Source organism: Papio anubis, chromosome 11, assembly GCF_008728515.1.
Source record: "Papio anubis isolate 15944 chromosome 11, Panubis1.0, whole genome shotgun sequence".
NCBI lineage: Eukaryota > Metazoa > Chordata > Mammalia > Primates > Cercopithecidae > Papio > Papio anubis.
In genome coordinates this window covers 10,069,639-10,213,817 of record NC_044986.1, presented here as the reverse complement: position 1 = coordinate 10,213,817, position 144,179 = coordinate 10,069,639, and the positions used below count along the sequence as shown (strand labels likewise).

Sequence of the window (144,179 nt, the reverse complement as noted above, 5' to 3'; positions counted from 1 at the left end):
TCCCGGGAGGATCAGGATGAATCCCCACAATGGCAAAGCTGTGGCCAGGGGTTGGACAGGTTGGCTTCCCTTCCCTCCCTGCCCCGTGATCCCTGCCCCTTCCCAGTCTTCCTGGGGGCATTTCCTTAATAAACCAATCCCTCCCTCAGGGCCTGCTTTGGGGGAACCCAACTGAGGACAGCTACTCTCTAGCTGAGTGATGCTGGCAAGGCTCTTACCTTCTCTGTGCCTCGGAGCCATCCTTCCTGACAGGGGGCACTTATGGAGTGTGTGCCAGGAAGCTGGCATGAAGGCACTTTCCACACTTTGTCTCACTTAATCCTCTCAGCAACTCCAAGAGGAAGCTACTTCCATTATCCCCATTTGACAGATGAGGAGGTGAGGAGCAGAGCAGTTAAGCCCTTTGTTCATATTCACACAGCCGGTGTAAATTAGACTGAGTGTTTTGTGTCCCTCCCCAAATTCATGTGTTGAAATCCTAACCTTCAATGTGATGGTATTCGGAGGTGGTGTCTTTGGGAGGCGATTAGGTCATGAAGATGGAACCCTCATGAATGGGATCAGTGCTTTTACAAAAGGAACCTCAGAGAGCTAGCCAGCCCTCTTCCCACCACGTGAGGACACCACGAGAGGATGGTCATCTGTAAGCCAAGAAGAGGGACCTCACCAGACACCTGGCACCCTGATCTCAGACTTCCAGGCTCCGGAACTGTAAGAAAGAAAGAAACAAACCACAGGGTCTATGGTACTTAGTTACAGCAGCCCAAACTGACAAAAACAGCTGGTGAATGGCAGGGACAGGATTCAAGCCCAGGCAATTTGGCTGCAGAGCGTACCATTGACATCCCTCCCTCATGCATAGCACAGCCCACACAGCAGAGATATGCTGAGGACCAAGAGAGGGTTGTGGAAGCACTGGTGACTTACAGAGGGCCTGGGATCACTCCAGGACAAAGCAGGCCCACCTAGCCCCTTGTCTCACCTTAATCCTAGAGAAGAAAGGGGAGAGTGTCGAGGTCTCGGGCATATTGCCACTGCCTCGGTGCACACCTCATAGTTCTTCAGAGAAATGAAGTCACATGCCTTCCCCACTTAAGTCCTGCAGCCTCTCCTGCCTCCAGAGATTCCATGACCCATGGACACCTCTCCTCCACACTCCCCCACTCGCACACATATATACACACACAGCCCCAAGAGTGGCCAAGTTGGCCTGCTCTCTTTGTGGATTAAAAACATTTGTGAATAATCAGGAGGCTGAGGTGGGAGGATCACTGGAGTCCAGGTGTTCAACACTAGTCTGGGCAACATAGCCAGACCCGTGTCTCCACAAAAAATTTTTAAAAATTAGCCAGGTGCAGCCTGTAGTTTCAGCTACTCTAGAGGCTGAGGTGGGAGGATTACTTGAGCCCAGTTTGAAGCTGCAGTGAGCTATGATTGCACCACTGCACTCCAGCCTGGGTGACAGAGCAAGACCCCATCTCTAAAACAAAAACAAATACAAAAACAAAAAACAATAACAACAACAAAAAATCATCTGTGCAACATAAGGGAGTAGAAGCTTTGTCCTAATGTGATGACCAACATTTGGTGAGAGAGAGAACAGGCATGAAGCGTCTGCACCACCTCAGGCTTCTTGGCTGGGTCAGCCAAGGAGGCAGTGGTGGGGGTTTGATGGACCAGGGAGCCCTTGGCCAGCTCTATCTTCCTAGATTTTTTGTGACCCTGCAAACTCAGTTAACTGCTGAAGTGAAATATCCCACGCTTTTGGCTTCACACCTATGGGCATTGTCTACCAGGAATATGGTATAGCGCAAGTGTGTCCAATCTTTTGGCTCCTCTGGGCCACACTAGAAGAAAAAGTATTGTCTTGGGCCACACATAAAATACACTAACACTAGCAATAGCTGGTGAGCTAAAAAAAAAAAAAAAAATCTCATAATGTTTTAAGAAAGTTTATGCATTTGTGTTGGGCAGCATTCAAAGCCACCCTGGGCCACAGGTTGGACAAACTTGTTAAGTTCTAAGAGCATGGCCTTAAAATCAGATAATGTACATGAAATATTTAGCACCACAACAGGCTCTGCTATAAAACACACATGCTACCAATATCCTAAGGGGGTTGTTAGTCATGTACACTTTAGTAAGGATCAGTACAACTCTTCCCAAATTGACAGATAGGTGAGATTAAGTTCTTAAACTACCCTAACTAGAAAATGGAAGTTTGAGTAGGTGAGTAGAACCAAGTTCAAGAAAGTCATCAGGGGCAGCCCCCCTAAACTGGACATTTTCTTGCTTCTCTTTCTCCACACCTACTTTTTCTGCTTCATTATGCATACGGTGAGTAAAAGGTGTCCAAACATTTGCAACCAGTGGGCACTGTCATGTGTTACTGGGGATGAGAGAGGGAGAGAGAAGGAAGATCAATTCCCAGGAAAGGAGGTATCTCAACAAATTGAGAGCCATTCATGCTGGAAGTGAGAGCACAGAGGCCATGGGCATGAGGGAAGGCAGTGTGGCTTGCAAACAGAATGCTGTACAATACTTGGAGTTCGTATCCCTGTGCCCCACTTCTCCCCTTACAGCTTTGCTTCTTCGGGCAAATCGGGCAACCTCTGCTTTCCCAGATGCAATCCAGCAGAAATATTAAGATGTAAGAGTACTGAATGAGATAGCATTCATTCAACATGTACCTCACACTACGCCTGCCTTCAATAGATGCCCAGGATGTTTTGATGAAAGAGTGATGAAGGAAAATTTCACTTTTTTGCTTAAGGCTTACCCTGATCAGTAGGCTCAATCTCTAGGTTTGGCAATCTGGAAATAAAATCTATAGCTGAAGTCAAATTATGTGGGAGGCTACACACTAGAATTATTAAATAAGAGAATTGTTCTGTAATAGTACAGTATTTTTACAACTGCCCTTTTAAGAAACAGCATACCATTAATTACCATTATTTTTTCCAAGTCTAAAATCTTGTTCATCTCATTTACTAATTTGTCTTCCCCACCAGAATGCGAATCTCAGAAGATCAGGACCCTCTGTCCTGTCCATCTGTCTCCCAGGGGATATGCTAGAGCCGGGCACTCAGAAACTACTTGATAAATACGCATTTTAGAGTGTGTGCCCAGGGTTGACTCATAGTGACGGTGGAACACCAAGTGGTGATGCCACAGTGACCTGGTTGACAAAGTAGGGACCAGGTAGAGCTGGACACAGAAACATCACAAATCCCTACAGTTTTAGGACATTTATATGTTTTAACAGAAAAGAACTGCGTTAGAGTTTTGAAATTATAATTTATATGCACACATATGTATATATATAAACACACCAGCAGGTCATTTGTTCAGCATTATGCTTGAAACTTCAGAGATATTATTAATCTGGAATGGGTCAGGCCAAGAATAGTCCAGATAAATTACTGTCCATTCTACACTATTATTTTCTCTTAATCTGATTATTCTCTACTCCACATATTTAAAACCAGATTCATCATGATTACCCTCTCTATCAATCGGCTTGTGCCGTGTAACAAATCATCTCAAACTCAGTGGCTTAAAGTAACAACCATTTATAACTATTCTTGTGCATCGGCTGATCTAAGCTCAGTTCTGCTGCAAGATGAGTGTCCAACTGGCCTTGGCTCCTCACCAAGGTTTGGGCTTAGTTCTGTTTAGTCTGGGGCCCATCCTAAAAGGACAGCAGCTACCCCAGGGAAATTCTCTTCACCACTATCGCACAGAAGGGCAAGATCCACCATACAAGTACATGTCAAGCCTCTACTTGCAACACGCCTACCACCATCTCATTGGCCTAAGCAGATCAGGTGGCCAAGACTGAAGTCAGGATTGGTCAGACACAATTGCCCATCATTAGACCAAAGCAAGTCCAGGGCCAAGCTTGATGTCAACGGAGTGGGAGGTGCAATCCTCCCATAAGGTGGCGAGTAGGGGGTGTGTGTGACTGTTTTGAATAGCTATTTAACCTGTCACATCCTCAAACCAAGTTTTCCTCTTATGTTCCCCAAACTATTGTATTTCCTTAGTTCTAAGAATATATGTGCTTTTATATTTAACATTTCTAAAAATGGGATATAAACTACACCTAATATATACATTTATTGTAGTGGTTTCTTGTTTTTTTTTTTCTTTTACCTGAAAACTTGTAATTAAATTGATGGTGCATCTTAAGACTGATATTGTTTTTAGAAATGTAGACATTATTTATTTATTTATTTATTTATTTATTTTAAATTCTATTTGATTGGGGTAGGAACACTTAGTATGAGACCTACTCTTTTAACAAAATTTTAAGCGCACAATACAGTATTGATAACTATAGGCATGATGTGGTACAGCAGGTCTCTAGAATTGATCTTGCTTAACGGAAATCTTGTGCCCATTGATTAGCAACTTCCCACTAGTCCCTAACCCCAGCCCCTGGAAAAATAAAATAGGGAATGCCATTTTACTCTTTTATTTATTTTTATTTTTAGTTTTTGAGATGGACTCTCACTCTGTCACCCAGGCTGGAGTGCAGTGGTGCAATCTCGGCTCACTGCAACCTCTGCCTCCCAGGTTCAAGCAATTCTCCTGCCTCAGTCTCCCCAGGTAGCTGGGACTACAGGCACGTGCCACCACACCCAGCTGATTTTTATATTTTTAGTAGAGACGGGGTTTCACCATGTTGGCCAGGCTTGTCTCGAACTCCTGACCTCAGGTCATCCGGCTGCCTTGGCCTCCCAAAGTGCTGAGATTACTCACGGCATGAGCCACCATGCCTGGCCTCTATTTCACTATTTGATTCTATGTATTTGACTATTCCGGATACCTCATATAAGTGGAACAATGCTGTATTGGCCTTCTGTGACTGGCTTGTTTCACTCAGCGTAATGTCCTCCAGGTTCATCCATGTTGTAGCATGTGTCAGAATTTCCTTCCTTTTTAAGGCTGAGTAATATTCCATTGCAGTATTTACCATGTTTTGTTTATCCATTCATCTATTAATGGATATTTAGGTTGTTAACATATCTTGGCTATTGAGAATAGTGCTGCAATGAACATGAAAGTCCTAATATCTCTTCAAAATCCTAATTTCAATTCTTTTGGATAAATACCCAGAAGTGGCATTGTTGGGTCATATGTAGTTCTACTTTTAATCTTTTGAGGAGCTTTCATATTGTTTTTCTATAATGGCTGCACTATTTTTGCATTCCCACCAACAGTGCATAGGGCTCTGATTTCTCCACATCCTTGCCGGCACTTGTCTTTGTTTTCCTTGAGAATAGACATTCTAACAGGTGTGAGGGGATATCTTGTTGTGGTTTTCATGTGCATTTTCCTGATAATGAGTGACATTGAGCTTCTTTTCATACATGCATTGGCATTTGCACATCTTTCTTTGGAGAAATGTCCATTCAAATCCAAATTGGTAATTTACGACCCTCCTCCTGAATGTTCTCATCTCAAGCACCTTCAACTGCTCCCTCTCCCTGACTCCCATGGCTAATTAGTCACAAGTCCTGTGACTCTGCCTTCTCAGTGTCTACCCTCCGATCCAATTTCCTCTTCCATTCTCAGGGCCATTTTCCTGGCTCATGTCCTCATGCACTGTGCTCTGAACTGTAGCCATAACCTCCTGCCTGGTATCCCAGTCACCAGACTCTCCCTGCTCCCCTCCAGCCTCACTCCATGGCAGATTTATCTTCATGAACTACAGCTTTGATCCTACAGCCCCTTACTTCCACATCTTCTCTGGCTCCCCATTGCCACAAAAATATCCCAGCTGCCTAGCTTTCTATTAGGATTCTCATGACTTGGAGACAACTTCCATTCTCACTGCCCCTTCTCTCACACAGACTGTGCTCCAAGTACAGGAGAGGGCCAACCCCATTGTGCATTTGCAAGTCTCTGTGTCTCCAAACATGCTGCCCCCTCTGCCTGCTGCCTGGAATACCCTCTCTTCTTTCTCCCATCTGTGCTTATTGAAAGCTCCATCTTAGAGACCTACACCGTATCTCTGTGATAGCACTTATCCTGTTCTGACTTGACATTTTAGCTTTCTGTGGCCCTTGTCTGAATCCTGCCCTAGACAGTAAAGTCCCAGAGAGCAGAGACTATTCAATTCAATTGAATTCTTGCCCCTTGCAGGGTTTTAATGCATGGTGGGCGCCTGTACGTGTTTACCAAATTAAATTCTATTTTTAGTACTCTAGTCACCCCATATTCCAGAAAAACAACGCACACCCCTGGTGGGATCAGCATGCAAACCACACAGATCATAGCATCCTGCACACTTAAAGATAATCAGTTTATCTGATTGATCATGACAATCCTTTCATAGTTTCAGAAAACACTTATGTCTTTCAGGGACAGACGTGCAGGGCTAGAGTTGCTCTTGGGCCTCCCATTTAGGGAGAAAATTGGGGCAAACTCTTGTGTTGAAGTGACATCCTCCTTGCTGCCGTTCCTGAGAAGACCAGCCTTATCAAAGGTCAGTTATGAACTGTGAGTATGAGAATGCTGTCCTCTTTCAATTCTGTCCAATCTACTGGAGTTTCTACAGGAAATGAGAAAAAGCACACTACAGAATCATAGCACTTTCAGGCTGGATCTATCTCTGCAGCTTTTCACTTTATGGATGAGGAAACAAGGAAAATTGAGCTCTTCAGAGGCAAAGGAGTCAGCCAAGCCACACAGGTGGCCAGTGATGAGCAGGACTAACCCATATTCAGCCTTCAAGCACTTCCCCTGTGTTAGGGACTGAATATTTGTGTCACCTCTCCCAAAATTCATATGTTGAAATCTAATCCCCAATATGATGGTGTGAGGAGGTGGGGCCTTTGGGAGGTGACTTGGTCATGAGAGTGGAGCCCTCATGAATCAGATTAGTGTCCCTCTAAGAAGAGACACTGAGTGATTATATTTCTCTCTTCACCATGTCAAGTTACAACAAGAAGGTGGCCATCTACAAAGCAGGAAGAAAGCCCTCACCAAGAAACCAACTGTGCAGGCACCCTGATCTCAGACTTCCAGTCTCCAGAACTCGGAGAAATCAATGTTTGCTGTTTAAGTCACTCAGTCTCTGGTATTTTTGTTATAGCAGCCTACGCTGACTGAGACACACTGTCACTGCCCTCCTGCCGTCTGTCCAGCCTTAATGTTTGGTCAGTTGCCATTTACTGAGCATTTATTAGGTGACAGATTCCATGCTTGGCATTCTGCACACACGACCTCACCTCAGCCTCACAACTCCCCTGACAAGTGGCCTGTCATTTAGACAAGGGGCCTGAGACTTAAGAGAGGTAAACAGCTTGCTAAAATTCACATAACCTGTAAGTGACAGAGATGGAATCTAAAGCAAGCTCTGTCTGATTCTAAAGCATTTATTAGGTAACCGCTTCCCACTTTCCAGCCCAATTCCTGTTCCCTGGCAAGTCCATTAGAACCCACACCAGGAGGAGAGAATTTTCTTTCACGACATCTCAGAAAAACTGAACCCTGTGTGAAGACCTCAGCACAATCTGGCAGCCTCTCCACAGCTAAGGGCCTGGTACCAATTTCTAATCAATGGATTTGAGCCAAGTTGTCAGGGAGGGTAAAGTCTTGGCAAACTGGACGAAGGAGAGGATGGCAAGTTGTTTAGCATCCCTGGGGCTTAGTATTTGTTTTTGCTTTGTTTTCTGAAAGGGAATAATAGAGACCCCTGACCACAGAGTCGGGAGGAAGATGTGGGAGACTGAGTGAGAAAGTGCTTTTCAAAGTATATGCCTGGCATTTATGTGAGGCACAGCAGGGATGACCTGAGCAGTTCTGGGTGCACCAGGATCCCCTGTGGGATGCTCAGCTTTCACCCTACCCAAGTCCTTGCTTCCTGTTGTCATATGAATCTCTGTCACCTGGTTTTTCCTTGTGTGTGGAAGGGAACAGAAATATATCCTATGGTCCACAATTCTACTCCTGGAGATGCTGAACAGAAATGCACCCATATGTTCGTTAGAAAATATATATCTATCAGTTGTATGTATAACTGCCCCAAACTGGAAACCGCCAATAGGTCTATCAACAGCAAAATGAATAAATACATTTTGTTGTATTTACCCCATGCAATACGAAACAGCTATGAAAAACCAAAAAACTTAAATTGCATGAAACAAAATGACTACATCTCACTAACACAATCTTGAACAAAAGAAGCCAGACACAAAAGATAGAAAACTACATATGATTCTATTTATATAAAGTTCAAATGGACCAGGCATGATGGTTCACACCTATAATCCCAGCACTTGGGAGGCCAAGGTAGGTGGATCACTTGAGACCAGAAGTTCGAGACCAGCTTAGAAAACATAGTGAAACCCTGTCTCTATTAAAAATACAAAAAAAAAAAAAAATTCAGCTGGGAGTGGTGGTGCATGCCTGTAATCCCAACTACTCAGGACACTGAGGCACAAGAATCGCTTGAACCTGGGAGGCAGACGTTGCAGTGAGCTGAGATTGTGCCACTGCACTCCAGCCTAGGTGACAGAGCAAGACTTTATCTAAATAATAATAATAATAAAATCTTAAAAAATAAAGTTCAAATGCAGGCAAAACTAATCCATGAATTGTGATTATTCTTGTTGGAGATGGGGGCCAGGATGATTGGATGGGAACACAACGAGGCCTTCTGGGATTCTGGCATGTTTGGTTTCTTAATCTGGGTGCTGGTTTTATGGGAGTATTCAATTTGTTAAAAACTGCTGGTAGTTCAGGTCCTCATTAACCACCTCCTAACAAGCCTCCTAGCCTCCTGGTCCTCCCTGCTCTTACAAATCCTTCACTCTGTTTAAATGGTCTTCCTAGAACATAATCTGATCAGGTCCTCTTGCTTCTTGGGGCAAATCCTTCTATGGCTCCCCATTGCTTAGGTCTTCAAACCCTAATAGGTGTAAGAAATACCTAGAGAACTGTGCTTATTAATTATTGTCTACTGTTTAACAAATTACTCCAAAACTTAGTGGCTTAAGACATACACATTTTTTATCTCACAGTTTCTGTGGGACAGGACCCTCAGCTTCATGGTCTATTGCAAGGTTCCAATCAAAGTGTTGTCCCAGGGACTGTGCTCTCATCTGAAGGCTTGATTGGAGAAGGATCCACTTTCAAACTCACAAAGTGGTTATTGGCAACATTGAGTTTCTCACAGGCTGTTGAACTTAGGAATTCAGTTTAACACTGGCTGTTGGTATGAGGCCACCCTTGGTTCATGAAAACATACAAACTGAGAAGGGAATAGAGAGAGTCAGCTAATGCACAGAAGTTACAATCTTGTAACCCAGTCATACAAGTCACATTCCATCACCTTTATTGTATTCTGTTGGTTGCAATCAAGTTACTAGGTCCAGCCTAGAATCAAGGGGAGAGAATTACACAAGCACATGAATGCTCAGAGGAGGAGATCACTGTGGGCAGGTGAGTTGATTTGTGTCCTCCAAAAAGACATGCTGAAGTCCTCACTCCCCAGTATCTGTGAACTGACCTTATTTGCACCTTGTCCTACCAGAAGCTGGGAGACAGGTATCCTTCCCTAGAACAAATTCTTCTTTGGAAACTCAGAGAGAGCATGGCCTTACTGACTCCTTGATTTTGGACATTTGGCCTCCAGAATTGTGAAACAATAGATTTCCATTCTTTTAAGTCTTCCAGATTGTGGCATTTAGTTAAGGCAACCCTAGGAAAGTGATACAGGGGTGGTGCTAGAAATCAGCCTACTACATCTAGCAAAATTGCAGATTCCTGAGCCCATGCTCTCCTTACTGCCACCACAATGTGATACCATGGGCTTTGTGGAAAGACCTATTTATTTTGATGCAGGAATTCAAGGGCCCACAATCTCTGATGCAGGAATTCAAGGGAAGCAGTCTCTTTGGCCCAGCTCTGTTCCCTATACTCTAGTTCTCTGTGCACCCACCCTCCCCACCACAAACTCTATGGCTATGCTCTGACATTTCCTCTACCTCTTTGTCCTTCTCCCTTCTCTACCTGATAACACACTTATCAAGATCCTGGTTGATAACCTCCTCCAGGAAGCCTCCACTGATTACACTGAACCACCAGACTGAATTAGTTGTTTCCTTCTCTGTGATCCCAGATCATTTTGTGCCTAAATGTGCTAAAGGCACTTTGCCTCTCACATTGCATTGCCGTTATTTGCTCCCTTTTCACTTTTCATTTCTAAGGTATGAGTGCCCCAAGAACAGAAGTTGTGACTGATTTAGTTTTGTACCCCCATTACAGAAGTTGTGACTGATTTAGTCTTATATCCCCAGAGCCTGGCACAATGCCTGCCCAGGCGTATTGCTAACTAAGTGAATAAATGAGATGACTCTTCACGGCTGCTCAGGCATTGTTGGGAGGAAGCTTCAGCCACTCCTCGCCTGGCTGTCTTTAGGAGTCATCTTGGCTTATATGACATGACCTTTGATTGTTCTGATTGTGCTACATTTGTGTAGCAGAAGTGATGGCTCAGGGAGAATGGGTCATTCCTTAGTCACTGAGGGAAGAAGCACAGAATCAAAGAACATCAGAGCTAGAAGAGAGACATCCTGGATAACAGCCCAATGTGAGCCATGGGGACAGGCTTCGCTATCGAGAGGCTCAGCTCTGATGTGGCTTGCATGACCTCACTGAGGGCTACATGGGTGAGGCTTCCCCCTATTCTGCTGGGAGAGAGTTTCTCATATACAGGAGGCTGAGCCAATGATCCTTGCATCCCTCACCCCCTGCCCAGCCACCAGCAGAAAGAGGAACTATGTAGGGAAGGTTGGGGGAGCCCCAGCTGGGTCACTGGACCAGCTCCATGGGGCTCTCAAGACAAGAGGCATTGGAAAGCTTGTACCTATGCGTGGTGGCTGGGAGGTGAATATTCTCATAACCGCTTTACTGAAATAGCACTAATATATTATACAATCTACTCACTGAAAGTTTTAGTACAGTCATGGAGTTGGGCAACCACCATCACAACCAATTTTAAAACATTTTCATCACCCCCAAAAAGAAACCCCATACCCATTTTCAGTCACTCCTCATTCCCCTTATCCCCCTAGCATCTGCTAATCACTTATTTCCTTTCTGTCTCTATGAAGTAGCCTCTTCTGGACATTTCATTTAAATGGAGTTAAACAATATGTGGTCTTTTACAATTGGTATCTTTGAAAGGCTCATCCACATTGTAGCATCTATCAGTGCTGCATTCCTTTGTATTGATGAATAATTTTCCATTGTATGGATAGGCCACATTTTCTTTCTCCATTCGTGGGATGTGGAATTTCTTTAGGTTGAGAATCCCATTGAAACTTGATGAATTTAAAGTTGACTTAAATGTAAACCAGATGTGTCACTCTTCTGCTAAAAATACCCTGCACAACAAAACAGATGAATCGCACAGATTCATTGACTCAAAGAAGCAGACTCAGAAGAGTACATACTGGACATGGTTATGTAGATGAACTTCTAGAACCAGAATAACTCATCTTTAATTATAAAAATCAACAGCGGTCTCTCAGGGTGGGGTTTGGGGGAATTGACTGCAAAGGGCCAGGAGAAAACTTTCAGGGGAGTACAGTTGATAATTACTCAGGGGTATACACTTGTCAAAGTTTATGAAGTTGCATCCTCAAAATTGTGGATTTGATTGCATAGTAAGTTATACTTCTTCTCTCCTAATGAGAACTCTGAGGATAGAGAGCAACCTGCAAATAATTGCACTTGAAAGATTCTTGGTTTGGGGAGAAAGACTTAAAAAAATTTTTTTTGTAGAGACAGGGTCTCACTGTGTTGTTCAGGTTGGTCTCAAACTCCTACCCTCCAGTGAGGCCCTCCCACCTCAGCTTCTCAAAGTGCTGGGATTACAGATGTGAGCCACTGTGCCTCCCTGTAAGAAGAACTTTCAAAGAAGACAAGGGAACCAGGAAGAGAAAGGGGGACATGGGACAGCTGGCTCATTTCTGGATAGAAGAGTAAGGCCTCCTTGAAGTAAGGAAGCAACTCTTGGGGCATCTCTCCAGTGTAGAACTGTGTTAGCTTTCTCAAGGCAACACAGCAAGAACAGACTTTGGCCTGTGGGTTCATCCTGAAGAATGAATGAATGAGGAATAACAGCACAATAGCTAGGACTTACATAGCTCTTACTGTATGCCAGCCCTGTCCTTGTAACAACCCTACGAGGCTAAATGTTTTAGTACTGTCTCCAGCTCTTCCTTGTCATACTCGGGACCTCAGTTTCCTCATCTATCAATCAGAAATCATAATAGTACCTACCTCACCAAGTTATAATGCCTGGCTTCTAATAAGGATTCAATGACTGTGAGCTGATATTACCTCTATATAACTGTTACCCTCACTGTCATCAAAGGGTTAGACATTCAGTCGCTCTAAGGACATTGTATGTGATGCAGGAAACACACGTGATCAGGCACAGCTTGGCTATGACCTATCTCCCAGGGCTGTGTATTATCTAAGGGTCAGTCTTTAGCCAGAGGGAGATGTCATTGACAGCATTTCTGGTGGCATCGAGAAAGATGGGAGAGAACTTTCGAGGAAAGTTCCAGTAAAGAGCTTATGTAGCATGTGTAGGTAACACAGTTTCCCTAGGATCACAATTCCAGGCTTTTGTCCATTCTGCCTTCAAAGCAAAGACCTGCACGTCAGAAGAGGTGGGTGGTAAAATGAGACCATCAGGGCCAGGGCAAATTATGTTAATTGTGGGGACCTCCAGCCTGGGAACTTTGCAGCTTTGGCTAGAAGCCTAAGCAGTCACCACCCCCTCCACGGATAAGGAGGTGGGCTGTGCCAGGAAGCTGCTCCAAGGAGAAGTACTGCAGTATGGCTATGGAGGGAAGGAAGCAGCCTTCTCTTAGGTGAAGTACTGGAAAATATGGAAATGCTCCCCTCCTTTGGGAAGCGCCTTGCTTACTGACTTGTGTGTGTGCACAAACGTGTATGTGCTTTGTGTGTGTGGTGGGCCTGGGGCAGGTGAGAATGCCATGCCAAGCACTCCTGTATCAGGCCTCATGCTTTTGTGTAAAAGTTGGGTGTTAATCACTGGCATTCTCCAGGCCCCTTCTGCCCTCTTGGCTCCTTGTCCCAGGGGTGGGTGGTGTGGTGTAGAGACCCGCTCTCACAGCCCATCTGCCTGAGATTAGCCTGGGAAGGTCCCTCAAAGGTCTTATTCCTTGGGCTCCTTTAGGTTTTGTAAAATGCAGCATCAAAAGATCTCAGATTTTCATTAAACTCTTGAAAAACAGCTTTGGGGTATGATCAGGTTATTTGAAGGTCCCTAATCAAATGGGCCAATTCTCTGTAAGGGAGCTGTGAATCCATTCATTCATTCATCCATTCATTCATTCGTCTCACTCAGGTATTCAGGCATTAACACAAGCGCTTCCTGAGCACAGGCGTTTCGTCCGCTGGTTGGTCGACGGCACTGAGTCCCGGGAAGACGAATGAGGCAAGCCCGTCCCCTCCCCGCGTCCTTCCTGAAGAACACCTAGCTTGAGGTTAGGACTGGCGCCTAACGGATAGAACGAAACTGGGACCACAGAATGGGCCCTAAAACAGAGGCAGGAAAAGCGGGAAGGAGGATGACAGGCAGGCGAGACCACTTCCTGTCGTGGCCAGGTAAAGATCAGCAGAGATCTGAAGGCGATTTCACCCACTTCTTCTCCCGGGATCCAGAGAAAAAAATGCTTTTGTTTTCTAACTGCGGCGGCGAAGGGCAAGACCTCAATGGTTTTTAAACGTCTTGCGCCAGGACAGTGGTTTCTCCAGCGGAACCCGCAGGCTTGGTTCAGAGGCTGTCCCACAGAGGGCGCTGTCTGCCTGACTTTGAATGGAGTCGTGAGCGCAGGAAAGCTGGCAACACCCCTCGCCAGAGGGCGAGTGAAGGGCTGAGCCGGCGCCCAGACCCGACTCCCATCAGCTGTCTAGAAAGGGGAAGGGAAAGATCTACTCAATGTATGTATCCCGCTGTTCAGCCCAGCAATCCCTAAAACTGAGAGGATGGGCTGAGAGTGCTGACACTGGGGAAGCTCCTCTCCCTGGCCAAACACAAGCACACAACAGCGACCCTGCGCGCCCCTGGGAGGGGAGTCAACCGGAGAACTTGGGGCGACAACCAGAAAGCCGGCAACGGGTAGCCGCACAGCAGGGACGTGGGCTGCTGTCCCGGACTCTTCTCCCGCCACACTGGGCTAGACTCCCCATCTGGGTCTAGCCCTGGAGTTGTGATCAGCCACGAGTCCCCCTCCCCAGACAGAATCCTCAGCATTTTCGGCGACGTCTGCCGGGGCGCTTCTTTTTCAGGGGAGATGACAAGCTTTTCCACCTGTCCCAGTTTAAAGGCGACTTTCGTGCGTCAGAACTCTAGCCAAGTTTTCATGCGTCTGCCCTGAATGGTGGAGCTCCCAAAACACACGGGCACACACGCAGGGGTCTCTCCACGCACACTCGGCCGCGTGGCAGGCTGTGTGCAGACGGTGCCCACCCAACCCTCATAGACCTCGTGCATCGAGCTACTTCTGCAGTTGGGGGAAAATGACCTCTGGGTATCCAGCAGCGGTTGGGCGAGCTAGGCCCAGTTTCCTCCTCTCTGGGCGCGGGTTTCCACTTATAAAATCCAAGTATGAGGCCCACCCTGCTGGGGTCTCGGGGCAGTGATCCTTTCCAACCCAGATTTTGGATGGTGTAGCGTTTTGCATTCCAGTAAAGCCCTGTGTAAACTCAAGGGAGTAATAACAGTAATTGTTTATGGAAGCGCCATTTACGTTTCTAGACTTCCAAAGCAAAAATGGGGTTTGCTGCTGTAGATGAATGCAGAAAGAAACATTACATATGCCCGTCGAGATTTGGTGGGAGAGGGTCTGACGCCACAGGACCGGAAAACAAAATCTACGTCTCAAGTGGGTACCCCGAGTCTGCCAATGCAGGGCGGCCTTGAATTAGGCGAGGCTCAGTCTAACGAAAAAGAAAGCGGTGGGGAGGTAAAGGGATCCCAAAAAGCCCTCGTGTGCGGGAGCGTCACCGGGTTGGAAGAGGGTGAGGCCAGTTTGTCACCTTTCTCTGATAAGAAAACTGTCTCTCGGGAGGGGACCCCACAAACAATTCTGATTTACTTGATGCTTAAATCTAGAGTCTTAAATGGCTGCCCCATGGGCTTCTCGTGCGAACCAGGGAGTTGTTTCTAAAGCCAATGGAGTGGAGTGTCCTTTCACTAAGCCGTTCTGCAAAGGTCCAGTGTGGTTCTCTAAGGACTTGGCTGCTGTCGAGCCGCGCAGCGGATGCCTCTGCTTACCGCGGCGGAGGAAGTTACGCCGCTGCGCCTTTGGTTCACCTTGCCCCTATTAAAGCGTTAGTTAGGCAGCTCCAAACGCCGGCCGGCCGGAGAGACTTCCTGGGAGAAAGTGCTGTCTTCGGGGTCACAGACTCTTAGTTGAGCCGCGAGCCTTGGGCACCGGCGGCCAGAGCAGAGGGGTGCCCTTCCGAGAGCAGCCGTCGGTTCCGAGAAGCTGTTGCCCCAGCAGCCCCACCGAGTGACGCGCGGGTTTTGGCCGGGTCAGCGCTCATACGCACACAGGCACACCCACTCCTGGTCCCGGGGGAAGGCTCACTCTTCCATTTTCCAGGGCTAAAGGCCAAGGCCACGCGGATTTCTGAGTCCGAAGACGCAGTGCGAGGACTTACACGCGGATTCCCTTACTATCGGCTGGACGATGGGTGGGGAACCCAAATCCCTCTCTTCTTGGCCTCGCCCTTCCTAGCAGGCTTTAGGAAAAATACTGAGGTCGCCGGACCTCAAAGGGTTGGAAAGTGATGAGTTCTCCGCGGGCCGAGGTCACGTCCTGCCTCTTGGGCCGGCGCTGCGTGGCTCTCCAGCCGCGTGGGGGCGGCGGGCCCCTGTCCAGCCCCAGGGGGCGGGGGAGCGGCAGCTGCGAGCGCAGATAACCCGGAGGTGACCCGAGAGGGCCTGGTCCGCCCCTCCCCCCTCCCGCAGGCCTGGCGGCGGGAAGCGGGTCCCTACGCCGCAGGGGGGAGCGGCAGGCGCGGTCTCCCGGCTCGCGGCTGTCAGTGCGCTTCGGCCAGGGGCGCCGCCCGCTCCGCGTCCCTAGCTCGCCTCCTGCGCTCGCAGGAGCGCTCCGAGTGCCTCTTTAGCGGGAGCCAATATCCTTTTGTGCTAATAGGCTTGTCCTCATTTGCTGCCTAATTGGACTATATAAAGCCAATAACAGGCGGGCTCTTATAGCCCGAAGCCAAAGCGCCAAAATCCGAGGGAAGGCGAGGAGGGGGCGGTGGCGGAGGCGGCTGCGGAGCCGGGGCTCGGCTGAACCTTCGCCTGCCTAATCCCATTTGCCATTGTACGCGCCCAATCGCCGTATACTCCCCGCATTTAACTTGGATGACATTTTGATTTCATCATTAGCATCCGGCGCCGGATTGACGCAGCCTTGAGCCGGGGACTGCTCTTGCTGCCTCCTCCGCGGGAGCTGCAGCCGCAGCCGAGCCGCCTCGATCCCTCCGTGCCGCGGCAGGGCCGCTCCCCGCCCCTCCACACCCCTCCCCCATGCGAGCCCTCCCGACTGGGTCGTCACCCCGCCCTCCCGCCGTTGGATTTGCGCCGGGGGCGGCCCCCGACTTTGCGCCCAGTAGTTGAGTTCCGTTTATGGTCTGATTTCCGGCCTCTTGCCTGCTCGCCCCGCCGCCCGCCTGTCCCGCTCCCTCCCTCCCGGGGACCCGGAGGAGAGGGGACCATGCCGGAACCCGGGCCGGACGCTCCCGGCACCGCCAGCGCACAGCCCCCGCCGCCGCCGCCCCCACCACCCGCTCCCAAGGAGTCCCCGTTCTCCATCAAGAACCTGCTCAACGGAGACCACCACCGGCCGCCCCCTAAGCCGCAGCCGCCCCCACGGACACTCTTCGCACCGGCCTCAGCTGCCGCCGCCGCCGCCGCTGCCGCCGCCGCGGCGGCCAAGGGGGCCCTGGAGGGCGCCACGGGCTTCGCGCTCTCGCAGGTGGGCGACCTGGCTTTCCCCCGCTTTGAGATCCCAGCGCAGAGGTTTGCCCTGCCCGCGCACTACCTGGAGCGCTCCCCAGCCTGGTGGTACCCCTACACCCTGACCCCCGCCGGCGGCCACCTCTCGCGACCTGAAGGTACCGACCACTCTTTGAACTTTCGTTGTCCCCCTGCGCGCCCGTCCTGTCCCAGCCCCGCGCTGCTTCCCTCCGCAGCTCTGGGAACCCAGCACCCGCAAATCCTGTTTGGTCAGTTTTTTCGGCCCCTGGCCTGCATCTCTTGCCCACGCGCTGGGTTGCGCTGCCCGTGAATCCAATCCCACTTGGTGAGAAAAGAAGTGGAATTGGAGCCCGGGGCACGGCGCTTCCCGGGAAAAGTGGCCTCGGGCGTGAATAGGGAGGCTTCGGACGGCCGGGGCTCGGGACACTGCCCGGAAGGAGGGGGTGATTCCAATGCGCCTAAGCCGAAAGGGAACCGTTCTGCCGGCCCCTGGCGGGGAAGCTGAGGGAAAGGAAGGAGGTGGCCGCACTGCCACCATCTGCTCGCCCTTCCTCGGGAGGAGGGGGATCCCAGGACCTGGCGTCCCTTCTCTGGCCTAGCCGGGAAGGAGGTGGCCCGCGGGAATGGTGAGGCCTCATGGCCGGGGACCTGGAGGCCGGCGCGGGTTGAGCCTGCCGTCCCCAGGCGCCGGGCCTCGCTCAGGGCTGTGTCGGTGTGCATGTGTGTGCGTCCGTCTGTCTGTCTCCCCAGCCTCGGAGAAGGCCCTCCTGCGAGACTCCTCCCCCGCCTCGGGCACCGACCGCGACTCTCCGGAGCCACTGCTCAAGGCCGACCCCGACCACAAGGAGCTGGACTCCAAGAGCCCGGACGAGATCATTCTGGAGGAGAGCGACTCCGAGGAAAGCAAGAAGGAAGGCGAAGCGGCGCCAGGCACGGCCGGGGTGGGCGTAGGGGCGGCGGCGGCGACTCCGGGCGCAGAGGACTGGAAGAAGGGCGCCGAGAGTCCGGAGAAGAAGCCGGCGTGCCGCAAGAAGAAGACGCGCACTGTCTTCTCGCGCAGCCAGGTCTTCCAGCTCGAGTCCACCTTCGACATGAAGCGCTACCTGAGCAGCTCAGAGCGAGCCGGCCTGGCCGCGTCTCTGCACCTCACCGAGACGCAGGTCAAGATCTGGTTCCAGAACCGTCGCAACAAGTGGAAGCGGCAGCTGGCGGCGGAGCTGGAGGCGGCCAACCTGAGCCACGCCGCGGCGCAGCGCATCGTGCGGGTGCCCATCCTCTACCACGAGAACTCAGCGGCCGAGGGAGCGGCGGCTGCAGCCGCGGGGGCCACGGTGCCGGTCAGCCAGCCGCTGCTCACCTTCCCACACCCCGTCTACTACTCGCACCCGGTGGTCTCTTCCGTGCCGCTGCTACGGCCAGTCTGAGGCCCCAGAGGGGTGGGGGAGGGAGCCCCCGGCCTCCTCGTCCGGACCCCGGAGGAGACTGGGCCGGGCCAAGGGCGCCGAGACGTCCAGCGGCCTTCAGGAACTGGGGCTTCTGCGCGCAGCCTCGGCTTCCCCTCCCCCAGTTGGTAGCGTTTTGTAAGTATTTGCAATGCATTTTCGTGCAATTCACCCCTAATGGATTGGAGGCGCTTCCCCTCTTACTTTTGGTTTTTGGCTTATATTAAGAGAAAGCAGGAACAAGACAAAATTTCCGGGTCAAATATTTCAGCCGATAGTTTTTGTAAAATGTACAGCCCTCCCCTCCAAATTTCCGTTGCGCTGTGGCTTTTTGGTTTTATTTTTATAGAAGGAAAATGAGCGCAAAACCTGAATCCCTCTAGTTTATTCTTTTTTGTTTGTTTGTTTCGAGACGGAATCTTGGTCTATCTGCCTCCCAGGGTGGAGTGCAGTGGCGCGATCTCGGCTCACTTCAACCTCCACCTCCCGGGTTCAAGTGATTCTCCTGTCTCAGCCTCCCGGGTAGCTGGGATTGCGGGTGTGTGCCACCACGTCCGGCTAATTTTTGTATTTTTAGTAGAGACGGGGTTTCACTACGTTGGCCAGGCTGGTCTTGAGCTCCTGACCTCGTGATGCGCCCGCCTCGGCCTCCCAAAGTGCTGGGATTACAGTCGTGAGCCACCGCGCCCGGCCTAGTTTATTCATTTTCTATAGAACTGTTTTCAGAATCCAGAGAGGGAGAGAATTCATATGGTAGTACTTTTATTTCTGGATTTCTGGGTGTGTTTCTTCCTCCCAACCCCTAAATCAGTTATCCACCTTAATTTTCAGAATATGAGCAGCCTCTCATAAGAATCCTGACTCAGGCCGCTTTTCTCTTCTGGAGAGGTCTGTCGCAATTAGCCTCTTCATCGGTCTTACTTTGTGATGGAAGAATTCTCTAAGTGTTTAAAGGGAAAAGACAGCCAAAAATCAGAACTCTGACTATTGAAACAGCTCTATATCTGGCCTGGTCTAAGTGGTCTTATTTATTAGTAGCCTTTATTTTGAGAATTTCTTTTGTAAATTATTATTAGTATTACTATTATTACTTTGTTCCCTGTTTTGAGAGAGTAATTTCAGTATTTTTAATATGGTATATTTTATCCTCTCCTCTTACTTTTCATGTTCTGCAGTAACTGTTGTACGTTGACCTGTGCAATATTGTACAAAATTTCCTGAGAAAGCTGTTTCCTCCTCCACCGAGGGAAACAGACCTTTTCACTGTATAATCATGGTCATTCATTTAGAAAGAAAAAAATTAGGCAGGGGAAAGGGGGGAAGGAAGAAACAAGCTTAGGTAGTGATGCTCAAAGGAGTAAGTTAGGCATACTGGAGCGCTTTAAGTGAAGGACAATCAATTTAGAAGAATTTTAACTTATTTGATAAGTGTACAGATTTCTTGTAAAGTTCACCCTCTACTCCGCAGGACTCCTGGCTCTGTCACCCAATCTGTTTTCTTTCTGTCGGCTACACCTGTTGTTCTGCGATAGTTTGTTTCCCCTCATCTCCCTCACCTCTGCCTGGGTTGAGTCCCTTTTTAAGAAAAAGAGAAAAAAAAAATCCACAAAATATTGTTACACTAATGTTGTCGTGATATTGAATTAATTAAAAAGAAAAGCTTTTCGTGTTGCCAGAGTGTGTACGTTTGGACGATTTTCCTCAGAGCTAGTGTCTCCAAAACTCTTTTCTGCCTTGCTCGCTGACTGCCTCTGCGCTCCCTGAGTGCAACCTGGACGCACATCCCTGTAATCCGGGAGGCAGTGGAGACAGAGGCGGCTTTGTTCGCGACCAGAGGCACTCTCTCCCCTGTACCTTCCGCGGTTTGAAACGCCCAGCGAGCAGGGAAGAATGCTAGGTGGAAGGGGAGTGGACCTAGGCTCATCTAGTTTGGGAAATTGAGCAAAGCGACAGCGCGCGAGGCGAGATACCAGAGACAGCTGGTATTTCCGAACACTGGACTGCAGCCTCGCGTTCTGTTCTTAAACCTTGGTTCCTTCGGGGGCCAAGAGCTTTTGAATAGGGCATCCCTGGGCTTTCGTCAGCTGGTTAACTTTGGTGGGCTCTGGTTGGAGGGAAGAAGGAAGTGAGTTCAGAGTTTAGCAGCAGGCGAAGGCCGATTGCCAAGTCAGGCTAGGAGAGGCTGGGCCACAAGAAGACAACTCTAGGGACAGCCAGCTCTTGGGACTTGCTCCCACTTCCAGCAGAGGGGAACTTCCGCAGGGCTTGCGGAGCTGAGATTCCCGGGGCGGCTAGAGCATGGGCGCGGTCTTGATGTGCCAAGTGTGAGGGCACAAAGGCTACCTAGCTGCGGCAGCTGCAACAGAGAAGACCTTGTCTCTTCCGTGCCAGGCTCTTGTCTTTCCCCCGGCGCCCGACACCTTCTGGGCGGCATCTCTAGATCCCCGACCCTGTCCTGGCTGACGCCGGGAAGCGTAGCGCTCACCACGCCCGCGTGCTACTGGGCTCCAGGCCGTCGCGCTCTTGGTGAGCAGCTTGCGGAGGCACCGCGCGCCGGAACCGCCTGGAAGGGTGGGTCCGCCCGACAGAAGCAGGTGCCTGGGCGACACTCTCTGGTCGGGGGTGGCCGCCTGCCTTTAAGCTGAGGGTCTGCACGTATAACTCCTGGCGGGGCACCTTTGAAGCTGGGAAGCCGAAAGGGGAAGATGAGGAACCCAGAGGCTGAAAAGATTCCAGAGAGCAACCATAGGGCGCGACCGCTGGGGAGCGCCTGCACGCCTGCCTTTCCTCTCGCAGTGCGTTGCTAGGTTCTTCAAATTCAATCGACACAATTGATTCTACTGTGGCTGAAACGTCCAGTATAGTTTTCTGTTAATGGAAAACTGCCCTCCAAATAAACCGACATGCGTATTTATGGCAAAATTTTAGCCTGGACCCCAGTGAAGATAGATCTCTCTTTATTTCCCTCTGGTTTGGAATAAAAATGAGGCCATGTGTCATAAATGAAAAATAAACAGAAATTCGGGTCAAAATATGTTGTTCCTTGTGTTACCTACAAACATGGTGATGCCTTTTACTGTTGGCAATACCAACCACAGGACAGGCCAATAACAGTTCATTAAAAATAATGTTGCAATAGCAAACACGTTCTTAGATTTTTACAGCCAGAACACGATGTTATCAAAGGCAAAGAAAATGCTTCTTTATTTGTGTTTGGATTCTAGAAAACGGTTCTTGACTGACCAGGTCTTTACAAAGTCGGGAAATAACTGGTTCTCCACAAGCACAGTTTATCCTTTGTCCTGCTCCTACAGCCTCCCTTTTCCTCCTGTTGGGGAGCCCCACTGCCCTGGACGCCTGAGCATTCCTCCCCCAAACAGTGATGTGTGCCCTGGGGGAGGGAGGTGGTGCCAACTTGGCCTGGGGACTGGTGGCTGTGTGAGCCTAGAAGCTGGTCCAGGTGGGAAATGTCCCCTTCCCTCCTGTCAGGGGTCACCGTATTTATCCCAAAGCAAGAGAGGGGGTTGAGCCAGCGTGTGGGGCTGTGGAGCACAGAAGTCACTCTACACAAAGCATCCTAAGCTCAACTGCAAGTTTTTCTGTGGTTTTCAAACCAGGAGAAGCCAAGAAGGCACTTAGTGGGGCTGTCACATTTCCAGAGCTGGCCATCTTCTTCCCCCACCCAGAATGCCCCCCTCCCTGCTGCCTCTGCAAAGATTGCTGGGAGCTGCTGGCACCACTCACCAAAAGGGGCCTTTTTTGGGAAAAGTGAAGGTGCCTACACAAAATTCCTCCTGGACATTCCCTAGGGGGAAGACAGGACATCCCATGTCCTCTCTCCTAGGACACTGAACTGGCACTCTCAATTTTGTCTTTTCACCCCTCCTTCAGACTGTGGAGCCCAGCCTCTCTCTGCCAACCCTAGCTTTAGATTCTTCCTCCCCATCTGCACCCCAATTAATCTTCAAGTCAATGCAAATGACTTCAGCTTCCAGGCTAAATCCTTTCTGCACCACCCAAAGAGACACACATGGAAACAACACACAGGATACACTCACATTTGATATAAACACTCACCATACACATCCACACACTGTAGACCTCCTAACACCAGTTCCATGGGTTCCTAGCATACAAATGTGTTTGGCATCACCACCACTGCTGGGGCACAGACGTAATCACACACACCTTGTTCGAAGTGACCCTTTTCTCCGGTGGCCTTAGGCTTAGGCAAGCTGGGAAGAATCCTGGGAAAGGATTGGGCAGAGTGAGGTGGCGCTCCCACCTCTGCTGCAGGAAGCCTGAATGAACATCCTTTGGACTGGGATGCCTCGAAATCCCTCCTCACAAGCCATCTGGGATAAACTAGCAGAGCCTGCCACCATCCCCCCGCAGACCCCCATGCTCTTGTAGGCTGGGATCCAACTCAGTGTCCGCCTCCTTACAGTGCCAGGCTCTGCCGCTCTGAGCACCCCGGAGGCCTCTGGACCCTGGGAGACCACAGAGCCAGCATGCGAACTGTTTCTGTTGGCAACACAGATGTATTTCTTTTATTTGGTAGTAAATAGAGTAGGTATGTGTACATCAAACAACAGCAAGACAGATATAAACTGCCCCCCCAACACTGGGTGCTCATTCTGAGCTGCGACGCCCCCTCAACAGGCTCCCGGCGTCGCAGAGCCAGAGGCCACGCGGTGAGAACCCCAGTGCGTGCGCTCTGCTTGTGTGAGAGGCTGGAGGTAGAGCTGGGAGAAAGGGAGCAGGGGAAAAGATCAGTGGGATCTGCTTTCCCTTCTGCGGCAGAACACTGGATCAGCTAGGACTTGGGCCTGCGAGATGGGGACCAGGGTCGGAGGCTTGCGGGCGGGAGGGCGGTGCTGCCGGCTGCTTCCTGCAAGCGCTTTGAAGAGGCCTCGCGTTGTCCAGCCGCCTGGGCAAGGGCCACGCGCTGCTGCTTTCACCCCCTTGCGAGTCCCCTTGAGAGTCCCCGTGGGGCTTGAACTTCTGCTGGGCGCTACCCTGCCCTCCACGATTCCATTTTGCCCAGTTTATTCGGGTCGTCCACTTCCAGTGGCTCAGTGACCCAGCCAGGGGGCATCTTCCGCTTAGCGGTCCAAATGTAGACTCCGCAAAGAGGTTAAGAAGACCTGTCTACCCGGGTGCGCGCCATGGGGTCAGGGTGTAAGAACCAGGAGCCTCATAGAAACCCCTGCTTGGGGTCCAAAGCGCAGCCAGGCACACCCAGAGGACAACACCCGGCCCCGCATGTACATGTGGCCCCGCAGGAGCCATCCGCAGGGCTCCCACTCTTGGCTCCCCGCCCTCTCGCTGACCCCCACCCCCTAACCCGGACTTTGAGATGTGAGTGATCCCTTGCCTCTGGGCCTAGGACTCTGGAAGTGTGCACGGCCGGTGTGCAGGGTGGATGGTGTTGACCTTTTGACCTGAAAACAGTTGGGGGCTGGGGGGTGGGAGAAGGATGGCGGAAGAAAGGAAAGAGCCACGAGGACAACTAGGCAGGATGTACTTTTGAGCCCTGCCGGGTGCCTCCGATCCGGGTCTGGGGTTGAGATTTGGGCTGCACTTGTCCCAGGTGTGTCTCTCCCGCGGAGTACCCTGAAGGCGCACGAGGTGGGGAGCGTAGGCTGAGGTGGATAATCCGGTCCTAGATAGAAACACAACCCTCGTCCTCACTGGGGCCCGTGTATGCGCCTGGGATTCCTCCCCACCCTTCCTTCTCCAGGACCCCTAAGGGTATCACTCGAGCGACGGGGTGGTTCCGGAGACCCGAGGAAAGGGATAGCTGGAGACTGTAGCGCGCCTCCTCCGAGAGTCCCCTGGAGGTGCGTACGAGTTGTACTCGCCCAAATCTCTTCCTTGGCTGCTGCTCCCGGCGATGTATCTCCGGGGGAAACTTCCCAAAGTCTGAGTTGCCGGGTTCCAAAAGGATCCCTTTGGGTTTAGGCCTGGGAGAGGTATAGAGCCAGCGAGAGATAGCGTTGCGCCTATCGCTGAGGCAGGAGCGGTGAGGTGGAGTCACCTGGTGTGCCTCACCCAAGCGCTAATGTCTTAAAGAAATATAAAGAATCCCCTTCTTTCGTGAGCTCCTTCACCGCCCTCGCCCCCCTTGGTGATGAAGTGCACGCATCAGATTTTCATCAAAGTTCTATTAAGTGAAACATAGGTTGCAGGGCACCCTTTGATTGAAACAGTTTAAATTTTAATTGTGTTTTTAATTTGACATATAGTTGCAGAAAGGAATGACACTGCGTCGCCAAGGGGCGGTCGATTTTCTTAATTTCTCCCAGAGGAATTGATGAGTCTATCAGGCCACTAGATTGGAAACCCATTAAAGCTCTCTGGTTAGGCTGTTAATTGGAACTTGATGGATGTGGGGGTGGGGGGAAGTGTCGGGACTCGGCTATGCTGATCCAATCTTCATGACTTTCTGTTTTCCAATAAATTACACAATTCATTTTCCAGCCGCAGATTACATAAATTGTACACCTCTGGGGCTCTCTTTTTCAAATAGGGAGCCCTTTTCCCCAAAAGCCTATTGTGAGATGTCATTTGCACCAAAGAACGAACAGCAGAGGCCCTTGAATGAAAATCGAAACATAATCAACGTTTATACTTAGAAAATTTATTGAGATCATTTTCTCTGGTATTTCCTTATTTTAAAGTTTGGACGCGCCATATATCATAATCCACTCGCGTGGGGGGGGGGCAGACTGTGTTTAATATTTATCGAAGCTTGATTCCAAGATCAAACTTGTTTATGACTTCATCTGTCATTTCGGAGGGAGCCTTCTTCTACTATTACCCGGCTCAGCCAGCCTATTTCCCAACTGCTGCAGAGCAGAGAGGATCAATTTTTATTAGGCTCCTCGGCAAGTTTGCTCTGGGCCGCTTTAATATTGAGCAGTGGCATAATCTCGGGACCTAAACTTTAAGCGTTCTTTCAGTCTCGGAAAGTTTATCATTCCTTGGAACCTGGTTATGCCTAATTCCCAGGAGACGGAGACAGGGGGTCAATCCCAGAGATGCAGAGGGGCCATCCTCCAAGGTGTGGGTATTAAAATGAGTAGGACTGGGCGGAGCTATCCCAAGGCTAGGGGGGTGGGCGGGGTGTGGGATGGTACTGAGTGGAAGGATTGCCACTCGTTAGGGGAGAGACATGAGGTGTCTGTGGGTGGTGGTTCCAGGAACTGAGTGTTTGCAGCTACACTGGGCCCAGGAGGGGGCGTCTGGGCCTCCGTGCTCCCGGTGAAGATCCCCGTATGCTAGAAAGGGGTGGCAAGCAAGGTTGTTTCTTGACCCTCCGGTCCTTGCGGTGTGACGGCTGTAGGTGCTGGAGGGGCGGGAGGTTCCTCGGGCGATCAACCGAGAGGAGCTCAGGGGAGCTGCAGTCAGTCAGGCTGCAGAGCTGGGTCTCCACCACAGCCTTCCTTGCCCCAGCCCTGTGACCACCACCATCTCTTCCCTGGTTAAGTGCAGTGTGGGTGTGACGTGCGCACACTAGTAGGAGCTCAGTGAACGTTTGCTGAATGAATGTGTGAGCGTCCATAGGCATTTATGCAAGTGCCTTCATGCGAATTAATGCGTCCTTTGCCGGGTGTGGCAGCACAGGAAGTGCCTCGGTAAAGATTAGACCGTCGAAGCGATTAGAGGGACGGGGCAGAGGAAATACAAGGCAAGATGGATCTTTTTGACGCCCCAAACTATCCCTAGGGGGAGGAGAGATAGGGACACAAGGCTTCATAACTTCCTTGTTTAGAGTCAGCAAGCCAGGCTCCTTGCAAGGGTCGACTCCTCAGTCTCTCACTGTTTCAGGGCCTGGGAGCTGCTTTTCTGAGGCCTACCTCGAGGTCCTCTGCCCTGACAGAGATCACTCCTTGGGCTCTTGCCTCACCCATATACCCGCCCCCGCCGTCCCGAGTCAGCCGGATCCTCACAGCCTCCCTTGCAGCCATCCTCCAAGCTCAATGCCAGTGTCTGCTCCTGTCTCCCTCCTCCCAAGTGCGATGTATTGGCAGTGGAACAACCTTGAGCACAAATCTTGCTTTCTCTGCCTGGGCTAGTCTCTTGTTTTCTTGAACCTCAGTTTCCCGGCCTGTACACTGAGTGAATAGATCTGTGTCACTTGTTTGCCATCAGGATTAAAGTGAAGAATGATGGGGAATTCCCAGCATGTTCCCTGCACGAAGTATTTACAGTTCAGGAAGGTTCGACCAACTCCCCCTACTTGTCCCCAGCTTTCTTCCCCAGCGGGGTGACTGGTACTGCTCCCCGAGTTGGCCGGCCAGTTCCCCTCAGGGCTGCCTTGACCCTGGCTCCGGAGGTAGCGCCCAGCTTAGGATGACTGCGAGAAGCTGATGGTTAGTGAGAATCGGACGATTCTTTCCCTGAACCTCCCATGTACCCCACAACAGCGCGGGAGCCCGCGCGACCCGCTGCGACATGGCCCGGGAGCCTGCGCCGCCGCGGCGCAGAGGAGAACGCACAAATTGTATTTCAGCTCCAGGTCCTTCCGGGTTAATGAGCTGACACCATGATTAAAGCTGACCATTTGTAATGTGTCTCGACCCTGCCGCCGAGCCCTGAAGAGGTTAATGCGGTGACGGAGGCCGGCACCTGCCCCTCGCTGGCCTCCTGGGCCGCGGCGCGCAACCCCTGGCCCCCGCCCCCTCGCCTGCCCCTGCCCCGGCTGCACGGCCGACTCCTAATCAATTAGCCCATTAACGAGCCCTTCGAGGAGTTAAGTAGGGAGAGTTCTGCCACGGGCAGGGCCGCAGTCGGTAACTCACCGCGGCTAATGATATTATAAGCGCTTTACTTAATAACCCGGGCGCGGCGCGGGCGAGGAAGGGACTGCACCGTCATGGTGCAGCTTCTGGACATTTGTGGGGACTGATTCCAGAGTTTCCACTCACCCTTGGCTGCACTTGGGGGGCCCCCTAAAGACAGGGTTCCCGGAATCTCTTGGCCAAGAGGTCCGGAGGCCACAGCTTGAGGGGGTGGGGTTGCCTGAGCACTTCGGGCCTTGCCTCACTTCAGTTTCCAGGAAGCTTGTGCAGACAACTGTGGCCCCAAACCGCTTTGCTTGGCTGGGCTAATTCTAGCTCAGGTAACAGCTGGTCTAGGAATTAAAGGGGCGAGAGCCAGGGCACAGAAGGGGGCTATAAGAACATAAAGAGAATCACTATTTACTGCGCCCCACGGTGTGCCAGGCTCGGTGCTGGGTAGTTTGACCTCACAACAGCCTCTGCGAGGGAGGCACTGCTTCCTCCAATTTTAGGAATAAAGAAACCGAGGCTCAGAATTTCCAAATATCTTCCCCAAGATCACCCAGCCGAGATATGAGTCGACTCTGCCCAATTCTAAAACTGAGTCCTGTCACCAGCTCCTTCTCTTCTTCCTGGGAGCAAAGCATCTATTTCTGCAGCAGTTCCGAAACCTTCAATATTTACAAAACAAAAACAAAAACACGGATTCGCTTAAAACACGGGCGGTGGGCTACCCCGCCAGGTTTATGGAGTACCTACTATGCGCTGCTAGTGCTTCGAGGCTTTCCATCCCTACCTGAGGCAATCCGAGAAGTTATTTTCGACTACGAGGGCAGAGAGCCTTTAATCGGTATCAGAGTTGTGCAAGTTCACGCAGTGTGTAAATAGTTATGCCAGGATTTGAACCCAGATCTCAACTAGAGGTATTAGGACTTCTTCCCTCCCACAAAAGATCCTGTAGTTCCGTAGGACCTGTGACAGGGATGAGGTCTACAGACGGGGAAGGGGACTGTCTGCTCCAAGGGCTACTGGCCATGCTGGAGAGAATGAGCGTCCTCCTGCAGACACCTGCTCCTAACCCACCTCACCCCCGCACAGGGCGCCAAGGTCCCGGGAGTGCCGGCTCGGCCCGCCCACTGGGGCTAGAAGGGGTGGAGGGCTGGGGGAGGATCGTGGAGCAGCCTGTACAAGCCCCTGGGAGGCGTCGAGCCACTCAAGCTCCGAGTTCCGCACCGCCCCTGCCTCTGAAGAGAGGGGTCCAAGGGGTTCAAGGGGTCGGAGTCGCCGCAGCCGTCAGGAACTCGGGCTAGAATCTACGCTGCTTTCAGCCCTGGCTGCCCCTGGTTAGATGCCGCTGATGCCCGCCCGGCCCTCGGCACGCTCTGGGGGCGCACCGGCGCTGTATGCCTGGCCGGAGCGTTTTGAAATTTTCCGGGGCCTCTCGGCGGCGCTGCGATTGGCCGCGTTCGGGTAACCTCTATGCAAATGAGGCCGCGCCGCCTCCGCGCCGCCGGAGACCCGGCGAGCTGGCGGGCGAGGAAGGGGCATTTGCACCGGGGCTGGGCGGGCGCACCCAGAGCCGGGCGGGCAGGAACCCCCGCGCAGCCGTCCGGTGCCCTCGCGTCCCTCGCGCGGAAGGGACGCCTCACCAGCCTCGGCGCCCCCTCCCCCTAGATTCCCTCCCCGCCCCTCCCCGCTGCCTGCCTGCTGCACCACCTTCCACCCAGATCACCCAGATCGTCTCTAAAGGGAGTTCTTGGTTTCCTCCAATTTCTTATGAACCCAGGATGGGCAGCAAAGAAGATGCGGGCAAGGGTTGTCCGGCGGCCAGTGGCGTCTCCAGCTTCACCATCCAGTCCATCCTGGGCGGGGGCCCCTCGGAGGCACCGCGGGAGCCCGTCTGCTGGCCAGCAAGGAAGCGCAGCCTATCCGTGTCCTCGGAGGAGGAGGAGCCGGACGACGGCTGGAAGGCGCCCGCCTGCTTCTGCCCAGACCCGCACGGCCCTAAGGAGCAGGGCCCCAAGCACCATCCCCCCATCCCTTTTCCTTGCCTGGGTAAGGATCGTACGTCTCCAGCGTGGCAGCCAGCAAGCGCGAGGGGAGGGAGGCTGAGCGCCCCGCCAAGACTCCCGCGCCGGGCCCCCTCTGGCCAGAGCTGCGGCAGCCTGGGGTTCGGGACCTCGAGGAGAGGGGCGCGCACTGTGGTGCCTCCTCCGCCCGGTGGGCCCTCGGGAGGAGGCGAACACAAACCAGTGTGGGCTTGGGCTTCTTGGGGAAGGCTGAGTTGTTAAAGAGAGTGGACCACCGCGAGAGGGACACGCTGCCAGCCGTACAGCCGGCTGTCCTCAATCACTTTGCACATCTGGTGCTTTCTTTCCGGACACGAGGTGGAGATCTGCAAGTCAGGTCTGGGCAGTCTGTCTCTACCGTAATCTCTTTCTGCGTCTTCTTCCTCACTCGCTCCCTATCTCTGCCTTTCTCTCCCTCTCTCCTCCTTGGAATGATTAGCACTCCAAGATGATTGACAATGGTGCGTTTCAGAGACGGTTCCTCTTTACAACATTTGACGAAGGGGAGCCCTGCGTTAGTCCTTAGCGTGATTTCCAAACAAATGGCCTGTGAAATGATGCCACCCTATAAAGCTCGAGGAACTCTTCCAGCTCAGTTACTACAAGGCAAATTCGCCTTTTAAAACCGTGTTAGTGTTTCCCCCTCCACTCCAGACCTCCTCTCCCTGTTGCCCCTGGCCCGTTCATAAAGGTGGGAGCACAGAGACCCCATACTCCAAGTAGCTGGGTCTTTCTCTTGTCGCTTTTAAGGGACAGGGTGCTGGGTTTGGGGAGCCAGTGAGGGATAAGAGGAGGGGATTGGTAAGGTGGGACCAAGGCGGCAGGCGCTTGCCAACTGCATGGTCCCAGGGAGAGCTGGCGGTCTCCGAGGCTCCCCAACCAACTCCATGGCCTTCTTGTCTGCTCTCGCTTCTCAGGTACCCCCAAGGGCAGCGGGGGCTCGGGCCCGGGCGGCTCGGAGCGCACGTCTTTCCTCTCTCCTTCGCACTCGGACTTTAAAGAAGAGAAAGAGAGGCTCCTGCCCGCAGGCTCGCCCTCGCCGGGGTCCGAGCGGCCGCGGGACGGCGGCGTCGAGCGGCAGGCTGGCGCGGCCAAGAAGAAGACGCGCACAGTCTTTTCGCGCAGCCAGGTGTACCAGCTCGAGTCCACCTTCGACATGAAGCGCTACCTGAGCAGCTCGGAGCGCGCCTGCCTCGCCTCCAGCCTGCAGCTCACGGAGACCCAGGTCAAGACTTGGTTCCAGAACCGCCGCAACAAGTGGAAGCGGCAGCTCTCGGCAGAGCTGGAGGCGGCCAACATGGCGCACGCGTCGGCGCAGACTCTGGTGGGCATGCCGCTGGTGTTCCGGGACAGCTCGCTGCTGCGCGTGCCGGTGCCACGCTCGCTCGCCTTTCCCGCGCCGCTCTACTACCCGGGCAGCAACCTCTCGGCCTTACCTCTCTACAACCTCTACAACAAGCTCGACTACTGACCCGCCCGCCTCCCCGCGCCGCCAGCCTGCTCCCCGGGCCGCCTCCAGCTGCCCGAAGAGCCGGGCGCGGACTGCACTGTAAGCAGGGCTCCGGAGCAAGGCGGCATGTTTCCAGAAATATGAAGAAATACACTATGTGTATTCATTAGCTCTTATTTATGGCCTCTGCCCTACTTTTTGTTTTGATTGTTTCGGGTATTTATCGGCATTCCCTAAGTCAGAGAGCCTGCTTTCTACCTAGACCCAACCAGTACGCTTTGAAAACCATTCGGAGTGGGATGTTCTCGGGTGGTGTTGGGAAAGGGAGTTTTGGCCAGACAGCCTCTGGTTGGTAGGAAAAAAAAAATCAGGAAAACACCTACAAAACCAGGTACACTCCTCCCCCATATATACACCTGTATATATGTACATGCATACACGCTCGGCCAAGCCAGGTCCTCAGAGGCTTTGGACAATTACCTAATTGCTTCTTTTCGTTTCCCTCATCCCGAGGATGGGTAGGGACGAAAAGGGGAGAGTTCAGATCTGTAAATATTTTTAAAGAGAAAAAAATAAAACATTTTAAACATCTTTGCTAACTTTGGTGGGATTAATTGCCCGGCATGATAACGCACGGAAGGTTTTCAGGTTTTTCGGTGGAAAGACTTGCATGCGTCTCTCTGCAGAAGTCTGGCTCGCGCCACGTGGAGGGTGGGACTGGGGTCAGGGGTTAAAGATCGGGACCTTGGCGCCGCCCAGACTGCACGTGGCTGGAGCTGCCCGCCCACTCTCCCTCCTTCGCCCAGAATCGACGCGCCGGCTGGGGTGCACTCCGGCTGGAATCCAGCTCCTGAGCCCGCGCGGAGAAAGACAAAGACAGGGAGGCAGGCCTCGCCACTTAAGCGATTGCCTTCCGGGAACGAGCGAGCCGGGTGCCCAGCTGCATATTCCCAGCACTGGGCTCGCCTTGAGCTTGGCCACAGCAGGTCACGCTACGACGTCCCCTGTGCCGCGCACTTCCTCTCCAGGGGTATAAAGCAGGCGATGCGCTGCTTGTACCTGGTAAAGCCTCCACTTTGCTCGCCGCGAGTTTGGTGCTACGAGCTTGTCGCTGCGCCCAGCTACCCCGCCGGTGGCTGAGTTATGTGTGCCACGCAGAGAGGAAACTGGGAGCGGTGAGGCAGTACTTCGGCTCAGGAGAGATCCGAGAACCAGTACCAGGCAAAAAAGGCGAGGGAGGCAAAGGCGCTTCCCTACACTCTTTTGTTGTTAATAGTTTGCATTGGTTCAGCGTGTGGCTGGGTCACCGGCTAGCACGCGGCCGCTTGCTCTGAATGGAACCGTGACGCGCGGCGGGGCCGCCCACGGACTTCCTCGCCCTGACACCTGCGGCCGCGCAGGGGCTGGGAGGGCGCTGCACCGAGAGAATAGCCGCGGGAGTGTCATGCAAATTGCAGATTCTCGCTCCGGTTAGATTGCAGCCACCTGTTCTTGGCAAAACGTCGGAAAAGGAAGCCTGAGCTTGGAGGAAGCCGGTGGTTCAGCACCACCTGGGGCGAGCTCCTCCGTCCGCCTGCCTCTGGCCTCTGGCCCCGCAGAGCGGATGCAAAGGAACCTGGAGTCCGCAGCGCTAAGGCCCTATCTCATCCGCTAGAAGGAAAACATTTGCGTGTGAGAGTTGACTCTGAGCTGCAAGGCATCGAAATTATCTACATTTTGTGAATATATACGGGATATCTGTAAACGTCTATGTAACTCGCAGTGTTTTTTGTAAACTGGCCAAAAATATTCTATCTGATGTTGTCCATTTTGAGATCATATTTTTTCTCCTCACATTAGATTTCATAAAAATCACCATCTATTCCAAGGTGATGTCAGAAGGATGTTACCCAAGAACACATCTGCTGACACTAGGTTAGTTCAATTACATTTATTTCAACTGAGTTTACATCAGTAAATATTTACTGGGCCCTAGTACATGCTGGGAAACTATGCTATTGGGCAGTCAGATAAAAGAGACAGTGGATCCGTTTTCTTGTGATTTATCATATACATATACTTCATTTCAGTGAAATTCTTTTGCTCCAGATGACTTTTAAAATTTTTTCTAATGTTCTTTGAATATTCCACGAAAAAAAACAAACTGCGTCCAAAGAACTGCTTCTATAGGAATATTCCATCCATATAATTTTTGTTTGCATTTCAACAGATTACAGTTTTTACAAGAGATCATGGTTTTAACAGTGTTGGGTCACTGTATCCTCTGTAGATTTCCCTTATAGGAAATGGTTTCTTATAACCATGGCAGTCACTTAGTGACAGTGATCTGTGCCCTTAAAATTTTAGGGAATGATCCTTTTCCAGTTTATCATGATGTGTTTATTTCATTCTTTTTACTAATCCAGAAACTAGCTGTCAACCGTGATCCAACAGTATAATTAGTTTTTAGAAATTCCTCTCTTACAGATAACTAAGTTTTACACACACACACACACACACACACACACACACACTTTGCATTTGGATTTAAATGTTGTTCAGGACTCCATTGTTGCCAGATTTCCTGTCTCAAGACTATCAATTCATTTGAATAATCAGCAAAATCATCAGCCTCCTTTCAGCCTCTAAACTGGATTTAAAAGATTGACGTTTCTTAAAACTCAAATCGAGCTGGGCTGCAACTGCATGCCCAGAGGGACCTGAATCATACACACACTGGATAATGAAATACACTTAGATTTTATTAGTGGGTAATTCATGCTCAGAATCTTGGAACAATAATATAATTAAATAAACAACTGGGAGAAGGAACCAGATAAGTCAGGAGGTAAAATTATTTAGCTAAAGTTAGAATGGAAGTAAGGAACTGCATTTTAAAATTTTGAATTCAGCCATTAACTTGTGGAAAGAGAAGAGATAGAGAACCAAGTACCAGACTGGCAAGGAAGGAGGGCAAGAGTCAGCAGTAATATCATCAATGCAGTAGGCAGAAAGGTTGCTGTTGTGTGTTTATTGGGTCAGGAATCATACAAAGATGTGCATCCAGTTCAGGGTGTGTGAATGCATAAAGATCATCAACACTTTCTCATTTATGTCCCTTAAAAGTTAATCACTTTAACCCCAACAATTTTCTCTCACTTCGTACAAAATCAAATAAAACAATATATATTTTTCTTTTACAAAAGGCAGTGAAAAAGCAGTTAAAGCATCGATTAAATTGAAATTTTTCAGTGAACCTTTGACATTCAAGAATCACTCAGTCATTTCATTCTACTGATTAAGTACTGCTTTTCTTTCATGGAGATAAAATAATTTCTCATTACTCAAGCAACCTTCTTGATTCTCATTTCTAGAGGATTCTAGAAAACAGCAAATGGAGCACACTGAGCCTGCAACTTTGGGGAGTGGCAGGACAGAGTGGAAGGAGATAGGCTTGTAGCTGTTGTTTTAGGATCCTTCAATAAGCAGCTCTAAAAAAAGCTGTGGGAGCTTTAACACATTGCAGAGTACCGTCTCCCAGGCTGTTCACCCTTCTGAAGGGGGGTTCCTCCAGGGCAAAGGCTGGTCTGTTTACATGCATCTTTCCAGAGCCTCTCACCAGGCCTGGCACCAGCGGAGGCTCAATAAATGTTTGTGGAAAGATGGGGTGGAGATAAAGCATAATATAAATATGAACGGGTTTCTTCAGTAGAACTGGAGACAATGGGAAATGAGAGACGCTGGTTTATAGGTGGAAACTCCAAAGAAATGAGAAAAAAAAAAATCAAGGCAAAATAATGCAGTTAATTGATTAGAGCAAATATTTCCTTCTCTACATCAACTTTTCGTTAGCTTCACGGGCGTGTGCACATCCAGGGATAGGGAGAAAACTTTAGCACTATGGAAGTATTGACCAAAATGGGATTCTTGTGTTTCAGAGACTAACTTAAAGGGGAGGGCGCCACAGACAGAGCTGTAAAGATCTTTCCCGCTTTCTATGCAGAGGGCGGGCAGAGCGTCAGCCCTCCCCCCCGAAAACTACATTTCCCAGAATGCCATACGCGGGCGGGAGAGGGCGTGAACAGAGCCTTGGCGCGATGGTCCTTGGGAGTTGTAGTTTCCACGCGTCCAGCTCGAACGCCGTTGCCTCGGCGAAGTGGTAAAATAAGCCCACGTGATCGGAAAAGCAGCGGTTTCCCTTTGAGCCGGAACAGGATGACTGGGTTGACCGATGCTGGGCAGCTGAGCGGACCAATCGGCCGCCTAGACTGAGTCGTTGGCGTTTGAAATCAGCCAATGGCAGGTCTACGCTGGAGCTTCCTCTGCGCCTCCTTCGCCTAGCCTGCGAGTGCTCTGAGGGAAGCAAGGAGGCGGCGGCGGCGGTGGTAGCGAGCGGCGAGTAGTGGAAACGTTGTTTCTGAGGGGAGCCCAAGGTAGGGAGGCGAGGCGACTGTGTGCGGGAGCGGACTCTCCAGGGACTTCCCGGGTCTGCAACTGGCAGGGCCGTTCCGTTCGCAGGGGATCCCGTTTCATTTCTATTGTTTTCCCTTTATTTTTAGGAGTGTCCGGGCCGACGGGACCCGGGAGAAGGGAAAGGGAACGGTCTGGGGTCCGGGCATCGCTGCAGGCCGGGCTGGGTTTAGGGGGACTGCGGTGCCTGCCGGGCCGGTTTGGGCGCGGCGAGGGCCGGATGAGGGGACGAGTTCCGACCTTGGCGGGCTAGTGCTCGGCGCAGGCGCAGAGACTCCTCGCGGTCGTCGTCTCGGCCCCTCCCTCTGGGGTTCCCCACCGCCAGGCTACCCGTGCGCAGCCCCAGCCCGCGGGACCCTTGGGGACTCTGACTGGGCCCCTGTTCTGCAGATGACCGGTTCTAACGAGTTCAAGCTAAACCAGCCACCCGAGGATGGCATCTCCTCGGTGAAGTTCAGCCCCAACACCTCCCAGTTCCTGCTTGTCTCCTCCTGGGACACGTCCGTGCGCCTCTACGATGTGCCGGCCAACTCCATGCGGCTCAAGTACCAGCACACCGGCGCTGTCCTGGACTGCGCCTTCTACGTAGGTGCCCTCCCGCCCCGCTCCGGCCCTCTTCCTGTGTTACGATTCTCCACGTTAGGAGCGTTTCTTTTCCGGGGCTGGGTAGAGGCGTCTGTCGGTGGGGTTGTTTAGACAGTTCTTTAGCTTTTCAGGAGCACCTGCCTTGAACCGGTACCGTTTTAGGTTTGGGGATATGCAGACATTGGAAACTCCGTTTCCCCTTTCCATTAAAGACTTGTGGAGTAACTCTGTAAACTTTCTGAACATAAATGATCTTTATATTTGCAACAATACTGTTTTGGCTGCCGTACTGAACGAAACCGTTTAGGGGACATGTATGTTTACCCTCAGCTAGCGTGTTGGCTAGAATAAAGCAGCCCTCCTTTAATTTCCTGACACAGGAGTTTAGTGACCACTTGCTTTTTTGTGCTGTTTTTTGGTTTGTTTAGCATGAATAGTTGAGCCCAGTGCGTATCCTCAGCATAAACTGAACACTTGCTGGTAGAAATAAGAACGTTGAAACCCTTTCAAAAGTTCTGGTTTTTAAATGGTTCAAAACTGTTTTATAGGATCCAACGCATGCCTGGAGTGGAGGACTAGATCATCAATTGAAAATGCATGATTTGAACACTGATCAAGGTAATGTGACAATATCTTTACCAGTTTGTTTTCTTGACTAGTGTCCTAAAGTATAAATGTTTGTGTAGGAAGAGTAGTTCCTAAATTGCTTAGTTACCAAGTTGCTTAAGTACAGGTAGCTTGAATTTAGGATTTTTTGGTTTAAATGATAACCGTTGAGTTACTGATTACAGAACATTCTGCATATATTTTTTGCAGGAAAGCCAGTTGTGGTCACCATTGTCAGTGTTTACATAAATTGACACTTAAGTATTTGGCCTTTATTTTGTTCTTAGAAGTGGGCTGGATCCCAGACTGGCCAACGTTTCATTAGGATTTTCCACTACAATGCTGATGTTTTGAGAGTTCAGTTTTCAGAAACTAATTTAGTTTTCAGAAGCTAAAGGTAGATTTAAAACCTCACAAAAAATAGGCAATCATGTCTATATTAATTGTGTTTGTTATAGTTATTTAGCAAAATATGTTTCAGTTGCAGTTTTTGAATGAGTAACTAGATACATTTCCTTTCAGTTAAGTAATTTCTTAGAGGTCCAGATATGAAATGACTTACTCAAATTTTTTTGGTGACATTGGGACAGTGTAGAGATTGGAATGGAACCCACATGCATAGAGCTGTCCAGCTGAGCATTTGTTTGCATGTATATTCATCAGACACAGATATCCTAAGGAGATAGGTTGGTACGGAGATATGACTAGATAGAAGATGAGTTGAGCAACGGGAGAATGGTTGGAGGATGGCCACATTTTGTCAAAAAAACTAAGCACCCAATTAGAAGAGGCTTTTGCATGAAAGTGACTTTCGTCTGTAACTTATACCGCAGGTATTTGGTTTTGTTTGCCAGTAGCTTACCCTGTGTAATAAGTCAGCTTGGAGATCTAGGTTCTATTTGTTCAGAAACTTGGGGGGTAGAGAGAAACACTGAACAGCAAACTTCTCGATTTTCAGTGTTACATAGAGAATTAGCTGTTTATTCTGTGAAAGTCACTGCCAAACTTCATGAAATCCTTTCTTTCTTTCTTTCTTTCTTTCTTTTTTTTTTTTTTGAGATGGAGTCTCGCTCTGTTGCCCAGGCTGGAGTGCTGTAGTGTGATCTTGGCTCACCACAGCCTCTGCCTCCTGCATTCAGGCAATTCTCCTGCCTCAGCCGCCCGAGTAGCTGGGACTATAGGTGCGTGCCACCATGCTCGGCTATTTTTTGTATTTTTTAGTAGAGGCGGGGTTTCACTATGTTGACCAGGATAGTCTTGAACTCTTGATCTTGTGATCCGCCCACCTTGGCCTCCCGGAGTGCTGAGACTAACCTTACTGTTTGAAGGTCAGGACCATATATTGTTCCTTCCTATATCCTTAGCAGTTGGCACAGATTCTGGTATGTAGTAGATGTTGAAGGAATAAATGAGATATGGTGGGAAGGTTCAAATTGAAAAGAAGGAAAATGTCTATTGAAAATTTGAACCACAGTGGAACCAGGTAGAATAATGAGAGGACTTCACTCCCAGTTCTCATAACCCTTTAGCCATGCAAATAAGTTTCTTAGCAGCATTGGCTTAATGTTCAACATAAATGTTGTTGATCCAGAAGACCAGAGTTCTCCATTAATTTGTTCATTCAACAGATGTTTCTTGAGCACCTAGCCTGTACCAGAGCTTGCACTAGATACCGGCAGAGATCACAGAGTTAAACGCAGTTCTTGATAGGAAATCTAGAATCAAATGAGGAAGATAACAGACATGCCACTGCTTTAATGTAATCTGAAATTCAAGACAGCCTTTGGTATGTGCCATACTAGTGAGTCATGTGAAGTGTGCACTGTAAGGTGAACAGAGAGGAGTGGATAACTTTGTAGTCATGGAGAGATTTTTCTGTCTGTAGTCATTTCCATGGGGTTGGATGAGGCAAATTGATTACAGTTGAATGAATGTTTCTTTTAATTGTTTATTTTAGGAATCTTTAGTAAAGGTAGTAAGCTAGATGTTGGGGATTCCCCCCCACTTTTTTTTTCCTATAGAAAATCTTGTTGGGACCCATGATGCCCCTATCAGATGTGTTGAATACTGTCCAGAAGTGAATGTGATGGTCACTGGAAGTTGGGATCAGACAGTTAAATTGTGGGATCCCAGAACTCCTTGTAATGCCGGGACCTTCTCTCAGCCTGAAAAGGTAGGCTCTTTATATTCATTGCAGGAGTTGATGGTTTTGGGGTGATTTTTGTCTTGATGCATGATTGCTGACTATGTTGGTTGAATTTAAAGGTGAAAAGTCAACATGGGGGGAAAAAGTTGACAGTCGTTTTATAAATCCAGCTACATAGAAATGCTTTAATGCAAAAGAAAATTAACTTTGGGATTTGGGGCCAACTTTTATTTGTCAGTTGTTATATTTGCTTCCATGTATTGTTAATGCTTTAAATCGCAGAATTGAGAAGCAACTCACTGCCTTTTCAGAGAAGTCATTTAGCAGACTGTTCGATTGTCTTAAATTGACACTCCATCCCAAACCAGAAAATTGGATGGAGCATCACTTATTTTCATTTGTTATCTGAGGTTTCTTTTGAGTTGACTGTTGAGAGGGCAAAATGGGTTATCATTTCAAGTTCAGTGAGAAAGGTGTTTTATGTTCCCTGGCTTCTACTGTTTATATATTTATTTTTTAATACTGATAGATGTAGTTTCAAGGCTCTTAGCGAACAAAGCTTTTTAAAACCGAAACTTTGTGTATTATTCTAACCTTTTGATCTGTATGATGAAAGTGTAATTGAGCATTCCTTCTGTATCCTCATCAGACTTTATCAGGTGGTAGTTAATTTTAAAGATTGATTGTTTTAGCAGTTTAAAGGCATCCCTCACTTGAGTCTATTTCCTCAGCGTAAATATACTATTCAATTCCTATTCAATTCCATCATTATATACAATAGTGCATCCAAAGAGCCATTATTTTTGTCACATCACAGTCGAATCTACTCCTGGCAAGACCTTTGTTCAGAATAAAATAATTGCATTGTTTCTAGTTTTGATTTATGGTTGTATGTAACATGTTAAGAACTGTGATAAATTGCTGACAGAATATCATATAATGGACAGCCACACTGAATCAAGCTGCTTATTGGTTCAGCAAGGTTCATTATGTCACTTTTTTTTAATACTTTCTTTGATAAATGTATATACCTAGTCAGTAGCATGACAGTGGTTTCACTTGATTTATGATCAGTGGGGATAGAAAGCACTATTAGAATCTTGTGTGTCACCTATATAGTAAAGATTTAAGATAAAATTCCCAGTATGATTATACCATTATAAATCGATCTCTTTCTGGATTCTCTATTTTTAAAGTTTGGTACTTTATACATCTTAGATTAATTTTCATTTCACTGCAAACATTTTGTTTTCTGAGTAAGCTATGATAAATCTTAACAACATTTCTCACATTTAAATCTGCTTATATTGAATCTGTTGTTTTGAATCTTAATTTTAATTCCTTATTTTTCCCTTGGTCACATTAATTGTTGAATTTTAGGGCCAGATTCTAGAGAGGGGTGGGGCATGGCATTGTTACAGCTGGTAACTTGATTCTTCTTCAGCTGATGGTATGTGGTTAACATACTAGTGATTATTAACAACATATGGCTTAAGTATTGAATGTTGCATAGACATCTTACCTTGCCATGGGGCCTCTACATTTTTTTATGGCAGTTCTTCAGGTTTGAAAATGCTAAGTCAGATTAGAGTTTCTTATTAATTGAAAATAATAGAGCACAGTTGTGAATCGCAAGTCTAGATTTTTAAAAAGTGACTGAACGTGATCAGGAGAATATTTTTTTTTGCCACCTTTTTAATGAGTTGGCTACCTCTGTTTTGTTTCCAAGTAACATTATATTTACAAATAAACCACTAAATGTTTGCTTGTAGGAAATTCTATGATTTATTATAAAGGAATTTTTGTGGAAAGTTTAATATTGAAGAAAGGCATTATGAGGGGAAAAAGAGGGGATACACTACTTTTAAAAATTTTCCCTAATGTTGAACTTCTGTCTTGAATGTGTAGTATTACATCAGGGCACAAGAATTACTTTGTTGTATGTATGTCAGACCACTGTCTTGTCTTTTAATTTTGAGTTTATATGCCACCAAAGGCTACTAAACATCTAATTAGTGGTGGCTCCCTCACTCTTCCTGGAAAGGCCTATTTATTCCATGTAACAACTGGGGGAAAAAAAATCAAGATTTTTAGAGTTGCAAAATGAAATATTCTAAAAGGTGATTATAGAAAAATAATTTTGAAAATGATTGTTTTATGAAAAGCCAGAAACCCATTAAACTCTACCTTGAATTATTTTATGGCTTTATCATCTCCTTCTTGAATTTTTTTTACACTTTTATGTTGTCTCTAAATGAAACATGAAGGCTGGGAAGAATAGTTTAATTTGTTTTAGTAATGGAGAGAATTAAGACTTCAAAAGCTCCTTTACAGAATTACTTAGAATGTACATTGTATGATGCTTGGTGAAGTATGAAGAGCATCATGGGTGTGCTATTTTGTGCAAACTTGGTTTAAATAATTGCAGTATCTAAAATTGTTACTTGTGATTGGGGAATTCAGTCAGCTAATTTTTTATGGTTTTATGATCAGATGGACTTTATTTTGGGGCAAAATGCCATTTTCAGGCAAGTAGGTGATTTTTAGCAAGTTTTGGTCTTTCTTAAAAGGTATATACCCTCTCAGTCTCTGGAGACCGGCTGATTGTGGGAACAGCAGGCCGCAGAGTGTTGGTGTGGGACTTACGGAACATGGGTTATGTGCAGCAGCGCAGGGAGTCCAGCCTGAAATACCAGACTCGCTGCATACGAGCGTTTCCAAACAAGCAGGTACTGAACTATACTCCCTCTTCTTTCTGGAATTTGAAAATAATATGATCTTATATTATAATGATTTGGCCACTATCCCCTAAAGCCTTCTTTTTTTTTTTTCAGTAGTGATTTAGAATTTGCTGTTAGGTGTATTCCTTGATATTTTTGACAGCCATGTGTTAAAAGGAAGTGCGTTAACCCCCATTTTAGAGACGACCTTGATGTTCAGAGAGACCAAGTAATGTGCTCAGGAAGTGGTTTGAATAGAGGAGGTCTTCTGATCTTTTGTTGATCCTGGTCCAGGATGCTTCATAGGTATACAGAATCAAAGAGGGCTTTGCAGATATTTCAGTTTACAAAATGCTGAAATGAAATTTGTATCTGGATTTTAAGCTTATGGAATTTGCTGTTTTCTTTTTGCCTTTTTGTAACCCTAATGCTTATAGAGTTCTTTCCCCAGTTTGACAATAGAACTTTGTTTTTTTTTTTTTCTTAAACTCAACTGAGGTTACAGTGGCAGGGCCCCTCTTATGATGGATGTACAGGGTACCCTTCCATCGCTAAATAAGATTAGCCTGTTTGTTAGTGATCTCCCTCCTCCCTCAGGTCCTTAAAGTTTTAAGAGGAGATGGTGGTGTTGTCAGTTGCAATAGAAATTTTGCAAGAGGAAAAGTCATTAAAAATAGAAGTGTCTTTGGTATCTTATGGCTGTCCTTTGGTGGTTGTAGAACTTGAAGCAGGTATGTTATTCTCTTGGCTTTTTAACCTGCAAAGGCCAGTACCTCAAATGGTGATCACAGTTCCTTTTTTTAGGAGATTGGAAGTTTCCATTGAAGATGAAGAATTGCAGTTATGTGAAACTTTAGAGATTTAAATATGTGATTAAAATATGCTTACATTGTGAACATTATTTTAATGCCATTATATCTAATATTTTCTATAAGATTATTTCTACTTTGTAATGGCAGTTAAAAAGTCGGATTTTACTGACTGACTTATTTCTTCATAAACAGTTTTCAGGAATAAATCTTTTTCATACCTTGAAGGATTAAAAAATCATAGATTTTGTATTTGGTGTGTTCTCTCTTATTTTTTAAGATATTGTCATTTCAAGGAAAGATGAGAAAACGTTTGAAATTGTAAACCACTTTTGAATGTCCCTGAAAGTCCTTGTGCAAACCTGACTTACTGTACTAAATGTAAGAAGTAGCATGACTGAGGTGGAAGACTGGTGTTCCAGTTTATTTGGATTATTGATACCCCCAATGAAGGAAACACAATTCTTAACAGTTGTTCGTGATGAAGAGGCACAGAACATAGAAGAATATATTTTAACTGAGGGAAGAAATTTGAGTCTGCTGGGCAGGACAACAGGACAACAAATAAGTGACACTAAAACACTTTAAATTTTGTTTAGGTTTGATGAAATAACTAGACATTTTTTATTGTAATGTGCAAGGCCCTGGTACCTATGAGGAAAGCAAGTGATGCCAGTCTTATTTTCTTTTTAAAGTCATCGTAACTATGTTAGTACAGCCTACACACTTCATTAAAGCCTGCTGTACTTCTCATTTCTGAAATAATCACTCTTTAGTGTGGGTTGAATTTGGGAATTAGCACCTTGTTTTTGGAAGCTGGAATTTACCATTTTTTCCCTCTGGTTCTCTCTTGGCAGGGTTATGTATTAAGCTCTATTGAAGGCCGAGTGGCAGTTGAGTATTTGGACCCAAGCCCTGAGGTACAGAAGAAGAAGTATGCCTTCAAATGTCACAGACTAAAAGAAAATAATATTGAGCAGATTTACCCAGTCAATGCCATTTCTTTTCACAATATCCACAATACATTTGCCACAGGTAAAGTATGGCATGCTGACCTATATTTAATTATTATATTATTTGGTGCTTGCTTTTTATGGTATTTAGTGAGAAAAAATCTATACAGTGCTTTATGGAAATGTAATTTCCATGACCTTAAAAATTAACTGTTAAGATAATGGTTATTTCTGTATCTGGTGTTAAGAACCATTTTAACTATTTTGAAATTACTTCCAGGTGGTTCTGATGGCTTTGTAAATATTTGGGATCCATTTAACAAAAAGCGACTGTGCCAATTCCATCGGTACCCCACGAGCATCGCATCACTTGCCTTCAGTAATGATGGGACTACACTTGCAATAGCATCATCATATATGTATGAAATGGATGACACGGAACATCCTGAAGATGGTATCTTCATTCGCCAAGTGACAGATGCAGAAACAAAACCCAAGTGAGTATGCTTCACCTGTATTTGAGCCTTTTCTTGCATTCAACCCAGGATTTATTAATTTTTCTAAATTCATGAATAGCATTGTTGATGCCTGCTCGATATTACAGCTGACTGTAGGGTTGGAGTTGATGTTATCATGTTCTCCCAAGCTTTCAATATCCGTAGGTTGATAGACGTCTGATGGATAAAATTGTGCCTAGTTGTTTTGTACAGAAGAATGTCAAACTCTCATTCTTCTTGAATAGGCTCTATTATTTGAATCTCTGGAGTTATTACCAGCTCATTGCTTCAAAATTAAGTTGAGGAATTCAAGAATAATTTATTTTAGTAAATTCTATTTAAGATGTTTAAGAATTTGAACTGCCAAAAATCTTTCCTCTCCACAGAGGTTGTTTCTTTAATATTAACACAAAGTAAGTGACCTTCAGGTCTTATTGGAAACCCAGAGTAATATGGCCTTGCCTGGAATTGCAAATTTCCTTAGTTTTGAAATTTTCGTAGACGTCTTTGGTTCTTGGCTGTAACTGTTGACTGAGAAGAGTCATTTGCATTTTTTGATACCAACAGGGCAAAGCTTTTTATTTAATTACCTCCACCAGGCTTAAGGGAAATCTGATACTTCGGCATGTGTTAAAACTATAAAATATCTACCCCAAGTGTGTTTGCCCAGTTCCCTGTCCCCTCTCCCCAGGCCCTTAAAGGAAGTTCTTGATACATATTTGTGGAATAACTGAATGTTTTCAGGATTCTTATACTTTGCTGAGTTAAATTGGGTGTGGTACCTTTGCTGATTGGTTGAGCCTCTGAGAGGGGGCAAAGTATTAAATATTCCATATCAGATATGCTTTTATAGGTTTGACTTTAGAAAAGTCTTAGCATGTGAAGCCTGTTGGATAAAGGGCTGTGTTTGCATTTAATCTGTCACTTTTGTATCTCCTGTCCTGGCTGGCCATTTTGATCTCATGCTGTTCTTTTTTTCTTTTGAACTTGTAGGTCACCATGTACTTGACAAGATTTCATTTACTTAAGTGCCATGTTGATGATAATAAAACAATTCGTACTCCCCAATGGTGGATTTATTACTATTAAAGAAACCAGGGAAAATGCTAATTTTAATATTATAACAACCTGAAAATAATGGAAAAGAGGTTTTTGAATTTTTTTTTTTTAAATAAACACTTTCTTAAGTGCATGAGATGGTTTGATGGTTTGCTGCATTAAAGGTATTTGGGCAAACAAAATTGGAGGGCAGTGACTGCAGTTTTGAGAATCAGTTTTGACCTTGATGATTTTTTGTTTCCACTGTGGAAATAAATGTTTGTAAATAAATGTAATCAAAATCCCTTTGCATTCTTTCTGGACCTTAAATGGTAGAGGAAAACGCTCATGAGCCATTTGTTTCTTTTGCTGGTTATAGTTGCTAATTCTAAAGCTGCTTCAGACTGCTTCATGAGGAGGTTAATCTACAATTAAACAATATTTCCTCTTGGCCGTCCATTATTTTCTGAAGCAGATGGTTCATCATTTCCTGGGCTGTTAAACAAAGCGAGGTTAAGGTTAGACTCTTGGGAATCAGCTAGTTTTCAATCTTATTAGGGTGCAGAAGGAAAACTAATAAGAAAACCTCCTAATATCATTTTGTGACTGTAAACAATTATTTATTAGCAAACAATTGATCCCAGAAGGGCAAATTGTTTGAGTCAGTAATGAGCTGAGAAAAGACAGAGCATATCTGTGTATTTGGAAAAATAATTGTAACGTAATTGCAGTGCATTTAGACAGGCATCTATTTGGACCTGTTTCTATCCCTAAATGAATTTTTGGGAACATTAATGAGGTTTACATATTTCTCTGACATTTATATAGTTCTCATGTCCATTTCAGTTGACCAGCCGCTCGTGATTAAGGTTAAAAAGAAAAAAATTATAGTGAGAATGAGATTCATTTCAATGTAATGCACTAAAGCAGAACACGAACTTAGCTTGGCCTATTCTAGGTAGTTCCAAATGATATTTTTGTTGTCAAACTTTAAAATTTATATTAATTTGCAAATGTATGTCTCTGAATAGGACTTGGACCTTTTCTGACATTTATTTTATCCGTGATGTGTTTTTTAAAAATTCTTTTGATACAGAGAAGGGTCTTTTTTTTAAAGTATTTCAGTGAAAACTTGGTGTAAGTCTGAACCCATCTGTTGAAATGTATTTTCTTCATTGCAGGTCCACCTAATCATCCTGTGAAAGTGGTTTCTCTATGGAAAGCTTTGTTTGCTTCCTACAAATACATGCTTATTCCTTAAGGGATGTGTTAGAGTTACTGTGGATTTCTCTGTTTTCTGTTTTACAAGAAACTTGTCTATGTACCTTAATACTTTGTTTAGGATGAGGAGTCTTTGTGTCCCTGTACAGTAGGCTGAAGGATTCCCCTTCTGTCTCCTAGCAAGCCCAGTTGCTGTATCCGAACAGTTTGAGCTCTTTTTGTAATATAATCTAGACCTGTTATTTCTGTGCTATCTAATAAACGAGATTCAGAACCCTTGAATGTTGGATGTTTTTGAATGTCGGTAATTAATATAATTTACTTAAAAAGGCTTGTGTAAAGCAAAACTCGTCATCACAGGCATGTTGGGGGATGACATTTTACCTTTAAGTCCACTCTGCCTCGTTTAATTGTCTGCTCTGATGTGTGTTGGGGATTCAGTCCTGCATAAAGTGATTTGTTGGAGTTCAGCCATTTCCCTCATGCCCCCTTGTGCCCTCTCGGTGGATCAGCAGGGCCTTTGAGCCAAGTGTACAGCTTCACTCAGGATGGGCAGAGACTATGTGGCAGCCGCTGGGGACCTTTTGGCTCAGTGCTCTCCTACTAGTGCCGGTGCAGTGGTGCTCAGGTAGCTTGTACATCCCTGTGTTGATGTAGTCATAGTCCACACACAGCCAAATGACAGACCCTTCTCTACTTAGCCATCAAATACCAAATCACAGTGAAGCCCTTGGGATGGTAAATAATGTAATAGCCAGGGACTAACTAATGATATTAGTTCTTTCGTGTGATTATGTGCTTCTAAAAGTCCCTGACCACTTGGTTGAGGACAGACCGTAAGTTTAAAACATTGTATAAGTGAAAGAAATAATATAGTATTGTTATAGGTAACCAAATTAAAGTAATGTGGACTTGTTTTTGAGGTGCTGAGGGAGGGCTTATTTTATGGTTCCATGTGGATATCCTCTTGTCTCTGGATATCAAATGTACCTCCCTCCATCTCTACATACCCCTTAACCAGCTCTTCACGGTTTGCTTGTTTATGGTTATAGCTACCTTCTCCCCAAATTACCCAGATGTAGTTACCTTGGCCTCATTGGTTTCTCTTACCCACATTCTTTAAGTGTCTCTTCTGTTTATCTTTTCTTCCTACTGCTACCATCCCATGGCCTTCTGGGTGAATGTGGCAGCCTCCAGTTTCTGCCTTAAGCCCTCCATCTAATAGAGCAGTGACTTTTGAACATTGTAGTTGTGACCCAAGTAAGAAATACATTTTGAACTACAGTTCAGAACACAGAGGTCAGTATAGTATGCATGACAGACAGAAGGGTCCTGAAACACGACTTGCCCTTCCTGCATGTGATGTATCTGGTGCATGTGTGCATTTTTTTTCTTTGCTTTTTAAGAAATCCTGGTTATGGCACCTTGAATTGGTTTTACAACAAATGCCTGTCACCTGCAATTTGGAAAAACTGCTCGATCAGATTTCTAAAAATTTTCTAGAAGATTTTTAAAAAATGTATTCTTATGTCATACTTGGAATCCTCCACTGCTTCCTGTTGCTCATAGTCGCCCTTCAGCGATTTCATAAGGAGGTGTGCTGCTTCCTAGGCTTCCAGATCATCAGGAAGGGGCTGCGGACTGTAAGGTGCTCTCAGAAGATGGGACTAACTAACCCTTGTTGGGAATATAAATAAGCGTGTGGGATGGGAATGTTAAAGTGATAGCAGTATCTGGTTCTGAGTTCTGTTGTGTAAAAACTTAAAGGTATATTAGAAGGTTAGCCTTTGTTCTGTGGGAAATCCAGGCCTTGTTAAAAGGACCAAGGCCAGAATGCCCAGTTTAGCATTGGCATTCAAACCCTTCACTGTTTTTCCTCCATTATCTGTTAAACTCCTGCTTTGCCAGAGGTATTTTCTATACCCTAATAACTCTAGCTTCCTTCCCTCAGTGGCGACTCAACGCACATTAGCCTACTGAGAGCTTAGATCACTACAACGAATCCTTATAAATTTGTTTAACTCAGTTTTCCCCAAATTCGTTTGAGCCGGTTGGTTCTACTTTTTCTGGTCTTGTTCCCACAATCATTTTACCTTTTACCACTCCCGCAGAAAACACGGGGGTTCTTCTGTTAGCTGAGAGCCAGGTTACTTTCTTTCTTTCTTTTTTTCTTTTTTTTTTTTTTTTTAAGACGGAGTCTCACTCTGTAACCCAGGCTGGAGTGCAATGGCCGGATCTCAGCTCACTGCAAGCTCCGCCTCCCAGGTCCACACCATTCTCCTGCCTCAGCCTCCCGAGTAGCTGGGACTACAGGCGCCCGCCACCTCGCCCGGCTAGTTTTTTTGTATTTTTTAGTAGAGACGGGGTTTCACCGTGTTAGCCAGGATGGTCTCGATCTTCTGACCTCGTGATCCACCCATCTCGGCCTCCCAAAGTGCTGGGATTACAGGCTTGAGCCACCGCGTCCGGCCCACAGGTTACTTTCTTCACTATCACTCTGATGCTTGTGTTGATTCCCAAATCTCAGTTTGCCCAGGGGCATTTTCTTTCTGAATTGCTCTTTCAGGATTTAATTTGAATCCTGCAAAGTCCTGTTCAAAACCCCCTTTTCCATGAAGCCTTCTTCCTTGTTGCAGCTCACAAATAAGTATGCCCTTTCTCAAAACATGTATGAAACACCTCCCGCTTGTATACCTTTAGCAGTAGTTACTCATATTGCCTGGCATTTAAACATTTTTGTATGCATACATCTTGCTTTCCTACTTACAGCAAGCGCAGGACCACATCTTTTTGTATGCTCTGGTACATGCCTGTTGGACCACTTTGATATTGCTAAATTATATGGACTCCTTTTAAAATAATTTGAAATATAATTTTGGAGTATAGACATCTTGTCCAGTGCATTGGACAGGTGACCTTTGGCTTTGTTCATTAAGCATTTAGTAAGTCTCTTAGAAGTGATATGTTTACTGTAGAAAAATTCAGGTAACATGCAAAAAATGAAACGTACTGTCACAATCCTATAATATAACTTAAAAATTCCTTTCCAGCTTCAGAGAGCTATTTGATGAAAATTGTATCTATTTAAGGTATACAATGTGATGTTTTGATACATGTATACATTGTCAAATGATGATTACCACAACCAGGCTAATAAACATCTCCATCACTTTGTTAAATTGAGTTAAACAAATTTACAAGTTGACAAGTTACATTTACAAATTTATGTAATTTTTTAATGTGGTGAGAATACTTATGATATAATTTCAGCAAATTTCAAGTATACGATACATTATTACTAATGATAGCCACCACACTGTATGTCAGGGCTCCAGAACTTACTCATCTCAGAGGAGGTAGCTACTTGTAACATTTTTGGTATATATCCATCCTTCAGGATTTTCTGTATATTTCTCTAACAGTAAAAGTTTTTGTTAGCCACATCATGTGAAATGCCTGGGTAGACAAATTTAAAGATGTTATTTGGGATGGTGTGACTTGTACAAGCCACATAGCCTGCATGGTGTCCACTTTGAGGGGGATGCCCGTAGCTATACTTAGAAGTCATCCCCTAGAGCATTGTCCATAGGCCACATGCTGCCCAGGATGACTTTGAAGGTGACCCAAAACAAATCCATAAACTTTTGTAAAATACGAGATTTTTTGCGATTTTTTTTTTTTTTTTTTTGAAACAGTCTCGTTCTGTCGCCCAGGCTGGAGTGCAAGTGGCATGATCTCCGCTCACTGCAAGCTCCGCCTCTTGGGTTCAAGCGATTCTCTGGCCTCAGCCACCCAAGTTGCTGGGATTACAGGCACCCACCATCATGCCCAGCTGATTTTTGTATTTTTTTTTTAGTAGAGACAGGGTTTCACCATGTTGACCAGGTTGGTCTCGAACTCCTGACCTCAGGTGATCTGCCCTCCTTGGTCTCCTAAAGTGCTGGGATTACAGGCACGAGCGACTACACCCCCCTGTGACTTTTTTGTTGTTTTTTCAGCTCATCAGCTATTGTTAGTGTATTTTATGTGTAGCCCAAGACAATTCTTCCAATGTGGACCAGGAAAGCCAAAAGATTGGACACCCCTGCCCTAGAGCATCTGAAGCCTGTATACAAAAGAGCCTGTGGCTATGACTAACAGGATTCTGGCCATTAGGAATTCTGTGACATGGAGGGAAAATGGCAACTTCAAATTTGTACCCGCAGGTATCATGTGGGCAGGTGCTCCCTGTGGCTGGTGATAGTTGTGAGTGAGCCTTGCACAGACTTTCCCTCTGTTGGCTGTTCCAGAGTGAGGGGCTGCAGGTGCCTACTTAGGTACCTATGGCTAAGATGCTCCTGAGCAAGTGGGGGCCAGTTAGTATATATAATGTTTACAAAATTTGGATCATGTTGCATAAATATCTTGCTTCATGCACTTAATATGAAATTTTGCCCATGATTTATTTTTTACCTTATTTTTAAGGGCCACCTAGTTAGTATTTGATTATTTGAACAACTATTTAGTGCCTGCGATGTGCCAGCCACTGCTAGGTTCTGGGATTCAAAACACTGACAGCTGCTGTGATACCACAGCGTGGCCACATTTTGTTTTCAAGACCTTGGCCAACCTTTGGTCCTCATAGCCACTGCCCTGGTAGTAAGGGACTTAGTTAAGTTTGGTGACTGCTTGAAGTCTAAGATCAGCAAAGTGGCTAATGCAGGCACTGTGACAGTCTGGGCACTAGGAAAAGCAGTGTGGGTAGAAATTCCCTGTTCGAGAGCCTCCTGGTTATACTTTAAAAATAAGGGAGCCTAGCATCTTGTCAAGTCTTTGAGCCCACTCACTCGAAGGGCCTGTCACTCATCCAGAATTGAATCTGCTAGTTTAATAGGTCAGGCAGTGTGATGTGACAGCGTGAATCTTAAGAGTCCAGCCTTTGAACCTGGCTTTGAATCCTGACTTTACTGCCTATTCAGGGGGCCACTAGCTAAGTTAATCTGTGAGCCTGGGCAACATGGCGAAACCCATCTCTAGAAAAGATACAAAAATTAGCTGGATGTGGTGGTACATGCCTATAGTTCATAGCTACTCTGGAGGCTGAGGCAGGAGCATAACCTGAGCCTGGGAGGTTGAGGTTGCAGTGAGCTGAATTTGCACTACTGCACTCCAGCCTAGGTAACAGAGCAAGACCTTGTCTTGCTGAAAGGAAACTGCTGTAACTAGTCTTAATAGCATAAATCAGTACTTTCCCAAGTGAAAGATGGGCTACCCAGAGATATTTCAAAGACTGAGGTGGGGAAGTCAAAGGAGAGAAGAATCATGAAACTAGCACTGTGTTTGCTCCCCAGATGTCAACCTTGTCTTAATCTAAAAAATAAAATTTCTGAGCTGTAGTTTCCTCATCTGTAAAATGAAGAGAATACCTAGGTCATGGAGTTACGAACAAGTATGTTAAATATTTATCAGAGTGTGCCTGACACAGTGAGTAGAAAATATCTGCTCTCTTTGGATGAAAAATATTTAACACTTCACTCTCAGATATAATTATTAGCTGACTTTTTAGATTCTTTTTTCTTTTTCATAAGTTAATGTAGTTCTCAGATATCTATGGGATTTCTAGTTCTTAAATATGCCAGTATTTTTTTCTGTTAAAATGTTGGTGAACTATTTTAAACATTCAGAAAAACTCGGGATCATACTCGTAAACCCACTGTCCAGATTTTACAATGTTTAATGTTTTTCCGTATTTTATCTCTTCATTTTAAAATAAAGTTTTTCAAATGCTTGAAGCCTCATTTGTACCCCTCCCTTGCCCCATTTCCATTTTCCACTTTTCTTCAGTGTTGTACCCATTTATTGCTTTTTTTTTGCTTATGCAGTAGCCATATAAAATACGGGCTTTGCGTTTTTGCAAGTTTGTAGAAATGGTAACTGGTAACCGTTTCTATCCCAGAATGAGCCCACCCCCATTTAACATCCAGTGTGGTTAATAAGATATAGGAAAGGGAAAGGGACAAAGCTACAGTCCATCACTGACCAGGAAACAACTTAGCAGCAGCGAGGTTGGGCAGGGGAGTGGCGGAGCTGAGCGCCCCCTCATTTGAGGTCAGCCGCCATTTTTGTGGTGGAATGGCATTTGTCTCTGACTTGGTGAAAACTGCAGAATCCCACAGAAGTTGCTCTTTTCCTCAGGAAACTATGTGAGCGTGTTAGTATTCAATAGATGAGGTGGATTAAAAACAACATCTGTGTTGACATCTGGGGAGCAAACACAGCGCTAGTTTCATGGTTCTTCTCTCCTTTGACTTCCCCACCTCAGTCTTTGAAATGTCTCTGGGTAGCCCATCTTTCACTTGGAAAAGTACTGATTTATGCTATTAAGACTAGTTACAGCAGTTTCCTTTCAGAATGGCACCCGTATGTTGCCTTTGGAACTAGCACTAAGAGAAATGAAAGAAAGCTGCTGTACCAGTGGCTGCAAATACCAATTGGACCATTGAGTACAAAGGCACTTTCCCCTTGATCAGTGGTGTGTTGTAACGGTGCTTTCATTTTCGAAGGATGCCCACGGAACTTGTCCTGGGGTGGTTGTGGGGCACTTAGTTGGGAATCATTTTGTGTCCTGATGAAAAAAAATTGGAAGGTAAAAACTAGACTGTACTGTGATTTATAGAGGGCTGTAATTGGGAGAACATGACGTGAGTTGGCCAGCCCATTAATGTAACTCATGATTTGGCAAATGGTCTTCAGACTTATTTTAAATGAAAAGCAATTGGTTTTATTTTGTTGTTTTGCTTTCCTTAAATACACCACTGGTATAACTTTCCAAATCACCTGACTTGAGTAGAAAAAAGGAAAATGAAATGTTTTACTGAGCTTTATTTTAGCAGGTGTCACATTTCAGTAATTGAAGGTTCATTTCCAATGGTTCACTTGATTAACTAATTTCGCAAGAAATATTCTTTCACCTCTGACCATATTAGCCAACTCTGTGCAGTTAACACAAACCTGAAGAAGCCATACAAATTATACCTACTGGTCTCAGAAGCACCTAAGTTTGCTTTTCCAATGTTGTAACGAAGTACCTTTCATCCCCTTTATAGGACTCTGTTATAGGCTATTGCAGTAATTTAAAACCTATGTACCTAGACTCCTGACCTTGTTATAACATCACTTTATAATTCTCAAAATACTTGGCTCTTGAAGATTTTCTTAGCACCAGCCATGTATTCTTAAAGAGCCCAGACAATTTGTCTTCTGTGTTATATTACCCTCCTCAGCTGCTAAGACCTAACATTCTTACTGGATTGTCTGACAAAAAATCCCTCAGTTCCTTCATCATTTCACAGGCTAACATGGCATTCAGTTATTAGCATTCTCCAGGTAAAGAAATACCCTTGCACGGAATAGTAGCAATGTATGCCTTCATCAAGCTTTGGATATAGAAGCAACTCTCTTGCTGGGTTCACAGTTAGTTCATCAAAATTGCTGGTGATGTGGAGAAACACAGCTTTCCATATGTGACTCTAGCATAAAGGTGATCATGGAAACAGAGGACAAGTATACCAATAAGCTTCTCAACACAATACCTTTTGTTGCTCGTGTTCATCAGGTGAACATTGACCTCAGTTGCTAGTAGACGTCTAGAATGGGCATTGTTTGTTGAGAGCTTGTTACTTGGTAGCTTGGCTTTCTGGTCCCTTTAGTTATACTAGTAGAATATATATTGTTAATTGTGTACTGTTAGAATGTAGAATTCACCTTTGCATTGCTTAACTTTGCAATAGGACATGCTATCTCCAAACATCCTGTACTTGTGTTGCCAACCGTTACCCAGGGTTTTGCTTTGTTTGTTTGTTTGTTTGTTTATTTATTTATTTATTTATTTATTTATTTATTTTTGAGACAGAGTCTTGCTCTGTCGCCCAGGCTGGAGTGCAGTGGCACGATCTCGGCTCACTGCAAGCTCCGCCTCCCAGGTTCTTGCTATTCTCCTGCCTCAGCCTCCTGAGTAGCTGGGACTATAAGCGCCTGCCATCACGCCCGGCTAACTTTTTGCATTTTAAGTAGAGACAGGGTTTCACCGTGTTAGCCGGGCTGGTCTCGATCTTCTGATCTCGTGATCCACCCACCTTAGCCTCCCAATGTGCTGGGATTACAGGCATGAGCCACGGCGCCCGGCCCAGGGTTTTGCTTTTGACTCAACTCTAAAGCTATTTAAAAGTTAGATCAATTGCATTTATTTGGACTCCACTGACACAGAATATGATAAATTGACATGATAGGAAAAAAATCAAATGAGATTACAGAGGATATCCTAACTCCTAAATTGTGAATTCTTTATAGATTTTAACACATTGTTAATAATAGTTGTAATATTTGACCTGCATATTGAACAAGACCTCTGCATGGAAGCACTTGACTAGCTGTCTGCATTACTGAGGTTGGACACATTTAATATTTCTAAGAAAACACTTTTTGGCTGAAAACAATAAATCAGTTTGATTTACCCAAGACCTCCCATTCAGAATAACCCTATGGAAACATACAGGGAAACTAGCCTATGTGGATGAACTGGGAAATAATTGGAGTAATGCAAAATTTAAATTTGAACTTTTAATTGAGTCAAGACAAAATTTTATTTGGCCACTAGTCAAAACTTTAGCAAAGGTTTTCTTATTCACTTTTGACTCCAAAATAAATAGAACTCAGGAAAAAGGTTTCTCTTTTGGGCCGTGTTTAGATTTCTTTGGCCAACATTCCTGATCAATTTCATCTTTTTAATCTAAACTGGCTTCTTCCTGATTAGAGCTTAGTAAAATGGATGAGAAGAAAAAATAAGATTAAGGGAAGTTGTTTTTAATACCTGTTGCTATAAGCATCTAGTTATTGATTTGGAATTACGAGGACAGATATGCTTGTCCTGCTTTTGGACAACTCAGGAGAACCTGGTAAGAGAAGGAAGAGGACTTGCTGGGCAGATTGACAGCTGTGCCAGAGTATGAGCCGATAAGATTTGTGGGTGGAATTGTCATTGCTTTTGTGAGACAAGGATTAATCTTTATTTTTATTAGCTCTCCAGAAATAGAGATAAAGGTCAGGAATTGGAAACTGAAGAAATCAGTTTGAAACAGGCCTCCTCTGAGCTATTTTGAAACCTGCTGAATGTGGTTCTCTCAACCCTTTGGACATCCAGGAATTGATATCTAAAAAGTTTCTTAAGGCTCAGCCTCTTAACTGGATGCTGAGGGCCTCTGAGAAAACATGGAGTCATGGCTGTTCTAATGGAGTCATCCATCACTGCCAACTGCTTGCTGGAAAAAATAGGGGTCTTTCACAAAAGCCTCATAACCTTCAGGGATTAGAAGCCTGTGCCAGGCTGAATGTTACAGTGGCATGCCATTGAAGGTCTTCTCTTGACCACTGCTTACAGGTAATCATGAAGGTCTGTAATTCAGGGCATATGGTGTCTTCTCTTTTTGCTCTGTTTCTCTCTCACTTCTTTCTTCGTGTCTCCCTTCCTTCTTTCCTTCAATCAATAAACAGTAAAAGGCATTTGTGCACAGTTTGACTTAGGAAAATGTGGCTGGTGGGGTTTTGAAATAGTTGTTTGCTACTTCATTATGCCATTTGGTCCAGGTGGTGGTGGGTGGCAATGGATAAATGAGCCTGTTGGCATGCCCATAAGCCCAAGAGTTGGATCTGATCTAGCATGCATATGCCATGAAGGAATTGTGTCTTTTGAAGGCATGGTGACATGGCCCATTTTACTTACAGTGCAGTGAAACCTTGAAACACACGTATTGTGGAGGGAATCTTCCAGGCAGCAGCTTAGGACATGCGCTTATCCTCACTTGTAGGCCTAGCTCAGGTTTATCTGAACACGGAGTTTCAGAAGATAATAGGTATTTGGGGACACCACCAGGTGTTAAAATTGCATATTAATCAGGTGGTTATTGGGATACTGTATAGATTTTTCAAGTCTAGTAATTTTGGAGGGAGGAAGATGGGAAAATATTGTGAGTTTGTTCTTGAAATTTCCATTCTGAAATAAGACTTCATAAGAGAATGTAGGGTAGTGATAATGGCTTTGGGCTAGTTGTTAGGAGACATGTGGCTTGGGAGATCATGCTTGAAGACCTTGAGTTACCTTCTGACCATATCTCAGTCATGATTTTAATCACATCCTCAGCCATTTGAATTATTTAGTATCTTTTTGAGATTACATATTTTACTCCTAATTATATGACAAAGATATATACCATGAAATATTTATCATGTAATTATGATTAAAATGTGCAGTCTCCCCAAAGATGTGAATAATCACTTTAAGTATTCTATATTTAATTAAAGGAGGCTGGTGGACTGTGCTGGGTCAACTTGGTTAAGCTGAGAACTACATTTCCCAGCGTCCCCTTCCCTTTATGCTTCCGAGTTAGAGCTGGCCAAAAGGGGAACACACACAGACCGGGAAGCCTGAAGAAACATGGCGGCCATTTATCTTTGGGGTTTCTTGGTTGTCAGGTGCAGTGATGGATGGTTGCAGAGGTGCCTGAGAGAGTTTAACTTCTCTTTACTCTTTGGCTTTGCCCAAGGGCCTGCCACCAGATGCTTGGCTGCAGACCCACAGGACATTAGCTACACAGCCTTTCCTCAGATCCTTTTTGCAGTTCTGTGGTGGCTGAATGTGCCTGGCCTCTCTGACTGCTTGTGCTTGCCGAACCTCCAGCACCCCATCCAGACCTTCATGCCTCCCCCACAGCTCCTCCCACAACTACAAGGTCAGATTCCTATAATAAAGGCCTGTTCCATGAGCTCCTGGAACTCTGCTTCCCTGTCTGAACCCTGACTGGATACAAGGAGTAAGAGAGTTACAGGCAAGTGTGAACGAAGTCTGTTCAAAGGGGCTTTCGTTCTTTTAAAGCCTTTTGCTTTTAAAGTTGTTGTGAAGGGCAAATGTTTAGAGGTGGATGAAGGTGCTAAAACCTTTCAGCTCCTGTGGTCTCTAGAACATAATGAGAGTCTTTTTCATATGAAGATGATCCTTCTGACCCTCCACCATTTCTGAAGGTGGATTTGTGCTGATCAGACAAATTCAGATTTGTGAAACCTAGAACAGAATCAATACTCACCGCACATCTATCTGTCCTTCATCCCTTCGTCTCTCTTTCCCTCTCATATGACCCTTATGCTTTTAGGACTTGTGGTGGGGATTTTTTATTAGAGGTGCAGGTTTTAGCTAGACCAGGAATACAGAAAATCCAAGCCCTTGACCTCACTCAGGAACATGCCTTAATATGCTTAGCTCACCAACCACCACAGTAGCCACTTTGTGGATCATGTTTTGTTTTCCTAAAAGATTCATTCATTTGTCCATCCATCCATCCATCCATCCATCCATCCATTCATCATCCATTCACCCGTTCACCCATTCATTCATCTCTTGAACCTAACATTTCTGACCTAGTCTTGGACATAGCATTGAGTTTAGGAAGCTGGGCTCTATAGTAGACCTATCAGGCTTGAATGCAGGTGCTGTAACTCCCTAGCTATGGGATTTGGGATCATTATTTAACTTCTGAGCCTTGCGTTCTTACTCTTTAAGTCGTGATAATAACAGTGCCTATTGCATAGGGTTGTTATATGCATTAGGTGAGATAGCAGATATAAAGTGATTAACCCCATGCACAATGTTAATTGCTGTTATTGTTATTATTCAAAGATGAATCACATGTGACCTTTGCCTTCAAGAAATGTCTAGTTTACTGGGATGGGACAGGCATATAAATCAACCAAGTGGCCTAAGGCTTAGAGGAAGGAGGCATTAATTAGTGCCACTTAGAAAGAAGCCCTCTTTTCCTGACCTTGAAAGGCATGTGAATAAGCAAACACATTAGAATAAGTTCCAAAGTCACCCAAAGTCATTTCCAGTTCCCTCATATGTCATTTCCTTTGAGTTGTCATACATTTTTGTATTTGCTTCTTCCCCTTTATGTAAGCAGGCATTTTCTCTCTTAAGCCTAGAGATATTGGAGTTTTAGTGGATGAACATTATGTAGATACATATAAAATGTAAATACTTTGCATAATCATTGTGAAAATCATTGTTAAGGAAAAAGTTTCCCAAGCTATCGCTTTGCCACCATAATCTCTGCACTGGGGCTCTTTCAGTCCTGGACTAAGCCCCTTTTTGGGGATGGTACCCAAAGCCACAGAACTATGTACATGACCCCTCTCCACCCCCAACACCTCCCTAATATATTTAAGTGGACACCAGATGGATACTTGACTCAAGGTCATTTGATTTCCTGGTTGGCCTGAAGATAGTGACCTTGGACTTTTGTTGTCTTTCTCAAGAAAGATGAGCTGGATCAACTGGAATTCATTCCTAGGGCACTAAAGAGACTGAACCCATTGGTGGTGGTCTTTGCAGCTAGGTGGAGAAATCTGTGGATATGGGGGCTGGGGAAGCCACTTCTGGTCCATATGCAAGCAGGTGAGAAAGTTGAGAAGGGAGCAGAGGTGTGCATTGAGGAGCAGAGACCATGAGGCCCCTGAGAAATGGAGGTCTTGCCTTCACTGAGACTTGGTCTAGATATATGTTTTGTAATGGCATCTAGGCTATATTTTCTAGTATACATCCTGCATACCTAACTTTGTTGGGTATGCGGAAACATACCCTTTGTTGGGAAACATACTTTTGGTTGGGTATGCAGATCCTGTAGAACTGGGATATAATTCTACAGGATCATTTGTAGGGCTTTTTTCTCTTCTGCATTGTAGTTAAATATCAATTGGCTAAAAATTGACAAATGTGATCTAATTAAACTGAAGAGCTCTGCACAGCAAAAGAAACTATCATCAGTGAACAGGCAACCTACAGAATGGGAGAAAATTTTTGCCATCTATCCATCTGACAAAGGGCTAATATCCGAACTCTACAAAGAACTTAAATTTACAAGAAAAAACAATCCCATCAAAAAGTAGGTGAAGGATATGAACAGACACTTCTCAAAAGAAGACATTTATGTGGCCAACAAATGTGTGAAATAAAGCTCATCATCACTGGTCATTAGAGAAATGCAAATCAAAACCGCAATGAGATACCATCTCATGCCAGTTAGAATGGCGATCATTAAAAAGTCAGGAAACAACAGCTGCTGGAGAGGATGTGGAGAAATAGGAACGCTTTTACACTGTTGGTGGGAGTGTAAATTTGTCCAACCATTGTGGAAGATAGTATAGCAATTCCTCAAGGATCTAGAACCAGAAATGCCATTTGACCCAGCAATCCCGTTACTGGGTATATACCCAAAGGATTATATATCATTCTACTACATAAAGACACATGCACATGTATGTTTATTGTGGTACTGTTTGCAATAGCAAAGACTTGAAATCAACCCAGATGCCCATCAATGATAGACTAGATAAAGAAAATGTGGCACATATATACCATGGAATATTATGAAGCCATAAAAAAGGATGAATTCCTGTCCTTTGCAGGGACACGGATGAAGCTGGAAACCATCATTCTCAGCAAACTAACACAGGAACAGAAAACCAAACACCACATTTTCTCACTCATAAGTGGGAGTTGAACAATGAGAACACATGGACACAGGGAGGGGAACATCACACACCAGGGCTTGTTGAGGGGTGGGGGGTTAGGGGAGGGATAGCATTAGGAGAAATACCTAATGTAGATGATGGGTTGATGGGTGCAGCAAACCACCATGGCACATGTATACCTATGTAACAAATCTGCACGTTTTGCACATGTATCCCAGAACTTAAAGTATAAAAATAATAAAAAATTAATTGGCTATTGATCACCAGATATATGCTATTCCATTTAAGTTTTGGAGCTTTATTTTTGGAGGTACAAACGCTACCCAATTTTCCGGTGAGTTTGTAAGGCAATCCAATCTTGCGCCTTCAGCATTTAATGTGTGCCACAGTTCAAAGAGGACCAGTTGGGTGTGTGCTCTGCATGGTTCCCACTGGGAGAAGAATTTTGTCAATAACTGGGAAGCAACAAGTTCATGTGAGAACTGCAGCATGGCTTATGAAGACCCTCTTCAGGGAAGCTCCCGTTTTCTGAAGCATGTGGGTGCTGTCTTAGTGAGCAAAGTGGAGCTTGCACTGAGGTTTTACTAGAAAGAAAATTGAAGCAGCACAAAAAACATCTTGAAGTCGTATGACTTGTAGAATGGAAAATTCCAAATCAGGCAGCCCATGGCTCGAATCTTAGCTTTGCCAGTGATTAGCTATGTTATCCTGGGCAAATGTTCTAAGTCCTAGGCTCCAGCTGCCTCATTTGTTAAAGAAAACCCAAAATGTTGTTAGGAGGATTAAATGAAAATGTAACATATTTAATCCAGTGCCTGGCATATAGTGATAACTCAATACAGGCTAATTATTGATATATTTTAAAAATACTATGGCTAGTATTATATATAAATACATTAAATATATGTAAATATATATTAATTTATGTATAATACTAGCCATTATTTGTTTTCAAATAATATATATGGCATATATATATCTTCAAAAGGAATATATATGTTTTGTATGTATCTATCTTCAAAAGCAGTATATATATTTTATAGGTGCGTATATATATATATTCCTTTTGAAGATGGTCTTTGGTCAAAGAAGCCAAAAAATAAATAAAAATTTCTATTTTTTTTCTTTTGGGGTATAGAAATGTCATGTTATTCTGTAACATTAGATTCTTAGGGCATTCATTAAATCTAATACTCTTCCTAATGGGAGAGAACTTTTTATTTCAGGCAGTGCATTATGTAACTTCATCTTCCTAATTTCCATTTTATTCTCCAGTCTCTTTCAAAACATAAATTGAGTTATAAACTCTGAACTGCTAATGTGGGAGTGGAAGCCCACCTCTGAGGGTGCCTACAGTGCTGTCTAGTATTAATAAAGTCCCTGCTACTGCAATGAGATGCCACCTCACACCCATTAGGATAGCCATTATTAAAACTCCAGAAAATAGCAAGTGGAGGCGAGGATGTGGAGAGACTGGAACTCCTGTGCACTGCTAGTAGGAATGTAACATGGTGCAGTCTCTACGTAAAGTAGTATAGTGGTTTCTCAAAAAATTAAACAGAAGTACTGTATGATCCAGCAATTCTGCCTCTGGGTATATACCTAAAGGAATTGAGAGCAGGGACTTGAAGAGATACTTGTTCATACGGCATTATTCACTCATGTTCATACAGCATTATTCACTCATGTTCATACAGCATTATTCACAATAGCCAAAAGATAGAAACAACTCAAGTGCCCATCGATGGATGAATGAAGAAAGAAAATGTGGTGTATACACACAATGGAATATTAGCCTTTAAAGAAGGGAACTCCTGACATATGCTACAACATGGATGAACCCCCTCAGAAGAGTATGCTAAGTGAAATAAGCTAGATGTGAAAAGACAAATACTATATGATTCCACTTACGTGAAGTGTCTGGAGTAATCAAATTCATACAGACAGAGAGTAAAACGGTGGTTGCCAGAGGCTGGGAAAAGGGTGGATTTGGGGAATTATTGCTTAATGAGTACAGAATTTCAGTTTGGGAAGATGAAAAAGTTGTGGAGTGGATGATGATGATGGTTGCACAACTATATGAATGTACTTAATGCCACTGAAATATACACTTAAAAATGGTTAAAGTAATACATTTTATGTACATTTTAACCCACACATCTTAGCAAAGTGTTCAGCACACAGTCTGAATAAACACTGGCTGCCTTAAAAAAAAAAAAAAAAAAAAGGGCCTGTTGGGCCTGTTGGGTTTATGCCCTGGAGGTACAGCCTCATGACCAAGGTTTGACTGATTTCATTTCCACCTGAATCCACCTAGTCTTACCCCATAGCAAGCAAAATACAGCTTTGCAGAAATGTAGCAGAGGCAAAAAAGAACGTCCTTTCCAATTCTTGCTGGATTCTTGCTTGTCTTTCCGATTATTTCACCTTCTTTTTTTGTTGTGGTTGTTGAGATGGAGTCTCGCTCTGTTGCCCAGGCTGGCGTGCAGTGGCGCCATCTCGTCTCATTGCAACCTCTGTCTCCTGGGTTCAAGCAATTCTACCTCAGCCTCCTGAGTAGCTGGAATTACAGGAGCCCGCCACCACACCCATCTAATTTCTGCATTTTTAGTAGAGACAGGGTTTCACCACATTGGCCAGGACGGCCTCCAACTCCTGACCTCAGGTTTTCCACCCACCTTGGCCTCCCAAAGTTCTGGGATTACAGGCATAAGCCACCACATCCAGCCTCAATTCTTCCACCTTCTTTAGGTTTATTCTTTTATTTTCTTACTGACTTCTTAAGCTGAATGCAATACTCACTAATTCTCAATCTTTCTCATTTAAAAATAAATTTATATAAAGTTACACATTTACTTTTAAATACGTCCTTTACTATATCTCACACTTTTTTTTTTTTAAGCAACAGGGTCTTGCTCTGTCACCCAAGTGAGAGTCCAGTGGTGTGATCATTGCTCACTGTAGCCTCCACCTCTTGGGCTCAAGTGATCTTCCCACCTCAGCCTCCTAAGTAACTGGGATTACAGGTGCACATCACCATGCCTGACTAATTAAAAAAATTTTTTTTTAATCCGTACAGACAAGGTCTCACTGTGTTGCCGAGGCTGGTCTCAAACTCCTGCACCCAAACAATCCTTCCCCATTAGCTCTCCCAAAGTGCCGAGATTACAGGTGTGAGCTACCATGCCTGGCCCATCTCAAAAGTTTTGATGTGAGATATTTCATAATTGTTTGGTTCTACATATTTATAATTTCCACTGAGATTTCCTCTTTTACCATAAATTACTGAGATATATATTTTTAAGTTTACAAACATGTGGGCTATTTTTTATTGCTCATTTATAACTTAATGGCAGTGTAGTCAGAGTCATCTGAATGATATCAATTTTTGTGATTTAAGTTTTCCATTGTAACACAATCTTTATAAATGGCTTATAATACATCTGCAAATAACTTTATTTGTCAGGTACAATGTTGACTTTTTATATTCATTAGATTGTTAATTGTGTTATTCAGTTATCTTATGTTCTTATTAAATTTTGACCTACATTATCTATCAATTTTCTGATATGTTAAGATCTCTCATTATGTTGATTGGTCAGTTTCTGCTTTAAATTCTGTTCTTGCTTTATGTAATTTGTACTTGTTTTGCTTTAATATTTTTAATGTGTGTAATGAATTATATTATTTTGAGGCTGTGTTATTAGTCACATACAAGTTTATAATTATTAATAATTATTATATCCTCTAGGTGAATTTTTTCCTTTATTATTACAAAGTATGCCTCTTCATCCCTATTAATACATTTTGCTTTGCATATTATCTGATGCAATATTCTGTGAGCTTTATTTTGGTTAATATTTGCATGTGATATATATTTATGTTTTATTATTTTCAGTCTTTCTTGTGGGTTTTAGGTGTGTCTTTTTTTTTTTTTTTTGAGAGGGAATCTCACTCTGTTGCCCAGTCTGAAGTGCAGTGGCATGATCTTGGCTCACTGCAACCTCCTCCTCCTGCATTCAAGCGATTCTCCTGCCTCAACCTCCCTAGTAGCTGGGATTACAGGTGCGTGCCACCACATCTGGCTAGTTTTTGTATTTTTAGTAGAGATGGGGTTTCAAAATGTTGGCCAGGCTGGTCTCGAACTCCTGACCTCAAGTGATCTGCCTGCCTTGGCCTCCCAAAATGCTGGGATTACGGGTGTGACCCACCATGCTTGGCCAGGTGTGTCTATTTTAAGCATCATATACCTAGATTAAAAATGCAAATGCAGAGTAATAATTTTGGTCTTTAAATAGGTGGATTTAATCCATTTAGATTTCTTTGTGATTAGTAATGTATATGAGTTTATTTCTTCAGTTCTGCTGCCTTATTTAGGTATTTTTACTTACAATGCTTTTGTTTTCTGTTTCTTCCTCCTCTGCTTTTTGTTGGATTGATAGTTTTTCATATTTCTCCCCTCTTCCCCACCTCACTTCTGGCTTGAAAGCTGTAGATTGATAGTTACCTTTAAAGTATTATCCCTCATAATTAACTGTCTATTTTCCACCAAACTCTATAGTTATTCAATAATTCTAGCTTCTTTCCAATAGTAACAGTCATTTCTCACATGTTACCTACTCACAGAACACTCCTTTTAACAATCTTATAATTGCTATTTATAGTTTTATTTTTCTTCAATTTTAAAATATCAAAGTTAGTTATTTTTATAGTTTAGCAGTTAATTACTTATATTAATATACTATGTGTATATGTGTGTGTGTATATATCTCTGCCAATAGTTTCTTTTTCCCTTGAAGTACTTTTTTTCTTGCTGAAATATATCCTTTAGTAATTTTTTGTTTTGTTTGTTTTGTAATGAGAATCTGAGTATGTTTTTGTATTCCAGATAATGTCTTTATTTTGTCCTCACTCTCAAAAGATAGTTTAGCTGGATATGAAGTTCTAGGTTGACAGTTAATTTTCTCTCTGCATACTTTTTGTACATCTGTACTTCCTGTTGAGAAGTCTGCTGTGAGCCTAACTATTGTTCCTTTAGAAGCTATCTTTCTTTCCCTTTGTGTGTTAGGGTTTGCTCAAGAAAGAGAATCAATAAAATAATGTGTGTGTGTGTGTGTATGTATACATACATACATATATGCAGTTGTACATACACATACACACGTGTATATACACATACATACATATATATGTATAAAGATATTTATTGTAAAGAATTAGCTCATGCAACACAGAGGCTTGGCAAGTCTAAAATTTGATAGAGGAGACTGGAGAATCAGGAAAGAGTTGCAGTTCAAATCCAAATGTAGTCTGGTGGTAAACAAGGAATAGCCAATGTTGCAAATGAAGTCTGAAGGCAGTCCTACTGGCAGAATTCTCTCTTGCTTGGGGAAGGTCAGCCCTTTGTTCTGTTCGGGTCTTCAGCAGATTGGATGAGCCCCCACCCATATTATGGAGAGCAATTTGCTTTACTCAAAGTTGATTTAAATGTAAATATCATCTAAAAACACCCTCACAGAAACATCTAGAATAATTTCTAAATGTCTAGGTATCCTGGCCCAGCGAAGTTGGCACATAAAAGTAGCTATAGCACTCTGGAAGCTAAAATTGTCTTTTTATTCTTTGTATTCTGCAATTTCATTGTGATATGTCTAGTTGTGGATTTATTTTCATATATTCTTGCTTAGTACTGAAAATGTAATATACATCTTCAGTTCTTAAAGATTTTCAGCGTTTATATTTCTGAATAGTGTTTCCCCACCAGTCCCTACATTCTCTTGTTCTGGAATTCCTGCTTGGTGAATGTTGGAACCTTATAGTTCTTCCTCCATGTCTCTTAATTGCTCTTCCATATTTTAGTTTTGTTTTCTCTCCATGCTGTGTTCTGGGTGAGGTCCTCAGAACTCTGCAATTTACTAATTCTCTCTTTGTTCTAATCCAGAATTTATTTCACCTAGTAAGTTTTCAAAAAAATTCTTGGATTTCTATTTGATTTCATATCCACCTCTTGTTTTATTATTTTTGATACATAATTTCTTGAATTTTTTGTTTGTTTGTTTGAGATGGAGTTTCACTCTTGGCTGCCCCGCCTGCCCAGTTGTCCAGGCTGGAGTTCAATGGTGTGATCTCAGCTCACCACAACCTCCACCTCCTGGGTTCAAGTGATTCTCCTGCCTCAGCCTCCTGGGATTACAGGCATGCGCCACCACGCCCGGCTAATTATGTATTTTTAGTAAAGATGGGGTTTCTCCATGTTGGTCAGGATGGTCTCGAACTCCCAACCTCAGGTGATCCGCCCACCTCGGCATCCCAAAGTACTCGGATTACAGGTGTGAGTCACCATGCCCGGCCTTTTGAATTGTTTTCAATGAAGTTGTACATTCATTTACCTCCTTGAATATTTTAAACATAAATGAAGGCTTTGGTACATGGAGCTATAAAATTTTAATTTCGTCTAGGATAAATATATATTTCAATTTTGATTTTGAGAGCTGACTTATAATTTTGATTTCCACGCTTTATTTTTTGAGACAGGGTCTTGCTCTGTTGTCCAGGCTGAAATGGAATGGTGTGATCATAGCTCACTGCAGCCTCGACCTCCTGGACTCAGGCAATCCTCCCACATCTGGAGTAGCTGCAACTGCAGCTGTGGTGGTAAACTCCCTGCCACCACTTCCTGCTTCCGGCCCCAGAGATCAGCTCTTTAAGTCCACAGAAATGTTTATTTTTTACTTTGGCATCTGACTGTGTCTTTTGTTTTCTCTTATGAGTTAGCTGTCATTGCTGTGGTGTTTGGAGCAGAGGGGGATCAATGTGAGCTTATTGTGTCAACTTGACTGGCTAACTCATGATTAAAAATTTTTGCTTTACTAATGTCACAAGATAGATGGTCTGATGGGAAACAATTAGAAAATAAAAATAAAAGAAACAATTAGAAAGTAAAAACTTCTTTTATTGGTAAGCAACTGGTATTGCTTACATTGAGACAATAAACATCGGTTGTGTTTGCAAATCTTAGTCCAGATGGATCTTCTTTCAGAATTTGTTCTACTCTTACTACCAGTATGATCATCAGGTCAGGAGAAAGTATCACTGGTCTTGGCAGTCGGTGGCAGGATGACTTTGCCCTGATCATTTCAAGTTTTGGTATGAAATGGAGATTGTGTCATCCTTATCTACCTCATTGGCGAGAACATGTGCGAAAGCTCTTTGAAATACATTGGGATGCTATGGTATGGTGAGTGCTATTACTAACGCTCCTTGTTTATACTCATTGGAGAGGACAGCATTGTGTGGCCCAGGGAAATAGTTTTGGAAGCAGGTGGATCTGTGTTTTGATTCTGGGTTTCCCTTATTCGTTGTGTGATCTTGGCAGGCAAGTCAGTTGACCTGACTCATCATGAAATGATATAATACTGTGTTCTTTTTTTATCCATTTACCTGGGATGGGACGTTGGCTTCCTCTTTGTTTCCTATCACCCAAGCACTTCATTAGTGCCAAGTTCCATCTCGGAGTTAAATGAGGGGACCTAAAATGCCCAGGGCACTTTGCCCATTATCAATCTTAAATGTGGTTTCTTTTTCCAGGGCTTTATCTATGTGAAGCTGTTCTCATAATTGCCTTTCATTATTTCTTTTTATTTCTTGGGTATAGGGCCCTAGAACTTGAAAGTGGTTCTGAGGGACATGTCGAAGGGCCCAGGGGGACCAGAGGAATAGATCAAGCTCAGCTATCTCCTGTCCTAGCTCTCCTGCCTTCTCTGCCCACCATCTCCAACCATCCCAAGGGCAGGTGTTTGTGATGAGCACAACTATGGTGCTGGCACTTTGTCATCTCTTCTTACTATCATAGTTACATGTACTGGACCAGGAAGGAATGCATTTAGACTACGGAACCTCTGTGAGGGGATGGAGAATTCAGTTGAGGTGTGGTAAGTAGGAATGTCATTCCTGCCCTGCTGAGAGGTGACTGTGATTGACATATAGGAATCTGGACTCGGCAACAAGGGACTCGAACAGGGAGCTCTGAGGCCTTGGCTGGTTTTAGCTTCCTCATTGCTGAAAAGGGGTGTTGCTGTTGATGGTGGTGTGAAGTCCATGGCTGAGGGAATGGCACTTGTTGTTGCTCTGGCTGCACCTGTTCCAGGGAAGGCCCTGGTGCTCATGCAGCAGTGGGGATTGGTGGCTCTTTGTTGGGTCTCAGGGCAGGATATCTCAGGATGATACTGCAGTCCCTTCCCTGACTCATTTCTTCTTTAAAGTGGCCTCTTGAGAGCCTTCTTTGGCCATCTGCTAAGAATCTGACCAATACCAATTCCTTTCTGAATTTTACTTGATCTAAAAGTCAAGAAACTAAGATGGAGTGACCAGTATCAATATACTTGCCTTTTCTGGTTTCTGGGTGAAGAAAGATTAGCATTGCTGGAAGGTGAGATGGTTATATTAAATTCATTGCTTCCATGCTAAATCTTGACAAATATTAACAGCAAAGGGAAAGGGGGGAGGGGATCCCAACTCAAGCCTGGAAGATTTTGAATGGCTAGAAAATCATAGCATTAAGACATAATAAACATCAATCTCCAGGTATGTTATAATTTTATTTTTTTAAGATAACACTGAATGACTGTAACTGCTTTTGTATCGGAGCAGGGAAGCCGTACCCGAACTTGAAAATCTTTCATCTGTTATCCCTAATACATACTCACAAGCACATCGCAGTCTTGAGGAAGTACAATTAAAAAGGGGGTAATCCTTTTTTCAAGTCCTCAGGTTTAATTTTCCTGATTATGGTAGATTATGAGTCATTCTGGGTCTTGGTCTCCAAGAGAGACAGCGCCTTCCCTTCAGTCCCTTTCAACAGTTGTTTATGGCAGTTTCAGCCTCTTTCTGCCTCTCGGAGGCTCTTTATTTTTAAAGCAAGGCAGACAAGGCCTAAAATTATTCCATTAAAGAGGGGCAATTTTTGTAATGGGACTTAGAGTGCTTTGCAGAAGTGCAGGCAAGTTTCTTCAATATCCTGAGCATTATTCGCTCATTTAGTTAAATGATGTTTCTAATTCCCTGGTAATTACGTGTAATGAGGCACTTTTTCTCTTCTTGATGAGACTTTAGCTTAATATGAGATGGCGTATTTTTTTCTTTTTTTTTTTTTTTCCATGGGGATAATTACCCCTTCCCAGGAAAAGCAGGGTTTGTTGTGCAGAATATAGCAAATTATTTTATTTCCTGCCATCTTGACTGCCAGTAAATTATAAAATTAAGTTTCAGTGGCGCATTAGCACCATTTTGGAAAAGGCTCAAGACTCCATTTTTTCTTTTTCTTTCTTTCTTTTTCTTTTTCTTTTTCTCTTTCTCTTTCTTTCTTTTTTTTTCTTCTCAATTCATGTACTGCTGTCCTCTGGGACTGTAGAGGCTATTATTCATAGAACAGATGTTTTTTTTCTGCCAATTCCTAGTATTCAGATGTATTGAAGCAGCAACATAGGTTTAATTTTTCTGGATTATATCCAATGTAGAATGTTCTTATAAGCATCTTTGTGTTCAGGTAATTATCATCATAAAGTTAAGTAATATGTTCCCTCTTTTCTCTGGTCTCCTCTCTCTCCTCCTTTGGATGTCAAATTACCTATTTTTGTGCAATGCTTTAATTAGGTGCAAAGCAACTAAATTTGAACCACATGAAGGTGGTGACACCAACTATTAAAAGGCAAGAAACTCCGTTAATATGGTCACTCTACTTAACTCTGTTGTTAAAAAGCAAATTTAAAGAGAAGAGAAAAAAATATGGGGAGAGCATCATTTAATTAAGGACAATGTCATGCCTAACTTTGGTTTTCTGGATTTGGTTATTTTTACCAGTTTTAAGAATTATATGTTTGTGTGTGTGTTTGTGCAAATGCACACTTCTACCATTTTTTATTTTTGTTTGTGCAGAAGAAACATTTCTTTGGAAGAAGCAGCCTAATGAGATGGAAAGAGGAAAAGAGAGCTTTAGCCAGGGAGCCAGGGGGCTGGAGTTGTAGGGTAGACTCCATTTACTCCCAACTGGCTGTGTGCTTTGGGCAAGACATCGTTTTTGAGCTTCAGCTCCCTCCTGTTTAAATGCATGAGTCACAGCAGAGGATCTCTAGTCTTCAGAAACTTAAAAGGTCTTCCTATCAGTTAGCAAAAGAACCATGTGTTGGGGTTATAGCAAAGTAGCCCAGATTTAAAGTTTGAGGTTGGATTGTTGTTGTCATTTTGTGCTCCCCACCACCTGCTCTATCATCCCTTGTAAAGATGCTGGTTTCCAGGGGTCCAGGTGCCCCCATCTCCTGTCTTGCTGATGGTCTTATGGTTCCTGTTTGGGTTCTACTAAACTTCTAGGCCTGGAAAGTTGGGAGATGCCACCAGTGCCCAGTCCACATAGGATCAGCGTTTCAGGTGTGAGTAAACCAGGGTCATTCGCTGCAGAGGGAGATGCCACCCAGTGCCCTGTCCACCCAGGATCAGTTTCAGGTGTGAGTGAACTGGGATGCCCTGTCCACACAGGGCCAGTGTTTCAGGTGTGAATGAACTGGGGTCCTTCCCTGCAGCCCTCAGTTTCCCTTGAGTCATGGGTAGTCTAATATTTTCCTTTTCTTGAGGGTAGCCGGAGAATTTTTTTGTTTGTTTGCACATTTGAAATCAACAGCAGTGTTCTGAAAATAATACTGTCCTTTTCAGACAAATGGTAAGAGACTGATGTGAGCTGATTTCTTCATGTTTGGGGAATGGGGGATGTTTACCAAAATGACAAGTCTTTCTCACTTGTATAATTAGCCTGCAATAAAAACCTCCCATCTGGAGTTTTTATTTTAAGAAACTGCTGTTTGGAATAATTCTGTTATAGGATAGTTATGTTGGTCACTTCACTTTTTCACTTGGGATCACCGAGGAGGCTCATGCCCACTTCCTGATGGGTCCTCCATAGGCCTACCCCCAGGCACGTGCCTTCTCAGCTCAGCACCCTGTAGGAGCTCCATGCTGACCACATCACAGTGTAAACTCTGAATCTCAGCGTGAACCAGAGGTGGGCCCAGAGTCAGATGGATTCAGGTCTGAGTCTTAGATCTGCCATTCACAGATTCTGTGATCTTGGGCAAGTTGCTTATCTTTTCTGAGCCTGTTTTCTCATCTTAAAAATGAGCATCCCAATAATACCTCATCAAGTAAAATAAGATACACGTAAGGCACAGAGCTTGGGACTTAACTGCTGAGTAATGTGAACTGCTAGTATTATTATTGCTGTTGCTGGGATTACTACCTCACCTTCTACTGCTTGCCTAGAGGTATATGTGCCACATCCCAGCCACTGGTCCCTAACTCATCCCAGGCTTTCCTGTCCTTGTGCCTCTGTTTATACAGGTTTCTCTGCCCAGCATATTTTCCCTTTCTTACTTTCCCTGCCATTCATTCATTCATCTCCATTCATTTATTCATCTCCATTCATTTATTCATCAAATACTTATGGAGAGCATCCATGATGTGCCAGTCCTGTTGGCCTGTTGGGCTCATCTCAGACACAGCTTTGGTGACTGTCCTAGTGGGAAGGGCCCTCTGTATCCCCCACAGGCCCGCAGGCCCATGCTTTGCTGTGGCCACATATAATGCACAGGGCCCTCTCTCAGTCACTCCTGTTCTCCTCTTTTCCACGTTGGTCCTAATCACTTTTGGAATCCCAGCCCTCTCCTCAGGCCCCAGTGGAGCATGAGCTGTGCTGTGGATGAAGTCTGTTGGCACAGCGAGTCCCTGGGATGGAACCTGCACTCACTGCTTGACCCATGGCTGGGTGAGTGGCGAAGTGGTCAGCACAAGCTTCTAGCACAGACTTCCCTCTTAGCAGCATGTGGCCTTGGGCATGTCACAGAGTCTCCCTGCCCTGTCCCCCATTTTCTCTTCTGTCAACTGAGCATAACTGATGCTACAATCTCACTGACAGATGGTGAGTGAGGACAGAGTGAGCGGGCATGTGAGGCACTTAGCTCCACGCGTGGCTCACCGATGTTGGCCGCTCTTGTTATCATTACAACGATGAGTATTAGCCTTTCTACATGAGAGATTCTCAAACCTGGCTGCTACCCATGAGAATCATGTGGACAGCCCTTAAACAAAGATTCCTGGGCTCCCCCTCGATCTTCTGCATCAGAACTGCCAAGATGGAGTCCGGGAATGTGTTAGCTACATGCTTTTAGGATGACTCTGATGCCCAGCCTGGGAACCCACAAGGGGCATACTCCTGGCATGGGCAGTGCCTGTGTTTAGTGGGTCCAACTGCCCTGTTGAATCAAGAAGTGCACTCTGTACTGGGTTGAATAGTGTCCCCTCCCAAAATTCCTGTCCACCTGGAATCCATGAATGTAACCTTATTTGGAAATAGGGTTTTTGCAGATATAATCAAGTTAAGATGAGGTCATGCTGGAACAAGGTGAACCATAAATTCAATGTAACTGGGTATCGTTATAAGAAGAGGGGAACTTTGAACACAGAAGCAGACATAGATGGAAGTTGGTCATTTGCCTGTGGAGGCAGAGATTGGAGTGATGCTGCCACAAGCCAAGGAGCAGCTACCAGAAGCTGAAATAGTCAAGGACGATCCTTCTCTAGAGGCTCTGGAAGGGGCAGACCTCTGACCTCCAGAACTGCGAGAGAATACATGCCTATTGTTTGAACCCCTCAAGTTGGGGACGATTTGTTATGGCAGCGCTAGGAAATGAATACAGGCTCCAAGTCACCTTCCAAGAATCCTGCATTGAGGCAAAAACTCTGCTGATAGGGCTCACTTTGTGAATAGTTGACATGCTTCCAGCTTTATAAACATCAATTCAAATCTTAGAAGAGAGTTTCCCCCTCTGGGCAAAATGGGTGTTGATGTATTTTTAAAAATGGGAGTTAAATGCTGAGGGTATAGGGCACCTCTGGCCCATATGGGACTAGCTGAGTCCCAGGTCTTCTGTCTGCCTGGTCAGGCCTGAGCATGTGCAGGGAGGAGGCCGACAACTGTCTGGGCAGATGCAAACCTCCATTTGTGTATTGCTGCCTTTCCAGAGCCTCGGGGATGCTCGGTGGACACCTCACAGGAGGCGAGATTGACAGAGCAGGTTCTAGTCTTAGCTGTCTTCTTCCTTCCGGAAGGTTCCTGGACAAATCACCTGATCTTGTGGAACCCAAGTTTCTCCACCTCTAAATGGAACACATTAAATTGTTACGAGTGAGCATCAAAGGAAATCAAGAATGTGTGATTTAGCTCTGCATGCACCGGGCTCTCTAGATAACTTTCATTGCAGTTATTTTGACTTCAGTTTGGTGAGTCAACTACCCCAGGTTTTGAAATGAACACAGGCAGGCAGAATGCGTGTGGTAATCCCAGGCTACAATTCTGGAGCCTTTATTGAAGGAGAAGACATTTTTTATTTGTAAGAATGAAAAACGGAAGGCGGGGAGCCTATGTGGCATGGAATTCAAGAAATGGAGCAGCTGGCCACTGGTGATGGGAAGGCCCACAGCAGATTCTGCAAATCTCTCTGGAGTTTCTGCTTGAGTTCCTGTTTGCTGCTGTGAGCCCCTCACTCTCCTGTTGCTGAGACACCTTCACCATGGCTCAGGGGCCACATGCTATTCCTCAGGTGGCGGAGGGCAGAGACGGGGGAGTCGGTAAAAAGGAGAGGGCTGGAAAATTCCTCTTAGCATAAGAATAAACAGTGATTTGAATATTCAGTTGTGAGGGTTATAAATAACTGTGAGTTTTCATTGACGTGTAAGCGGTGATACATTTTGTACAATAATTAGTTATTTGATTACTTTTGTTTTAGCCTGAAGTAGAGGACAATTGACAAATGTGAATACCTCTGAGACTGATGGGGCGCAGTAAACTAACTTTATTTATTACAAAATGCAATTTTATTAATATGAATTGACAGTAATTAATTTGCTAGTGTTGATGTTGTTAATAATTGCATGTAATTTATGAAATATTCATGCTAGAGCAGAATGAAATAATGCAAAGGTCCTCTGGCTTGTTTGTTAAGTCTGTGAATATTTCAACAAAGCCTTTCTAATTCAATGTATTCATAGTACAGTGGTTTGAAATCCCACAAAATTACCAAAAATATTTTAATTTCTTATTTGAGTGTTTCTTAACTTGACTTCCAGGCATGTCCAGGGATACTGTGCTTATACTTCAGGGCACCATGAAACTCCCTGAAATTAAATGGAGGAGGTGTTTTCTTGAGAGCCTCCCCCAGAAGATTAAGTACCAGTGCATTGTCTAACTTAATCTTCATAAAAGCTCCAAAAATACTTTATTCCCATTTCATAGATACGGAAACCATGGCTGAGAGAGATGTCATCGTTGCTGGTCCCATGTAAGTTGAAGTGTCAGAGGTAAGAATCAACTCTGTCCTCTGGCTTCTAAATCCAGGACCCAAGGAGTAAAATCTAATTTTGCCTTTATTCCAATTTTTTTTTTTTTTTTTTTTCTGAATGAAAGTATGGACTGTTTCCCTCTCCTAATTCAGTTTGGCCCTCTTGTTCCTAGAAAAGGATTGTAATTAGAGGGCATCACAATTGAATTCAGCTAATGTGATCAGCAACATGGGGGCCCCGCTGGAGCCTGTGGTCAGGCTCTGTGGAGGCGCTTCAGTCTGCTCTCTTGCTTTGGAGACCCCCTCCCCACTCTGAGGGCTGCAGGCCAGTGGCCAGGAGGTGGCTGTATTTAGGAAGAGGCAGCTGTGAGGTGCTGGCACATGCTCTAAACCCCCTAAGAATTCAGGTCTCAGTTCCTAACTCCAGGGCTGACCTCCTGGGCCTGCACCGTGTTTCCGGGCTGAGAAGGGCTCCACATTTGGTTCAGTGCTCTAGTGTCACCAATCCTTGTAACTTTTGAACAAGGACCCTACAGTTTCAAGTTCCCTGGCCCCGCAAATTATGTAGCCACTTCTCTCTTCCCTCTGGGACTCTAAGAAGTTATTTCGCTTCTCTGAGCCTCCGCTCTTCATCTGGGAAATGGGGAGGAGATGTTTTACTCTCTCAGGGCGATAACTGAATGCATGCCCAAAATGCCTTTTACATTCTGAAGCCCAGGGCCAACGCCAGGGATTTGTTTCAGAGTGATGTCCTCCAGTGAGAGCTGCAGAAGGACGACCACAGGAGACTGAGTGTCCAGAGCTCTTTCTCAGCCTCCTTGACCCACATCCCAGGGCAGAGGCATCGAAAAAAGACCTAAGTCCACGTATAATCCAAGGCAATAAATGTGCTCCACATTCTTGGCTGGGGGTCTGGGTGGTTAGCCCCGAAGTCATCGCATGGGAAGGTGTAGGGTTTGAGAAAGCACCACCATTACCTACGTGTTTTCACCCCCTAGGCATGTTCCCTATTTGTTTTCAGAAGAAAATGAAAGAAAAAATTTTCTGCACAAAGTTTCCAACTGGCAAACATTTTCCAGCTGTGAGACCTTGGACACATTTTCATCTCAGAGCTGTTTTTTCTTTTGTAAAATGATGTAATAATTGCAGTTATCTCCCTGGGCTGTGGCGGGTATTAGATAAGAAAACGCAAGTAGAACTCACAGAGATCGGCCTATCAGAAGCACTCAGTAACAGTTAGCTTTGCTTTGTTTTCTTCTTGTGATTGTTACTCTTTAATAAAATTTATGCTGCTCACAGAGCTCTGTCATTTATTTATGTTTTTGAGACAGGGTCTTGCTCTATCCCTCAGGGTGGAGGGCAGTGGTGTAGTCATGCTTCATTGCAGCCTCTGCTTCCCGGACTCAAGCAATCCTCCCATCTCAGCCTCCCAAGTAATTGGGATTACAGTAGTGCACTGTAACATCTGGCTAATTTTTGTGGGTTTTTTTGTGGAGACGGGGTTTTGCCATGTTGCCCAGGCTGGTCTTGAACGCCTGAGCAATCCCCGTGTCTCGGCCTCGCACAGTGCTGGGATTACTGGCATGAGCCACCACACCCAGCTAACTCTGTTATTTTTGACAGGCTGGATGAAGGGTTAAGGTTGAGGTGAGAAGGTAGAATTGGTCTTGTCACTCTTGGCCTGCCTAGCCCCTCTTGCTCACCTACCTCCCCCATTTTCTCACTCTGTTTCTCCTCCCTGAGTATGTGGGGAGACTTGCACCCTACCACCTCCAACCTCCAACACCTGGAGAGGTTGTTCAGGTGGGAGTTGGGCTACCACGCTGCAGGCTGCTGCTTTTCCCCGGAACTTTGATTTTCACTCCTCAGACCTCATCTCAGTGATCTTCCTGCACTGGGACTGTGGTTAAATGTCTGTACTCAGGATCCACATGAGGGTGAACCACTCATGGAGGGAGAGCACTTTTCCTCCCCCTCATCCCAGGCCTAGCTCAGCACGGGGCCTGCCCTGGCTGATTCCCAGTGAACACCTGTCGAATAAACAGGGAAACCGAACCTTGATAGGAAAGGGGTGTCTGCATGTAGAGAACACCTCTTTTTCTTTTTTTCTTCTTTCTTCTCATTTTTTCCTTTTTCTTTTTTTAACCCTCTTAACCATTTCCGAGTGTACAATTCAGTGCATTAAGTACATTCGCAATGTCATGCAACCATCACCACCATCTGTTTCCAGAACTTTCCTTCATCCCATACAGAAACTCTGTACCCATTAAGCAGTAACTCTACATTCTCTTCTCCCCCCAGCCTTTATTTTACTTTCCATCTTTATGAATTTGCCTCTTCTGGATGCCTCACGTAGGTGGACTTGTACAATATTTTGGCCTTTAGATCTGGATTCTTTCATTTAGTATGTTTTCAACATTTATCCATGTTGCAGCAGATATCAGAATTTCATTTCTTTCTAAGCCCAAATAATATTCCACCGCATAGATTTTTGTTATCCATTTTGTTTATCCATTTAGTTATTGATGGTCACTTAGGCTGTTTCTACCTTTTGGCTATTGTGATGAGTGCTGCTATGAACATTGGTGTACAAATATCTGTTTGAGTGAACTGCTTCCAGTTCTTTTGGGTGAAAATTACCTAGACGTGTAATTGTTGGGTCATTGGTAATTGTATGTTTAACTTTGTGAGGAGCTACCGAACTGTTCACACGAACTGCACCATTTCACATTTCCACCAGCAATGTTTGAGGATTCCAGTTTGCCCATGTCTTCACTGACACTTGTTATTTTAGACAGCACTTTTAATCATTGGGCAAAGAATTCCCTCCTTCTTTACAGGCATCTTTGCTTGAAGCAGACTCTAAACCAGGAAGAGCAGGTGCAGGAAAGGAGAGGGCCCAGGGAGCCACAGTTATTTACTTTTGCTCAGAGACACTGAGGGTACCCTTGCTCTTTAGGAAACAGCTGGGACAACCTCTGGTTGAAGCTGCTGAAAGCCCATGTTCTTCTCTGCTCTTCCAGCAACAAGAGCTACAGGGAAACAGAGGACATTGTATGAGTAAAGATGGCGGCCATCTTCTGATGCCACTCTTGGCTAATTCTGACTACATAATGTGGAGTAAGAGTTTGTCTCCATATGACCTGCTGCAACAAGTAATGAACCGTTATTCTCCTGGACAGAGGTGTGGTCAGGGTGTGTGGCTGGGACTGTCACCGTGGAGGAAAGATGAATGTACCAAGCAGTCTCTATGCTGAGGACCTGGTTGTTTTGGAGTTATAACACCCTAGTCGCTTTAGTCATCCATGAGCTTCATGACGACATTGAGCCATCTGACACTCCCACCCTTCGTATGGGGCTCCTCTGGGTGCCAGGCAGGGGCTGCTGTATGCAGATGGTGTCCTGGGATTCTAAAAGACACAAAGTGCCCGCTATCTCGCCAGGATCTCTTTCTGCAGCAGGGACCCTCAATAGAGGTTATCCAGCCTGGACAGAGGATGAGGATCCTGGATTCTCCGGTCTGAGAACCTCTCTGGATCTGCTAGAGATCCCAGCCTGTCCTTCATGACCAAGGCACTGGGGTGGAGCTCGTCTTCATCAGTGGAGCTGGCCCCTCTTCTTGGTGGAGGCTGAGGCCTACAGGAGCATGGTCCCACAAGGCAGCAGGGCAGGGCAGGGCAGGGCAGTCACAGTTTACTGGCAGATGGGCCCGCAGCATACTTACTTAGGGTCAACATACGGTCAACAAGTGGGGATGGGGGGCAGGCCCTTAAAAGAAGGTAAATAGGCCAGGTGTGGTGGCTCACACCTGTAATCCCAGCACTTTGGGAGGCTGAGGTAGGCGGATCACTTGAGGTCAGCAGTTTGAGAATAGCCTGCCCAACATGGTGAAACCCCCTCTCTACTAAAATTACAAAAATTAGCTGGGCGTGGTGGCAGGTGCCTGTAATCCCAGCTACTTGAGAGGCTGAGGCAGGGTAATTGCTTAAGTTGCAGTGAGCTGAGTTCACAACACTGCACCCCAGCCTGAGCGACACAGCGAGACTCCATCTCAAAAAAAAGGTAAATGGAGAGAGAGAGAGTGTGTGTGTGTATATGTGTCAGGTTTCCTGGACACTCCCAGGACCAGTGCCTTGGGAGGTGTGGTGGGCATGGAACCACCCTCTTGCCTTTCTGTGTCGCTGACTTGGGCAGTCAGTGGCTCTTTATTGAGCCCTTACTATGTCCCAGGTACTATGCTTTGCATTTGACAGACCCCTCACCACCCATCCTATGGTGGGGATTACCAGTTCCCCTTTGCGGTGTGACTGGCACTTGGGTTGTGGCTATGACATTTCCTAGTTGAGTGATCTTGGGCGAGTCAGTTTACCTCTGTGGGCCTCAGTTTCCTAGCTTGGGAAAGGGAGACAAATGTGAAAATACTCTGTGTAAAGTGGAAAACAAGTTTTAAATGTTAGAGCTACATGGAGTGTGAAGTTACTGTGTGACAAAGTTATGTTGACACAAATAACTTATGAAGATGTTAGGATTCACATTAACTAATAAGGGAAAGTTGGAGTATCTCATGTGTTCAGGCACAAATACTGACGGTGAAGTGTGCAATTATTAGCAACACCAGCAGAATAACCACTGCACAGCTGGTAGGGGCTGAACAGGGATTCAAACTCCGATACTTCAGAGATCAAAGTCCATGTCCTTAAGCACCACACTGCAGGGCCTCCACGAGCTTGTGTGAGTCTCACAGTGGCCCTGTTCAGCAGGCCAAGAAGAAAGTAATAATTCGCTTAAAAAACGAGGAGATGGAGGCTGACAGAGAGGCATTAGACGTGAGAACTCATATGAGGGTGTGGAGCCAGAGGAAATTTAGTCTCGGATCCTAAGGTCTGGAGTTTATAATTCATTCATTTATTTAAGAAATGTTTATTGAGCAGCTGTTATGTACCAGGGACCATTTGGGGAGCTTTGAATGCTGTGATGAGCAAATTCAGCCCTCATGGACCTTTTGGGATATGGGGAAGGTAGACAAGTAAGTAACCCCACAAACGAGACACGTAGTTGCAGCTGGACTAAGAATACAAGCAGTGCAGTGAGAAGTCCAAGGGGAAGGCTGCTTAAAACCATCCAACATTCTAACTCGTTCTCCTGGGAGACACTGAAGGCAGGGGAATGGGAGCTACCATGGAGCCTGCAAGGTTACAGACTGAGAGCCCCTGAAAGCAGAGGAAACTCGAAGTGGAGTGGATGGGGTTGGGCGTTTGTCTTCACAGTTGCCTCCCCATGTCATCCACATCTACCCCGTCTCCCTGAAACCTCCGTGGGGCTGTAATGGGGCTATTCCTTACACCTGCCATATCACAATACAAGGTGGGCCACAGGAGTGGGTTTAATAGGAAGCCTTAACTTTTCTGGCAGCAGTATAGGAAAAGACATCAGCAGGAGAGAGCTGAAAGGAAAGACCAGGAGTTTGCTGGAGTGAAGAGTTACTCTTTGGTAAGTTGGAGGCCTGGACGGTGAGATGCACTATTTTCCTCCCATTCAGTGGTGTCCTTTGCCTCTCCAGTTTGCCTGTGGTTTGAGATAAGCCAAATCAGGATTCCTTGAGGACACTGAAGAAAATGAATGTGTCATGAAGCAATTTAGTGCCAAGGGTCCGAGGGAAGAGGTGTCAGCTAGAGACAGAGGAGCAGGGAAGGCTCGTGGGGTATGTGAGGGCAGCTTGACTAGGGTCCTTGGGACCAGGCCCAGATAAAAACTGGGATTTTCCAGTATGGAGTTGGGTTTGCCCATGACTTCAGAATAGCTGGGTGGTTCTGACTCAGGGTCTCTCATAAAGCTACAGTCAAGTTCTCAGCAGGGGCTCCAGTCATCTCGAGGTTTGAATGGGGCTGGAGGATACACTTCCAAGGGAGCTTATCCGCGTGCCTGGCAAGTTAGTGCTGGCTGTGGGCAGGAGGCCTGAGTTCCTTACCAGGGGGACCTCTTCATAGAGCTGCTTGAGTGTCCTGACAACATGGCAGCTGGCTTCCTGGAGAGTGAATGACCTAAGAGAGAACAAGGTGAAAGCAATGGCTTTTGTGACCCAGCCTGAGACGTCACACTCCACCATTTCCACAATGTACTATTGCTTACAGAGGACAGCCTTATTTGATACAGAGGCGACTATACAAGGATGCAACTATCCAGAGGCAAGAACCATTGGGGGCCATTTGAAATGCTGGCAACCACACCGGGCCTCAGTGTCCTCACCAGTAAGGGGCAATCGTGCCTGCTCAATTGCCTCACTGTAAGAATAAAAGGAGATCCTTTGTGGGAAGGATGGGAAGTGCCGTAGCAGTTAGGAGCGCAGGGATAAGACAGGTGTGATGGTTAATTTTATATGTCAACTTGATTGCTAAGGGATGCTCAGCTGGCCAGGTGCATCTGTGAGGGTGTTTCCAGAAGAGATTAGCAATTGAATCAGTGAGCTGAGTAAAGAAGATCTGCCCTCACCAAAGTGGGTGGGCAGCAGCCAATCCATTTAGGGCCAGACTAGAACAAAAAGGTAGAGGACAGGGGAATATGCTCTCTCTATTTGAGCTGGGACATCCGTCTTCTCCTGCCCTCAGATATCAGAGTTCCATGTTTTCAGGCCTTCACACTCTAAGGCTTGTCCCCAGCAGACTCTCTGTCACTGGTCTCAGGCCTTCAGACCCAGACTGAATCACAACACCGGCTTCCCAGGTTCTCCAGCTTGCAGACAGCATATTTTGGGGACTGCTTTCATAATCACGTGAGCCAAGTCTCATAATAAATCCTCTGTTACATATCTATGTATCCTTGGTTCTGTTTTTCTTGAGAACTCTAACTAATGCGACAGGATAAAACAGGGTGAGATGTCTGAATTGAGGTGTATTGTAAACGTAAAATATACCCCCAGATTCCTAAGACTTAATATGAAAAAGAATGTAAATTACCTCATTAACATGTTGAAATGATATTTTGGATAGTGTGTGAAAGACATTTTTTATTAAAATTAATTTTACCTGTTTCTTTTCTTTCGTTAATGGGGCTTCCAGAAAATTTGTGAGTGATGTGTATGGCTGGCATTCCATTTCTATCGGGCAGCTCTGGCCTGCACCATGAGCCTGGATGGTGTCCTCACCCCTGTCTCTCCAGAGATTCCAAAGGGCTCAGTGTAGAGTAGATGCTCAATACATGTCTGAGTGAGTGCTCAGAACACAGTAGGTGTCCAAGGAATGTCAAACAGACACCCTGGGAGAGAGGGAACACCATGATCTTTGGAGTGAGACAAATCTGGATTCAAATTCTGGTTCAACTCCTGGTTGGGTGAGTCCCTAACCTTATGAACCAAAGATTCCACATCTGCAGAATGGGTCTGCTAGTCCCTACTCAGCTCCCTCTGCTCAATTCAAAGATGCAAATGAGGTGTAACTGTGCTGATGCGAGGCCTCATTGTGCGGGCTCTTATACTAAGTGCATGCTGGCTCAGGCTAAAAGCAGCTCAGGTGTGGGGGGTAGGATGAGGCTGAGGAATGGCAGCGCTTGGGCACGTGTGCACATACATGTGGGCCAGCTGCACACTAGCCACATGCTTGCTGTTGGCAGAGCCCCTTTGGTTTTTCATTTATTTTCCTTTGTTTTTTTTTTTTTTTTTTTTTTGAAATAGAGTCTCACTCTGTTGCTCGGGCTGGCGTGCAATGGCACGATCGTATCTCGCTGAAGCCTCAGCCTCCTGGGCTCAGGTAGGTGATCCTTTCACCTCAGCCTTCTGAGTAGCTGGGGCTACCAGCACGCACCACCACACCTGCCTACTTTTTTAAAATTTTTATGTTTTTGTAGAGACTGGGTCTCATTATGTTGCCAGCGCTGGTCTTGAACTGCTGGCCTTAAGCCATCCTCCCGCCTCAGCCTCCGAGCATGCTGGGATTACAAGCATGTGCCACTGTGTGTGGCCAGGATTTGCTCATATTGCTGTTCTGTTTCTGTGCCCTGCTGTGGCCTGGTTTTGAATCCTGATGAAGGCAGAGACAACGGACAAAGGGGGTGAGAGTAAGAGCAGCCTGCCCAGCACTGTCCTGTCCCCTTAGCCCATCGTGGGCAGCAGTTTGGGGGACACCCCTCCTGACAGTGGAGACTGGTCCCAAAGCAAGAGCACAGGAGCATGTCAGAAGGGCAGTCTCCCCCGAACCAGGGGTGTCGCTCCAGGGGTCTGCTCACCCCTCTCCTTTGCTAAGAATCAGCACCAAGCTCCACACCCCCGTGTCTGTTCCCAAAGAGACCAGAGACAAAAGGAAGATGCATTTTCTGTTATCAAGCCACGAAATCCTTACGCTTAATTAAAATGTGCCATGGCAACCAGTGATGTGTGTGTAGCCTGGCTCAGAGTGGCCATCACCACCAAAGGCGATGCCCACGTGCCATCCCTTTGTTCTCGGCTCTGGGAGAGGTGACCACACTGTTCCCTTTGTGAGCATGGCCTTTGTCTGCAGCACAGAGCAGAACCACAAAGCCTCGGTGGGGCTGATGCCTGCAGCCTTTTTTGGGCCAGTGCCCTTGCCAGACTGGGAAGCTGGGCAGTCCCAGGGCAGGCATGGCCCAGTCTGTGTCAGCTGAGGGCTGTGTTGGGGACCACAGGTGTGGTAAGACATGGTCCCTGCACTCTGGATGCTGCTGAGGGAGACAGACACACAGCTAGATTGCTATATGACAGGGCTATAAGACTTTGGTAGGGCATGAGAAGCAAGGTACCATGGAGGCTAGACAGGGGCCTGAGGATGGAATCAGAGGCGGCTTCCTGGAGGAGGGGTCATTCGAGTAGTTGAGGACTAGTCAGGAGAAGGGAGATGAATGTGAATGAGAATGGAAGTGAGGAGGGAAGGGATGCTCCTGGCAGAAGGAGGAGCACAAGCCAAGGTGTTGGGTCATGGTGTGCAGGGGCTGGTGCGCAGGTCCAAGCTCCTGGACCATAAGGATAGGGAGGAAGTTGCGGGGACTGCGGAGGCTGGAGCAGGATCTTGGAGAGCCTGTGTGCCAGGCTGAGAGACCTAGATGTTATGTGATCTGGGCAACATGGGCAACAGAAGGTGGCTGAGTGGATCAGAGTCAGATGAGAGGCTGCTGAACCAGAGGCCACCAGTGTGCACTGGAGAAACTCAGATGGCTCCTCTGTCCCCTGGTGAGGCAGACATGTGCAGGGGCCACAGAGGGGTCCTGAGGGACAGAGGGAGTGACCTGGGAGAACACTCACTCCCATTACGGAAGGACACCGCAAACTGCAAGCCCAGTGAGTGGCAGATCAGCAGGGCCCAAGGAAGGAGGTAGCTTGGCATCCAGGGACCAAAGCCAATCTTGGAATCAGGTATCATTACTGCTGTGTGACCTCGGAAAAGTCGCTTAACCCCTCTGGGCTTTGGGTTTCTCTCCCTCTCTCTCTCTCCCTTTTTTTTTTTTTTTTTTTTGAGACAGATTCTTGCTCTGTAACCTAGGCTGGAGTGTAGTGGCAGGATCATAGCTCACTGCAGCCTCCACCTCTCAGGCTCAATTGATCCTCCTGCCTCAGCCTCCTGAGTAGCTGAGACTACACACATGCACCACCACGCCTGGCTAGTTTTTCTATTTCTCCTAGAGACAGGTTTTCATTATGTTGTCTAGGCTGTGTTTCTCATTTTTAACATGAAGAGGAAATGAAATCACTTGCATGAATGGTCTGTTTCATCCACTGACCATGAGTTAAGATCATCAAATATTGACAGAATGAGTAAGGAAAGGTGGTGTTGACCCACAGCACTGGGCACTCACCAGGCCCAGCAGTTTAAATTGTCAGGAGATGCCAGGAGAGTTGTGACAGCATTGGCTGCAGCAAAAGAGTCATTAGACTTGAGTTTGAAAGCTAGGAGTGTGAGATCACTGCAGCTGTCTTAATATCCTAAATTAAAATCATATTAAGGCTTCATGAATGTTCCAGCTGCTTCTTGGTTGCCTCTGAGCTGCTGCATGAAGAATGGGAAGCCCTTGGGTTGTTTTTCACAGGCTGCTGGCTTAGACTGGGCAGGAGAAGGCACAGTTGGGCGTGGCATGCACAGGGCCAAGGTAGGGAGCCCAGAAACCTCACTTGGGAAACTTTGTGGTCCAGAGATAGAAAATATCTCAGTAAAAGGATTGTTGCTTGGGTGGGGTAGATTTCCAGGGTCTTTTAAAAGCCATCAATATAGAGGCTCCAGAGTCCCCGAACCGTGATTATTTAAATCATTTATTCGGCATGAGGCTCCTCTCCCTCCTCATCTAATTTACCCTCTGTCTTCTCTAGGTCAGCTTAGAAAGGAGGAACTGGTTTTCTTTAAATAAATATGGGCTGCAGCTTATGATTCACGGGGTTTAAGGACTCTTGTGATTTCTCAGTCCCCCTGTAAGGTTTAGGTTTGGAACCGAATTAAAACACCAAAGGCAAGAAGTCTAAAAGGGAGAGATGGTTCCTGCCAATTTCTTCTGGCACCTGCAGTGCCTGTGAAAATCTGCCCCACAGGGAGCCTATGCCACTGAGAGGGAAATGGTTCAATTCAGGACTGGTTAGAAATTGGGCTCATATACCAGCCATTAGGGAACTTTACTTGATGAGAAAATGAGAACCTTTTGTAGTTGCTAAAGAGAGCACCATTCTTAATTTGACCTCTTCTTGGTCATGGGAGATGGGCACTTTATCGGAAACTCAAGTGCTCAGAGGAAGAAAAAGGAAGCCTCTAGTGTGAGGAAGGGAGGCCAGCTGCGTCTTATTCCCTTGTGTCCATGCTGTGTTCTTGGTATGCGGTCCCTGGAGCAAGTGCAAGGAATAAGACAAAGACATCGGTGACTGTGTGGAGGCTCGGATGGACAGAGATGCTAGTCTTTTGTAAGATCTATGACAGGACAACATGGGGATGCATGAAAGCTCTCTCACGAGCAGCAGATGAAAACTGTTTTCAGAGCAGGGAAATCTACAATGGCATTTGACACGACATTTGAATTATTTGATGAACTAGATAAGGTCTGACATCCTTTTGGTCAGGTTGGTTGCCCAAGGTTTATACACGAGAACAGTCCAGTCAGACAAGTAGACTGAAGGGAAGTGGGATGAAGTTCAGAAGTGGGGTCTGGGAGGTTAGAGTTCTGCAACTTGATCCATTTTGAGTTGTTAGACCTTGAACTGTAACTTTTTGGACTTCATTTTTCTGAAAGATGAAACATGGATTTATGATCAAAATTGTTTCCAGGTCCAGGTATGATAAGTCTGTAATGATTTCCACTGCCCTAGACTCCCACCAAGGCACAGGTTGGCTTCCAGAAAATTGTTCTGATGATCTCCTCCCTCTAGGCAGCCAAAGAGCAGCTGCCAATTAATTCAGGGTTAACGGTGTCTATCTGCCTGTCTGTGGAGTGCTGTGGTGTGGTACACAGTTGGCTTTGGCAGGACTTGTTACTTGACAATTTTGAAGCTGGAAAATGTGCTTTAGGACACCATGTATATTGGCCTAAACCACCAACTAGTTTAGTGCTTGCAACAAATGGCCTTCACAGTCAACATATGAAAGATGCAATTTTGCAGTAGCCTGGGAGAAAGCTCAAGTCTAGAAGGGAAGGAGAGCTTTGAGGGGGCCAGAGTGGTGGGGTGGAATTGTTTAGAAGAATTAGAGGGAAAAAACAAGAAACTTTCATGCATGCTACTTCCAATCCTGAGACTTTGTGATACACAGCAGGGAATCAGCTTTAATCTGAATGCCTACCAAAAAAGTTGGAGGATCACTCATAATACTAGTAAATTTCTTATATCTAAAACAATACTTTTCTCAGTTACATCGAGACAGTCACTGTCAGAACTGAATGGAGCCAGGGTGGCTCTCTGGCCCCTCCCTTATAATCAAATAAAAGGACACTTTTAGCAGTTTTAGCCTGTGCGGTAGATTTGTAGGGTAGCTTGTTGATGACTTTCATTTGAATTTCTTGATTACAAAAGAGGTTGATTACCTTTTTATTAATATATATTTACTGGCATTTAGGTTTCCACTTTGTAAAATATCTATTCAAGTCTTTAAAAAAACACTGAATTGTCTGAGTTTCTCATACTGATTTCCGAGGCTTCTTGATGTATTCTGGACGTGAGACCTTTGTTGGTTTTATGTGTTGGAAATAATTTCTGTTCTGTAGCTTCCATTTCCTTTCTCTTACTAGTATGTTTTGATAAACAGAAGCTTTTAATTTGAATGTAATGAATGTTACCAATCTTTTCCTTTATAGTTAATGTTTTATAATTCTTTCTCACAAAGACAGTCTTCTGTACTATTTTGCCTTTTACATTTAAGTCTATAATCTGCCTGGAGTTGACTTTTGAGCACGGTGTGAGGTAGAGGTCCACTTTAATTTTTTTCATATGGATATTAAATTTTCTCAGCTCTATTTATTATCTTTCCCTACAGATTGGCAGTGCTAGCTTTACAATAAATCAAGTGTCCATATATGCTGGGATTTGTTTCTTTGTTTCATATTCTGTTCCACTTGTCTATTTGTCTCTCTCTTTGGGCCAGTATACTGTGCTAAGTTTAATAACAGTTTTGTTTTCTGATCTTAACAGCTAGCAGAAGAGTACTCTATCTTGTTCTTTTCAAGAGTTTCTTAACTATTCTTGGCCTTTTGCTTCTTCATATAAAATTTAGACTTGCCTTTCAACTTATACAAAATATCTGTTGGGATTTTGCTAATGGTATTGCTTTGAATCTATAGATCACTTTAGGGAGAAAATTAGTATCTTTGCAATAATTGAGTCCTCCAATCCATGAACATGATGTGTATTTCCATTTACTTAGGTCTCTTTTTAACTTTTATTTTAGGTTCAAAGGTATATGTGCAGGTTTGTTACACAGGTAAATTGCGTGTTATGAAAATTTGGTGTATAGATTATTTTGTCACCCAGGTAAACGCATAGTATACTTAGGTCTTCTTTAATAGTTTCATAATTATTTGGTTTTATCCATGGAGGTTGTGAAGAAGTACTTGCTACTTTTGATGCAATTGAAAACTGTATCATTAAAAAAATTATTTTTGTATATAGAAATACAATTATTTTTTATATATTGGTTTTTTAAAAATGTAGTAGGCTTGCCAAATTCCATTATTAATAATAATAAACTATCTAAGGATTTTAAAAGATTTTTAAATATAAACAATAGTATCATCCACAAATAATGACAGTTTCATGTCTTCCTTTCCAATCCTTACACTATTTATTTATTTGCCTTATTGCACTGGTTAGGACCTCTAGTAAAATATTCAGTAGAAGTAGTGATAGTGGGCATCATTGTCTTGTTTGCAATCTTAAAAATAAAACTCTCATAATTTTACCACTAAGCATAATGTTTGGTGAGAGTGTATATGCTTTATCAGTTTAGGGAAACTTCCTTCTATTTCTGGTTTATTACAACTTTTTCCTCCCCCCATCATGAAGGATGATGAATATTATCAAATGCTTCTTCTCTACTATGAAAAAAAGTCTTTTAATTTTTCTTCTTTAATCTGTGAATGTGGTAAAATACATGGATTTTTCTAATGTTAAACCAACCTTGAATTCCTGCTCTAAACCCAACTTGATCTATATTGCTTATTGCTGGATTTGGTGTGTTAATATTTGTTTAGGATTTTTATATCCATGTGAATGAGAGATTGGGATATGATTTTCTTTTATTGTACTGTATTTATCAGATTTTCATGATGAAGTTATACTAGCCTAATGAATTGAGTATATAGCTATGGTGTTTTAGTTGTAATAGTCTTGCCAGGACACTGCTGTTTCTGCTAGATATTACCACTGCTACCACTGCATTTGGATTCTAACTTTCTCTTGTTTATTTTCTCATTTGCTCCAGATTCAAAGTCCTGGATGGAAGTATCTGATTGGTTGAGTAGGCTATTGGGAGATGGTGAGAGGGAAGCTCAAGTTCTCTAGTTGTTTATGGTTAGGAAGGGTATACTGCTTTCCAACAAGGCTGGTGCGGGTTGTATGCTATACAGATTGTCCTGTCTGCCCTTACCCAAAACCCCACAAATGTCCTCTACAATAACTCTGTACAGTACAGTTCTTCTTCTTCTTTTTTTTTTTTTTCCCCGAGATGGAGTCTCACTCTGTTGCCCAGGCTGGAGTGCAGTGTGCGATCTCAGCTCACTGCAACCTCCACCTGCTGGGTTCAAGCAATTCTCCTGCCACAGCCTCCCGAGCAGCTTGGACTACCGGCATCTGCCACCATGCCCGGCTAATTTTTATGTTTTTAGTAGAGACAGGGTTTCACCATGCTGGCCACATTGGTCTTGAACTTTTGACCTCGTGATCCACCCACCTTGGCCTCCCAAAGTGCCTGGATTACAGGCGTGAACCACCGTGCCGGGCCAGTACAGTTATTCTTATGCTCATTAAAGATTAAGAACACTGTGGCCCGGTTTGGTGGCTCACGCTTGTAATCCTAACACTTCAGGAGGCTGGGGTAGGTGGATTGCTTGAGCCCAGGAGTTCGAGACCAACCTGGGCAACATGGTTAAACCCCATCTCTACTAAAAAAAAAAAAAAAAAAAAAAATGAGCCATACATGGCGGCGTTCCCCTGCAGTCCCAGCTACCCCAGCTACTCGGGAGGCAGAGGCAGGAGAATTGCTTGAACCCAGGGGGCGGAGGTTGCAGTGAGCCAACATGGTGCCACTGCACTCTAGCCTAGCGACAGAGCGAGACTCCATCTCAAAAAAAAAAAAAAAAAAAAAGAAAAACAAAAACAAATTAAAAAATTTGCAGGGTGGCACATGTCTGTAGTCCCAGCTACCTGAGGGGCTGCGGTGGGAGGATCACTTGAGCCCAGGCTGTTGAGGCTGCAGTGAGCCGAGATAGCACCACTGCACTCCAGATTGGGCAATGGGAGTGAGAACCTTTAAAAAAAAAAAAAAAAAAAAATTAAGAACACTGCGTTGGACCAAAGGAAGGAATAAAAGGAAATGTATATACAGATTGACAGATGTTTGGGTGTTCACATTGTTCTGCATTTAAGATAATCTGAAATACCTGGCAGTGAAGTTTGGAATTTGCATAACCCAAAGGGTTCTTGCTTGCTTGCAGGATTTACTTTATTTTAACTCAACATCACCCTCTGTAATCATCATCCTTAATACACATTAAAGCATTGGTGGGTTGTGAGGACTTAGTGAAGTGATAAATGTGAAAGCACCATGCACAGTATTCAGCACACAGTACATGCTCAAAAATGATTGTTTTGAGTATAAAACTTGCTTGATCAATTCCACATACAATGATTTTTTAGAATGTTATACATGAGAGCATGACTGCTTGCATTTTCAAGTTGACTGAGCAGTAGAGCCAAACAGAAAATGCTATCCCTCTTGCAACCTTGGCTACTGGGCTCAGGATGCCCGGGACAGGTGAATCTTCTCTAATGGTCAGGTACTAAGGTAGTTCCTAAGTTAAATTTGCATTTGAGATGCCACTGATTTACTTTTTACCCCTAATTATTTTATGGATTTCAAACATGTTTGTCTTTAACGTTCTGTTTTTCAAAAATTACGAGAAGCTTATGTTTCCACTGCTCTTCCCAGGCAGGTGATTGATTTTGGATGCATTTGTGATCCCCCCTGTTTCCATCATGGTTTGCATACATCCAGCCACACACCTGTGTATGATATTCCTGGGCATGCCTGAGGTGGGGGCATCAGGCTTTTTGTCCCCCTCCCTCCCCTACTCCACACCATTGTTATTGATTCCCAGAAATCTGGTTATTTTTATGGTCTAAACAGAACAGTGTGTTCAGAAAACAGTAGATCCTGGAGTCTACATCTGGTATATAAAATCCTGGTGTAACCAAGCGCTTCAAGTCCTATGTCCTTTAAGAGGGCTGTGTCATTATTATTTTTTTCTCCAGATTTCTCTTCCAACTGCCCAGGATCCTCTGAGCCTCTCATGAAGCCCTGGAGATAGAGCTCTTTATCTTCACCACCATTGAATAACTGGATATCACAGTGCCCCCTAGGCACATGGAGGTGTTAGTGTTCCACTGTTTTAATTGTTCATGAAGTGATGATTGCCCCATCCTGAATGTTCACGGGGTCTCCCAGTGTGCCCCCTGAACAAAGGAAAACAGTTAATTTAAAGAGCTTTTGTTCATTTGTGAAGATTATTTATTTAGTTATTTTGCTCTCTCTTTTGCTTGTTCCTGTGATTATAAAGATAGCCTATATGATTATTAAATGAACACTCTCTCTCTTTTTTTTAACTTTTAAGTTCAGGGGTACATGTGCAGGTTTGTTACACAGGTAAATGTGGGGTTTACTGCACAGATTATTTCGTCACCCAAGTATTAAGCCCAGCACCCATTAGTTATTTTTCCTGATCGTGTCCCTCCTCCCACCCTCCACCCTCTGGTAGGCCCTGGTGTGCGTTGTTCCCCTCTATGTGTCCATGTGTTCTCATCATTTATCTGCCACTTATAAGTGGGAACATGTGGTATTTGATTTTCTGTTCCCATTAGTTTGCTAGGGATAATGACCTGCAGCTCCATCATGTCCCTGCAAGGGACATGATCTCATTCCTTTCTATGGCTGCATAGTATTCCATGGTGTATATGTACCACATTTTCTTTATCCAGACTATCAGTGATGGGCATTTAGGTTGATTCCATGTCTTTGCTACTGTGACTAGGGCTGCAATGAACATGCACGTGCATGTGTCCTTATAGTAGAACAATTTATATTCCTTTGGGTATATACCTGGTAATGCTATTGCTGGGTCAAATGGTATTTCTGTCTTTAGGTCTTTGAGGAATCACCACACTGTCTTCCACAATGGTTGAACTAATTTACACTACCACCAACAGTGTATAAGTGGAATGACCACTATCTCTTAAGAAATATTTTATTTTTCATATTTACAAAAGGCCTATGTTCTTTATAGAAAGTTCAAATAATATACAGATGTTTGAAATAGAGTATAAATATCTCCTTGCCCTCTACTTTAGTATTACTCCCTAAGGGTTACTATTGACAAAAGTTTGGTATATATTATTCTAGATTTTAGAAATGTAAATAGAAGCTTCATGCACAGCTACTTGTGAACACAAACACTCATACCCACACAATGCATGTATTGAGATTTTTTGTTGTTGTTGTTGAGACAGGGGCTTGTTGTGTTGCCCAGGCTGGAGTCCAGTGGCATGAACATAGCTCACTGTAGGCTTGATCTCCTGTGCTTAAGCAATCCTCCTGCCTCATAGGTGTGAGCCACCATGCCTGGCTAATTTTTGTTTTTTAAATGTTTTTGTAGAGATGGGGTCTCATTATGTTGTTCTGGCTGGTCTCAAAGTCCTGGGCTCACGTGATCTTCCTGCTTTGGCTGCCCAAAGTGGTGGGATCACAGGCACGAGCCACTGTGGCTGGCCTGAGATTTTTTTTCTCCTTGAAAATTGGATCATTCTATCAGTAATATTTTTCAGTTCTCTTTTTTTTGATTCCCCAATATATCATGAGTATCTTTCCATTTTAATTAATACTCATTGATCCAGTTCTTTAATGGCTGTATAATAATCTATTTAGTCAATCCCATTGTTGTGCCATAGCAAATGATGCTACAGCCAGCTCCTTGTATAGCTGCCCTTGCACAGCTGTGTGAATATCTCTGTTGCATAGATCCCCAGAATAAGATAGGACCTTTTAATTAAAGCCCCCAGCACAGGCCACAAGCCTTAGAGGGTTGCTCCATAAATATTGGTTGATGACACTACTATGTTGTCATATTAATTAAAACAGGAAAAGACCCATTAGGGCAACAAATGCACATTCACAGGGCAAACTGCTTCTAAGGAAGGCAGATATAACACTTAATATTCTCATCTGCGAAAAGCCAAACCACATTAAATGTAGTAAGTAGCAAGTTGCCTGTGTACTAGCATGTAAAATATTCCCAAAGGAGTGTTAGCTTGACAGAATGCATAAAGATACTGCATTAAAGGTAAAACAGAGGGACTATTTACCCAGCATAGTTACGTAGAAAATATACAATTTGATCTAGATAGAGGCTTTTACTGTATAAATTATTGTGGCCCCTACTTCAATCACAAACAGCCTTCAAGTTGGGCAATTGCGTTATAGAAAAAGGAGAAGAGAACAGTTTTCAATTGTCTAGAATGAGCTTCAAAAACAGGCAACTCGGTTCTGATAGAACAATTTAAACTGCCCGTCTCCTTATCTGATGTGGACATCATTTTTCAGAGGGGGCAACCCGCTCGAATTAAATAGTTTTGCTGCAGACAGTCTGTCTGTCTATTCTGCTCCCCTCCCCGCCCCGCCCCACTTTCCTTCCCCATGCAGGGTGCTGCAAGCCTCTGCTAATTTAGGAAGATTGGTCTGGGCAGTGGTAAAGTGAGATGAATAGAAACAACTTTAACAGAGAAAAAAACGAGCGATATTAAAAAAAAGAAGAAGAATGGATAGTCAGAGACTGATTTGACACCGGAGACTACATTCCTGCCTGGTTGATTGTCTCATAAACCCTTTAGAAACTCTGGGCTTTATTTGCAAATGATCTTCACTGTGAACCAAGAGTTCAACAGGAAAAATAATGAGTAAAATCCATGAGTTGGCTTGAGCCAAATAGGGCTATCGTGCCTTTGTGAGAAGAGGTGAGAGAGAGCATCTCAGAGACCATTTTGATCAAATTGCCATGGTTCAGGCAGGGGCTGCTTATCTTACTGTCTCAGGTGCTTCCCAGGCCTCCTGCATTCCCCTGGCCTCCTCCCACCATTTTAACTTAGGCTGAGTGAGCTGCAGCTGCAAGGACAGGAGGGGTCTCTTCCTCCAGCCCCAGTAGAACATTTGAGCAGACAGAATGCTGAGGGGTGCAAAGAGCTGCGCAGGCGTTTAGAGAACTTGAGGACATTCAGGGACAGTTTCTTTTCTTTCTTTTTTGTTTTTGATTTGCTATAGGATGCTACAACTCAGAGTCGGCCTAAAGCTGCCTTTCCTCCCAGCATACAAATGTATACAGGTATAATTTTTTTTTACATGTATGATTTTTAAAAGCCTTTTTATTTTGAAATAATTTAAAATTTACCGAAAAGAACTCCATGTACCAGTCACCTAGATTCACCAATTGGTACCATTTTGCCACATTGCTTTGTTTCACCATTCCTCTTTCACATGTAAATACTTCAGTGTGTATCCCCTGAACACAGGGACATTCTGCTGCACACGTTAGTAAGGGTGTCAACCCTGGGAAATGTAACAGTGATACCTGCATGTATACACACATGCAATTATCCAACCCACAGTCTGTATTCAAATTATACCAAGCATTCTATTTTTTAATCTTCTTTAATCTGGAATGATTCTTTAGCCTTTCTTTGCATTTTATGACCTTGATACATACTTTCTTAAGATAGATTCCTGCTCTCTTGCCCAGGCTGGAGTGCAGTGGTGTGATCATAGTTCACTGCAGCCTCAAACTCCTGGGCTCAAGTGATCCCTTCACCTCAGCCTCCTGGGTAGCTAGAACTACAGGCATGCAACACCACACCAGGCTGATTTTTAAATTTTCGTAGAGACAGGGTCTTGCTGTATTGTCCAGGCTGGTCTTGAACTCCTGGTCTCAAACTATCCTCCCACCTTACTGCTCCTGGCCATAGTTTGATATTTTTGAAGAATAAAGACTAGTTTTGTTTTGTAGAATATCCCTCAATCTGTGTGTGTCTGATGTTTCATCGTTAGATTCGGGTTATGTGTTTGGGCAGGAAGCCATAGATTGTTGTTCTCGGTGCATTAGATGGGAGGCACATGATGCCATTTTGTCTCATTAGAAGTGATGTTAATTTGGATTAACATTAAGTAAGAAAGGTAGTGTCTGCCACTGTTAAATTACTGTTTTCTTTTTTGTAATTAATAAATCATCTGAATCTTGTAAATATCCTGTTTCCCATTAAACTTAATAGTTTTAGCATCCTGGCAATTCTCACATGTATTATTTTTATAATTAGTGGCACACAACAACTAGATTCCTGGAGATGCAGTTGTTTGGCAAAAGACTATTTCTAAGCAGCCAGAATGGATCTAGTCACATCAGAAAGAAGCCAGCTTGTCTGGGGTGACTTAAAATTTACACTACTTTTTCTTGTCTTAGGCTGTGACATTCTTCTCCCATGTGGCCCAGGTTGTTCTGTGATAGAACCAGGGTTGCAAGTCACACACTCACTTAGTCATTCAACAAATATTTACTGAGAAGCTACTATAACCCAGGCACTGTTTTGAAGAGATACAAAAAAAAAAAAAAAAAAAAAAGAAAGAAGTCCTAGCCCCTGCCCAGAGGCTGGTGGGAGAACAGATATGGGACAGGGCTGTGGATCAAGGGGCAGCCCCTTTAAGAGGGTGAGGGTCACTTCACAGAAGAAGTCAATTGTTTTTAAACTCATTATTGCAAAGGTGATACAGGAGTTGGGGGTGGGTGGTTCCACACACCCTTATCCAGTTTATCCCAGTGGTTATATTTTACATAATTACAGTACAATATAAAAAATGAGAAAATTGACATTAATACAATGTGTGTGTACAGTTCTATGATATTTTATTTTATGTGTAGGCTTTGGTATCCACTACTGCAATCAAGATACAGAACTATTCCATTACCACAACTATCTCCCATTTCATAGTTATATCCATTGTCCCATAACCTCCCACCGTCTCTAACTTCTGGCAACCGATCTCTTTCATTTTGTTTCGAGAATGCTCTATAGATGGAATTATGCATTATGTGACCTATGAGACTGGCTTTTTTCGCTTAACATAATACCCTTGAGGTCTGTCCATGTTGTTGCATGAATCAGTAGTTCCATTCCTCCTTCTTCTCTTTTTTCTTTTCTGAGTAGTGTTCCATAGTATGAATGTAGCACAGTTTGTTTGACCACTGACCTATTGAGTGATGCTTTGGTTGTAGTTTTTGGCTATTACAGAAAGCTGCAATAAACAATCACATACAGGCCTTTGTGAGGACATAAACCTTCATTTCTCTGAGATAAGTGCCTAGGATGCGATTGATGGGTCGTATAGTAAGACTGATTTTTTTTTTTAAAGATTGTTATGTTTTCATGGTAAATTGACCCTTTTATCATTACGCAATATCCCTCTCTGTCACTGGCAATTTTCTTTACTTTGAAGTCAACTTTTTTTCTGATGTTAATATAGCTACTCCTGTTGCTTTCTTTCGATTAATGTCTGGATGGTATGGTCATTTCTTGGTATCTGTGGGGAACTGGTTCTAGGACTTTCTGTGAATGCCAAAATCTGCTGATGCTTAAGTCCCTTATATACAATGGTGTAGTATTTGCACATAACCTACACACATCCTCCTGTATACTTTAAATTATCTCTTGATTACATAAAATACCTAATACAATGTAAATGCGATGTAAAGAGTTGTTATACTGTATTACATAGGGAATAATGACAAGAAAAAAAACCCGTACATGTTCAGTATAGGTGCAGTTTTTCTTTCAAATATTTTCAATTCACAGTCATTATTTTGATGCAAAAGTAATTGCAGTTTTTGCCATTAAAAGTCATGACAAAAACCACAATTACTTTTGCATGAACCTAATAGTTGACTCCACAAATGTGGAACCCATAAATACTTTCAACTTATCACTATATTTGAAGGGAGTTTCTTATAGACAGCATATAGTTAGGTCATTTTTTTGAAGTCAACTCTGCCAGTCTCTGTTTTTTAATTGGTGTGTTTAGATCATTTACATTTAATGTGACTATTGCTATGATAAGCTTAAGTTTGCCACTTTTTTGTTTTATGTTTCTTCTCCTTTTTCATTTTTCTATTTTCTGCCTTTCTGTGAGTTGCTTGGACATTTTTTAGAATGCTATTTTAATGTTTTTGAGTATATCTCTTTGTATAACTTTTTTTTAGTGGTTGCTTTAGAACTTGCAGTACATGTACATAACTTATCTAAATTGACTAGTGTCCACATTTACCAGTTCAAGTGAAGTGTAGAGACCTTATCAACTTTTATACCCTTCTGTCATTCCTGATTTATCATATTATTGTCTTAAATATTTTCTCTACCTACATTGAGAACCACATTAGACAATTTTATAATTTTTGCTTCAACTGCCAAACTAATATAGAAAGCTCAAGAGAAAAAGGAAACGTTGTTGTATTTGCCTGTATTTTTGCATTTTCTGTGCTCATTCTTCCCTCCTGAGGTTGGAAGATTTCTTCTTTAATCATTTTCTTTCTGTTTAGAGAATTTCATTTAATTATTCTCTTAGGACAGGTCTGCTGGTGAGAAATCATCTTAGGTTTTTTTGTTTTTGTTTTTGTTTGTTTGTTTGTTTGTTTTTTAATCTGGGAATGTCTTGACTTCCTCTCCATTCATGAATAATATTTCTTTTTTACCAGATATAAAATTCTGCATTGACAGGTCTTTTCTTTCAGTATTGAAAAATGTGCCAATTTCTTCTGGCTTTTATAGTTTCTGATGAGAAATCTATAGTAATTTGGATGGTTTTTCCCTTATAAACAACAAGTTGCTTTTTGTTCTGGCTGCTTTCGATGTTTTTTTCTTTGTCTTTAATTTTTAGAAGTTTGACCGTAATGTATGTTGAAGTGAATTTCTTTGGATTTATCCTGTTTGGATTTGCTCAGCTTTCTGAATTTGTAGCTTTATGTCTTGTGCCAAATTTTGTTAGTTTTTAGCCATTATTTCTTCAAGTACCTTTTCAGCTCTATCAACTTTCTCCTCTCCTGGGACTCTACTGACACAAATATTTTATCTTTTGTTATGCGGTAGTCATCTCTTGATATCCACAGGAGATTTGTTCCAGGACCCCTCTCGAATACCCAGATCCACAAATGTTCAAGTCTCTTAAATAAAATTGCATAGTATTTGCATCTAACCTAGGTGCATCCTCCTATATACTTTGAATCATCCCTAGATTACTTATAATACCTAATACAATGTAAAATGTCATACAGTATAATACCTAATACAATATTAATAGCATTATACTGCATTGTTTTTTTTATTATTGTATCATTATTTTTAATTTTTTTCCCCCCAGATATTTTCAATCTATTTTTGGTTGAATCCATGGTTGAGGAACCCACGGATACAGAGGGCCAACTGGATTTCCCAGGCTCCTGATGTTCTGTTCATTACTTTTAGTTTATTTTCTCTCCAACCGATTTGAGTAGTTTCTATTGTTTTGTCTTCAAGTTCACGGATTCTTTTCTCTGTGTTCTCCATTCTGCTGCTGAGCCCATCCATTGAGGTTTTACTTTGGTTATTGTATTTTTTGGTTCTAATATTTTCATTTGATTTTTCCTTATAGCTTCCTTATAGCTTTGGTAGTATTTTCTGTTTCTTTGCTGTTATTTTCAATTTTTAAAAATTTGTTGCATGTTTTTAGCTGCTTATTGAAATATTTTTATAATGACTACTTAAAAATTCTTAGTAGATAATTCTAACATCTGTGTCATTTTGGTGTTGACATCTGTTAATTGTCTTTTTTCATTTATTTTGAGAACTTCCTGGTTCTTGGTATGAGGAGTAATTTTGAATAAAACCTAGGAATTTTGAGTATTATATTATGAGACTCTGGGTCTTACTTAAAATTTGTGTTTTAGCAGGCTTTCTCTGACACTACTCTAGTGGATGAAAGAAACCACCATGGCTAGGAGGGGCATTAGTGCCTCTTTTCTATACCCTACATGGTCTCCACTGCCACTGTGTGTGTATGTGTGTTGGGTGAAGGGGTGGCCTTGTTCTCTTCACTGATACCACCCCAGTGAGGAGAAGGAGCACCCTTTTATACCTGGATTGCGTGAAAGTCTAAGCTCCCCATGAGGTCTCCACTGACACCTTGGTGGTAGTGGGGTACTTTGCTTTCTCTGGGTGGGATGAAAGTTCAAGCTCCCACTCAACCTTCTTTGGCACCTCCCTGGCAAGGCTAGGGTGGGGGTTGGGGTGGCTTATTGCAGCCTGATGAGGGTGGATGTTTAGGTTCCCCACTTGCCCTCTGTGGGTCCATTGGAGGGCTTTGAGGTGTGGCAAGATCAGACTATAGTTTTAGAAAGTTCACCCTGATTGCCTTATGAAAAATATTAAAGATCGGGCATGGGGTGGAGCAGGAGAGCAGTGAAAAGGCTATGGTAAGATCCAGGGTCAGATGTGATGGCTGGGAGGAGGACAGTGGAAGCCAGAGTGGTGGTAAGAAGTGAGACTCCATATCTACTGCAAAGGTTGAGTTGGCAGCATTTACCAAGGGACTGGATGTGGATGTGTGAGGAAGATAGAAGAATTGGACTGACTAAGCCAATGTGGGGTGAGAGCAATGGTTGATCTGGAAGTTGCTTTTTTTTTCCAAGTAAGAGAAAGTTAAAGCATTTTCATTTGTTTTTAATGAGAGCAAGATGTTCAGGCAGCCATCTTTTCATAGGGAGCGGTAGAGCAGGATAGAGCCCTGGGTGGAGGAATATGCAAGATGCTTGTGAAGTCATTTGTGCAGCTGCATGATTTGGGACAACTACTCCAGTTCATTTAGTTACTTAGATCTATAAGCCTTGGTTTTTATCATCTGGAAATGGCAATAAAAAGAGAATCGGCCTCATAGATAATCCTCTGTAAGAATTAAAAGATGAAGGATACACTGAACATACTGCCTGATGTCTACAAAGAGAGCCATGATGTTCTTTCTCTTAGCAAGGAAGTAGGATGGAGCTGCCTGTTCTGCTACCTGATCGTGGACCATGGTTCCACCCACGTCCTGGTGTTGACATCCCTTTGGGGATAGGGGCATGGGCTCTAATCCACATCTTTGCCTCTGATTTTGCAGCCTGCTGAAAGGCCTTCACCTGATCTGGCAGGTGCTGTGGACACCCTGAAAGTTGTTGAGGGTCCAACATGATCACCCTTGGTGTGGACAGACCTGGGCACTATTGACAGTTTGAATCAGATAATTCTTTGTTGTGGAGGGCTGCTCTACATACAGTAGGGTGTATGTAGCATCTTTGACCTTTATCCACTAGTTGCCAGTAGTACCCTTCCCCCATGTGACAATCAAAAAATGTCCCTGGATATTGTCAGATGCCTCCCAAGGAGAAAAATTACACTGGTTTGAGAACCACCAGTGTAGACCGATTACCGAGGTGTAGCAGCTGGGGACTGGCAGAGGAGAGGGTCCTTTGTGACCTTGGATGGGGCCCAGGGTGGGAGTTTTCTGCCCTTTAGAGGGAGCTTCAGGCTGTTCCTCTTGGCCATCTTCACACAGAAAAGGTCACAGGGCCTTTGTCTCAGGGCTGTGGTGTGCTCTGGGATGGAGAGCAGGATAGGAGTGTGGCTGCTGTCCCCTGCTCCTCCCTCCTTTGCTCAACTACACCTTGACCTCCATCCCATTCTCCTCCTACCCCTGCTGGTCCCCCATGGGGCAAGTGTTGCAGGATGAAAAGGTCAGAGAAGTTCCAGAGCCATCATCAGAGAGGACAGGGCCTCCCTGCAGTCCTTCCACTGAAGCATCCATTGTAAATAAGGAATAGCTCATGAATTGGGCCTTAGAGTCATTGGAACTTCGAGCAGTGCCTGTCACTGCCATTTCCTAGTTGTATGACCTCAAGGGCAAGTAACTTCTCCTCTGGGCCTCAATTTCCTCATCTGTAAACTGGGATGATTACATCCCTGCCTAATAAGACTGCAGTGAGGCTAAAATGCCCTGATGGATATAAAGCATCTAACAGAGTGTCTGCTACATAAATATTAGCTATCATCACCATCATCATCGTCGTCATCAAAAACAATCACGTGAAAGTACTCAGTGGATTCCGGGGCTCTATACACATGGTAGTTGTAGAAAGGAAGTGTTCTGTTGAGAGGCTCAGGGTGTCTTAATGCTGTGCATGTCATTTAATAACCAATCAGATGCATGTTCCCAGCCTTAGAAACAGTCACATGACAGTCTTAGGACTACCAAGGCATAGGACAGGCAGGGAGAAAGGAAAGACAATATCATCTACTTTGCTACCAACATGCTTCCTTGGAGGAGAATGGGCTGAAGGGAACATGAAGTGTGTTATTAAATAAATTTTCAGTCATTTATTTGTAAGGGTAAGGCATTCAGAGCAGGAAGGGCACCCTTGAAGATGGAAAACATTTATCATGAGGATGTCCAAACTTGATACCTGCCCTGCATAGATCTGAGTCCCCCATGTCCGTCACACATCAGGAGATACATCTCAATGTCTAAGTGAGACACGGTGTCACTTTAACCCAATTCCCCAGACCCTGTGGCCATAGCTCAGTTGCTTGAGAACAAACTAGGAGATGCAGCTGCCAGCTGAAAGTTACAGGTTGCTTCCATTAACCCGCCAGTGACTACACTCGACACAGAAGAATGGGTCTCAACCTCCCACGTCTGGTGATAGATTGAAGAAGTTCAATTTGCTTGAAGTTACACTTGGTGGGAACTTTATTACCACATCTGTCATGACAATCTTCTGTTCTGTCTGCTTGCTTGTTCCTGGAGAAGCTCTGAACTGCAGAGTCAAGTCTCTGCTTTTTTGAGCTCCCAAATTCTCAGAGGTGACCAAGAAATGTCTATTCTCAGATTGGGGTGGTCTTATCCTGGCACTGATTGGAGAACTTCACAGGGTAATGTAGGTGGGGTGGTCTCCTTAGTCACATGGCCTGTGGATTGGTCCCTCTCTCTGGGTTGACACTCTGAGGCCACATTTACCCTTACAAGCCAATTTAATGCATACAGCTTGAATAGGGGTCCATTCAATTTAGGAGAACTATTTGTTTTTGTGTGGAGCGGGATGGAGGGGGAAGGGGTAGATGAAAAAATTCTTAGTTCAATAATTTTTTGGTTGCTAGTAACAAAAACCCAACGCACACTGCAGTAAATAAAAATTTGCTGGGATTATGCATCTTCAGCCTTATCCTTAGTCCAGAAGGCAAATCCCCACCTTGAAATAAACTTGTGAAACGACACTGAGTTACTGAATGTTGATTCCTCCCTTATCTCGGTTAAGCCTTCACACCTTGTTGGTGGATTGTTTCCATTTCTTCCTAAGTGGCCTGCCCCCTTCCAGCATTTATTTGTTGTAATCTGTCCTCTACCCTGCTTCCAGGCTAATCTTTCTAGAATGGTATTTTTATTGTGTCATTCTCCTGCCCTAAAACTTTCAATGATTTCCTTGTATCTACCAATGAAATCTAAAATCTTCTTTTTTTTTTTTTTTTTTTGAGACTGAGTCTTGCTCTGTTGCCCAGGCTGGAGTGCAGTGTCATGATCTCCGCTCACTGCTGCAAGCTCCTCCTCCTGGGTTCACGCCATTCTCCGACCTCAGCCTCCTGAGTAGCTGGGACTGCAGGCACCTGGCACCACTCCCAGCTAATTTTTGTATTTATTAGTAGAGATGGGGTTTCACTGTGTTAGCCAGGATGGTCTCGATCTCCCAACCTTGTGATCTGCCCGCCTTGGCCTCCCAAAGTGCTGGGATTACAGGCGTGAGCCACCACGCCTGGCTGAAATCTAAAATCTTAACCTGGCTTTCTATGCTTTCTGTAGTCTGGCTCTGGCCAACCATTCCAAAGTTATGGCCCATTGTGCTTAGACTCAAAATCAGTCTTCCAGCCACCGCAATTTTCTCTCTGGTCCTTGTTCTGGCTCTACCCCTTTGCTCTCCCTGGTCCCCTTACCTGGAATGTCCTTCCTTTCTCAGCTGCACCCTTATTAGCCCCTCTCACAAGGCTTACAGGTCCTTGTTTTCCCTGCCAGTCCTGACCACAAGGATCTCACATTTTACAATCCCCTCAAGAGGACTCTGGATTTTAGCATAATTATAGTCATGCATCAATGACTGACCAGCTTCTCATAAGATGATTTTAATGGAGCTGAAAAATTCAGCTATGACCTAGTGACATTGTAGTTGTTGTAAATGTCTAGCACAACACATTACTAAGGTGTTTATGGTCATGCTGGTATAAACAAACCTACTGCACTGCCAGTTATATAAAAGTCTAACATACACAATTACGTATAGGACATAGTACTTGATAATGATAATAAATGGCATTGTTACTGGTTTACTTATTTACTATATTATACTTTTTATTGTTATTTTAGAGTGTATTCCTTCTACTTACTAAAAAAAGGAGTTAATTGTAAAACTGCCTCAGGCAAGTCTTTCAGAAGGTATTTCAGAAAAAGGCATTGTCATCGTAGAGACGACAGCTCCATGTGTGTTATTGCACCTGAAACCTTCCAGTGGGACAAGATGTGGAGGGTGGAAGACAGTGATGTTGACGATCCTGTCCCTGTATTGGCCTAGGCTAATGTGTGTGTTAGTGTCTTAGGTTTTGTTTTTATTTTTTTAAGAGATGGTGTATTAGTCCGTTTTCACACAACTGACAAAGACATACCTAAGACTGGGCAATTTAAAGAAAAAGAATTTTAGTGGACTCACAGTTCCACGTGGCTGGGGAGGCCTCAAAATCATGGCAGAAGGCAAAAGGTACATCTTACATGGTGGCAGACAAGAGAGAATGAGATCCAAGTGAAAGGGGTTTCCCCTTATAAAACCATCAGATATCATGAGACTTGTTTACTATCATGAGAACAGTATGGGGGAAACCGCTCCCATGATTCAATTATCTCCCACCAGGTCCCTCTCACAACACATGGGAATTACGGGAGCTACAATTCCAGATGAGAGTTGCGTAGGGACACAGCCAAACCATATCATTCCATCCCTGACCCCACCCAAATCACATGTCCTCACATTTCAAAACCAATCATGCCTTCCCAACAGTACCCCAAAGTCTTAACTCATTTTAGCATTAACTCAGAAGTCTATAGTTCAAAGTCTCATTTGACAAGGGAAGTCCTTTGTCTCATTCTCATAAGACAAGGGAAGTCCTTTCCGCCTATGAGCCTGTAAAATCAAAAGCAAGTTAGTTACTTTCTAGATACAATGGGGGTACAGGCATTGGGTAAATACAGCTCTTCCAAATGGGATAAATTGGCCAAGACAAAGGGGCTACTGGTCCCATGCAAGTCCAAAATCCAGCAGGGCAGTCAAATCTTAAAGCTCCAAAATGATCTCTTTTGACTCCATGTCTCATATCCATATCATGCTGATGCAAGAGATGGGCTCCCACAGTCTTGGACAGCTCTGTCTCTGTGGCTTTGCAGGGTACAGCCTCTCTCCTGGCTGCTTTCACAGGCTGCCATTGAGTGTCTGCAGCTTTTCAAGGTGCACAGTGCAAGCTTTTGGTGGATCTACCATTTTGGGGTCTGGAGGACTGTGACCCTCTTCTCACAGCTCCACTAGGTGGTGCCCCAGTAGGGACTCTGTGTGGGGGCTTGGTTAGAGGCCACATTTCCCTTCTGCACTGCCCTAGCAGAGGTTCTCCATGAGAGCCCCACCCCTGCTGCAAACTTCTGCCTGGACTTCCAGGACATCCATTGTTTCCATATATCCTCTGAAATCTGGGCAGAGGTTCCCTAACCTCAATTCTTGACCTCTGTGCACCTGCAGGCTCAACACCATGTGGAAGCTGCCAAGGCTTGGGGCTTGCGCCCTCTGAGGCTATGGCCCGAGCTGTATCTTCGCCCCTTTTAGCCATGGCTAGAGTGGCTGGGATGGATGACACCAAGTCCCTAGGCTACACACAACAGGGGGACCGTGGGCCTGGCCCATGAAGCCATATTTTCCTCCTAGGCCTCCAGGCCTGTGATGGGAGGGACTGCTACAAAGGTCTCTGACACGCCCTGGACACATTTTCTGCAGTATTTTGGTGATTAACATTTGGTGATAATAGTTACTTATGCAAATTTCTGCAGCCAGCTTGAAATTCTCCTCAGAAAATGGTTTTTTCTTTTCCATTTCATCATCAGGCTGTTAATTTTTCAAACTTTTATGCTCTGTTTTCCTTTTAAAACTGAAAGTTTTTAAGAGTACCCAAGTCACTTCCTGAATGCTTTGCTTCTTAGTAATTTCTTCCACCAGATACTCTAAATCATCTCCCTCAAGTTCAAAGTTCCACAAATCTCTAGGGCATGGGCAAAATGCCACCAGTCTCTTCACTAAAACATAGCAACAGTCACCTTTACTCCAGTTCGTAAGTTCCTCATCTCCATCTGAGACCACCTCAGCCTGGATTTCATTGTCAGTATCATTATCAGCATTTTGGTCAAAGCCTTTTAAGTTTCTAGGAAGTTCCAAACCTTCCCACATTTTCCTGTCTTCTTCTGAGCCCTCCAAACCATTCCAACCTCTGCCTATTCCCCAGTTCCAAAGTCGCTTCCACATTTTTGGGTATCTTTACAACAGCACCCACCTTACCAGTTTTACTGTATTAGTCTGTTTTCACACTGCTGATAAAGATAAAAGCAAGAATGGATAATTTATAAAGAAAAAGAAGTTTAATGGACTCACAGTTCCACATGGCTGGTGAGGCCTCACAATTGTGGTAGAAGGCAAAAGGCATGTCTTACATGATGGCAGAAAAGAGAGAATGAGACATTTCTCACTGTCACCCAGGCTGGAGAGCAGCAGCATGATCACAGCTCACGATAGCCGTGAACTCCTGGATTCAAGGGATCCTCCTGCCTCAGCCTCCTGAGTAGCTGGGACTAGAGGCCTATGCCACTAAGCCCAACTAATTAAAACAAAATTTTTTTAGAGGTGGGGGTTTTGTTGCCCAGGCTGATCTTGAAATGGCCTCAAGTAATCCTTCCACCTCAGCCTCCCAAGTAATTGGGATTACAGGTGTGAGCCACTGCACCCTGCTCTGTCTTAGCTTTTAATAACATTATTTTAAAAAGTAAAAAAATAAAAAACAACAACAAAAAAACAAAAGCCAGATGTGGTGGCTCATACCTGTAATCCCAGCACTTTTGGAGACCAAGGCAGGTAGATTGCTTGAGTCCTGGAGTTCAAGACCAGCCTGGGCGACATGATAAAACTCTGTCTCTACCAAAAATACAAAAAATTAGCAAGGCATGGTGGTGCACACCTGTATTTCCAGCTATTTGGGAGGCTGAGGTAGTGAGGATTAACTGAGCCTGTGAGGTTGAAGCTGCAGTGAGCTGTGATTGTGCCACTGAATTCCAGCCTGGGTGACAGAGTGAGATCCTATCTCAAAACAAAAACAAAAACAAAAACAAGAAAAAAAGAAAAAAAATTAAAGTAGAAAAAAGCTTATAGAGTAATAATATAAAGAAAGGAAAGGCCGGGCGCGGTGGCTCACGCCTGTAATCCCAGCACTTTGGGAGGCCGAGGCGGGCGGATCACAAGGTCAGGAGATCGAGACCACAGTGAAACCCCGTCTCTACTAAAAATACAAAAAATTAGCCGGGCGCGGTGGCGGGCGCCTGTAGTCCCAGCTACTCAGGAGGCTGAGGCAGGAGAATGGCGTGAACCCAAGAGGCGGAGCTTGCAGTGAGCCGAGATCGCGCCACTACACTCCAACCTGGGCGACAGCGTGAGACTCCGTCTCAAAAAAAAAAAAAAAAAAAAGAAAGGAAATATTTTTATACAGCTTTACAATATGTTTGTATTTAAAGCTATGTTATTACAAAAGTATCAAAGTTCTTAAAATAGAATTAAAACATAAAAAAGTTACATAAGCTAAGATTAATTTATTATTGAAGAAATAAAATAAGAATACATTTTTAAAAATTTAGTGTAGCCTAAGTGTATGATGTTTAAATGTCTACAGTAGTGTACCGTAAGGTCCCAGGCCTTCACATTCACTCTCCACTCACTCACTGACACTCACTCAGAGCAACTTCCTGTCCTGCAAGCTCCAATCTTGGTCAGTGATCTATACATGTGTACCTTTTAAATATCTTTTATATGGTATTTTTACTGCACCTTTTCTATGTTTGGATATACTTATATGCACAAATACTCACCGTTGTGCTATAATTGCCCACAGTATTCAGTATAGTAACATGCTCTACAGGTTTGTAACCTAGAAGCACTAAGCACTAGTCTATTCCATATAGCCTAGGTGTGTAGTAGCACATCTATGTTTGTGTAAGTTCACTCTACGATGTTTGCACAGTGACGTATTTCTCAGAATGTATCTCCATGGCTAAGTAAATTATGACTATATATTCACTTTGAGTGTTCAAAGGAATTTAGCAGGGATAACTGGGTCTGTAAGAATCCCTTCTGTGACAGAAGTGGATGGGTTATCCAGTTGTTAAACTTGTGAGTTGCAGAGTTGAACTAGCAGGGTTGAGTCTTAGCTTTGTTAGTTATTAGTCATTAGCCTTGGTTTTCCTCTTCTGAAATTGGTGATGATATCAGTACATACTTAGAAGATGAAATGAGTCTACACCTGTCAAGCAGGTAGCAAAGAGCTTGGAAAAAAGTAAACACTTGAGGGCAGGTCACTGTGTTCATCCCATTGTTACCTACCTCCCGCCTCTGCTTGAGAGATGGCTATCTCGGTTTTCACGGATGCTCATTGCTTAGTTTGGTAGCCTGAAGTCTTAGAAAGTTCTTCATTTATGGAGCTGCAATTTGTCTGTTTCTACCTCAAAGTCATTGGTCCTTGTTTTGTCCTCTGAAATGACACAAGAGTCAGGAAAATCTCTTCTCTGTAAGATGGTTTCTCAAATATTGAAGGTAGTGCTATGGTATGAATGTTTGTGTCCTCCTAAAATTTATATGCTGAAACCTAATACCCATTGTGCTTGTATTAAGAGGAGGGGCCTTTGGGAGGTGATTAGGTCATGCATGGGCGCCATGCCCTTATAAACGAGACCTAGGGGAGCTTTTTTATCCCGTTCTACCATGTAAGGACACAGTGGGAAGGTGCTATCGGTAAGAAATAGGCCCTTACATAACACGGAATCTACTAGCTCGTTAATCTTAGACTTCCCATCCTCCAGAACTGTGAGAAATAAATGTGTGTTATTTATAAACCACCAAGTTTATGGTATTTTTGTTATAGCAGCCTGAACAGACTAAGACAGGTGGCTACTGTGTCCCCATGAAATATATTCTGTAGGCATAACTCTCTGTTTCCTGCCATCATTCCTCAAATGCATGGTTTTGAGAGCCTTGGTTTTTGGTTTGAGTATAACATTGGTCAGAACAACACCCTGCCACTCATTCCTTTTGAATTTAAAACTTATTGATCTATCTTCAGCTGCCGATAGAACACATCAGCCTCTCCGTACCAAAGAAGGACAATGTGTCAATTTTAGAATACGATGTAATGGACACACAGCCCATCTAATCCTCTGGGAATTCTAAAGTCTACTCTTTCTATCATTTTTTACAGGTCATTAGAGACCAACATGCCCAAATCACGTGAGCATATGCTCTTACAGGATGTTTTTTCTGAGTTATGTTGAAAATCCATTTCTCATTCTTTTCATATGAAAGCAGTGCTATCAAATCTTGTTTGCTCTTTTTCTAAAGCCATTTGTGCCAACTCTCTCTTCTCTTTGTCCATACAGTTCCCCTGGGAATCTGTCTGTGACCACGGAGACCTCACACCATGAGAAGGGACTATGCCCCCTTGGCCTGTGCACCAGTTAGGCTCCCTCACCTGACCATCAGAGAGCACCTTGACAGAGAGCTGTTAGGGGCTGCCCATCCTTCTCTGTGTGTCCGATGATCAAAGTAAAGAACTCTAGTTTGTCTTAGTTTTTAAACTCTTTAAAGTTTTTCTAAGGGTAGCGTCAGGCAGAGGGAAAGGAAACGTTTTCATAGATCTGCTGACCATTTGGGGATTTTGAATTTCTTTGGAATTCAGAGACCTTAGCATTTTGTGGTATCCCATCCCCTTTGGGGATCTTTGTATTATGCCGGTTCCCATTTGCTTTCCTCTGTGTAGCTAACTAAGCACTTCATGCATTAATTTCATAGAGGTTAATAACAATATTAGGACAGATGATGTCTCAGCTATGGCACCTGTATGTAAAGCTCCCTCTAGACAAGATAGCCTGTTTGTTTTTGCAGAGACCAAACAATCTTAATTTTGAGAATACCAAAATGAAATGGAAGACAGTTTTGCACACACAGTGAGGAAAGAGTGGAAGACTCTGGCAATCCATAGCCAAGTCCAGTAGCCAAAGGATTTCCAGAAGGACTCTGACATTTCTTCCTAAGGAACCCATTGGCTGTGACAAATGTCAGGCGGGTTGGTAACCTAAGCCCATCTTACCCCTTGCCACAGAGCTCCATGACATTCCTTCCAACTTAATTTCAGCTGAAGGGATGCTTTTAAGAAGATTTTAGAGCATGAAAACATCTCAAAAGAATTGTAGTTAGGAATTCTAAATACCTTAACTGAAATATTTATTAATATTATAGAAAAGAAGTATTAGTTCATTTTCACGCTGCGATAAAGACATACCTGAGACTGGACAATTTACAAAATAAGGAGGTTTAATGGACTTACAGTTCCACGTGGCTGGGGAGGCCTCACAATCATGGCAGAAGGCAAGGAGGAGAAAGTCACATCTTACATAGATGGAGGCAGACAGAGAGCTTGTGTGGGAAACTTCCGTTTTTAAAACCATGAGATCTCATAAGACTTATTCACTATCATGAGAACAGGACGTGAAACACCCACCCCCATAACATAATTACCTCCCACTGGGATGTGGGAATTATGGGCGTTACAATTCAAGATGAGATTTGGGTGGGGACACAGCAAAACCATATCAGAAATCCACAATTATTTTGACAGAGAAAAACTCTTTGATGCAGTGCAAAGGGTAGCCTTGGTAGGTGCCCCCCATCCAGCTCAGTCCCAGCCCCTGAAGCCCCCACCCTGTTCACTCTCCCCCTCCTCGAAGACTCATTTGTCACCATTATGTGGGTGTCATGTTCGGTGATGAAGTGCATTCTCACCCTTTGCCTTGGCAGCTGTGTGCAGGAACAGGCATGGCCACAGAGGTGAGAGGGAGGCTGGGCTTCTCATCGCTCAAGGCTCATGAATCATGTCAGGCGGGTTGGTAACCTGAGCCCATCTCACCCCTTGCCACAGACCTCCATGACATTCCTTCCAACTTAATTTCAGCCTAAGGGATGCTTTTAAGAAGATTTTAGAGCACGAAAACATCTCCTCGAAAGAATTGTAGTTGCATTAAAAAGTAATTATCAGAGCTTAGGGGTATAGATCTGCTGCCATATTTTACGTACAGAGCAATTCATCTCCCAGACCCTGAAACATCATTACATAATAGGTTAAGGACACCAACCCAGGGGATACTGGGAAAAAGGTAGTAAAATCACTAAACCCCGGGAAATGACGAGCAATATGATTATGACAAAATAGCTCTGCCCTCCTGCTACAGCAGTTTCTAATATAATACAATTTAAAAATAGCACATCCTCAATGAGCCCATGCATAAAAGTGTGGGTAAATTTAGTTTATCTGGTACCTCCAGGCTAAATGTGATATTTATCTTTGAAAGACTTGACTTTTTTGGCATAAAGAACCAGATGTTATAATGAGAAAAAAGATGACATGTTTCCAAGTGTCCATGTCATGTACAGCACTGTGCCAAGTATTCACGTGTGTTATTTGAATCTTACAGTAAACTAATAAAGGTGAATATTGCTATTTATTGCTATTCTACGGTTGAGTCTGTGAGAATCAGAATGTTTTTGGTTGTAGATAACAGGAAACAACGCCAGTTGGCTTAAACAAGAATGTATTATTTCAAGTAACTCAAAGATTCAAAGTGAATGGTGGGCTTGAGTCAGAAATTCAACAGTGATGTCATAGTTTCTTTTTATGTCTCTGCTTTCTAGAAGTGCCACTTCATCCTTTCATGGTTCCAAGATGGCTGCCAGAAGCTCCAAGGACACCATGCTTCCTTGTTCACATCCAGAGAGATGTCTTTGTCCCAACATTTTCTTTGAGTCCTTCTGATTGGATTAGCTTAGGTCACATGGTTATGGTGGAATCAGTGACATAGTCTGGGTGATGGAATGAGTTGATTGGCTTAGTTTAGATCACTTGTGCTACCCCCTGGAGCTGATGTTAGAGTCAGTATTTGATATGGTTTGGCTCTGTGTTCCCACCCAAATCTCATCTCAAATTGTAAATCTCACGTGTTGAGGGAGAGACCTGATAGTTGGTGATTGGATCATGGTGGTGGTTTCTCCCACGCTGTTCTCAAAAGATCTGGTGGTCTTAAAAGTGTGGCACCTCCCCTCTCTCACTCTTTCCTGCTGCCATGTGAGACATGCGTTGCTTCCCCTTTGCCTTCCTCCATGATTGTAAGTAGTACAATCCATGAGGATCCCAAATGGAAGCCCAGGGAATGGTAGCTGGGGACAACCCCAGATGTTCACTGGGGACAGGGGCATTAAGTAACTGGTCCATGATTCACACAGGTAATCGGTGACAGAGCCTGAATTTGAACCCAGGTAGTCTTACTCAAGAGCCCTTTCTCTGACCTTCTAGATTCTCTGACCTTCTAGTAAGGGCACTGGATTAAGAACTAAGACTTGGTCCCCTGTTAACCTTGGACACATTTCTTACCTCCTAGAGCCTTTGTTTTCCTCACTGGCAAATGAAGGGTGATGACTCCCCTTACATACCTGGCTGTGTGGTTCTAGGGGTCAAGCAAGACAGTGCGGTTTGAAGAACCTGAAAAGCACTAAACGTTTATGGGCACATAAATTGTTATCACTATACATAGGATTGTGATCTATTTTGTTCCAAATATGAGAACATAACACTTTTTTTGAATTTGTTGAATTTGTTAAATTTTCTTTCTTTTTTTTCTCTGTATAGACTCTCTCTCTCTATGTGTGTGTGTGTGTGTATGTACATATACTGTCTCTGTCTATATATATATACTTGTACCCCTGAACTTAAAAGTTAAACGTATACATATATATGTGTGTGTGTGTTTAACTTTTATTTTAAGTTCAGGGGTACAAGTGCAGGTCTGTTACATAGGTAAACTTGTGTCATGGGGGTTTGTTGTACAGATTATTTCATTACCCAGGTATTAAGTCTAGTATCCATTAGTTATTTTTTCAAATTCTCTCCTTCCTCCCACCCTCCACCCTCCATTGGGCTCAGTGTCATTTGTCCCCATTCCACCATTCCATTCCATTCCATTCCTTCCATTTCATTGAATCTTCCTTCCTTCCTTCCTTCCTTCCTTCCTTCCTTCCTTCCTTCCTTCCTTCCTTCCTTCCTTCCTTCCTTCCTTCCTTCCTTCCTTCCTTTCTTTCTTTCTTTCTTTTCTTTCTTTCTTTCTTTCTTTCTTTCTTTCTTTTCTCTTTCTTTCTTTCTTTCTTTCTTTCCTCTTTTCTTTTCCTTTCTTTCTTTCCTCTCTTTTTCTCTCTTTCTCTCTCTTTCTTTCTTTCCTCTCTCTTTCTTTCTCTCCTCTTTCTTTCTCTCTTTTCTTTCTCTCTCTCTCTCTTTCTTTCTTTCTTTTCTTTTCTTTTCTTTCTTTTCTCTCTCTCTTTCTCTCTCTCTCTTTCTTTCTTTCTTTTTGGCCAGTGTCTCTCTATGTGCCCTCAGATCTGAATTCTCCAGGCTGGCCTCAAGCGATCTCCCACCTTAGCCACAAAGTGCTAGGATTCCAGGTGTGAGCCCCACACTGGCCCTTCAGGTATGTTTCATAAAACCCATGCCAAGGTGGCAGGATGTGCATTCATAAGAGGCTCTGAGTTGCCTCTTGTTGAGGTGTGATGATTATGTACATAAATGTTATTCTACTTTTAATTAAACTACGGCCTTATTAAAATGGGAGGTAGAAAATCCTGATCAGTTCCATTTCAAGATACAATATACCTATAGGGTAGAAAAAAAGCATGTGGAAAGAGTAGGAATCAGATAGAATTTAGAGATGAGATCTCTGGCCTCCCATACCCCCATTAATCTGCCTTCTCCGAGGTGTCAGAATGAATGGAGACAGGGAAATGAAACCCACAAGTTCAACAAAATGAAGGAGACATCTACAGATTTGATATTCATTCTCAATAAATGGTTTCAAGGGTAACTTGTGAGCTTTTAGGAATCATGTGACCACCAGGCACAGGCATGTGCACAGGTTACTGCATTTGTTGTTGTTTTTGATAGTATGGCTACAGAGGTGAATCAGGCAGGAAGGTCAATTGTATCCTTCTTTCCTTGCTTGCTTTTTAAATTTTTTCGACAATTACTTATTGAGTGCCTACTACTGCCAGGCTCTGTACCAGGTGCCAGAGATATGGCAGTAAACAAAACAGGTAACACCCTATGTCCTTTGGGAGGTTGCAGTCAAATGAAGGACTTAAGTATTGCATACCTCACTTCAATAAGGTGTTAGACCAGGCCTCCCTTGGAATCCCTGGAACAAGATGGAGACACCACAAATCGATTTATGACCATATTGGAGGACAGATGATTCATGGACTGGGTGGGTGAGGCCTCTGGAGGTGTGCCAAGGGCTCTGACCCATTTCATCTAGGGTATTGGATAAGAGCAATGTGCCCTAGCCATACCTAGCTTCACACAGCTCCTTGAGGATACAAAGCTCCTCTCATCTCAGAGTTTTGCACGTTCTTTCCCCTGCCTGTACCATGACTTGCACCCCACTCATCTATGTGCCTTCCACTTGCCCAACTCCTGATTGTCCTTCAAATGTCAGGTTATGTGTTACTTTCTCTGGCAAACTTCCCCTGAGCCCTCAGGTCTGTGTTAAGTGTCCCTGCTGAATGTCTGCCTGTGTTGTTTTAAAAGACCTGTCTTCAAGTTCAGAAATTCTTTTTTTTTTTTTTTTTTTTGAGACAGAGTAGCTGAGGTTGGAGTGCAGTGGTGCGATCTCAGCTCACTGCAAGCTCTGCCTCCTGGGTTCACACCATTCTCCTGCCTCAGCCTCCCAAGTAGCTGGGACTATGGGTGCCTGCCACCACACCCGGCTAATTTTTTGTATTTTTTAGTAGAGACAGGGTTTCACTGCACTCTACTAAAGAGAGTAGAGTGGGCCAGGATGGTCTCAATCTCCTGACCTCGGGATCAGCCCGCCTTGGCCTCCCAAAGTGCTGGGATTACAGGTGTGAACCACTGCGCCCAGCCCAAGTTCAGAAATTCTTTCTTTTGCTTGATCTAATCTGTCGTTGGAGCCCTCAATTGTGTTTTTCATCTTGTTCATTAAATTCTTCAGCTCTAGGATTTCAGGTTTTTTTTAGTGATATCTGTCTCTTTGTTGAATTTCTCATTCAAATCATGAGTTGTTTTACTGATTTTGTTGATTTATCTGTCTGTACTCTCTTGTATCTCACTGAGTTTCCTTAAGATTATTATTTTGAGTTCCTTTTCTGGCATTTGTATATTTCCTCATGATTGGGGTCTGTTACTGGAGAATTATTGTGTTCTTTTGGAGGTGTCATATTTTCTTACTTTTTCCTGTTTGATATGTTCCCACATGATTTCTACATATCTGGTGGGACAGTCACCTCTTCTAATTTTATAGGGTAGGGAAAGATTTATTCATAGACCTTGGGATGTCAGTATGGTAGGGTGTGTTGGTTATTCATAGGCCTTGGTTCTAGGTGGATGCAGTAGTGTAGTCTCCGTATGGCTTCTTAAGCTGTGATCCATGCTAGTGACATTTGTGAGTATCTCAGGGGCCTAGGCTGAGAGAGTTTATGGTGATCATGGTGCAGCTTTTCTGGGGGTGGAATCACCAGGCTGTTGCTCAGATTGGGGGCATGTGCATGCACACAGTGGGTACGTCAATTAGGTGTCTGGCTTGCTGAGATTGGGGACATGGAACTGTTACTCTGGCTGGGACATGGGTGGGTGTGTAGTTGCTATGCCAGCCTGGGGTGTGTTTGCTGGGGGTGGCCTATGGGGCTGTTTCTCAGGCCCTGAGCATGGGTGTGTAGCTGCTTTGCCAGCCTGGTGGCATGTTAGCTTCTTGGTGGCTCAAGGACCTCTCCCTCTCAGGGGAGGGTTTGGCTGGCTCAAGGATGGGTTCACCCTGGCCAGGAGCGCCAGACTGTTCTTCCAGCTGTAAGTCCAGGCAGTGGGGGTTTGGTTTCCCTGCTGAACAAGACCAGAGTCATAGCCGATCCTGGGCTCAGGCTCCATGCAGTTGAGGTAGTGGCATTCAGCCACTTGTGTGGGCTTCTATGAATGAAGATGGAGCCCCAGTGCTGGATAGGTGCAGTGGCTACTTATCCCCAGGGGAGGGCACACTTCAGAGTGGTTGTGGACTTAAGAGAGTGCTGTGCTGCAGCAGCTTGGCTCACAGTGAGTGAGTGTGAGGTGGGGAGTGCACACTTTGTGCTCCTAATCTGGAGCAATGCAGCTGCATTAATTCTTGGCAATGGTCCAAACTGTACTCAGGGCTTGCAAGGACTGTCGATTCTCCTATAGTAAGGACTGCAGGTATTTGTGGTGGCAACGGGGGCTGGTGGGGTCCTTCTACTTACCTTTTCCCTGCAAAGGAAGTCCCTCCTGTCTCCTGGCTGATCTGATCCAGGTGCTGTTGGGAAAATGGGGCTGCAGAGGCCAAGTTCTTTCATGCTGCCCTCTTGGGGTGAGAGGTGCAGTGAAGATGGAGTTGCAGAGGCTGGGTGCCTCCATGCTGCCCTCCTGGGCTTTCAATCACTGCAGCGTCTCTTTACTTCCCTGCTGCACTTCAGCACTCTCCCTTTGACACTCCAGTCAAATCTTAGCTTTTATTCATTGCCTTGGTTTTTTCTTGTGGGGGTTTCAGGGGTGGGAAAAGCATCAGGCATCTCTAATCAGCCATCTTGCTCCTCCCTTGTTTCTGAATCATTGTTCTCTGCTGGTTTTCTTCCTAGGTCTTTGGTCATCCATCTCAGCCTCATTCTCTCAGGAAGAGTGTCCATTGTCAATTGGCATTTGTTGGTGGACTCCTAAGCATCAATTATCCTTTCTCCCCTCATCAGCTTTAATTTCCTAGAAGGATTCTTGTGGTTCAGGAGAAGCTGATACCACCCCATGTTCTGCGGGTGAAGTCTGTGGCCTGGGTTAGGCCAATCAGCACATTTCGTGCCCCTGGCCAGGGTAACTGCTTCATAGGTGGGCATCCATTAAGTCAATTCAAATGAAAGGAAGCTCTGGACTTGTGCTGGGCCAGAGATCCTCCCTTTTTTGAGGAAGGATGTAGCTCTGGGAGCCATGTTTAAGATGAAGACTACATGGGCATGGTGGTGTGTGCTTGTAATCCCAGATACTTGGGAGGCTGAGGTGGGAGGATTGCTTGAGGCCACTTGTTTGAGACCAGCCTGGGCAACATAGTGAGACTTTGTCTCACAGAAAAAGAGAAAAAGATGAAGACTACACTCAGGAAAGCTAAGCAGAGAAATGGAGCAAAAATGGGTTACTGCAGACATGGCTACATCCTTGATCAATTCTTGGCCCAGTCAGAGATTATCTCCGGACTTTCCAATTTCATAAATTTATTTTATTGTGTGGGTTGACTATTGTGTTACTTGCAACCAAAAGCATCCTTACTGACACACATTTTCTTCCCATCTCTTGGGGGTTGCTGCTCTGCAGAGGGTTATCTTTGGCTCTTTTCTTCTCACTTCCATACTTGCCATGGGCACTTTGGTTTTCTTCTATGACTTAATTTTCCTTTGTATGTCTCCAGCTGATGCATCTCTCTTACATTCTCTATCTGTAGAACTGGATGCCTGCTGGACATTTCCACTTGGATATCTGGGTAGCACCACAATCCTAATATGTACCAAGATGAGCAGAACTCATCTTCACCTTATAAGCTGCTTTTCCTCTTGTCTTCTCTCTTTTGTTTGTTGATTGGCATTGCCATCATCCTGGTTTCCCTAGCTAAAGCCCAGGCAAGTTCTTGTCCTCTCTTTCTCTCTCACTTCTCCCCCCGCCCATCAACTTATTCACTCATTCTGGTTAATACTTTCCCCCTAAGTAACTCTCAAAAGGATCTACCATTATCCACGGTCACTGCTATTGCTCTAGTCATAGCACCACCATACCAATATGAACCCTGTCAACACCCCTATCTCTAATCTTGCCCATCCACTCAAGAGCCAGAGGGATCCTTCCAAAATAAGGTCCCTCCTTTGCTTAAAATCTTTAGTGACTCTTTACCATCCAGAGAATCAGCAATGCTCCTCATAATGTGGCCCAGACCCAGCTCAGGGTTTCTTTCCCACTTTTCCTCCCATATCCTGGCTCTACTTAAAATTCACAGTGTTATAAGTCATCCCTGCTCTCCGTGACATCTGCACCTGGGTCTTTGCATGTGCTGTGCCCTTTTCCTGAAATGTCCTCCCTCACCTCCTTTCCTTTTATCTTCTTGGGTGTCTTCTGTTTGACCTTCAGGACTCAGGTTGGGGGCTACTTTCTTCTGGAGGCATCTACAGATCCCTGCTCCAAACCCATACCAGCTGATATCAGCTCAGACTGGCTTATAGTGGTATGTGAGAGCCAATACTGGGCATCTCTTTCCAGCTCCAAGTTCAGTGATCTCACCTTGATAGCTCAGAATCAGAATGGTGGAATATTTATACCACCAAAATCTGCAAATGCTACAAATCAGGGTGTTTTTGTTTGTTGATTTGGTTTTTCCCAGAGAGGCAGTTTACCAGCATGCCAGTGGGCATAATTGCCTGTTAATTTTCCCACATCCCTCTCTAACTAAGACCTTCGGGGGCAGCCTCAGTAGCCCATCCACCCTCTGCCCCCAGTCTCTACACAGTGCTTGACCTATAGTATGATGCAGGAGTTCAGGATGATGTGGGCATGCCACCCTCCTCTTTCCCTGCTAGTTTACCACACAGAAGCTAAAAGCTGGCATTTTCTTCCTCCAGATTCTGAAGACCTGGAAGTCATTTCTGAGAAAATATTATATTCTAACAGTCTGGGGTCTTTTGGTGTTCCCTATGGTGGAATTTTATCTGTTGGTGCATTCCATTCCAATTGCCATTAGCATGGTCCAGTTTTCCAAAGGAGATATATTTCCATTCATTTTAATTTAGAGTAAACACTTTACCATCCTCGGGGATGTGCACCTTGAGCAGAAACAAAGGGAGTTAACAGAAAGGATATTAATTAAACACTTCAAGGGGCAAACTTATCACCTAAAACATGTTTAACTAATAAATTATTTAATAAATTCAGCTTATTTGCTAAAATAATTTGAAATCTTGGTTTAAACACTCTCAAGACACCCTTGGGAGGCTGAGACGGGTGGATCACCTGAAGTCAGGAGTTCGAGACCAGCCTGCCCAACATGGCGAAACCCTGTCTCTACTAAATATACAAAAAATTAGCCGGATGGTGGCAGGCACTTGCAATCCCAGCTACTCGGGAGGCTGAGGCAGGAGAATCACTTGAACCCTTGAGGCGGAGATTGTAGTGAGCCGAGATCCCAGCCTGGAAGACAAGAGCGAAACTCCATTAAAAAAAAAAAAAAGACTCTCAAGACTATAAATTGGATAGTTACCTATTTATTGAGCACATACCATGTGCCAACAGTACTAGGGGCAGCAGATTTAATTTAATAAGACATAATCTTTTCTCAAGGGAACTTGTGGTCTAGTCCAAGAGGCAACACACATAAGCATCTGCTATTTAAGAGAGTGGCAAGCGCTTATAAAGGAGCTCCCTGTAAATGAAGTTCAGGGAGGCTGTGAATGTTACTTCACTCAGCACATATTTGTTGAATGCCCCTCGTGTACCAGGCTCAATGCTGGGCTCCAGGGATCTGGTGCTGGACTCACAGCTGAGAGAAGAGGCAGGGAAGTAAATAATTACAGAACACACTGATCAATACTTGAGTAAAGGTACAGATTCAGTGCTCTGAGAAGTAACTACAGTAAGGTTCCTGGAAATCAAGGAAGGCCTCTCAGGGAGGTGACCTTAGACTTCTGGTCTGAATAGATGTCCGGGAAAGGTGCTACCATAAAACAACCACAGGAAAGAGAGAGGAGAGAAGAAAGAACCTTCTAAGTGAGTGAGCAGCAGACACAGAGTATGGAGGGAAGCCTGCACGTGGAATGTGGGAACTGTGCTGGCCTTGGGGGCAGTGGCTATGCTGCCTAGAAGATGTTCTGATGGGCTCCTTTCCCCAAGATGCCCAGGAGGTACAGCCTTGGAAGCTCCCATGTTTCTGCGTCATCGTCATCATCATCATCATCATCATCATCATCATCGGCCAGAGAGAGGATCTCCAGGGGGATTTTGTGAATCCAGGTTCCACTGATCTCAACTGGAATAACTTTTGCTCTTGGTGCTTTGGATGGGCCACCTGGGATTTGTCTGGCTGTGTGTACCACCTGTGATTCTACACATCCATCGATTAAACCAAAGATGCAGATACAAAGTCAAGAGCCAGGGCATGTTGGGTGGATTTGTGACACTCTCTGGAGGACTCTGGGTACTTAAATGAATGAATGAATAGATTTTGTTCAAGACATAAATATAATCTTTTCATCAGTGACAGCTATGCCTAGAATCTCTCACCAATGCGGGCTGGCTGGCTATTGAGCTGAATTGTTTTTGGAGAAACTTGCTGAGATATCGGAGGGTACCAGGGCAGCTTTGGGGCCTCGGAGGCTGGCTTGCTCACATGAACCCAAGGCTGGTGCTCTGGGCAGTAGATGGACAGGGCGGTGGGAAAAACTGACTCAATTTTAAGCCAAAGGTGAGTATAGTCTGGGTCTGTTTCATCAACTAATATTTATTCAGAACCTACTACATGCCAAGTTCTGATCCAGGTTCTGATGATACAAAGGTCACTAAGACATGACCCAGCCCCCAAGGCACTTGCTATCTAAATGGCTACAATAATATGTAATATTGGAGGTCCTGGGCTCTGAAACCATGCTCTTCCAAGTTCAAATCCTGGCCTGTCATTTACTGTGTGATCTTAGGTAAATTACTGAACCTTTCTGTGTTCCAGTTTCTTCAGCTGCAAAGCAGGGACAATGATGGTAGGTTTGCTATGAGCATTAAATGAACTAATGTGTATGAACAGCTTGACACAGGGCCTGTTTTGTAGCTAGTACTCACTAAGGGTCTAATGTTATTTCTATCTTAAGAGATAGATGCCCCTGGGAGTCCTAAGAGCTGTGATAGTGGTGTATATAAGAAGCTGAGGCACCATGAGGAGGAAGTGGTTAAGTAATTCTGTATGTCTCCTCATTAGCTTTTTTTCAGATGTATTGATCTCTACACCTTGAGGGTGGGACTGTGCTCTCTGCTTTTCTGCTTGGGCACAGGTAGGTCATAGGAACTGCCTGTTTGTTTATTGGTAGAGACCAATTTATTCCAGTTCAGTTACCATCACATATTTCCTGACAGTCCATATGTTTGTTCATCAAATGTTAGTGTATCCTTCAGTGTCCCAGGCACTGGGGATGTTGAGATGAACCTTGTTTCACCTTTGATCTTCTTATGTTTAGTACAGGACCAAGACTTGACAACAGACTGCTGTAATGCAGGCTCATGATGGCTGTGGCTGTCTCTGGGTACCAACAGCCCCAGCTATAACAGCTACTACTTACTATATTATGTGCTTACTGCATGTCAGGCACTGTTCTGGGGGCTTCGTGGGCATGACTTCATTTTATATGCACAGAAACCCTAGGATGTGGGTACCACAATGATCCCCATTTTACACCCGGGAAGTCTGAGGAGCTTGCTCTGGCCTGCACCTCCTTCCTGCCCTGGGTTCTGTTCCTCAGATCCTGTGGCTTGGGCAACAGCAACACTTAGCCAGAACAACTGTATTTTGAAACACTCGTAATAATTTCCTGTTACCAAAAGAATGTGTGCTCACTGTAAAAAATAAACAAATACAACAGCAAGTGATGTAAAAAAATGAGCTCTCTTATCTCCTCCTAGCTTTCTTACTCCTCAGTGATAACCAGTGGAATAATGTGGTCTGTACCTTAGAGATTTTTTTCTGTGCGTTACAGGTGGGCCCATGCATCCATATCATAGATGTGTTTACAGATGCTATTTTAAAATGTATTTACTTCTTTCAAAATGTGAGTGTGCCACATATACATCCCATAGTGATTCCATGGAAATTCATTGTACTTTACCTACTTTTTTATTGATAGATATTTTAGGTTGTTGACGGTGTCGTTTTTCTTGTTTTGCTATAACAACAAATGCTTCAATTAACTTTTTTGTATACTCTTGTTTTTTCTAAGATAAATTTCTAGAAGTGAAATTCCTAGATTGAAAGGTATGTTTATTTCAAATTTTGTATGATGTTGTCAAATATCCTTCCAAAAAGTTAGCACCAATTAATGCTAATTCAACAACACTGTTGAATTTAAACATCAAGTTGGTTGGTGAGTTTGCATTCAGAAACGGACGGTGAGATTTCTCCTGTGGAGCTGGAGGGTAATGGTTTAGGGAGAGGGAGGAGTGAGGAAAAGGTCTGTGGGTGAGGTGGGGAAGGGCAGGAGTGAGGGAAAAGGCACCTCGTTCTTGAGACCTAGGACCGAGGGCACAATCCTGATCTTGGAAGAAAAGTTGCCACAGTCCCCCATCGTACAGTAGTTGGTGCTTCCAATTTCTAATTTCATTCTTCTTGACAGTGTCATGGCTGGGTCTCCTCATTTGGATTCTGTTTTTATTTTAGCATGACCCTAAAACTGACAACAAAATATCATTGTCTCATGAAATGGATGTGAGCATCAGAAACAACATTTGTGCCACTCTTCAGATACCAAGGATAATAATTCATTGGCTTCTCCAGCAGGTCGATGATCACATCCCTGCACGACGCACTCGGGGCTGCCAAGCCATGGGACTGCTCTGTCAGTGTAGCCACTATTTAGTTTAAGAAGGGAAAGTGGACGGTGGAGGTAGGGGTACTCCTGAGTCTGGCTCTAGGAGAATGAGTGCTGACTACGGTGCACATTCAATCCACAAATATGTGCTAAAAGGAAGGGGCAGACGAGTGATCTCATGGCTGCCAAGCATCTAGAAGAAAATAAATCAGAAGGAATCCCAGCAGAAAACCTTCTACGAGCCACACCTGACTTAGGGTTTACAAGTGTTCGGGGACAGAATGAGCTGGAAAGTAATCTTGGAACCTCATTGTAGGGCATTTGTCTGAGGAATATTATTACTTGTAAATCCACTGTGTAGCACACTACCTAAGATTCTTACCCCATCAGGAGGATTCAGGAATTCTCAACCACGCAAGTTCACTGTCTTCATAAATCCTGGAGATTAGGACTCTCTCCAGTGCAGCTATAATGGGAATGTTTCACACCGGCTCTTACCTCACCACTGCAGTCATAGTTTTGGTGCTCAGAATGGACAGAGACTGGAAAGCAGGGTGTGGGTCCTGGTTGGATTCCATCTGGGAAAACTCTGTGCTCATTTAAGATTTTATTTTGTCATTGGATATGACTCACAGTAGCTAAATATTATGATCTCCCTTTTACAGGTGATAACACAGAGAAAACTTATTGAAGAGTGTCCCTTGAAAGATTCTTGTTTTCCATATCAAAGCCGTCCTAAAGCGGGTTGTCAGGGCACATATTTGGAGTGGTTTTCTGTTTTTGTGCACATCTGGATCTCCCGCACATTTCTCCCCTGATGACGAGGAGCCTCTGGGCTATCGTCCTGAACATTGGTGAGTCCAGCCACAGTGTGGTCTCAGTCCAGGGCCTGGGGTCTCCGGGCCTAGAGCCAAAGGTTAATAGGCAGAAGGTCAGTCAGTGCTGAGTCTCCTGCCTGGCAGACTGGGAAACACCTGCAGAGACTACTGCCCACTCCCTGGGCACTCTCGCTGATTTTGATGAGCATTTACAGAACAGGCCTTGCTAAGCATGACTTACCTTTCTTAAATCACGAGCTTCCCTATGATTTTGTTATTTACCTCAGTTTGATCGTAAAAACTGCAGACTAAATACTCTCCCAATGTATTGGTTATTTGTTGCCGCCTAACTATACACATAGGCTTAAAACAACAGTGAACATTCTTTATGTCTCACAGTTTCTGTGGGTCAGGAAATTGGGAGCTGTTTGGCTGGGTGGTTCTGGCTCAGGTGCTCTCGTGAGTTGCAGTAAAGAGGTCTGCTGGGGCTGCCATCATCTGGAGGCTCGACAGGGGACCCACTTCTAAAATGGCTCGCATGAGACTGGCAAGATACTGCTGGCTGTTGGCAGGAGACCTCGGTTCCTCTCCAGGTGCACTTCTCTATAGGGCTGCTTAGTGTCCTCACAACATGGCACCCGAACTCTCCCAAAGTGAGTGAGCCAATTAAGGGCAAGGTGAAAGCCACCATGTCTTTTTTGGCCTAGCTTTGAAAGTCACACACTATTGTTTTTGCAATATCCTATCAGTTACACAGGTCAGCCCCATTCAGCGTGGAAAAACATTACACGAAGACACGAATACCAGGAGGCAGGAGTCACTGAGGACCACCTTGGAGGCTGGCTACCACACACCCAGGAAAGTGTGTGCTTATGAAGTCCGCAAGAATCCAAACAAGAGGACTGAAGGGCATCTCCTGACTTAAGACAGGAAAGTGTCTTAGAGAGCAGGCAAAATTGCTTCTGTAGTACTTGCCACATACGAAGTGATATGTAAATGCAATGTAGCCCGTGTGACAGTGGCTATGAATGGCTAAAAGGGTGATATCCTGAGCAGTTGGGGCCAGACAGGGGACTTAGCAGCATTGTGAAGGAAATATGGCAAGGACATTAATCTGTTTAATGGGACATCTATTTCCAGCCTGGACCCAGGCAAGAAGTACGCCTCTCACAAGTAGCACGGGGTAGAGTTGTATGGCTTGTCCTGCAGCAGGAAGCAGCAGCAGATAGACAAAGCAGCCGGAGACAAAAAGGTGACCTCGTAAAAATACCTAGCTGGGTCGTAGATATTATATTACATATAACATTTTTCTAATGTACTCATTGAAAGTTTAAAGAGTGCTATAAATACTTATATTGTATGTTGCATCATGATTTGGTGCTTGAAGGATCTCCGCAAGGGCACACAACAGACAATGAGACTTTTCTGCCCTTAGAAAAAGGGACCTCGGCCCTGAAGATGTTGGTAGAGACTGTCAATGGATGAGCACAGAGGGGAACGTGCAATGCAGTTTTGACCCACTAGGGACCAAAGAGCGAAGGGCCAACTTACCTGCATCAGAAAAGAGCTCATTTTGTAGAGTTCTGCCTCCCAAAGAACTTCTCCAGCTCCACGGTGAGGAGCACTGCCATTTGTAGTTGTCACGTACAGTCTTGCCCAGGACTTCTCATTCCCGATGTGGGGATGTTGTCATTCTCAACAAAACCTCTTGTTGTCTTCAGAAAGCTCCAAGTTAAGAACACCTTTTTCAGGTCTTATTATAAACGTATGCATGAACCAAAGGGCACCTCTGACTATTGCAGACGTTTGGGTTCAGGGTTAGCCAGGTATTTTGAAGTTCACCCAATTCCACAGGCTTATTTTTTTCCATATTTTACTCATGAATTTGTTACCATTTTGTTGTTGTTGTTAGAGATAGAGTCTGTCTCTGTCACCCAGGTTGGAGTGCAGTAGTGTGATCATAGCTCACTACAGCCTCAGACTGCCAGGCCCAAGCAATCCTCTAGCCTCAGCCTCTTGAGTATCTGGGGCTACAGGTGCACAACACCTTGTCTAGCCAATTAAAAAAAAATTTTTTTTTTTGTAGGATGGGGGTCTTACTCTGTTGCCCAGGCTGTTCTTGAACTCCTGGCCTCTAGGAATCCTCCCACATTGTTGAGATTATAGGTGTGAGCCACTATACATATTTGAACACAGTAAAATTATAGTTCTTTAAAAATCTTCTGTGATTCCAGTTTTAGTAAGAAAGACTGCTCTTGACTTCAACAATTGAGGTTTCAAACAGTAATGGGTATATTTTAAAGGGATATTTGCCAGGCTCATGAGAAGGCCCTGGGGAGTCGTGGGATGTCAGAGAGCAGTCAGATCTTGGGGTAGGTCAGACTTAAGGACAAGAAAGTGCTGGTTCAGGACAAAACCCAATCAAACAAACAAATGCAGGTGATCCCTTGTGAGGGAAGGCAGGGATTGAGAGAAAGACAAGAGTACTTAGTTAGTACCTACTGTATACCCAGCACTGTACATGTGTTATCTACTAGAGTAGTTTGTGACAATTAAAATTTACTCCATGAAAAGTTAACTCTGCCCCTTTATCCAGAAACATTGTTAGCCTAAGAAAGGAAAGAAATGCTAAGAAACTGTGTGATGTGATAGAGGAGTCACTGGCTTTTAGGCTGTACACAGACTTGGTTTGCTCAGTGTTATGAACTGAATGTTGTATTTCCCCCATTGAAACCTCAGCCCTGCAGTGTGGCTATATGTGGACGTGAGGTCTCTAAAGAAGTAATTAAGACTAAATGAGGCCATAAGGGTGGGGTCCTAGATTAATAGGATTAGTGTCCTTATACAAAGAGCTGAGCTCTTGCTCCCTCTGCATGTGTACTGTGGAAAGGTCACGTTCGCACATGGTGGAAAGAAGCTGGCCATCTGCAACCTAGGGCTTACTTGAACTTGTATGTCTTTTGTTTATTTATTTATTTTTGAGACAGAGTCTCTCTCTCTCTGTTGCCCAGGCTGGAGTGCAATGGCATGATCTCAGATCATGGCAAGCTCCACCTCCCCGGCTCAAACAATTCTCCTAACTCAGCCTCCCAAGTAGCTGGGACTACAGGCATGCGCCACCATGCCCAGCTAATTCTCATATTTTTCGTAGAGATGGGTTTTGCCATGTTGCCCAGGATGGTCTCGAACTTCTAGACTCAAGCGATTCCACCTGCCTCGGCCTCTCAAAGTGCTGGGAGATTACAGGCTTGAGCTACTGCGCCTGGTTGATCTTAGACTTCTGATCTCCATAATTGTGAGAAAATAAATGTATGTTGTTGAAGTTATCCAGTAGCTGGTATTTTGTTATGATAACCTAAACAGCCTAAGACATTTAGCAATCTCTATTTCCTAAAGCAGGGATTGGCAAACTTTTCAGGCTAAGAACTAGATAGTAGGTATTTTAGGTTGTGTAAGCCACGCAGTCTCTGTCTCAGCTACTCGAGTCTGCTGTTCAAATGTGAATGTAGCCATAGACACACATAAATGAATGGACATGGGGCTGAGTTTCAATAAAATTTATTTATGGACACTAAACTTTGAATTTCGTATATTTTTCATATGTCCTGAAATATTCTTTTGATAAACAAGAAACTTTTTAAAATGGAAAAAGCAATCTGAGTTTGAAGGCCATACAAAAACAGGCAGAGGACTGGATTTGACTGGTGGCTATGGTTTGCTGACCCCTATCATAAAGAAAAAACACTTTATGCTAAATTGTAGCTGGATATGCTAAGTCAAGCCTGATGAATAGTAAGCCTTAAGGGGAAAAAGGTGAGCTTTAGGACAGAAGTCTTTAGGTCACCCTAATGACTCTTTGAGAAACAGATTGCCATCTATAACCCCAAATATTTATGTCATATTTCCATGCTGGCTCACCTGCTTTCAGAGCAGATAGCAGGTTAAATAGCTTGTTTTCCAAATTCGAATTCAGGAATGTAAATATATTCAGGATTTTCATGAGATAGAAAGGTGAGCTGGGTGCGGTGGCTCACACCTATAATCCCAGCACTTTGGGAGGCCAAGGTGGGCAGATCACCTGACGTCAGGAGTTCGAGATCAGCCTGGCCAAAATGGTCTCTACTAAAAATACAAAAATTAGCTGGCATGGTGGCAGGTGCCTGTAATCCCAGTGACTTGGGCGGCTGAGGTAGGAGAATCACTTGAACCTGGGAGGCGGAGGTTGCAGTGAGCCAAGACCACACCATTGCTCTCCAGCCTGGGCAACAAGAATGAAACACTGTCTCAAAAAAATTAAAAAAAAAAAAAAAGATTAAAAAAGAAAGAAAAGTGAACTTGAATCTGAGACACACATTTTCCCAATTACCTTGATCTTAGCTCTGCCTGCCTCAGAAGCAGGAGCTGATAGCCAGCGCTTGTGGGATGTGTGAGAGCTGGTGGTAAATGTTGAAGTCACCACATGCACTTCCTATACTGTCTGTCTTCAAGTTTACCTTTCTGTGCAGACACTAAGCCATCTCACCTGTTGCACTCAGTTGGGAGGACCACTCTGAATGGGGTTTCCATGATTACCATTTCTCTTCTACTTAGAGAGCATCTGCCATCTTAATATCCCGAAAACCAACAGATTTGAAGAGGCCGCAGACTGCACTTTATGGGAAGCCATTAGCAGAAGGATAATAAGCTTAGCAAGGAGAAGTATGGAGGAAGTTGGAGGAGGAGGGTAGGAGAAGAGGGAAAACAAGCAGTTTGAGTTTCAGCTTTTGTTGAAGGAAATAATTGAAAATTAAAATCATTTTGATTTTCCTGGGAAAGTGAATTGACTGAGAGCCCACCTGATATGTGAAAAGCAAGCTCGGGGTTCATCTACTATGCCAAATGTGTTCTGGTTTTCCAGCAGCCACCCCGTCTTCATTTGATGAACAGAGCTTTCTCTTAAGTAAACATTTAAGGCCTAATTGGATCATTGGTGTGGTGTCACAGTAATTAACGCACAGCCTGGAGTAGTTACACAAATGTCAGTCTGAGCAATACCAAGTACTGCTAAGAAATCAGAGAGGGGCCTGTGGGATCCAGCCAATGAGGCTGGTGCTCAATTGTTCTTGGTGATGAGGAAGAAATAGCAGGAATATCTCCAGGATACATGGTGTATTATTCAGAGATTTTAAAAAAAGAATCTCAACAATGGCTGACTAGTGATTAGAGCTTTATTATTTTGTTTGGCTAAGAATAGATTTAAATGACCCCAAAGAGAGAGCTCAGTGTTCTCATTGATTTTATGTCTTGTTCATTGGCTGAGATTGGGATGAAGAAAGCAACTTGAGCTAGTTTAAGCCCAACAAAGGAATTCACTGTAAGGATGCAGAGGTTTCTGCTGGAACCCAAGAGGAGAAGTACAGCTAGACTTCTGGAAAGGAATGGTCTTAGTATAGGGAAGCTGGGTGTGTTGTCTCCATCTCTCCTGCCTCTGTGCGCCGAAAAGCCACTACCTCATTTTTTCCCTCTCCCTGGAAATTTTCTCCACTGGTGTTCTAGTAAATGTCTAACACTTAATTCTCTGATGAAAGAGATACCCTGATTTGGAATGGTTGCCAATTTCCACAGTGTAAATACTTTCACCATGGCTGATTCAAAGCTACCAATGTGGAGGTAGAGTTGGGAAGAGACATACAAAAGCTCATGATCGTATAGTTTCCCACCTTACAGATCTATGGCTGTAAAGAATCTCAGGAGGATAGATTATAATACTACAATAAAATAATTAGGAAGTGGTGCATTTCGGTACTTATTACCTTTGTTTTAAATATAATTTAAATTTATATAATTTAATTTTTAATAATGGTTGTGTTCACAATTTGGCTTGCAGAATTCCTGCTAATTTAAGAAATCAGTCCTTGGGAGCTGGTACTTATGAGCTGATTCTAGCATACCACATTTCTTCCCCACTTCAGTGTACAACACAAGGCAGCACATGGCTGCCCCACAGCTGTCTCTCCCAGAGGGGTTCCACATTGGAATATGGCCCAATTCCGCATTACAGGAAGAGAGAACCTGGTTGGTTGAGTCTGGGTCAGGTGTTCTTGTTTGGCCAATCAGCTCTGGCTGGGAGTGTGGTGGAAGCAGGTCTTTCCTGGAAGGGGCAGGGGATGCTGAATGTGTTAAAGGAATTTCCAGCAGCTTCCACGTCAAAGGGTAGTGCTTGTTCAGGATTTGTTATGTGCCAGGCAATTCACAGATATTTTCTTATTTTTTCCTTCAGATTTCTGTGATCTGGACACTATTGTCCCTATTTTACAACTGAGGAAACAGAGGGCCAGAGAGGTTTAGTAACTTACCTAAGGTCACATGGCCAGTAAACTGCAGAGCTGAAATTCACATCCAGGCCCCGTTTTACCCCAAAGTCCTCTTTCCACCAACCAGGTTACCTCTCATGTAGAGATACCATACAAAATGGGAGGCCTGAGCAAGAGTAATAATGTTCCTGAACCTGTAGAGGAACAGCAACAACTGGAATAGAGAATAAGGAGGAAAAACAAAACAAAACAAACAAACAACAACAACAAAAACCCACCAGAATGTGAATAAGAGGAATGAGAGCAAAAGCATGTATTATTTTTACTGAAAAACTCCAGTCTTGCTGCAGTTGCTTCTCTTCTTCCTTTTAATCTCTGGGGGCGAGAGGCAGATACTGATTTCTTTGTAATTTAGGGTTTTGTTGCAGATCATGTTGAGTTGAATAGGGGTGTGTATGCTCATTTTTACTTTATTCATTGTTTGCCTTCCCCGGTCACTTTTGTGTGCTTCTGCCCCCAGGTATTGGGCACAGTTAATTCTTCCTGCAATTAGTATTCATGGTCAGCTAAGCAGAACTAATGCAACAACCGTTTTTACTTTGAAGGTTATATTACATGTTTCCAAGGTCCTGTGGAAAAGGCTCTTTATGAATAAGATATTCTTGACCCTCTCTAGGAATTTAATTTTCCCTTTTCCGAGTTTCCAAGCCCACCTTTTGAATTCTTTAATGTGATTCCCCAGGAAGCCCCCAGAGCCAGACAGGCAACAGAATACAGTCAAATCAAAACATAGTATTTTAAAATGTTTCCTTCTCTGGGGATGCAAGACGAGAGTACATGCCCTGCTTGTCTTAGAGTGGCTGTCTCTTCATTTTACTGGTTCCTTTGATATATATATCTATATTACATATATATATCTCATTACTATAAATTGCTTCCATAGAAAAAAATGCTCACTAATTTAAAATAGATTCAAGAAGGGGACTGAGAATTCTGACTTCGGATCGTTTCAAAAGTATATGCAATTATTGCAGGTAATTTCCCAGATAGCAGAAGCAGCAAAAAATATCCTTCAAAAAAATCTTAAACTTTTTTTTTTTTTTGGAAATAGCAAAATGTGACTTTTTCATACTGAATGTATGACATCAATTAATACTTTAAATGGCTCAACGTGGTCAGAAAATTCATTTAGCTGCTTTGGAAAAATTCTAATGACTCCAAAAACATAAAGCAGCCCATTTAGAGTCATTTAAATGTGGTTCAACGTAGTGAACACATACTATTTCCCAGCTGTTCAGCCTTGAAAATGTGCTGACAATACCATTTTGTCCTATTTTTTTCTTTTTATACTTCTTACAGTTAAAAATAGCATTAGAGTTTCAACTGATGATCTTCAGAGATTTACATGAAAAAACAAAATCTAGGAAAGAAGTAATATCTGACTTTTTAAGAAGATGCCTTTATTTCTTGGTGTCTGAATTTTAACGTATAAGATTTTGTTTACATTTTTCTTTTCAAATAAAAACTTTTCAAAATTTTAAAATTTACATTTAATCATTTGGAAACAATGTATTTTATGACCATACAATTGTATTTCCCATTTTGCTTTTGCCATGAGGAAGCTCTGAGCCCAAATTGTGGCTGACTTCTAGCAATTTGTAGGACCCTATGGTGCAGAACCAGGTGTCTAGACCCTCCATGCCACCCCCGCTTACCCTATTCTTTTCTATTTGTTAATGGTTTTGTTTATGGATTTCTATAAGCCACCTCCCTCCCTCCTCCACCTTTTAAAAAGATAAGGTGAAGTATATAGAGTGTGATACTAAAAAATTGACTACTGATGAAATGACAAAGGACTTCCCAGCCCCTTATTAAGGCCCCATTTTTCTGCTGGGGTTGAGGTCTCCCACCCAAACATCTCTGCTTCATTTACAGCCCACCCCAGGACCTCACCCAGAGTTGAGCCCTCCAGTGCCCAGTGGGGAGGGTGGATGATAAGGTGGCTGAGGAGTGCTTGGCAAGGAGGCCCAGGAAGCTCACTTTCCAAAGGACTCTTAATCATGCCGGGAGGAAGCCATCTTCTTCTCTGTGAATGAGGTCTTGTGAGTGTCCCGGCTGTGGAACAGGGCCTTGGCAAATGAGAAGGGCCTTTCTGGCTGGCAGGTGGGAGTTCTGCACCAGCTCAGGGACCAGAGTCTGCAGACCTTCCTGTGGCAAACTACGCACACACAAATTTAAAAACATCTCTTTCTCCTCCCTCTTTCCTTCCCTCCTTCTTTTCCACCCATTCTCCTTGTAAGGCAGTTCTCTCCAGAGACTGCATCCAGTTGGAGGGAAGGTTGCTGAATCTCGAATTGTCTACTACCCTTGCCTGGTCTGTGCAATGCCCTCACCCCAGGGGAGAAGGGTGGTCTCGTTTGAAAATATCTATTTTCCCTAGAGGATTCACTTTAAGAATGGTATAAACCTACAGCTGCTTCTGAAAGAAAAGTAAAGGAGAGTTTTTGCTCCCCAAATCTGTAGAGTTAATAAGATTCCTAAGCAAACAAACACACGTAAAATGCAAGGCCATTATTTGATCTGATTAAACATAAAATCTATTCTCTTGCAACATACCAAATGATCATGGTTTTTTCTCCTCCCTGAGGATGCTGCAGATGTGTAATACAGTCCACTGACTGTTTATTTCTGAAAGAAAAAAAAAAAAAAAGGCCGTTGGTGGATTTTTTCTCAAAATGTGTAGTGTGGTCAGGACAGCAGAAATTTCTGACGAGTCAAGTACAGGTGATTAAAGCTTGCAATGTAAATCAGTTAACATCTGTAATTTTCCTTGTTCTCCAATGCTATTAGTTATTTCAAGGGTAAAAAAGGATGTTTTACTTAATTTTTTTGAATCTTACTAGGTACCCGTAGCTTAACTTAATGATTTGTATAAGTGATAGTAATTGCTGGGACTACAGTTGAGTATTATTAGCTATAAAATGAACATGGTTATATGTCCAACAGAACTAGCAAGGGACAGAAATGCAGTTGTATCCAAGAGAAAATAATTACAGCAATAATCAGTGTAATTCATGATAATGGCTGAATTGAATTTCACACCATAGCTCCAAGCACTTACATTTAATGAATGTAGTTTGTGCTTGTTTACTAAAAAGGTTTTTAGCAGAAAATCGATAATGTAACTTCAGTGTTTCTAATTGCAAATGCAATTATTTTTTTTTAAAGTAGTGGTTCAATAAGGATTTTGTAGAGAAAATTGAGGTATGTGAGTGCTGCAGATGCTGGCGCTTTAATTAGTTACCTGTACATTAGTGCCATGGTGCCTTAATATCTATTTATTACAACATATTGATTTAAATGGATTTGTATTCAATTTTAAGGCTAGCTAATGTAATGGACATTGAAACTTTTCTGGAAGCATTGGTTGGGATTACAACATGTCACTGGGTAATGAGGCTTTCTTCAAGAGGTGATTTCAGAAATCATTTTACAAACCCAGTGGTGGGGCCATGGAAGGGAGGGCCGGGACACAAGCCAGTTTCCACAGAGTCAATGGCAGGGCATGTGTGGCCTTTGGTAAACAGGAGCTGTGTAGATTTATATAGTCCTTACAGATTCTTTTTTACTTGGCTTAACTTCTGTTTATATCTTTTCCCAATCCAAGATATGCCTAAAATGGTTATTTTGGAGTTGATGGTCTTCTCCACAGTAAAACCTGTTGATAGACTTTTGAGTTTTGGGATCCCCAGCCGGTCTAGCCTGACCCCCTTATTTTGAAGCAGCTGAAGGAAAGTGCGTCACCTCAGATCTCAGGACTTGGAGTCAGCCAGTCGACTCTAGGTCCCCTGTCATGATTTATGCTGATGTTAGGTGAATTTGCATTCTGTCTAACTGGATCTCTTGCTCAAGACTGACCCTGAGCCTAACCTTCTTTCCCCACTTACACAGCCATTGTCACCATCACACCACTACCATTATCATCACATCACCACCACCATCATCATCACCTCATCATCATCATCATCACCATCATCACACCACCACCACCATCATCATCACTATCATCATCATTATCATCACACCACCACCACCACCATCATCATCACTATCATCATCATTATCATCACACCACCATCACCACCATCACCACAGTCATCATCCATCCACCACCATCATCACTATCATCATCCATCCACCATCCGCCACCATCCACCACAATAAATCGTCCGTCACCACCAACCTGTCATCACTGTCGTCGTCGTCGTCACCTGTCACCATTCACCACAATGCGTCACCACCACCACCACCAAAGTCATCGTCTTTAATAAATCGTCGATTGTCGTCACCACCATCCGCCACCATTCACCTGACCATCATCCGCACCACCGCAAATCGTCACTTTAATCGTCATCGTCGGCGTCGATCGCACCTGCCACCACCACCGCCACCGTCGTCAATCATGTCGTCGTCGTCAAATCTTTCCTGCAATCGTCGTCGCTCCGGCATGCAATCGCCGTCCGCCGCCACCACCTGGCATAATCATCATCCGCTATCGTCATCAGATCCGGCGTCGTCACGCCACCAATCGCCACCGTCATCACCATCGCACCGCCACCACCACCACCGTCTGATCCGCTGTCGTCCGGCGTCGGCCGTCCATTCTTCCATCCATCCACCACCACTGGTTATCCATCCATTCCATCATCACCATCATCCGACCATCCACCTGACCATCGTCACCGCCTGCATCATCACCATCACTGTCATCCACCGCAAATCGTTAATCCGCACCACCGCCATTTGATCATCCGCCATGCCGTCGTCACCGCCACCATCGTCGCACCGCAAATCGTCATCGTCACTTAAATCACGCACCACCAGCGTCATCCGCCGTCGCTGTCGTCCGCGCCGCCGTTGTCCGCGCCACCACCAAATCACGTCGTCACGCCATCTGCATCCTTAATCCGCCATCCGCGCCGCCATCCGTGCCAAATCGTCAATCACCGCCGCAGTCGTCACGCCAGCCACCGGTAATCGTCCTGGCCTCGGCGTCGTCATCCTGCCGCCGTCGTCACTTTCACCACCGTCGTCCGCACCACCACCGTCGTCACGCCACGCCACCATGATCGTCGCCACTTTCCGCCGTCGTCGTCACCGTCCTTGCGCCGCCGTCACTCACTATCACCATCGTCATACCACCACCATCATCATTACCATCACCATCATCACACCACCACTATCATTACACCACCCTCACCATCATTACCATCACCACCATCACATCACCACCACCGTCATACCATCACTATAATTACCACCACCATTATCACATCACCACCATTATAATCACCATCATCAACATCATACCACCACCACATCATCACATCCTCTTCCTTGATGTCTTATCTCCATGATGTGTACACTGGATGTAGAATATAGTCTTGCTGGGTACTATGGGAGCTTTATCCCAGTAGAAGGAATGAAGACTAGCTCTTGATAAGCTGAAAATCCCTTAATAGCCTACATTCTAAATACACATATTCATTGTACCAGGGGTTTCTAACCTTGCTTTGATGATATCCTAGTGTCACTATCTCAAAACCAAGTTAATTTTGGATTTGAGTATTTTGAATTGGGAGGAGTGGGAATGTGTATTATTATAATCAACATTGATATGCTGTTGAATTCCAAAAGAATATTTTATTTCTTTTTATTTTTTCTAGAGACAGGGTCTTGCTGTGTCACTCAGGTTGGAGTGCAGTAGCAGGACCATAGCTCACTACAGGTTCCAACTCCTGGGCTCAAGTGATTCTCCTGCTTCAACTTCCCAAGTAGCTGGGACTATAGAGGTGTGCCACCATGTCCAGCTAATTTTTCTATTTTTTATTTTGTAGAGATGGGGTCTTGCTATGTTGCCCAGGCTGGTCTTGAACTTCTGCCTTCAAGTGATCCTCTCACCTTGGCCTCCCAAAGTGCTGCGATTATAGGCATGAGTTACTGTGCCCAGCCCCAGAAGGTTTTAAAGTCCTAACTGACACAATATTGGTAGGGGTCTATGTAAGAAGCAGGCATATCTACAAACCTGAGCTCCAACAGGGTCTTTCATCATGGTTTCATTAAAAATTACCTCCTGGCAGGAGACCAGTTGAGTTTCTGAACCACGATGACCAGGCCTAAGGTGCTGGCTTTTCAGAGAACTGTCCCCCTACTCTCCAGGTGCCAGCTGGGCTCCCACCACCTCCAGGAAAACTTTTGTAAGAACACAGGGCCCATGAGTCACTCCCTCCTCTGGTTTCCTATGACACAGCAAATGAGGGTCACTTGCTCAGCACTTCTGATATACCACGCACTATGCTAGATGCACCACATGGATCGTTTCCTACTTTTACAACTCTTTGAGCTGGGCAGTATTGTTATTCCCATTTTCCAGATGTGAACACTGAGTCTCGATGAGGTCAATAGTACAGATACATATGGCTAGAAAGTCAGTGAAGGAGCTGACTAGATTTCTGTTTTCCCCTTCCTCCCTCCACCCCTTGTATCCTGCTCATAAACCCAATGGTTGGTAAGTGAATAATGTCAAGACTTAGGTGAAACTGACTTGGTTACGTCTCTCTTTGCACAGACAGCACACCGCCTTCTGTGTCAGGTGTGAGCACCTGCACTCTCCCTAGGGTCTGAAGGCTAAGGCATGTGGCCAGAAGCTTCTACACAGGCTTGTAGAAGCTTGTAGAAGCTATCCCAGAGTGTGGAGACCATGTTGGTCTCATGTGCATGAGAGCACACGCATGTGACTTCCACCTTCAAGCACCTCCCAGAGAGTAAGTGAGAGAGAGGACCGGGTGCACAGCAAGCATTTGGTCAGAGCAGGATGATGGGGTGGGAAGAAGGGCTCAAGTCCCACCTGCACATCAACTGTGTGCCCCTGGGTAGGGCCTTCACTTGAGGAACCTCAGTTTGCAAGTCTGCAAAGTGGAGCTAATGATCCTTGTCCTGACTTCCTCCTGGGCTTGCTGATAAGGCTCCTTGCATTTTGGAATCTTTAAAGTGCTTGGAAAAGGTAGGGAGTCCATCTAATTAAGGAGGAGGAGAAACAAAAGCCACCAGAGGAATCAGGTTTCTGGTATTCAATTTAATCCAATCCATGGGAAAACAACTGAAGGGAGCCCCATCCTTTGCCACCCCTAATGAGGAAACAATCCAGTCCTCTCATAGATGGAGTCGTTCATCTCTGCAGTAAAAAGCTAATGCTTAGTCTAGCTTTATTCATCCTTTTTGGCACATAGGGTATATACAATATGGCTCCATGGAGCCAACCAGGAGCCTCTGCCTGGTGGAACGATCTGTGTGCCAGGCTGCAAGAGACAGACACTCTAACTGTTTGACCAACAAATGTATAGAAAATAGTGGCCAGTAAGTAGCAATTACGTAATAATCTTATCCAAAGAAAATGTGGGCTCAAATTAAGATGATTTCACCGGGAAAACATTAAGGTATACAAAGAGTTCTTAATAAATAGAAATAAATAGTGCAGGGTTTGCGCCATGGTGATTTTCGATGGTTATCTGCCCTCGCCGCTGCTGCTTCGGCTGCATCTTCCGCGGGGCTCAGCGCAGCATTTTGCTCTACAAAAACAACTAGCTCCTTTCCAGCCAATGATTACTTGTAATTATGCTTTCCCCTGCTATTATTCTAATAGACCTGTCATGTTGCTCAGAGGACTCTGGCATTTGGAATATACGACAGCTTTTATGGATGGACTGCTGGAACACTTAATATAGCTCTATTTTTGAATTATCAAGTTCTATCCTTTTGAAGTCTGTGTTAGTGGAACTCCTATTTATGAGATGTGCTGTGCTTAAAGGTTTGCTATTGATGAAGAGGTCCAACAGAGCCTTTATCGTAAGTACGGCAGCATTCTCTCTGAGAGATAAATAGCCGTGCTAAAAGGTATGCTGTGTACCTAGGCTGCAAATTACTAGCCAAGTACCTCATAACAGTATACTTCAAAAATACCTTTATGCTTCTTGTTTGTTCTCTTTTCCATAGAGATGAATGACATTTCTTAAAACACAGAGGGGTGGAAGTGCGTTGGTCATTGCTGGTCATCGACATTAATTGGGTTTGAGGAACATGTTTGTTCTGGCACAGGGTGTCTGAGTAGATGCACGAACGTGGCTTACATCTCCTGTGCTTGCTGTTGTGAGAATTTGCGTTTCTTTATGTTCCTTTCACCTAAAGGTGGATTAGGTCGGATTCAAGCACTCTTTGGATGGGAAAGAGGGTTTATGAAAAAGCGTAATTCAGGCAGTGGTGCCTGCTCTGGAGAATTCGAAGAGCACCGTTGGGGGCAGAGCGAAGGCCCGGAGGTTTAGGCTGGTGTGGGCAAAAAGTGGGTGCAATGTTCTCCATCCAGCAGACAGAGGTCTTAGAAAGGGGAGGCCTGATACAGAAGCTGGCATGAAGAGTTGTCCCCAAAGCTCTGATTATCTGGGCAATTTGACAGACACTAGGTCGGGTCGGAGTTTTCTTTAGCAGCTCAACCAGCTTGTTCTTTTGTGGGCCCAAAGGTGGAGGCCCTTTTGGACAGTACAGGCACTGTTTTTGGCCCTGGGCAGCAATCATATGGAAAGACACATTGTGTGGTTGGATTGTGAGCAGGAATTTGGGGGAAATGTGTGGCTCCCTTATGTTATACAGAATTGTATTCAAGAGACTCCAAGCTGCTAGCAAGCATCCCAACTCCCTTGGCAGCCAACATTGCAAACACAGAGGCAGGACTATGGAGCAGCTTTTGACTAGGTGGCAAAAATTTATATCCATTCCCCAAAGAAGCTAGGCTGTTGCTCGAGTGTTTGCCTGCTGTTTTTCATTTGGAACTTTCATGCATCAGAACCTCGACTACACACTCCCTGTCTAATTCATCTTCACCCATATATTTTACCATTACAGATAGCCTTCCCCCTAAGCTTGTCTATTTACTAGCTGGTGTGACAGATGACAACAACTCTGAGCCATGCTAGATGGCATTTGTATGGCTCTGGTGCCAGAAGCATTCTAAGCGCCGGTGTTGCATATTTATTGATCTTCATATTCCCAATAATCTGATGCCCGTCACATTTGACAACATTATGTGGAGAGGTCAGCTAGATGGGGCTAATGAAACTGTTTCCAAGATGGATGTTGTTTTCCACAACATTACCCTTGCAAATAGCTGTCAGTGGGGTATTTCACTGTCGGGCTAGGCATTTGAGAACCCTTTTTTTTTTTTTTTTAATAGTTGACGTTAACATTAAACAAAACCCGAAGCTATTAAATCTTAGTATTTATATACAATAGAAAACATGGAAGCCCTGGCATCTTTCCAAATGAAAATCTTATTAACAGACATGGTGCTTGTGGCAAAGTCCTCAGCAATTGGAGATTGGCTTGGCTGCCTGAAACGTTTGACGGATTAGCCTGAGATGATATGAAGGACCAAATGGGAAACGGCTGAAGTCTGCAGGATTATACCGGCAAATCGGCTTGCTGCAGTCCAGAGGAAGGAGGCACTTGTATGACTGTTTCCAAGTGCCCACGCTGCTGTGAGCAGCCAGCACAAAATGCACTTGGTTTAGATAAAGATTTACAAGAAAAGAGAAAAGAAGGAAGGAAGAAAGGAAAGAAAGAGGGAGGGAAGGAAAGAAGGAAGACGAAAAGAGAGGATTTGCAAAGAGGACCTAACATAATGAAATGCTTCCCATGAATTAATGACACTGGAAATGTGTTGGGAGCAGTAACGAAAATGATAAAGACAGATTTCCTGCACCTGAATCCAGAGCCCTGCAACAATCCTGCAAAGGGGCATTTAGGGGCTTTGCCCACTGTCTGTCCTGACGGTTACCATGTTGGACAGTGATCCTATGGCTCTTTCTCATGAATCTGTGCCGGTTTAATTCTAGGTGGATATTTAATTGGTGAAAATGCATCAAATAGTTGTAAGCACCTGCCCGCCAATGCAATTTTTGAGAACTTTGTTGCATATCTTAATAGGACCACTGAGGATTTTGAATTCTTTAAGAAAAGCATAGTAAATCTTCAGTCTGAAATGCAGTATTTCACAAAGCCATGTCTATTGAATGGATTTCTTCATAGCCATGTTCTTCTTCCAACTCTACCGTTAAACAGACACAAACAAGAATACATAATAGAATTAATAATACTTGGCTACTGGCTCATCCAGAACTTTCTCAACAATGAACTCATTTTTCCAGTGCTAGCATTTAGGAGCCTTAACTCACCACACTGCTGATGGTCACAAACATTGAAGAACTTCTCAACTTGTTTATTTTGTGGGGTGCAAGGAAGAATGTTGGAGAAGAGACGATTAACTATTGTGCCTTTTTCTTTAGTGGATCTCAGTACCTCTTCCCATTACGTCCTTTTTCAGGTCACGCCTTTTGCATTGTGTCAGATGAAGAAGTAGAAAAGAATTGTTGAGTTCAAGAGCAGGGAAGTTCAGTGCTGGGTAGATGCTTGTGTTTTTTTTCAGATGGAAAGCTAGTTTTTCTTTCATCCTCCACCTCCTCCACCCTCATGGAATATATATATACACACACACATATATATATGAATATATATATGTATATATACACATATATGCACACACACATATATATATACACACAGTTAATAAGTATGCTCTCTTTTTGGTGAATACCTAAAAGTAATAAGGGAAACAAAGTCAGGCAAAGCTGGAAGTCAACTCCAAGTAAGGCAGAGTGGTAAACATCCTGCCTACAACTTAAAAGACAGAATTCTCATTAAAGAAAAACACTATCAAAAAGTAATATGTGAGAGACGCAAGTAAAGCTACCCTAGGTAGCTTTAATTTAGGCACGAGCAAATTAAATGGATAGTAGTTGCTATAGTAACTAGTAGACAATATGGTGTTTATGTTGCTATTGAGATATCTTGTACTTTCCCAAAATAAGGGGAAAAAAGACTTCCGGGAGCGTGCCAACACTACATGAAGGGAACCCTTCTCATCAACATTTTACTTCCCCCATTTTAGTGTTTATTTATAATAAAATGAGTATCTACAATTAAGTACAGCTCGTGTGGGTTGGCTTGCTGCTGTTATTAATGTTTTTCCTAACTGAGACGTCCCTTTAAAAGCCTTGTCCCTGTGGCACAGCTGAGGGCACCCTGGCCACCATCTTGGATGGTTTCCAGGAGAATTCTGGGATTCCACATGGCATGCTGTGAGGTGTAGACCAACCTGAGTCTGTTGAAGTCAGACCTAAAGACCAAGAATGCTAGAGGATTCAGGGCAGAACAGATGCGGCGAGAGGTTGTGATTTTATGCATTTATGATGTGTTTGGTAGTTAACACAATTTTGAAACATGTTTGAAGTTCTTTCTGGAGATAGTTAAGATGTTTCAAAGGGGGCTTGTGCTGAACTGCAGTTGTCTCACATGTAAGCTGCAGCGGATGGAGAGGCAGTGGGGAACACAGGGGAGTGGGGAGGTGCCATTTTGCTGCGTGTGTTTGGCTGGTGGACTCAGATAACTCAGGTCCCAATTTGAGTTTAGAGCTAATTCGATTGCAATTCACCCAGTAGTTGCTCTGACTTTTCAGAGCTATAGAACACCAATTTCAAAGCTAGGTTGGGAAAACTGAGGGTGCTTCCAGTGCATTCAAATTCTTAAAGCAAAACTGATGTATATTAATTTAATTAATAAATGTATGTCAAAGAAATTCTAAAAGGCAAACAAAAATTGTATGTCAATCAGGCTTTCTGGCATTTGAGATGGTAAAGGGGATTCTTCAGAAATGGAATGCAGAGGTAGGGTTCGCTATGCCTAAACCATGGGAGTCATGGAAACAAAGCCTGAACGCACTGAAATGTCTTGCTTCTGCACACGCTTTTCTTAGCACACATCCATATGCAGTTCTCTGTTTACAATGCATCATGGAATAGAGGAGCAAGCATTGCTTTGGGGCTAGAAAACCTGAGTTCTAGTCCCAATTCTGCCATTTCCTAGGACTGTGGCCTAAGGGAAGCAATCCATTACTATTTCCCATTTGGGACACGCCCCTCATAATAGCCACTTGATCAGCTGGGGCTGGATTAAGCCGAGCGCAGAACACTCGGGTGACATATCTGGGGAGCTCCACCTCTCCACAGCTGTTCTTTAATCCCTACTCCTGCTTTGGCTATTCCTGGCTGTGGGTGAGTCATTTGATTTCTTTGGCCTTAGCTTTCTCATCTGCAAAGTGGTATCATTGGCCCTGCCAGCCTCAGAGGCCCCTGCTGCTCCTCACAGTCTGCGATCATATGGCATGTGCTTTTCCAGGCTCCTCAATGCTTTCCCTTACAGAACGTGTGCAGAGACCTCTTTACTCTTCACGGTTAAAATGCCTCTTCTTTTCCTGGATTTAAAGAGCTGCTCAAATGAAAAGTTGCCTTGCAATGAAGTTATGTCTATACTATAGACATGGCTTCTGGAGCTGGACAAAGCAGAAGAAATCATCAATTTGAGTGCTTTGCTTTTGGGCTAAAAATGTTCCCACTTTATAAATGAAAAGTTGGATTTTTTTCCCCAGAGTTTGTGACCAATGCCAGGCCTTATGGCCCTTGGTATTTTGATGGCCTCTATCGGCTATAGTTTATACTCCAAGAGGATTCACAAGAAGGAGGGAGGCCCAAGGAAAAATGTTTAAAGGGTGAGGCCAGTGAATCTTTACTCAATTACTGTTGTAACAAACGCTGCATCACTGGAGGAACAGATGATAAGACAAGAACAGACAGGAGGTGGGAAGGAGGAGGAGTGGGAGGGGGAGGAGAAGAGGGTGAAGGAGAGGGAGTGGGAGAAGGGTCGAATTGCTTGAAGAGCAGTATTTAGTCACCTGGTCCATAATTCCAATCCCTCTCCGAAGCCTCAGGATGTGAGATGCTTCAGCACCTCATCCAGGCGAAACTCATTAGACTGTGAAGTAAGGCAAGTAAGAATCAATTTTTTGTCTAGCCCCAGAAATTCTTTGGAATAATATGTCAAGATGGTTATCTTCTCTGTTGCAATTGGCTTGAAAAGATCAGAATTTCTATAGATATTTATGAGATTTCCATGAACCACCTGGCTCTCTACACGCGAGCGTGACTACACAGGTGCCTGGAGAATGTATAGGCGGCCGCACACATTTATTTTTACAGAGGGTAATTATTACGGTCTCTCCTCCCAGAAATGAGCCTTTTGTTTTATGTTTTCAGCAAGAACTTGTGAAATATTAAGATATTTTACTGCCTTAATGTTCTGAATTGTTTGCCTCTCCATTTTGCAATCTAAAACTCATTAACAGTTGAACAATTTAATCAGAATGAATCAAATTGTGAAATGGATACACGGGCAGTTCACATAGCCATAAAGCATGGCTGAAACTTTTCTGAGCAGCTTAATAAAACTTAGAAGGCAGCAGGAAATAAATGATGATCCTGGACAATATCAGGGTAAACAGAACCTGGAGCCATGAACCTGGTAATTGTTCTTCCTCACTCAGCACATTTGCCAGGGCTTGGTCTTAATTCATAGGATGGACCAATGATTAGACGGATTTAAGTTGCCAGCCTTTCTGTAAGAGATTTCTGTTTATAATGGGCATGATCGGGGGAGCCAAGGGAACGTCCGTACATTAACCCTGACTTTAATTCCAGCAGTGTTCTTTCATTACAAATAGACCCCAGGGAGGCTGAGGGGGGCAGGGCTTTGGCCCTTGTTTTTAGGAAAGACTTCAATTTCAAGCATGACCTTGTCATTGTACTTTAAAAATATTATCTATTGCAGAATTCTCTCTGCAGAGGCAGCTATGGGTGTTTTGTGGAAGTAGGTTCTTGTTTTATTTGAGTTGTACCCACATCAAATACTCTGAAATGTCTGGCAGAGTCAGTGTATTATGCATTTGGGTTCAAGGCCCTCAGTAGGGTGACCAACTTGACCTGGATTGTCCAGGGCTTTCCCTGTTAAGCACCAAAAGTCCTGATCCTGGGAGCCCGCTGAACCTCAGGGAAATTGGGATGGTGGCCTGAGAAAAGTCCCTCGCCAAGATATTTCCCGGCCTCAGTGCCTGAAATCACTCTCCCTCTCAATGCCAGAATTTTGCTTACAACTTCGTAAGCAGATTTATATCATACCCATAATAATAATAATCCAGAATTATTATACATTTCTTTGTTCATCATTTTTATCCCATCTTCTTCTGAGGATGAATTGAAGTATCTCTTTGGGATTCCAGTACATGCCTGGGTATTTGAGGTTTCCCCATCTCTATATTGTCAGTGAGATCTTAATTTTTAATTTCTTAATATTATAAATTCAAATTGCACCCCCATACCATGCCTGTTTTATTTTTGTAATTTCCACCAGCAATCCACCTTGCCTGTCCTGCACAGGCTTAGGTGGCTCCAGAACAAGACACTCCCACAGTCTTGTCACTTTGGTTTCTTTCTCATGATTAAGCTTTTGCCTCCACCATTGTTCAGACAGACATGGGCTTTTCATGGGTTTTTTCAGGTAGACATGGGCTTTTACACATCCATTCTTACTCTTTTGACTGGTCAGTGAGATGAATCCTGACTCCACCACCTCCCAACTCTGTCTCAGAGGGCAAATGCTGCCCCGTGTTAGGCCTCACTTTTCTCATCGGTGAAGCGGAGATGGTCAGACTGACGCTGGAGGGTTGCCATGTAGACGGCAAACAGATAGGTACAACCCACAAGGGTTACGTGCTTTGGTGCTCGAGAGCATGCCCGCTGACATTGACCTGGCCAAGTTGGCCTGGGTGCTGTGAGTGGTGTGGGTTGGCAGGTGCCCATCAGCTACTGATCTGAACATGCTGATTCTAGTGTAAGCACAGACTCTTTCCATGATTTCCATGGGAAACTCATGGCCCATGGCCAGAGAAGGGGTCAACTCACTTCTTTATGAATGATTGCTGGACTTGCAGAATGTTTCAAATTCAAAGTCAGGTTGATTGTTGTATACAAGTTTGTAGATAGAATAATTTCTTAGTTCCCTTACCTGAGATTTTGGTCTACATGGGTTTACTTCTAAAAATTTTTTCTAGTTAATCTCTACATTGAATTAAAGTGATATACATTATTTCTGTTTGTTTAGTGGCTACTCTTAACATTTTAATGTACATACTTAAATTAACAAATAAAGTTTCTTTATCCTTCTTCTAAATAATGGGGGGCCATTAGAACATTACCTATCAACCAGCAGTAACAATTAACATTTGGTAATGTGATTTCATCTACCCCTCTCATTACTACTGTTATTACTGTTGCTGTTATTATTATGGGATATTTCATAGCAAATCTCAGAGATCATGTCATTTCACCTAGAAATATTTGGCTAACAAGAACTTTTTCCCTGTTAATGTAATGACTATACCGTTATCACAGTAAACAAAATTAATAATAATGTTTTAATATGATCTCCTGTCCCCTGCATATTTAAATTTTCCTAGTTGTCTCAAAATTTTTTTACAGATGTTCTGTTTGAAGAAGTACCCAAATAAGTTTCACATATCACATCTGATATTTTCTTAACCAAATTCCACCCTTCCCCCATTTTAAAAAAGCCATTTGTATTTTGAAGAAAATGTCAAGTGCCCAATGGTCCACATTTTGCTGGTTGCTTCTATTTGGTGTCCTATAGCTTATTCTTCTATTTCCTGAGGTATTGTGCACTAGCATTTAAATTCAGTAATGATTTTAAATTCAGGACTTTCTGGGTAATAACACTTTGGAGATATTGCCAGTCACTGAATGCATCACACTGAGAAGCACAGAAATGTCTGCTGTCCTGCTTTATTGATTGATCAACATTCAGGCGGTATCAGCTGAATCTCTCATTTAGGAAGTCAAAACTTTCATTTAATGCTTATTTACTGTAAAATACATTACATTACATGAAACTTACCATTTTAACCCTTATAAAGTGGTTTTAAGCATACTCCCAATGTTGCAACCATCACCACCATCCATCTCCAGAACGTTTTCATTATTCCTGCTGTGGTTTGAACGTGTCCCCTTCAAGATTCAGGCTCCACCTCTTAATACTGCCAATGTGACAGTATTAAGAGGTGGAGCCTTTAAGAGGTGATTCCGTCATTAGAGCTCCCCCTTCCTGAGGGGGACTTAGGCCCACATAACACAGGTCTCACTGTGAGCTTGCTTGCTCTTCTGCCTTCCGCTGTGTGAGGTCACGGTGTCCCTGCCCTCTGGAGGATGCGGCAACAGGGGCCATCTTGGAAGCAGAGAGCAGCCCCCACCAGACAACCAGACCTGCTGGTGCCCTGATCTTGGTTTCCCAGTCTCTAGAACTATGAGAGACTAAATTTCTGTTCTTTATAAATTTCCCAGTCTCAAGAATTTTGCTATAGCATAATGGACTAAGGCAATCCCTAACTGAAACTCTATACCCATTAAACAACTCATTATTCCCTCCTCCCCCCAGCCC

At 44.3% G+C, this 144,179-nt stretch overlaps 3 protein-coding genes and 1 long non-coding RNA gene across 9 annotated transcripts; 3 read left to right on the top strand and 1 right to left on the bottom strand.

Annotated features, from left to right (window-relative positions):
* Positions 1-16,784: 16,784 nt before the first annotated feature.
* On the top strand, positions 16,785-18,991 carry HMX3 (H6 family homeobox 3). Its single transcript, XM_003904364.2, has 2 exons — positions 16,785-17,184; positions 17,798-18,991. The coding sequence occupies exons 1-2, from the start codon at positions 16,785-16,787 to the stop codon at positions 18,469-18,471; spliced, it is 1,074 nt and encodes a 357-aa protein (XP_003904413.1). The 3' UTR covers positions 18,472-18,991.
* Positions 18,992-19,205: 214 nt separating this feature from the next.
* LOC116269402 lies at positions 19,206-22,375 on the bottom strand. The gene is made up of 3 exons (XR_004176862.1): positions 20,460-22,375; positions 19,944-20,064; positions 19,206-19,429 (listed from the first exon to the last, which is right to left on the bottom strand). It is a non-coding gene; the product is annotated as an uncharacterized LOC116269402 (long non-coding RNA).
* Positions 22,376-23,143: 768 nt separating this feature from the next.
* Positions 23,144-31,385, top strand: HMX2 (H6 family homeobox 2). The gene is made up of 3 exons (XM_003904367.3): positions 23,144-23,183; positions 29,062-29,330; positions 30,262-31,385. The coding sequence occupies exons 2-3, from the start codon at positions 29,063-29,065 to the stop codon at positions 30,813-30,815; spliced, it is 822 nt and encodes a 273-aa protein (XP_003904416.1). The 5' UTR covers positions 23,144-23,183; position 29,062; the 3' UTR covers positions 30,816-31,385.
* A 3,579-nt stretch (positions 31,386-34,964) lies between these two features.
* On the top strand, positions 34,965-75,053 carry BUB3 (BUB3 mitotic checkpoint protein). Of its 6 annotated transcripts, none has more exons than XM_017944409.2 (9): positions 34,967-35,206; positions 35,634-35,828; positions 36,377-36,446; positions 38,456-38,607; positions 41,151-41,309; positions 42,967-43,144; positions 43,343-43,559; positions 73,708-73,753; positions 74,497-75,053. In XM_017944409.2, exons 2-8 carry the CDS (start codon positions 35,634-35,636, stop codon positions 73,724-73,726), a joined length of 990 nt encoding a protein of 329 aa, XP_017799898.1. In that variant the 5' UTR covers positions 34,967-35,206; the 3' UTR covers positions 73,727-73,753; positions 74,497-75,053. The 6 variants fall into 6 exon arrangements, with proteins under 6 accessions (XP_021799504.1, XP_017799898.1, XP_017799896.1 ...); XM_017944407.2 differs by having other exon boundaries at positions 73,708-73,772; XM_017944408.2 differs by having other exon boundaries at positions 73,708-73,772; positions 74,467-75,053.
* Positions 75,054-144,179: the final 69,126 nt, after the last annotated feature.

Bases quoted from the DNA above. Each gene is read 5' to 3' on its own strand.
- HMX3 (XM_003904364.2), top strand. From the start codon at position 16,785: ATGCCGGAACCCGGGCCGGACGCTCCCGGCACCGCCAGCGCACAGCCC. The intron at 17,185-17,797 runs GTACCGACCACT...CTGTCTCCCCAG, and splicing joins CCACCTCTCGCGACCTGAAG to CCTCGGAGAAGGCCCTCCTG.
- HMX2 (XM_003904367.3), top strand. From the start codon at position 29,063: ATGGGCAGCAAAGAAGATGCGGGCAAGGGTTGTCCGGCGGCCAGTGGC. The intron at 29,331-30,261 runs GTAAGGATCGTA...CTCGCTTCTCAG, and splicing joins CATCCCTTTTCCTTGCCTGG to GTACCCCCAAGGGCAGCGGG.
- BUB3 (XM_017944409.2), top strand. From the start codon at position 35,634: ATGACCGGTTCTAACGAGTTCAAGCTAAACCAGCCACCCGAGGATGGC. The intron at 35,829-36,376 runs GTAGGTGCCCTC...ACTGTTTTATAG, and splicing joins TCCTGGACTGCGCCTTCTAC to GATCCAACGCATGCCTGGAG. The intron at 36,447-38,455 runs GTAATGTGACAA...TTTTTCCTATAG, and splicing joins TGATTTGAACACTGATCAAG to AAAATCTTGTTGGGACCCAT.